We start from the raw sequence: 144,179 nt of genomic DNA, 5'->3' as shown, positions 1-144,179 counted from the left end.
GACGGACCCAAGGGCTCTGTGGTAACAGTCCTTGCCCTAAGTCAGGAAAAGATCAAGCCTAGGGAACGAGGAGGAGGTTCGTCTAGATCTGCAGATCATTTTCTCCAAAAACACAGTCTTGGTTCCTGAACATATTACTTATGGTTCACGCTCCCTTGCTCTCTCAGCCTTTGTAGATAGCGGTGCTTCAGGTAACTTTCTGGACATCGAATTTGACGGTTCCTTCAGGATTCCTTCTGTGAAAGTCAGTACTGCCATTACTGTCTGTGATTTGGATGGAGGCCCGCTACCCGGCGGGAATATGTTTCATGAAACACCCCCGCTACAGTTAACATTGGGGACCCTTCATTCAGAAACCCTGTCCTTCTACCTTATCAATTGCCCATTGGTTCCGTTAATATCGGGTCATCCCTGGCTCTATCTTCATAACCCCGTGGTTGAATGGGACATAGGGAAAATTGCTCAATGTAGTCCTTACTGCTCTCAGGTCTGCTTAACTTTATCTCTTCGGCTCCTGCAGCCCCTCTCAGAACAACTCCCTCCACCTTCCCGTGAATTCCAGGATGTATTCTGTAAAAAAATAATTCCTGTGATACATAATCTCCTCTGCCGGATTCTCTAAGGATCCCAGCATAGTCCAGGCCATTCGGGATTGGGTGCAGCCTATCAATCTGAAAGCCATTCAAAGGTTCCTGGGCTTTGTAAACTACTACTGAAGGTTAATCCGTGTTTTTTCAGATCTGGTGGTTTCCATTGTTGCCCTTATCCGAAAGGAGGCAGACCCTGGTAATTGGTCTCCAGAAGCTATTAGCTCCTTTGAAACTGACCTACCTTTTGTACTGGAAGTAGATGCCTCCGATGTAAGTGCTGGCGCTGTTCTGTCTCAAAAGAACCCTCACAATCACCGGTTGCATCCCTGTGCTTACTTCTCCCTACAAGACCTTGGATGCACTTGTCTATGGATTTTATTGTGGATCTCCCATGTTCAGCAGCGCACAATACTATTTGGGTGCTTGTACACCGATTGAACAAAATGTCCCATTTTATTCCCTTAAATAGACTTTCTAGTGCACGGAGTCTACCATCATTCTTTGTTCAGAACATATTCTGGCTTTATGGCCTTCCTTCAGATATTGTTTCTGATCGTGGCTCTCAATATGTTGCCTTATTCTGAAAGTCTTATTTTGCACTTCTTGGAACCAACATCAGCCTTTCATCAGCGCATCATCCACAATCCAATGGACAAACTGAAAGGGTTAATCAATCCCTGGAACAATTTCTACGCTTGTACACCGCTGCATCCCACAACAATTGGTCAGCTCCACTTACATGTGCAGAGTTTACATACAATAACTTGTGTCATTCTTCCACTCACATCTCTCCATTCTACTGTAATCTAGTTTTTCACCTTAGGTCCAACTCCTTGGCTTCTCTCAACCCTTTGGGTCTCCCAGGCATAGGCTCTATGGCTTCTAGTCTTAGGATCATCTGGAGAAAAGTTCAGTCTGCTTTGATGCAGGCCTTGTTTCATTCCAAATCTTTTGTGGATCAACACCGTAGAGTCTGCTCCTTAAAAGTAGATCAGAAGGTCTGGCTCTCCACTCGTAACATTAGGCTTAGACAACCCTGTAAAAAACTCGAGCCTAGGATCTTTGGACTCTTTACCATTATCAATCAAATTAACCCTGTGGCATTCAGGCTAAGCTTCCTCGTCCTCTGAAGATTCCAAACATGTTCCATTGCTCTCTTCTCAAGCCTGTTGTGAAGATACCTGGTTCCCAAATCACTTAGACACGGTATTAGAGAAAAAATAGAAGGATGATTTATTCTGCAGAACAGGATTAAATACAGCACAGCCCCCTTAACAATAGCAGGTCCAACAAGTGAGGAAATCAGTTCAAATAAATCCAGTGGGATAGGTTCCACAGCACATCTCTGGCAGAGCATCACCTCTTGGCCAAAGTCAGTCACATACCTGTCCAGCTTTCAGGGTAGCCTCTTTTATCACCTCATAATCTCACCTTGGGAACTGCCTGCCCAGGGAGTTGCAAAAGGTCTCGATTGGTGGGCTTCTCACACTATCCAGCCCCCTCCCCTACCTCCCCAGGTGTCTTTCCTCAGGTGACCCCCACTGGGTCCGGCTCCTGGCTGGCTGTAGAGCTCACTAGTGGACAATAGGGAGCAAACAGAAATAACAATGGTAGTTTAATTCACTCAACTCCTGGTGTTCCCTGTGGAGGTGGAATTCAACCCCCGAAGTACTTTTCCAAGGAGATGTTACAGTTCCATCACTGATACTTCCGGAAAACAAAATGCTAAAAACTGCAGTCCGGGTATGGATTAGATTAAGGGATTGTAACACTTGTTTCATATACCATGCCCGTTTCTGTACATTTCTCCCCCCACTTTCTAGTCCGTGTACCCAGTGGTGAGAGAGGCCGGCTGGACAGCTCCAGCGATGCGACGAGGATTGGAGTCTGTTTCCTGCTGATGGGACAGACCACGTTCCTGTGATCCTTACCTTTTTGTGAGAGATGGAAAAGTTATACAGGTGTAAGGGCCAAGCTCCATCTCAGCAACCGTCCATTGTCACCTGCGGTGCGTTGTAGCCAACTAAGGGGATTATGATCTGTGACGACTGAAAACTTGCGCCCATATAAAAACGGCTGCAACTAATATGTCCGGCTGCAACTTTTTGAGAGCCCAAACTATGGCCAGGCACTCCTTTTCAATAGTGGCGTATGCTATCTCCGATCAACAGGTTTCCGGGAGAGATAGGCCACTGGGTGTTCAAAACCATCCTCCCCTACTTGACTCAAGACAGCTCCTATTCCACAGCCCAAGGCATCTGTATGCACAATGAACCGCCATCGGAAGTCAGGGGCTGCTAATACTGGGGACCGGAACAAGATATCCTTAAGCTGGAAAAAGGTCTGCTCACAATCAGGGGTTCAGTCAATTTGTCGGGGGTACTTTTTGGTCGACAAATCAGTCAGCATCTTGGCAATGGTGCTGTGCTGGGGCACAAACTTAGATTATTATTATTATTATTATTATTATTAATTTTTATTTATAGGGCGCTACTAGGTGTCTGTAGCGCCGTACAGGGACAAACGAAATTACAATACGAGGTGAGACAGCACAGTACAGTACAGTAAACAATAAGCACAGTAACTCAGTGAGCTCAAAGCACAGCTAGGGGGGGCGGGGGAGGGGAGAGGGGAAGGTCCTCCTAAGACAGAGGAAAAGAGGGAGGGCACGGGTGACAGGGAGACCCCCAGAGGGGGGAGGAGGGAGCGAGAGGGGACAAGGGGAAGAGGGTCCTTGAGGAGGAGGGCGAGGTAGCTGGAGAGCAGAGTTAAAAGTGGTGAAGACAGGAGGAGAGAAGACTCTGCTCAAAGGAGCGTACAATCTAAGGGGTGGGTAGACAGACAGAGAGACACGGGGGAGAGAGGGAGAGGAGGAATGGAGGATAAGGGAAGGGGAAAGAGGGGAAGAGGCAGAAGAAAAGGTAGGAAGTTAAGTGGGAGACTGGAAGGCTTTAAGAAAAAGGTGGGTTTTTAATAGAGATGGGCGGGTCCGGTTCTCCGAGAACCGAACCCACCCGAACTTTGGGTATCCGAGTACCGAGCTGAGCAGCTCGGTACTCTCCCGCCAATTCCGAATCCAAATCGAGGCCGAACGTCATTGTGACGTCGTCGGATCTCGGGACTCGGTTCTCGCGATACTTCAACTTTATAAATACACGCCTCCACAGCAATCCATCGCCATTTGACAGAGGGAGAGAGCAGGGTGTAGTCATAGGCTAATTAGAGCAGGGACAGAGAAAGAATACAATATTGTTCTTGCAATTGCTCTAACCAAAATCGCTAGTGCAGAGAGGAGGATAGAGGTTTATTATTTTTTCTTCATATTTGGCACTCCCCAGCGCTTTTGGGTTGTCCCCCATAATTGTGCATTAATATTTCTGGCTGTCAAAAGTCATATCTGTCAGCAGTATCTACTCAATAAATGTTAGCACTCCTCAGTGTTTTTGGGGTGTCCTCTCTAATTGTGCATTAATATTTCTGGCTGTCAAAAGTCATATCTGTCAGCAGTATCTACTCAATAATTTTAAGCACTCCTCAGTGTTTTTGGGGTGTCCTCTCTAATTGTGCATTAATATTTCTGGCTGTCAAAAGTCATATCTGTCAGCAGTATCTACTCAATAATTTTAAGCACTCCTCAGTGTTTTTGGGGTGTCCTCTCTAATTGTGCATTAATATTTCTGGCTGTCAAAAGTCATATCTGTCAGCAGTATCTACTCAATAAATTTTAGCACTCCTCTGTGTTTTTGGGGTGTCCTCCCTAATTGTGCATTAATATTTCTGGCTGTCAAAAGTCATATCTGTCAGCAGTATCTACTCAATAATTTTAAGCACTCCTCAGTGTTTTTGGGGTGTCCTCTCTAATTGTGCATTAATATTTCTGGCTGTCAAAAGTCATATCTGTCAGCAGTATCTACTCAATAAATTTTAGCACTCCTCTGTGTTTTTGGGGTGTCCTCCCTAATTGTGCATTAATATTTCTGGCTGTCAAAAGTCATATCTGTCAGCAGTATCTACTCAATAAATGTTAGCACTCCTCAGTGTTTTTGGGGTGTCCTCTCTAATTGTGCATTAATATTTCTGGCTGTCAAAAGTCATATCTGTCAGCAGTATCTACTCAATAATTTTAAGCACTCCTCAGTGTTTTTGGGGTGTCCTCTCTAATTGTGCATTAATATTTCTGGCTGTCAAAAGTCATATCTGTCAGCAGTATCTACTCAATAATTTTAAGCACTCCTCAGTGTTTTTGGGGTGTCCTCTCTAATTGTGCATTAATATTTCTGGCTGTCAAAAGTCATATCTGTCAGCAGTATCTACTCAATAAATTTTAGCACTCCTCTGTGTTTTTGGGGTGTCCTCCCTAATTGTGCATTAATATTTCTGGCTGTCAAAAGTCATATCTGTCAGCAGTATCTACTCAATAATTTTAAGCACTCCTCAGTGTTTTTGGGGTGTCCTCTCTAATTGTGCATTAATATTTCTGGCTGTCAAAAGTCATATCTGTCAGCAGTATCTACTCAATAAATTTTAGCACTCCTCTGTGTTTTTGGGGTGTCCTCCCTAATTGTGCATTAATATTTCTGGCTGTCAAAAGTCATATCTGTCAGCAGTATCTACTCAATAAATGTTAGCACTCCTCAGTGTTTTTGGGGTGTCCTCTCTAATTGTGCATTAATATTTCTGGCTGTCAAAAGTCATATCTGTCAGCAGTATCTACTCAATAATTTTAAGCACTCCTCAGTGTTTTTGGGGTGTCCTCTCTAATTGTGCATTAATATTTCTGGCTGTCAAAAGTCATATCTGTCAGCAGTATCTACTCAATAAATTTTAGCACTCCTCTGTGTTTTTGGGGTGTCCTCCCTAATTGTGCATTAATATTTCTGGCTGTCAAAAGTCATATCTGTCAGCAGTATCTACTCAATAAATGTTAGCACTCCTCAGTGTTTTTGGGGTGTCCTCTCTAATTGTGCATTAATATTTCTGGCTGTCAAAAGTCATATCTGTCAGCAGTATCTACTCAATAATTTTAAGCACTCCTCAGTGTTTTTGGGGTGTCCTCTCTAATTGTGCATTAATATTTCTGGCTGTCAAAAGTCATATCTGTCAGCAGTATCTACTCAATAATTTTAAGCACTCCTCAGTGTTTTTGGGGTGTCCTCTCTAATTGTGCATTAATATTTCTGGCTGTCAAAAGTCATATCTGTCAGCAGTATCTACTCAATAAATTTTAGCACTCCTCTGTGTTTTTGGGGTGTCCTCCCTAATTGTGCATTAATATTTCTGGCTGTCAAAAGTCATATCTGTCAGCAGTATCTACTCAATAATTTTAAGCACTCCTCAGTGTTTTTGGGGTGTCCTCTCTAATTGTGCATTAATATTTCTGGCTGTCAAAAGTCATATCTGTCAGCAGTATCTACTCAATAAATTTTAGCACTCCTCTGTGTTTTTGGGGTGTCCTCCCTAATTGTGCATTAATATTTCTGGCTGTCAAAAGTCATATCTATCAGCAGTATCTACTCAATAAATGTTAGCACTCCTCAGTGTTTTTGGGGTGTCCTCTCTAATTGTGCATTAATATTTCTGGCTGTCAAAAGTCATATCTGTCAGCAGTATCTACTCAATAATTTTAAGCACTCCTCAGTGTTTTTGGGGTGTCCTCTCTAATTGTGCATTAATATTTCTGGCTGTCAAAAGTCATATCTGTCAGCAGTATCTACTCAATAAATTTTAGCACTCCTCTGTGTTTTTGGGGTGTCCTCCCTAATTGTGCATTAATATTTCTGGCTGTCAAAAGTCATATCTGTCAGCAGTATCTACGCAATGGATTCAAAGCAGTCCACATATGATCTAAATGAGCAACCAGGTTCTGTCACCAGTCCTGATGTTAGTGTTCCCAGTACGTCATCTGGCCAAGGCGATGTCAAACAACAGAGTGTTTTCAAATTAGTGCAAAAAACAAAAACCAAAAAAAAATTTACTGTATTGAAGCGAAAACGAAGTGTAACTGAGCAAAAGTTAAGTGACGATAAAAAAAAAATTGCAAGCATGCCATTCTACACACGCAGTGGCAAAGAGAGAATGAGGCCTTCACCTTTGGCTATTAGTGGCAGATCCCAAAAAGTTACCCAGCCTACAATTGGTGCACAACTACTGTTACGCGTCAAAGCTGAGCTGCAAGATACCAGTGAGGCATTACAGGAGAATATTTGCTCTGATTCACAAATGACAACAATCCCTGTGGAGAGTCCATCCAACAGTGGGATGTCTAATCGTGAGCATTCTGCTGATGTGTGCCTTAATAGCCCGAGTGTAGCCGGTGATACCCAAATTGAGGATGCCACTTTGGAATTAGAAGAGGATGAGGGGGAGATTTGTGTAGGCGACGAGGGCGCTAATGAGGATGTTGATGAGGATGAGGTTGTTTGTGTAAGTCCTGCACCAGTGGCAGCAGTTCTGGCACGTGACAAGAAAAAGGCCATTGTCATGCCTGGGCATAAAACAAAAAAATCCACTTCTTATGTGTGGAATTATTTCTACCCAAATCCAGACAACAATTGTATAGCCATTTGTAGTGTATGTGAAGCCACAGTCAGTCGAGGGAGGGACCTTAACCATCTTGGAACCTCGTCTATGTTACGCCATTTAACGAGAGTTCATGGCAAAGTGTTGGGAAAAGCTGAAAGTTCTTCCCAAAAGAATACAAGCACTCCCTCATCAGCTAAGACCCTCCGCTCACCGACATACCGACGGCCACAAAATACACCCACCACACCATCCTCATCAATATCCTCAGTAGCGCTCGGAGTTAGCCCGGCATCCCACTTAAGGCTGGATGACTCCGGCACTATTATTGATTCCTCTGAAGAAAGCGTTAGTCCTGCTGCTGCTGTTGCTGCTGCTGGGGGTGAATCGTCATCCCAGAGGCAGGTGAATAAAATGAGCAGTCCTACATTTCAGCAATTAACTGTGAAACAATCCTTTGCGAGGGGAAGCAAATATGACAGCAGTCACCCAGTCGCCAAGCGAATCACAGACGCCATGGCTGCAATGTTAGTGTTAGATCTGCGTCCAATCTCCACCATAAACGCAGCTGGTTTTTCACAGTTAATTGAGGTTTTGTGTCCGCGTTACAGAATTCCATCGCGACACCATTTCTCCCGTAAAGCTATTCCACAACTATACCAAAAAGTGTGTAAAAATGTAGAGATTGCGCTGAAAAATGCCATTCTGCCCACTGTTCACTTAACCACAGATATGTGGACAAGTGGAAGTGGCCAAACCAAAGACTATATGACTGTGACAGCCCACTGGGTTGGTCATTCACCTTCACCAGCAGGAACAGCAGCAGCATGTACACCACTACGTAACATTTGTCACAGGCAGGCCACTCTTTGTATCACCGGCTTCACTAACAGGCATACGGCTGACAATTTGTTACGCAAACTGAGAGATGTGATTGATGCATGGCTTATACCACTCGGACTCTCCCCAGGGTATGTCATTTCAGATAACGCCAACAATATAGTGCGAGCATTACAGCTGGGTGATTTCCAACATATTCCCTGTTTTGCTCACACCATCAACTTGGTGGTGCAGAGCTTCCTACGAAACAACCGTGAGGTGCAGGAGATGCTTTCGGTGGCCCGTAAAATTTCAGGCCATTTCAGGCATTCAGCCACAGCATGTAGGAGATTACAGCAGCTCCAAGAGCAGTTTAACTTGCCCTGCCACCAACTTAAGCAAGAGGTGGTAACTCGGTGGAATTCCACCCTGTACATGCTTCAGAGGATGGAGGAACAGCGCAAAGCCATCCAAGCATATTGCACAAGTCATGACATTGGGAAAGGAGGGGGGATGTATTTCACTCTTGCACAGTGGGGAATCCTTTCAGTGCTGTGCAAGGTGCTGAAACCATTTGAAGTTGTGACATGTGAGGTCAGTGCAGACTCTGCTAGTTTGAGCCAAGTCATTCCTTTAATTAGACTATTGGAAAAGCAGCTTGAGAAAATGAAGGAGGAGCTGAAAGCAAGCAATTCAGCAAAGTATGTTGGCCTTGTCGATCAAGTACTTAATTCGCTTCACAATGATCCTCGAGTTATTAAGATCTTGAACTCGGATCAGTACGTTTTGGCCACTGTGCTTGATCCAAGGTTTAAAACCTACATTGAGTCTTTACTTGTAAATGAGCGAGATGTGAACTTTTGCAAGGAGCTATTGCTCAGCAAGTTGGCCGCTGAACTGGGCCTCGGCTTGACGACGTGTCCTCCTTCACTTTCTCAAGCTGTTGCTCGTAAAAAATTAAATTTCCAAAAAAGAAGCAGGGAAGACACAGGGGGCAGACGAGAACAATTTAACATCTGGGCTGGTTTGAAGGATTTTTCAAAAAAAAGTGTCACTTTGCCCATAAGTCCATCCAATATGAGTATAAACATGCAAAGGATGGTGGAGGATTACTTTCAAGAGGTAGTTGATATGGAAATGTCAGACAGTCCCTTTCCTTACTGGGAAGAAAAGCAAGCTATTTGGAAACCCATGTACAAACTTGCTTTGCAATACCTAAGCTGCCCACCCTCCAGTGTGTACTCTGAACGAGTGTTCAGCACAGCAGGGAACTTAGTCAGTGATCGCCGTAGAAGGTTACTTCCCAAAAATGTGGAGAAAATGATGTTTATAAAAATGAACTACATCTTCCACGAGGAAGGCCTTCACCATCCAAGACATGCAAGCACTGACTGTTCTCTAATGGCGGATTCAAGCGGCGATGAATTGATAGTCTGTGATGATGACGATAACACTGATGAGGGTGAGGATGAAGCTGAAGATGATGCCGATAACATCTTTTTAAAACTTTCTATGTAAGTGTAGGGTGCAATCTACCCCCAAAGAGGAAAGGGACTTGTGGCATTTCCATATCACATACCATCTTGAAAGGCTGCTGTTAGGGCAATTTATCCTTAAGGGTAGGGTGTCATAGACAGAGTGACCCTAAACTGGCTTTGTCCATTTTTCATAATATTGTACAGTCTATAATGGCTGAATTTTTTAGTATTTTATACAAGTGGAGGGGGGCCTAGAGAGACAGAAACCAAACTGGCTTTCTCCATGTCAATTAATATTGTACAGTCTATAATGGCTGAATTTTTTAGTATTTTATACAAGTGGAGGGGGGCCTAGAGAGACAGAAACCAAACTGTCTTTCTCCATGTCAATTAATATTGTACAGTCTATAATGGCTGAATTTTTTAGTATTTTATACAAGTGGAGGGGGGCCTAGAGAGACAGAAACCAAACTGGCTTTCTCCATGTCAATTAATATTGTACAGTCTATAATGGCTGAATTTTTTAGTATTTTATACAAGTGGAGGGGGGCCTAGAGAGACAGAAACCAAACTGGCTTTCTCCATGTCAATTAATATTGTACAGTCTATAATGGCTGAATTTTTTAGTATTTTATACAAGTGGAGGGGGGCCTAGAGAGACAGAAACCAAACTGGCTTTCTCCATGTCAATTAATATTGTACAGTCTATAATGGCTGAATTTTTTAGTATTTTATACAAGTGGAGGGGGGCCTAGAGAGACAGAAACCAAACTGGCTTTCTCCATGTCAATTAATATTGTACAGTCTATAATGGCTGAATTTTTGGGTATTTTATACAAGTGGAGGGGGGCCTTGAGAGACAGAAACCAAACTGGCTTTCTCCATGTCAATTAATATTGTACAGTCTATAATGGCTGAATTTTTTGGTATTTTATACAAGTGGAGGGGGGCCTTGAGAGACAGAAACCAAACTGGCTTTTTCCATTTCTTTACATATTTAACTATAAGTGTAGGGTGTAATATACATTCAAAGACGATGGCTGCATTGCCAATATGCATAGATGGAGAGGAAGACAATCTGTTTTGTGTGTAGAATAGGCCTACCAACGAAGAATTAAACTGTTTTTTGGGATGATTTATTACCTCAACAATTAGATTACTTGTCTCTAAAACAGTTGGAGCACTAAATTGGGTTAATTTAGGCCCAAAAACATGGATTTTCCCAAAAAATAGCAAAACAAAACCAAACAAAACCAAAACCAAAACCAAAACACGCAATGGAGGTTTTGCAAAACCAAAACCAAAACCAAAACACGACGGTAATCCAGATCCAAAACCGAATCCAAAACCAAAACACGGGGGTCAGTGACCATCTCTAGTTTTTAAAGCCCGTTTGAAACTGGACAGATTAGGGGAAGTTCTGATGGAGGGAGGGAGCTTGTTCCAGTGGAGGGGGGCAGCGCGGGCGAAGTCTTGGATACGCGCATGGGAGGAGGTGATCAGGGGGGAAGAGAGGCGACGGTCATTGGCAGAACGGAGAGGGCGGGATGGAGCATGAATAGAGAGGAGGGTGGAAATGTAGGGTGCAGTGGCGTTGGCGAGGGCCTTGTATGTAAGAGTGAGGAGCTTGAACAGGATTCTGTAGGGGAATGGAAGCCAGTGAAGGGCTAGGTAGAGGGGGGAGACGGAAGAGGAGCGGCGAGAAAGGAAGATAAGCCTAGCGGCTGCTTTAAGCACAGATCGAAGGGGAGTGAGATGAGAGAGGGGGAGGCCAGTAAGGAGGAGGTTGCAGTAGTCCAAGCGGGAGATGATCAGAGAGTGAATAAGACATTTGGTGGCATCTTGGGAGAGGAAAGCCTGGATGCGAGCGATGTTCCACAGCTGGAAGCGGCAGGATTTAGCAAGAGAGAGGATGTGGGGGCCAAAAGAGAGAGAGGAGTCGAGGATGACACAGAGGCAGCGAAGTTGGGGGACAGGGGAGATAGAGGTGTTGTTGACAGTGAAAGAGAGGTCAGAAGGGGGCGAGGCATGAGGGGGAGGAAAGACTATGAGTTCAGTTTTGGCGAGGTTAAGTTTGAGGAATCAAGAGGACATCCAGGAGGTGATGGCAGAGAGGCAGGCGGACACCCTAGAGAGGAGGGAGGGAGAGAGATCAGGAGAGATGTTAAGTTGAGTGTCATCAGCGTAGAGGTGGTAGTTGAGGCCATAGGAGCTGATGAGTTCACCCAGGGAAGAGGTGTATAGAGAGAAGAGTAAGGGTCCCAAAATAGAGCCCTGAGGGACCCCGACTGGAAGGGTGGACGGCGGGAGAGAGACCCAGAGGCGGAGACGGAGAAGGATCGGTCAGTGAGGTAAGACGTGAACTAGGACAGGAATGGGTCGAAGAGGCCAAAGGACTGGAGGCTGTGGAGGAGGAGGGGGTGGTCAACGGTGTCGAGAGAGCGGAGGAGGAGATTTCAAGTCGGGTGGCCTCAATTTTTGAGGAGAAAAAGGAGGTGAAGTCGGAGGCAGTCAGGGAGGAGGGGGTGGGAGGAGGGGGTGGGGCCAGGAGAGTGCTGAAGGTGGCAAAGAGGCAGCGGGGGTTAGAGGATTGGGAGAAGATGAGGCACTTAAAGAAAGAATGTTTAGCGAGTGAGAGGGCAGAGCTGTAGGAAGAAAGGATGAATTTAAAGTGGAGGAAGTCAGCCAGGGAGCGGGATTTTCTCCAGTGGCGTTCAGCAGTACGGGAGCATTTTTGGAGGAAGCGGGTAAATTTGGAGTGCCAGGGTTGGGGTTTGGAGCAGCGAGGGTGGACGGAGTGTGCAGGGGCGACGGCATCCAGAGCAGAGGTGAGGGTGAGATTGTAGAGGGAGACCGCCTGGTTGGGGCAGGCCAGGGAGGAAAGGGGAGAAAGGAGGGTATCGAGAGAGGAGGACAGAGAGGCCGGGTTAAGAGCGTCGAAGTTGCGTATGGAGAGAGTAGGTTTGGGCAGGGGGAGGGGAGCAGGAGAGGAGGAGAGAGTGAAGGAGAGGCGATGGTGATCGGATAGGGGAAAGGGAGAGATGGAGAAGTCAGAGAGACTACATAGGTAGGAGAAGACAAGATCAAGGGAGTGACCAAGCAGTGGGTGGAGGAGGAGGTCCACTGGGTAAGACCAAGGGAGGAAGAATAGAACCCCGTTGTCCTAAGGAAGGCGCATACCTGTTTTTGGTTGGTGGGATGAGGTCAATTCTGGATGGCATCAATTTTTGCCGGCTCCGGTTGAATTTTTCCTCCTCCAACCCTATGACTGAGGTACAACACCTCCGCCAACCCCATCTGGCATTTGTCTGGTTTGATCGTCAACCCTGCCTGGCTAATACAGGCTAATACTTGGGCCACATGTTGCAGGTGGTTCTCCCAGGTCTCACTAAAAATAGCTATATCATCCAGGTATGCCTGGGCAAACTCTTCAAACCCTGTCAACAAACGATCTACTGTACTCTGAAAGGTGGCCGGGGCATTCTTCAGTCCTAAGGGCTGTCACACTTTACACAAGGAATATCACTGACTGGTATTAGCGCTACTAACCTGAGAGGCGCGGAGTCTAACACACCACCGGTGTTCACCAGGGACCCCCGCAAGGAGGTTTGGGCTTTGCTGCGTGCAATGTGCAGGTCGCGGTTCTCCCAGGAAGTCACCAGTGCAGCGATAAGAGGGTAGTCAGACAGGCCGAGTCGAAACCAAGGAAGTGAGGTACCACGGAGAGTAGGCAAGAGTAGTCAGGAACGGTCCAAATGTCAATACCAGTGCGGGCAGCGAAGTACAAGGGATATCCGGAAGAGAGGTCAAACAAGCCAAGGAGTCAAATACACAGGAGGTCAGGAACAGGAATATAAACTAAATGCTGGAGCTGGTAGAACCAATACTCTGGCACTAAACATGTGTCAGAGGCTGCTTTAAGTACTCTAAGGTGCCTCCTGATAGGGTTAGGGAGATTTAGGCAGTAAAGACATGCTGGCTGCAGACAGAAGAGTAGATATAGGGTTCTGCTGCTAGGCAACAGGACGAGGATTGCGGCGAGAAGGTGTCCGTCTGCGGCGCCTGCGGAGAGCGCGAAGACGGCACCTGACAGTATCCTCCCCTTCTTTCTTACGGGTGGTGCAGGAATCCCGCAGAAATCTTGCCAACAGATGTGGAGCATGAATATCCTCTTCATAGACCCAAGATCTCTCCTCTGGGCCGTAGCCCTTCCAATGGATGGGAAATTGACGTTTTCCTCTAGAGATATGAGATTCCAGAACGCGTTCTACCAGAAATTCTTCACCACGAATGGTCTTGACAGGAGGAGGTGGAGAGGATTTACTGGAAAATTCGTTGAGAATGAGTGGTTTCAGCAGAGAAATATGGAATGTATTATGAACCGAAGGGAAGCTGGTAGATGAAGTCTGTAAGGGACTGAATTAATCACAGAGGAGATGGGAAAATGCCCTATATAGCGTGGAGCCAGTTTCATAGTGGGAACCTTGAGTCTAAGGTTACGGGTAGCTAACCACACTTTATCTCCTACCCGAAGTCTTGGAAGGTTTCTTCTGTGACGATCAGAAAAGTGTTTGTACCGATTTGAAGACAGTAGTAACCTGGAACGAACTTGGGACCAGATTTGGGAGAAATTGCGGACCAAGTATTGTGCGGCAGGTACGGAGGAATCAGATAGATCGGAGAAGGTTGGGAGAATAGGATGTCTCCCGTAGATGGTAAAAAAAGGGAGAGTTACCTGTAGACTCGTGTTGGTGGTTATTATGTGTAAACTCTGCCCAAGGTAAAAGTTCACTCCAGGAAGATTGTTGGTTCGAACAGTAACACCTTAGAAATGCTTCCAGGTCTTGATTGGTCCGTTCCGTTTGCCCATTCGTTTGCGGGTGGTACCCAGAGGAGAATTTTAGACTAATACCCAGCTGTTTGCAAAAGGACCTCCAGAATCGGGAGACAAATTGGACTCCTCTATCAGAAATGATGTCCCTCGGGCAGCCATGAAGGCGGAAGATCTCTCGAATGCACAGATGGGCCAACTGGGAAACATAGGAAATTCCCTTGAGGGGAACAAAGTGGGCTAGTTTAGAAAAGCGGTCCACCACTGCCTAGATGGTGTTAAAGCCATGGCTGGCAGGAAGATCCGTAATGAAGTCCATGCTAATACTGAGCCATAGTAGATCTGGAATGGGCAGTGAGTGGAGAAGGCCAGCAGGGGATCTCCTAGACGTCTTGTGTTGGGCGCAGACAAGAAGGCCTCCTTGATTGCTAGAAATGCTCGTACAGCATCTGGGGGCCAAGACTTGGATTGGCCGCCTCTCCGAGTGAGAAGAGTAATAGGGGAAATTAACGTAGAAAACCCCTTAATGAATTGGCGATAATAATTTGTGATGCCAATAAAGCGCTGGGTAGCCTTGAGCCCAGAAGGTTGAGGCCAGTTATTATTATTATTATTATTAATTTTTATTTATATGGCGCCACTAGGTGTCTGCGGCGCCGTACAGAGACAAACGAAATAACAATACGAGGAGAGACGGCACAGAACAGTAAACAATAATCACAGTAACTCAGTGAGCTCAAGGCACAGCTAGAGGGGCGAGGGAAGGTCAGCCAACAACGGCACCAAGGAGGGAGGGCACGGATTAGAGGGAGACCCCCAGGGGAAGAGGGACCTCAAGGAGTAAGGCTAGGTAGCTGGAGAGCAGAGTACAAGTGGTGAAGACAGGAGGAGAGAAGACCCTGCTCGAAGGAGCGTACAATCTAAGGGGAGGGGAAGACTGACAGAGAGACACAGGGGAGAGAGGGAGAGAAGGAGGAACGGAGAATAAGGATAGGGGAAGGGGAATGAGGGGGAAGAGTCAAAAGAAAAGGTAGAAAGTTAAGTGGGAGACTGGAAAGCTTTAAGAAAAAGGTGGGTTTTTAAACACCGTTTGAAACTGGACAGATTAGGGGAAGTTCTGATGGAGCGGGGGAGCTGGTTCCAGTGGAGGGGGGCAGCGCAGGAGAAGTCTTGGATACGCGCGTGGGAGGAGGTGATCAGGGGGGAAGAGAGGCGACGGTCATTGGCCGATCGGAGAGGGCGGGATGGAGCATGAATAGAGAGGAGGGAGGAGATGTAGGGTGCTGTGGAGTTGGCGAGGGCCTTGTATGTAAGAGTGAGGAGCTTGAACAATATTCTGTAGGGTAAGGGGAGCCAGTGAAGGGATTGGTAGAGGGGGGAGACAGAAGAGGAGCGGCGAGAAAGGAAGATGAGCCTAGCGGCAGCGTTAAGTACAGATCGAAGGGGAGCGAGGTGAGAGTGGGGGAGGCCAGTAAGGAGGAGGTTACAGTAGTCAATGCGGGAGATGATCAGTTATGAATAGCCTCCAATTTGCTTGGATCCATCTGAAGACCGGAGCCTGATACAATGTATCCTAGGAAGGGTACTTGAGAGCAATTGAATAGACATTTCTCGAGCTTGCAGAACAGGAGATTAGCACGTAAACGGGAAAACACCTCTTTGACATGCATGAGATGAGTGGACAGGTCTTGTGAAAAGATTAGGATATCATCCAAATAAACAACCACTGATTGGTAGAGTAAATCCCTAAATATTTCGTTCACAAAGTCCTAAAAGACAGCTGGGGCATTACTGAGCCCAAACGGCATCACCAGGTATTCATAGTGACCGTCTCTGGTATTAAAAGCGGTTTTCCACTCGTCTCCTCTGCGAATTCTGATTCGGTTATAGGCTCCCCTGAGGTCCAACTTAGTAAAGATCCGTGCCCCTCGAATACGGTCAAAGAGCTCAGAGATTAAAGGAAGGGGGTAGCGATTTTTAATCGTGATGGCATTTAGTCTCCTGTAATCAATGCACGGTCTGAGAGAGCCATCCTTCTTCTTTACAAAAAAGAAGCCTGCACCTGCTGGAGAAGATGATTTCCTAATGAATCCCTTCATGAGGTTCTCAGCCACATACTCCGACATAGCCTGTGTCTCGGGCAAGGACAGTGGGTATACCCTGCCTCTAGGAATGTTCTTTCCAGGAATGAGGTCGATGGGGCAATCCCAAGGCCGATGGGGAGGAAGGATCTCGGAAGCGGTATCAGAGAACACATCAGCGAACTCAGAGTAGACTTCAGGAAGGCCCACCAAGGAAGAGGTACAGAGACAGGCCAGCTTGGGTTTAGATGGGAAAACGGATCTCAGACATCTTTTATTGTAGGATGAACTCCAGCGGATAACTTGAGCTCGCTGCCAGTCGAATTGTGGAGAATGGAGCTTCAGCCAGGGTAGACCCAAGATGATAGGGTTAATGGATTGGGGTAGCACAAGGAAACTTATAGTCTCGGAGTGAAGTGCTCCTATCTCCATCCGGAGAGGAGAAGTAGAGAGAGAGATTGAGCCATTGGAGACTCTATTTCCGTCCACCGCAGTGAGCATCAAATGTTGAGACAAGGGTATAGTATCCAGTCAGAGTTCGGTCACTAGTTTGGAAGAGATGAAGTTCCCTGCAGACCCCGAGTCCACAAAGGCCCAGGTAGTAAATGGGCCATTAGGGCAAACCAAGGTGACTGGCATAAAAAACTCCGACTCCTTCCGAAGGTAGGGAGAAAGGGAATGGGGTGCTAGGTTGACCTCCCTACTATCACCTAGGAAGTGGCGTTTCCCGGCCTCTTGGGACAAACGGAGAGAAGATGTCCTGGTTCACCGCAATACAAGCAGAGGCGGTTTTTCATACGTCTCTCACGTTCCTCTGGGGACAGACGAGAACGGCCGATCTACATAGGCTCCTCTGCAGGCGGAGTAGGAGGAATAAAGTTAGGTGCCAAACGAGGAAATGGCCGGCGAGTGCGGTCCCATTCGAGAGCTCGTTCCCTGTGGCGGATGTCCACCTTAACACACAGGGATATGAGGTCATCCAGATTGGAAGGAAGATCACGAGAAGCTAAATCATCCTTGATGCGCTCATTAAGGCCTTGCCAGAAGGTAGCGATGAGAGCTTCGTCGTTCCATCGGAGTTCGGCTGCAAGGGTCCGAAATTGTACCGCATATTGTCCTGCTGTAAGAGAGCCTTGGCATAATCCTAGGAGACCAGAGGCGACTTAAGAGATTCTTCCGGGTTCATCAAATACCTTGCGGAATCTTTCAATGAAGACCACAGAATTTTGTAGTAAGGGTTCCTCTCGTTCCCAGAGAGGGGAAGCCCAAGCCAATGCTTGCCCCGAGAGAAGTGAAATTAAATAGGCACTTTTGCTCTTTCTGACGAGAAATTCTCCGGAGCCAACTCAAATTGAATCGAACACTGGTTGAGGAAGCCACGGCATTTCAACGGATCGCCATCATATTTCTTGGGAGGAGGAAGACGGAGGCCTCTGACGGTAGTACCCCTAGCGGGGATGGTAGGATCTGATGCAGCAGAGGAAGTGGCGGCCGAGGAAGTGGTAGATGGTGATGATTGCAAGGAGTCCAGACGGGAGATGACTCCCTGAATGCATTGCAATAATTGGGCCTGGTTGGATTCTTGTCGTTCCACTCTTTGACCTAGGTGAATTAATAAGTCGAGGGCCGAAGGTTCGTCCGGTCCGCTCATGGCCAGAGTATTCTGTCACACTTTACACAAGGAATATCACTGACTTGTATTAGCGCTACTAACCTGAGAGGCGCAGAGTCTAACACACCACCGGTGTTCACCAGGGACCCCCGCAAGGAGGTTTGGGCTTTGCTGCGTGCAATGTGCAGGTCGCGGTTCTCCCAGGAAGTCACCAGTGCAGCGATAAGAGGATAGTCAGACAGGCCGAGTCGAAACCAAGGAAGTGAGGTACCACGGAGAGTAGGCAAGAGTAGTCAGGAACGGTCCAAATGTCAATACCAGTGCGGGCAGCGAAGTACAAGGGATATCCGGAAGAGAGGTCAAACAAGCCAAGGAGTCAAATACACAGGAGGTCAGGAACAGGAATATAAACTAAATGCTGGAGCTGGTAGAACCAATACTCTGGCACTAAACATGTGTCAGAGGCTGCTTTAAGTACTCTAAGGTGCCTCCTGATAGGGTTAGGGAGATTTAGGCAGTAAAGACATGCTGGCTGCAGACAGGAGAGTAGATATAGGGTTCTGCTGCTAGGCAACAGGACGAGGATTGCGGCGAGAAGGTGTCCGTCTACGGCGCCTGTGGAGAGCCCGGAGACGGCACCTGATAAGGGCATGGCAGTAAACTCAAATAGTCTAAACTGAGTGGTGAATGCAGACCACTCCTGTGCCTCCCTGATAAGGGGTATCTGCCAGTACCCCTTACTAAGGTCCAGCATGGACACATAGCGACCCGCCCCCAGCACCGCCTCCACCCATAGGTCCTTTTTGGTTGCTGCGAGAATGTCGGGTATGGGGTCAGTCTCTGGTTCGTCCATAGGTGGGCAGCAGATTGCCATGGCCCCTATTTCCCTGGTGGCGTACTCCTTTAACCTATTAATGTGATAGGTACCCACCCACTTCCTGGTTCGATCTAGCACAATAACGTAATCTACCCGGCCCTGTCTGTTCACTGCAGTATAAGGCCCTGCCCAGGTCGCCTGTAACTTGTGCTTTCTGGCAGGTACTAGCACCATCACTTTCTGTCCAACTTCTAACCCTTCCTTGAGCCCCTGGTTGTAATAATGGCACTGCCGTTCCTGCGCCCCCAAAGTATGGTCATGAGCGAGCTGCATCAACCTCTGCAGTCTATCCCTCATTTAGTACCACATATTCCAAGACTGGAACCTCAGGTTCCTGGAATGACCCTTCCCAGCTTTCCCGGACTAAGTCGAGAGGTCTCTGTACCCTTCGAGCATATAACTCAAAAGGAGAGAACCCGGTAGAATCCTGCGGCACTTCGCGGTACGCATATAATAGCTGCTGCAATGACTTCTCTCAGTCTCTCCCCTCCCCCGATATTCCCGCAGAAACTGCTTAAAGGTCCCATTAAATCTCTCACAAACACCGTTAGTCTGGGGATGGTAGGGGGTTGTGCGGAAGGGATGGACCCCACATTTGTCCCATACTGTCTGCAGCAAGTCCCCTTAAATTTGCGTCCCCTGGTCGGTGACTACTTCTTGAGGGACTCCTACATGGCTAAAGATATCCATGAGAGCCTGCGGAAACCATCTAAGGACGGGTCAGTCCGTTGGGCTTCCCTAAATGCCGTCCTATCTACCTCCCCCAGATTCATGTCAATGTCAGGTAAGACTGGTACAGCGTTACTCACCGACAGTGGTTCAGGTGTTATGACAGCTGATCCAACAGGGACTTCCGGTGCTGGTATGGGTGGGTCCTCAGGAGCTGTCTCCAAAACTTGTGCTCGACTCCGTGTGATAGCACCCACAAAGGAATTGGCCAATCCACCCCCAGATCATTCCCCAGAATAACGTGGGTAGGTAATCCATCCAAAAGTCCCACATTCACCTCCCCCAAATCCTGGCCCCAATCCAAATTAACCTTTGCCATGGGGAAAACTGTAATCTGGCCTCCCGCCATCGACATTTTGATTTTCCAGTTCTTTAGCCATCGATTAGGTGGGACTAAACTGGGCCGTATCAGAGTAATAGAAGCCCCCGAGTCCTGGAGTTCCTGCAGTTCCAGTGCCATTCACTTATAAAGACTGCAGGTGTCCCTTTATATTTGCAGGGGTAGCCTTCCCAGTTGCCGCTACCACCTCCACCTGATAGACTACTTCCTCCGCCTCTGGCGCATCAGGATCGTAGTAACCCTTCCCACCCTCAATTGATGTTCCTTGGCACACTGACACTCGGGGCACAGCTGGTCTCAATCCAGAGAATGGTTTGAGATACTGCTGCACCATGAGGTCTGGGCGCACTAGAGTGCGCAGCTAGGGTACGTGACGGCATGGGGCATGATGTAGCCGTTAGTGTATTGTGATCGGGTGGGGTCCTTCAAATAGTTGTCCATTCACCTCTGCTAGGTCCCCTCCATTGGGAACGGTTTGCCAGGAATTCAGCAGCTAATGCTGCTGCTTTCTCTGGGATAGTGGGATTTCTGTCCATCACCCACTCTCTAATTTCTGGAGCCATTTTATTCATTAGCTGCTCCAATATCAAGATGTTTTTAATGTCCGTTACAGTTGTGGCTTGCTTCCCTTATAGCCACCGATTACAGTTTCTTTGCAATAAATAAACTGCTAAATTCCGTATAAGAAGAGTCACTGCTTCTTGCCATGGCTTTGAACTTAGTGCAGTAGGATTCAGGCATGACCACATATCGAGCCAACAATACTTTCCGAATCTCCTGGTAGTCTCTTCCTTGCTCTGGGCTCAGGGCATGGTATGATTCCTGCACTCGGCCCATAAAGCTAGGCATCAAATATTTCGACCACTCTGCCACAGGTATATTATGCATTGCCATCATGGACTAAAATAACTAAAGGCGAGTGTCAATGTCCGTGGCTGATTCTACAAAGCGTGGTACATCGTGATATCCAAATCGCAGCGTCTGTCTTCCTTCCAATACTGACACTGATGTCATTGCAGGTACCACAACCGTTCTACCCAGCGCTGCTCCCAATTGTCATGAATCTGGAAACTGAAGAAGTTGATTACTGAATTTAGCGCTACTCAGCAGTGAGGTGCGGAGTCTAACGTGCCCCAGGTCTTCGCCAGGGACCCCCCGCAAGGGGGTTTGGGTTTAGCTACGGGAGACACGCAGGTCGCGGTCCTCAGAGAGAGTAATCAGTGAAGCGTAGATAGAAGAGGTTTTAGGCAATCTGTGTCAAACCACACGGGAGAATCCGTAAACGTCGTCAACAATCCGGGTCAAAAACTGGGAGCAAGATCAGCCAAAGGAGAGAGAAAGCAGGAACGATAGCCGGGTCATACACTGGAGACAATCAGAATAGGGAGAATATACTGGTAATGCTGGAGCAGGGGGACCCAATTCCCTGGCACCCGTTTGGTGCAAGAGTCAGACATATATGGGGAAGAGAGAAGCCCTAATTACCGGGCTGGTGACGTGTAACGTCACCGCCGGACCCACAGTAGCGTCCCGTTGCCAAACTGATCGGCAGAGCTGGAGAGGAAGTGTGTCTGGTTGCTCGGCAAAAAGACGCACGAGAGCCGGACACAAGCGCCCATCCCTGCGTAGGACAGACGATACAGGGACGGCGCCTGACACCAATACTGCTGCCCTCACATGTGCGGAAGCTCCTAGTCCAAGTATATCCAACCAAATCAGCAGGATATGAAGACATGAATTGGGGTGGGGAGTCATGATTTGTGTCGGCCACTTTTCAATATTCCAGTGTCTTTGTTGTGTAAAAATGTCTATGCGCCATTCTGCAATATCCCTTCTTAAAATGAAATCTCATTTTTGCACAGGTCACCAGTGGTCAGTAAGAAACGCCGCAGGCTCCGACCAACACTTCCTGTCAGCTGTTGCACACACTGCCATCTTTACTACAAATTCACGCACTTTGCTGGAAAACTAGACTCACTCAGCACAAGTCAAGAACAGATTCTTCATGCAATATAGAACAAATATTTGTATAACTTCCAGCGCTAAGTGGATCAAGAGCAGAAGGTTGTGAATGCTCAGATCAGCTTTTGATGATGTGATGTGTATTTATGATTATGTTAAGGGAAGGCGTTATATGTCTAATTATTGTATATATTGTTCCTTCTATTTTTGGTGCTTGGATTATCATAATAACGAGCACATTGGGAGTATGAATATATTAGAACTTGGAAATAACATGGCTCCCGTGGATCTAAGCTATTGCGCATGCGCAATGAAATTATACATCCAAGCCTCTCTTTGAGACTCACACCTCTGACGTGTTGAATATGGCAATCATGTGACACTTTTATCCGACCGCTGATACGCAGAATATAACGTGACCAGGAGGATTAATTTTAAAAAGAACGAACATTGCCATAAGAGGTTACCTTGGTAAAGAGTCCTTGTTTGGCCTCGAAACGCGTTGGGTAACCCATGGCAGCCTCTGTGACTACCTGGATTCATGATACATCGATAACGAGGAGAAGACTGGACCCGGGTAATCCACTTCATCTCACTGTTTATGCTTTATATCATTGTTCCATGGAACGCACATAGGAGAACTACAAGTTACTGTTTTTATCTGTTATATTTATGTCTCTATTAAATGGAATTATGCTATGAGCATTTTGTTTACATGTTTTATGCTGGAGCGCTTTCGGAGAGGAAAGATCATCTCCACCAACAGAGGTTTATATATGTGCTGAATACAAGAGTCCATTCTGTAAGCAGATCCCCCTAAGGGACCCCTTCACGTGGTTCATATTCACATCTGGTTATATGAATTTCAATACACCTGGAGAAGGGCACATCCTGTTGGAATATACTTAAAATTTAATATTGTTGGGACAATACTACTCTATGGGGCATATTCAATTGTTGGCGGAAAAGCCGAAAATCCCGCGGTCCGTGCACGATTACCATTATTGCGGTAATCGTGCGCGGAAAAACAGTTAATACGGTAATTTACGCGCTGGATTTCAGCTCGCAGCTCCCTGAGCCGCGAGCTGAAATCCAGCTACAAATTACCGTATTAACTGTAGTTGTTTTTCCGCGCCGCGGAATATGCCCCTATGTGTGTTTCTTTGTTTGTTACAGTATTCCATATGACTGTGGCACTGATGAATTCATATCTATGTTGATCCACTTAGCGCTGGAAGGTATACAAATATTTGTTCTATATTGCATGTTTATATTTGGAAGTTGGTGGCCTTTCCTGTATACTTTAGGCGGCTTTGGGAAATACATAAGCGCCCATTCCTGTTATATATTTCAAGAAGAGATTCTTCCCCACATCTTGGTAAATAGTAAGTGATCCCAGCAATTTATCTCAGAACGTGTTCTGCTTAAAAATCTGGCAAAAAAATATATATATGCCATTATTTTCACCAATTGTCCCAAATCGTGACCCTTAAAAGGGTCTAAGCAGTAATGGCCGGCGCTGCACCCAACCATGGTCGCTTGTGGGGCGGACTGGGTTTGGGCTGATTGGGGTGTGTGGCCTATACCGTCCTGATTCTAGATGTATAAACGTTGGGACGGATGCCTTATGGAAACTAGATTGCTCTTGTAGAATATTTCTTTGTTCCAAATTGATGCAACGTTATGTTACACAGAGGATGGTGCAGTTAGTAATTTACATAAAGCATTAATTGTTCTTGTGAATCGTGCAGGGGAGGAAAGGGGCAGATTTTAGGTATTTTCCAGTATTGATTCTACTTCTTTTTTTTAATAAAACTTTTTTTTATAAGTTTTACAAGGCACAATGGTGATAAACAGCAATTCAACGGGTACAAAGTTGCTAAATGATTCTTCCTTTTATGTCAGCACTTCTATATTTTTCAGCTCACGAGTCTGTGGAAAAAGGACAATTCCTGACCCAGCCAAATAGATAAAACTTTCCTGTACATTGATTAAAGAAATTGATTAAACCGTGAGCGGGAGAAACTAAGATAGATTTGAGTTTGAAGAACAATTTCTGACCACTAGTTGAGCTTCCTCTAACAATATCCAGCAGATTACAACCAGGGGAAGCATTATAGGGAAATTCAAATAGAGATTTTTTTTGGGGGGTGGGGGTTGGTGACAGTTTGGTGAAATTCACTATTACGTTCCCTAAGTCGACATGAAGCTGTTGTGAAAACAATGACCTACTTATTCTCCGACAGTTTCTTGCGGTAGGAACGACTGAAAAGAGATTTGCAAACAGTGACCCATCTCCTGCTCCTGGTGTTTAAACAAATAGACCAGTTGCAATCACTAAGTATTGCTGTGTATCTCTACATCTAGATAGTGACACTAATGCTGGTGCATATTGTATAATAGAACGAGTGGTGTTTTGCTGTATTAATCACTAGTCAGTCTGTCTACACCCTCTGAGTTAGCTCTGAAATGAATAAGGTATATTAGTAGGGATTGTCATTGAATACGTAACAAGTGACATCCTCCACACGTTCATTTCTATGTCTGCTGTGTCATCACTGGTATATGTGTGTTGTATTACTTTATTTTTACTATAATATTTGTCATTTTCCCATAGATGATTTTAAGAAAATATAAACAATTGTATTTTCACTAGAGATGCTCAGAATCGGTTCACTGAGAGCCAAACACACCCGAACTTAGCAGATCCGAGTCGTCTCGGTACTTTTGCGTGCCCTCGGAATTGAAAACGAGGCAAAGCATCATTGTTATGTCATCGGATATCGCAAGTTTTGGATTCTATAAGTACCGCCTTCCACAGCGACCCAGCGCCATTTCACAGAGGGACACAGAAGGGGTAGCACAGTTATTGGCAGTCTCTAGTGCAGTTGGGCAACGTCATAGCTAGAAAAGAAAGAGGAGGGGTAGCAGTGTTCTTCAAAGTCTCCAATGACATTCAGTAGAGCTCCATTGCTAATTGTCATTGCTGAAATAATAGGACTGGCAATATTCTTTCTTAATCTGCAGTCACGTTGTACTATGTTATGTAGTTCACACACAAATAGGAGAGCTCCATTGCTAATTGTCATTGCTGAAATAGAAATAATAGGGTTGGCAGTATTCTTCAAAATCTGCAGTCACATTTGTTGAAGTAATAATTAACGAAACTAACAGATATATACATATATATATATATATATATATATATATATATATATATATATATATATATGAATTCACATATAACACTAATATATAGAACCAATGTATTATAAAGACTTGTACTTTTAAGAAAACAAACTTTACCCTAGTTTTAGCTGAAGAAAAACAACTTATGTAATATTACTAATGAGACACAGGTTTTTAGTAATTTTCCAGTACTGCACACTTCATGAGCAAAACAGATTAGATCATGGTCATATGATTAAGCAATTATCTCCGGATATGTCCATATAAATGACCATCCAATAGAACATGTTATTTTAATGATAGAGTGCCAGCAGTGATGTAAGCTGGGAAGGTGTGTTTTAAAGTAAGGAGTTTCATATCCTATAAAAGAATAAGTTAATCAAATATAGGGTGTCAATTGGCATTTGAGACCCTGGGCGTACTGCTTCGTCCAGTATGGCTGTATCTATGTATAATACCTTTTTAATAAATTATAGAAATATTATATTTTGGAAACCTGCTCATCTCATTTATTATTTAAAGAGAGAAAATAACTTATACACATTGTACTGTGCCATAGCTCACCCAGCAATAGGAGAGGTGGCAGTGTCCCTTCTCTCAGCTAGATCTCAGCACCTGCAATCTACACTGTCATAATATTCACCCTCATCAGTATGTACCTCATCCTCACACAATACTAGTTCTTCTCCGCTGTAAGCCACCATCACAGAAGTCTGTGTACTTTGATGTAATTGCCGGTAATGGCGTTCCTCATGGAATTTGTAGTTAATTTTACGGCAAGGCTGTCACGATTTTTGGGCAATTCTTTTACACAGACCAAATGTCAAAATGTTGTGCTGACTCATCTGCATCACCACTGGGTGTCTTGGGAAAGCTAAGTTTTTTCCTAGAAGCAGTTGCCAGAGAAACTGAATGAGGAGAAGTCATCGTGTCATGTACCACTTGAGCTGTCAAGTGACCAGGAGCTTATTGCATCTCTTGAGATCTGGGTCAGTTGGAAAAAAAGATAAGACATAGCTCTTAAACCTAGGATCAAGCATAGTTGCCAAAATGTAGTGATCCGATTTCAAGATGTTGGTAACTCTTGGATCCTGGCGAAGTGAATAAAGTACTTAATCTACAAGTCCAACATAATTAGCGGAATTACTTTGTTTCATTTACTCCTTCAATTTCTCTAGCTGCTTTTCCAAAAGTCTAATTAGGGGAATCACTTGACTCAAGTGAACAGTGTCTGCACTCTCTTCACAGGTGACTATTTCGCTGGACTAAAGTACATTCCCCGTCAAATTCTATTCTTGCAGCTGCTGCATTCTCCTACATGCTGTTGCAGAATGCTGAAAATGATGGTAAATATTTCGGGACACAGACAGCATCTCCTGCATGTTACTGTCATTTTTTTAAAAGTTTTTTTACCACCAAGTTGATTGTGTGAGCAAATCAGGGAATGTGATGGAATCCCCCCCCCACCCCGCTGTAATGCTCTAACAATATTGCAGGCGTTATCAGAAATCACATATCCTCAGGAGAGTTCAAGCAGGATAAGCCATGTTGCAATGACATCCCTTAGTTTTTCAACAGGTTGTCAGCGGTATGCCTCTTGTGAAGCAGATGATACAGAGAGTAACCTGCCTCTGAAAGATCTGCCGTTTGTTAGATGCTGGTGCTGTTCCTGCTGAAGGCGATTTACCAGCCCAGTGGGCTGTCACAGTCATATAATGTTTGTATCCCAATTATTTTCTTGTCTAGTAAAATGGTGTTAAGATGGAATTTAGTAACGGGGACACAGTACCTCAAATAACTGTCTTATTTCTGCTGCATTAATAGTGGATATTGGAAGAAGTTCTAATACTAGCATAGTCGCCATGACGCCTGTGATCCGCTGTGCGACTGGGTGACAGCTGCCATACTTGCTTCCTCTTGCTAAGGATTGTTTAACAGTCAATTGTTGTAACCTACTAGTAATCTTCTTCTTGGTTTGCTTCTGGGTTGAAGATCCACCCCCAGCAACAGCAGTGGGCCTAACGCTCAAGGATTCTTCTGAGGAGTCCTGGATAGGAGAGGAGTCATCTCACATTAGAAACTTAGATGCAGGACTAACTCCGATCACTTGTGAGGACATTGATGATAAAGGTGTTGGGGGTGTAGATTGCAGGTGCTGGGATCTAGCTGAAAGAAAGGAGGTATCTGATGCTGGACTGTGTTATTTTAGCATAAGTTTCTGATTTTCCCAAGTGCTTTGCATGAACTCGCTTCAAATGGTGTAACATGGATGAGGATCCTAGGTGGTTAAGGTCCCTACATCTACTGACTGTGGCTTTACATACACTACAAATGGCTAGACAACTGTTGACAGGATTTGTGTAAAAGTAATTCCACACATAAGAGGTGGATTTTTTTGGTCTCATGTCCAGGCATGACAATGGCCTTCTTATCACTGAAAAGAACTGCTTCAACTGATGCATGACTTGCCACAGTAGAGTTCATTAACAGCACTGTTTCCTTAGGTGCCTTAAGCCCATTGTTAGCTTGTTTTGTGGGAGCCCTAACAAACCAAGCACTTCAGCCATAAAAGTGGCACTGCTTGTTGCTGGAGTGCTTGCTTTGTTAAACTGTATATGTCCTTTTCAAAATCTTATATAAAGGTGGGTCAGAGGGTCCAAGGACAATTCCATCTTGCACCACTTTTCTTTTCTGCCACTGCTGTGTGCCAATGTGTCCTAGATGTGCTAGGAACTGCCGTGTGTTTGTGTCATTGCTCTGTCGCTTACCATCCAGCCAGGTCGCTGCAGTATTTGTCCAAAAGTGGATGCAAATAATATTGTGACCTGTGAGGTGATCAAAATTGACTGCAAATGACTGGAAATTAGTGTTATTGAGGTTAATAATAATGTAGGACCAAAAAAAGAGCAAGAATATGGGATTTTAGCATATTTTTTCTAAAAAATACAGATCCAAAACCAAAACACGGGGGGGGGGGGGGTCGGTGAACATCTCTAGTTTTTACCCATGGCATCTTCATAGTGAACATCATTGTACACGATTTGTTAGACTGGGAACCGTTTGCATGTTATATTTCCACTACCAGCCTAATTTTATATAAAGTGGATAAGGGAAACCACTGTGCTCAATGGCAGCATCGGATCACAGCACTTGCACAGTGCAGGTCTCTATTCTTAGACATTCTGCAACCTAAGCTACGGTTAAACCTGACCACAACTTGGGACCGCTGATTTATGGGCGCTGAGTAGACATGCAGTTACGTAATGTAAACGCTAGAATGTGCTAAGCTTTGCTTATTAATATTTCCATTGATGCTTAGCATACTCTAGTGTTTATTACTATACACATTATAAATGGGCTCCTCCCATTACATGTTGTCAGATGCCCCTTGTCCATGCCAGCCTGAGGCACACAAAGCTTGGGCTGGTCTGGCAGATGAAGAACATTGGTAATCTGCTATGCTTCTCTCATTAGGCATCCAAATCTGCTAGCAGAGGTTATATTTTTACATTATAAATATGATGGATGAGGATACATCAGCAATAATTTTATGTGCTTCATTGACACTCGCACTAGCATTGCTTCTTTTCTTGTATAATGTACTTGTTGACACTTTTGACATTTAACCTATTAGTTCCCTGTTTGAGCAATTGTTATGCTAAATGCAGCAAGTTTTTGGAAAAATATCTTGACGAGCCACCCAATGATGCAAATGATGGTCAGTTCATGGTGGAAACGTACAGTACTTCTACCTTATTGTGATAAGCTGAAATATTGCCAGAAGATGCCTGACCAGTGGCCTGAATTATCCAAATTTGCAGCTAAAACACTTTCCTGCCTGTTCTTGTGCAGTCTGAATGTGGAATGTATCTGAATGTGGAATTGTAACTGAAAAGTGCAAAAGCCAGTTATCCCCCAAAACTATATGTAACCTGACAGCAGCACTGTGACTGTGCAGACACCTCCGGGCACTGAAGAGCTACAACTTCCATCATACTTTGGGGGAGGAGGAAGGAGCCTGAGCCAGGCTGGGTATTGAGCATACAGAGCTCAGTTATTGATGTGAGAATAGAAGATGAGCAGTGTCAGAGAGGACAGACACTGTACTGTGTAGAAGGATAAATATAGTGGTGGACAGCGCTGACTATACTGACGGGAGTATAGAAAGGACAGTGATAAGATCAGTGAGTGATACCCAATACTATATACCAAGCCCTTACTGTAATAAGAGGGCGATGGTATACATAGAAGAGGTATTAGGGATCAGTTCAGCTGACAGTAATAATAACTTAATGTTATTGGATGTGAAGTATCATTGAAGAACCTCTTATCAGCAGTACATTAAGTGAAATGCTGGATTTCAACCATAAGGCAGCAGACGAATGAACAAATAGCTATTTGTGTGAATAAAACATAGATGAAAACAAAGTGACAACACTGATTTTTCTACAATCTCATTCATATTTCCGCTGTTGTAACTCATCAAATGTCCTCTGAACGTTCTGTAACGAACTCTCCCAGACATCAGGTTGGTGACCCCAGAGTGGCTCAGTGAGAGACTCCCCCCCCCAGTGAGAGACAGAGACCTCCACCCCCCCCTCCCCCAGTGAGAGACAGAGACCTCCACCCTGCCCCCCCCCAGTGAGAGACAGAGACCTCACCCCCCTTTCATTCCTTTGCAGACCCTTCTATGGTACCTGAGTAAAATCCTCAATATCAAGAAGTTCTTTAGGTCAAAGATTATTGAAATCTCACCATGTATTGATGACAGATAAATGGTAAATAGACAGAGTTAAAATCTGCAGAGAGTATAGCACGTGACCCAGCTGTGTAATTGCTGTATGCCGGCTTCACCTGCTAAGTGATAATAAATACTAACAAAAGCTGGATGTATTTCCTGTGCATCTTACAGATCATATAGCAGCGTCACATCACAGCAAAGAGCTTTCCAAAACTTCCTTTTTAAACCAACATTTTCAGGAATCCAAAACTTATACAAAAAAAACAAAACAAATTTGTTTGGATTTTGGAGCAAGATTCCATGTGAGATTCACTGGTTGTACTGTGAATACTACATGGTTTCATGCATAAAAATGTTAAAAATAATTTACATTTATCTGGAATGTTTCAGAAATATTTAAGTGATTCTTAAGTTACAAATGTATATACAGACCTCCCTCTTACTAACATCAAACCACAGTCCAAACCTGCCATTATCGTCAGGGGCCGAGTCATTAAAGAAAGGCGAAAAAAAAAAAAAGTTTGTTTATTATTTTGCACGTAAAGAAATCACTGTCTGTTTTCCCATGCAGGACACAACTGGTAGCTTATTTGTACACTGAAATGTAAAGTTGTTCTAGGACAGAGAATTCTCAGCCCTGGAATCTACAATTCCAGAAATCACTCAGTGAAATGACAAAGAACTCGCCCGTCAAAGCTTTTCTTTTTTATCTAAAACGTAAAATTCTGTAGTGACAGAGACGAGTCCCCAATTGTAAAGCGCTACGGAATATGTTGGCGCTATATAAATAACTGATGATGATGATGATGATGATAAGTGGTGAATGCGATACATGTAAAAGGTGAATGTTTCCTTACCTTGACTGAAACAAAGATATCTAAAGCCTAAGTTCATTCAGATACATTTGTCAGCTTTTGCAATCATATATTAGGTCTGTCCTTAGCCTCCCGCAGTATGAGAACACTTATAAAGGACACAGGAGTCATTAGTACAAACCTGCTCCATGTCGTCTGCTGACAGTGTTAGAGGAAAATGCAGATTTTTTTTCTTATCCCCCAAATGATTTGCAAATGATTGTTTTTAATATACGATTACTTTTCTACAGAAAGGCAGAAGAAAATTTAAAGTGGTTTTAACCTATGTACTTGTGAGTTGGTATTTTCAGCTGACCTGTATGAACGGAGTGTGAAAAGAAAGTGCCCCCCCCCTAACTGCAATAGAACATGTTGCTTACTTTGTTGCAACAATGTTGCTGCACTCTGGAAACAATTAGGACAATTAGCCCAGAGACTGTTATTCCAAATAGGATGTAATTATAAACCACTGCACGCACTACAAGCTGCAGAGAACAACGCCGTACACTGCGCTCGCTAGTCGCCACCATTATGATCCGACGACCAATTTACCTTCTCCTCTGCGTGATCACAGACTGCATCCCCTGACACAATGAAATGTCCGCGTAACGAGATAGCTGAAATAGGAATTAAACGTTTGCTGATTGTTTTATTATCAACTGAACATAGAATTAGAGAAAACAAAAAGACATTTGTAAAAATATTTAACAGAAAAACAAATCTCCATTCAAGTTTATTTCTGTATAAATCTCGGACATGCTGGATTCTGGCACAATACTTATTTACATTCAAGTTTATAGTCTGTTATTTGCAATATTCATAACCCTATGCCAACGTCCCCACTCACACGTTGGTGATGATGTCAAGGACGTAAAATAATTATCAAAAATATATAAGATGTAAATGTCTGTACATAAACGTTTGACGGTTCCTTGTGGTGCATTCAGCATCACAGACTGTACATCTTCTATCCCGCATTACTGCGCAGAACGGTCGTGTGACTGTGACCTCTGACCCTGCTCCTGCCGTTGGCTTAGTGATAATTACCTTGTGCCGCCGATGTAATACACTGATATATAGAGATATATACACAAGTGATGTTGATAACAGAATGAACAGTTCTGATGCCATCGGTTCAGCGTTCTTTAGGAAAACTTGTGTATTATTAGAAATAATTCATAAGCGATATGGGTATTAGAAATAATGTTGGATTTCTGCGACTAAGCTCACAGTCATGTGATCTCCTTGGTGACTTCTAATACCCATATAGTTACAGTAAGTACCACATTATCACAATACGATCAGCGTGGTAAGATAATGTACTGTATGATGGCTAATGTCATAATGAACCGTACTTATAGGACCGTGAACTGTACATTTACCAACAAACTGGGATGAATCAGGAGATCCTAGAACCAGGTTACGGACATATTTTGGGACAGTCCAGAAAACTGTTCTATAGGTGCAGTAAAGTTGGTGTTGCCCACAGCAACCAACCATTGTGTTTACATTTGCGCTGCTTGGTTACTATGGGCACCAGCAGCTCCAGGTTTCTGAAGATGTTATACTGTCTATTAATTATTTATAATTAACAGTCGATACAATTGTGGGACACATACGTATTATAACCTGTTAAAACCAGGCTACATCCTCCCGTGGGTGAACCACGTATACTAGAACTGTGAACTTTGTGCCTGACGTTTTTCCACTGAGATGGACTCTACCAGTTCCAGGTCCTCACATCTAGTATTCTACGTCACTGGACATTTAGTAAGTTGTTACGTTCTACAGAGGTTTATGGACCTAAGTGAATCTCGGCCTGTAACGAGCAGCATTTAGAGCAGAATCCAGTGTGACCAGACAATGATTTGGCAATATGGTGCAACTTCCTGAGCGCTCAACGTCTCCCATCAAACCAAAAGTGATAGGAAGGAACACTCTCATGTTCCGTCTCCCCCGACCGCTGCTGTCTGACCTGTAGAGATTGTCGAGGTTGTCGAGTGCTGGTGGGATACGGATGGGGTCGCGTCGAGATCCGATTCCCGAATGAAGATGACGGCATCTCCGCTGACATTGATGAGACACTGCGCCTGAAAATGGAATATAACCCTTGCATCACTATGGGACTGACTTGCATAGAATAAATCAGATGCCACTAACGGCGCGTGGTACCAGAAGTTCATTATAAAACATCATTTAGATTGAGTCTTCTCACCTGGTTCTTATTTGGGTTTTCCATGAATACACACTGTTTCATGATGTACGAGACAACAGCATTACCTCCGAGAGCTGCTACGTGGGCTCGGACCATAGCAAAGACTTCACATATGAAGGCGTGGAGGAACCCGCTGACCCCACCTTCCTGGAGAAATATCACACTCAGGTTACAGCATCTCAGAAATTCAATGGATTCATCATTAAACAAACATCTCCGCACGGCATCTAGAGATACATTTCCCAAAGAGAAGACTATCCCGGTATCAATGGATCTGCAGCTCACCTCACGCAGGGATGTTGTTTCTCGTATAAAGAACATGTTGATAATTCCAAGGAACTTGGTTATTTTAGCTCCGGGTATGAAGGAGAGAGGTGTCATCTTAACCACAGTGACGGTTGGAGCGCCAATGATAGCACCTGGGCGGTTTCTCAAGTTTCCCTCACCCAACGGACTGGCCTTTTCCAGGGACGTGACTGTAAGAGAAGGGAAAGTGTTTGCATTGATGAACGTAAAGAGAAGATCAATGAATCAATCAATTGATCAGACAGTGTAGAAGACAGCAAGTGGTCTCATTGGCAGTTTGGGATGAGTCGGGTGACGGAGCACAGACGAGGCATTGGTGAAGCTCAGCCTTGTGATGTCAGACAGATGGAGACATAAGAAAGGTGTTTAGATAGAGGATAGTCATGCAGAGCATGCGAGCGCAGGAGTAATGATGGCGGCTTGAACAGAAGTAACATTCCTGCAAAAAGAATCATGAATGAGCTCGGCGAAATGGAAGAAAATAAAGCTGAAAAGGAAGGAGGAACATAAAGAGGACATAAAAAGCGCGCAGGAATATGGCAATAATCATGTGTTGGAAAAAGAAATCATTGAATTTGGGAGAGTGTGAAAGTTGTAACGTAGATCGTGCGGTTTCAATTCTCCAACTCCTGGGATTTACTGGCTAAACTCTGCCTATACGCTAGTTCAGGGCTGCCAAATGGTAATCAATGGGTTGTACCTGTCCTCCAGGGCTTCTTGTGGTCCCCAGAGAAATACGTGGACAGGAAACCGCTAGTTCACACTACACTGTCCGATGGACATACTCTTCTGGAAGCTGGCAGAGGGGGTGTGGTCTGGACATCATCCAGATACCTCCTTGTCCAATCAGACGCTACACTCACTACACACCTCCCAGCCAGGGCAGATTAAACCCTCTACCGACTCTCCTAGGATCGGCTCTTCCAACTCTCCAATGTGGGTCTAAGTTGGGATCCATAACGGGCGACATAACTGGGGCGAAACGCAGAGTTGGGGTATGTAATAAAACATTCCCTTATGCAGAGTAGGAAATCTGCTAAATGGAAATTAAATATTTTTGTTTACATAATTAACTCCTAAGACACAAAATGATTTCTATAATCTTCTGATTATTTCCTGAAACTTCTCTAGGTCTATCTGTGAACGTTTGAAGTAGTTACTTTATTGAAACCAACTTGTCATTTAGATGTTGGTTTCCGTTACAGCAGATGAAGAGTATCCAGTAAATTGTGCCGCTTTCTACAGCTGTCCGTCATCTACATACAATCGGTTTCACACTCTGCTCTTGTAGGTTTGATCTGAGTTTAGCCCTCCCCCCCCCATCACCACCGTGGACCAGACGTCCGCCTGGGAGAATCAGCACAATGAAGAAACACACAACCGCCTACTTGTTTTAATTGATCCGCGTCTTATGGTCTGAGCCCTCATTTTAATGTGGTCTATCCAGCTGTTGCATCTGTCTGCAAAGGAACTGTAATCAGCGCCAGTAGCTGGAGACAGACAGACAGAAAGACAGGGACAAAAAGGAAAAAAAACAAACAAAGAAAAGAGATGGATGACGTCTCTTGCCCATCACAATGTTTCCTGATGAAGCAAATTATCTGCATCTTGGAAAGAAAAGAATCAAGGATTTTGCAAAACGCGTCAGGTGGAACCACACTTACCTCGCTGGTTGGTGACGGCCGCGGGGCCCGCTCGTTCTTGGGGATCTGCATTCAGATGACATACAATACACTATACTTTCCATAACACATGTGGAAATTGTACAATTAAAGAGGATATCCACCCTAATGCCACTTTCTCAAAGAGCAACCACCTGAATTTACCGTACAACCCTTTGTAGGACTGGTGGCGATAGATTCTGCTCACTGCTGAATCCTACAGGTAGAGACTCTTACATAGGACGTTATCCAGACACACTTGGCTCATGAGATGATAAATATAGCTAACAACAATACTGTATTCGTACACGAGGAAGTTTGGAGTGTTCACGTCTGACAGGTTTGGGGAAATAATATTTACTTCCCGCTGCAGATTGAGAGATCAGATTGAACACAGAGTAATGGAGACAGCTTACATCGTCTACCAGTCTCATCTCCTGCGGCCAGAGCCGGACAGGTTACATCGTCTACCAGTCTCATCTCCTGCGGCCAGAGCCGGACAGGTTACATCGTCTACCAGTCTCATCTCCTGCGGCCAGGTTACATCGTCTACCAGTCTCATCTCCTGCCACCAGAGCCGGACAGGTTACGTCGTCTACCAGTCTCATCTCCTGCCACCAGAGCCGGACAGGTTACGTCGTCTACCAGTCTCATCTCCTGCCACCAGAGCCGGACAGGTTACATCGTCTACCAGTCTCATCTCCTGCGGCCAGAGCCGGACAGGTTACATCGTCTACCAGTCTCAGCTAATGCCACCAGAGCCGGACAGGTTACATCGTCTACCAGTCTCAGGTAATGCCACCAGAGCCGGACAGGTTACATCGTCTACCAGTCTCAGCTCCTGCCACCAGAGCCGGACAGGTTACATCGTCTACCAGTCTCAGGTAATGCCACCAGAGCCGGACAGGTTACATCGTCTACCAGTCTCAGCTCCTGCCACCAGAGCCGGACAGGTTACATCGTCTACCAGTCTCATCTCCTGCCACCAGAGCCGGACAGGTTACATCGCCTACCAGTCTCATCTCCTGCCACCAGAGCCGGATAGGTTACATCGTCTACCAGTCTCATCTCCTGCCACCAGAGCCGGACAGGTTACATCGTCTACCAGTCTCATCTCCTGCCACCAGAGCCGGACAGGTTACATCGCCTACCAGTCTCATCTCCTGCCACCAGAGCCGGACAGGTTACATCGTCTACCAGTCTCATCTCCTGCCACCAGAGCCGGACAGGTTACATCGTCTACCAGTCTCATCTCCTGCCACCAGAGCCGGACAGGTTACATCGTCTACCAGTCTCATCTCCTGCCACCAGAGCCGGACAGGTTACATCGTCTACCAGTCTCATCTCCTGCCTACAGAGCCGGACAGGTTACATCGTCTACCAGTCTCATCTCCTGCGGCCAGAGCCGGACAGGTTACATCGTCTACCAGTCTCATCTCCTGCCACCAGAGCCGGACAGGTTACATCGTCTACCAGTCTCAGCTAATGCCACCAGAGCCGGACAGGTTACATCGTCTACCAGTCTCAGGTAATGCCACCAGAGCCGGACAGGTTACATCGTCTACCAGTCTCAGCTCCTGCCACCAGAGCCGGACAGGTTACATCGTCTACCAGTCTCATCTCCTGCCACCAGAGCCGGACAGGTTACATCGCCTACCAGTCTCATCTCCTGCCACCAGAGCCGGATAGGTTACATCGTCTACCAGTCTCATCTCCTGCCACCAGAGCCGGACAGGTTACATCGTCTACCAGTCTCATCTCCTGCCACCAGAGCCGGACAGGTTACATCGCCTACCAGTCTCATCTCCTGCCACCAGAGCCGGACAGGTTACATCGTCTACCAGTCTCATCTCCTGCCACCAGAGCCGGACAGGTTACATCGTCTACCAGTCTCATCTCCTGCCACCAGAGCCGGACAGGTTACATCGTCTACCAGTCTCATCTCCTGCCACCAGAGCCGGACAGGTTACATCGTCTACCAGTCTCATCTCCTGCCTACAGAGCCGGACAGGTTACATCGTCTACCAGTCTCATCTCCTGCGGCCAGAGCCGGACAGGTTACATCGTCTACCAGTCTCATCTCCTGCGGCCAGAGCCGGACAGGTTACATCGTCTACCAGTCTCATCTCCTGCGGCCAGGTTACATCGTCTACCAGTCTCATCTCCTGCCACCAGAGCCGGACAGGTTACGTCGTCTACCAGTCTCATCTCCTGCCACCAGAGCCGGACAGGTTACGTCGTCTACCAGTCTCATCTCCTGCCACCAGAGCCGGACAGGTTACATCGTCTACCAGTCTCATCTCCTGCGGCCAGAGCCGGACAGGTTACATCGTCTACCAGTCTCAGCTAATGCCACCAGAGCCGGACAGGTTACATCGTCTACCAGTCTCAGGTAATGCCACCAGAGCCGGACAGGTTACATCGTCTACCAGTCTCAGGTAATGCCACCAGAGCCGGACAGGTTACATCGTCTACCAGTCTCAGCTCCTGCCACCAGAGCCGGACAGGTTACATCGTCTACCAGTCTCATCTCCTGCCACCAGAGCCGGACAGGTTACATCGCCTACCAGTCTCATCTCCTGCCACCAGAGCCGGACAGGTTACATCGTCTACCAGTCTCATCTCCTGCCACCAGAGCCGGACAGGTTACATCGCCTACCAGTCTCATCTCCTGCCACCAGATCCGGACAGGTTACATCGTCTACCAGTCTCATCTCCTGCCACAAGAGCCGGACAGGTTACATCGTCTACCAGTCTCATCTCCTGCCACCAGAGCCGGACAGGTTAAATCGTCTACCAGTCTCATCTCCTGCCACCAGAGCCGGACAGGTTACATCGCCTACCAGTCTCATCTCCTGCCACCAGATCCGGACAGGTTACATCGTCTACCAGTCTCATCTCCTGCCACCAGAGCCGGACAGGTTACATCGTCTACCAGTCTCATCTCCTGCCACCAGAGCCGGACAGGTTACATCGTCTACCAGTCTCATCTCCTGCCTACAGAGCCGGACAGGTTACATCGTCTACCAGTCTCATCTCCTGCCACCAGAGCCGGACAGGTTACATCGTCTACCAGTCTCATCTCCTGCCTACAGAGCCGGACAGGTTACATCGTCTACCAGTCTCAGCTCCTGCCACCAGAGCCGGACAGGTTACATCGTCTACCAGTCTCATCTCCTGCCACCAGAGCCGGACAGGTTACATCGTCTACCAGTCTCATCTCCTGCCACCAGAGCCGGACAGGTTACATCGCCTACCAGTCTCATCTCCTGCCACCAGAGCCGGACAGGTTACATCGTCTACCAGTCTCAGCTCCTGCCACCAGAGCCGGACAGGTTACATCGCCTACCAGTCTCATCTCCTGCCACCAGAGCCGGACAGGTTTCATCGTCTACCAGTCTCATCTCCTGCCTACAGAGCCGGACAGGTTACATCGTCTACCAGTCTCATCTCCTGCCACCAGAGCCGGACAGGTTACATCGTCTACCAGTCTCAGCTAATGCCACCAGAGCCGGACAGGTTACATCGTCTACCAGTCTCATCTCCTGCCACCAGAGCCAGACAGGTTACATCGTCTACTAGTCTCATCTCCTGCCACCAGAGCCGGACAGGTTACATCGTCTACCAGTCTCATCTCCTGCCACCAGAGCCGGACAGGTTACATCGTCTACCAGTCTCATCTCCTGCCACCAGAGCCGGACAGGTTAAATCATCTACCAGTCTCATCTCCTGCCACCAGAGCCGGACAGGTTACATCGTCTACCAGTCTCATCTCCTGCCACCAGAGCCGGACAGGTTACATCGCCTACCAGTCTCATCTCCTGCCACCAGAGCCGGACAGGTTACATCGTCTACCAGTCTCATCTCCTGCCACCAGAGCCGGACAGGTTACATCGTCTACCAGTCTCATCTCCTGCCACCAGAGCCGGACAGGTTACATCGTCTACCAGTCTCATCTCCTGCCACCAGAGCCGGACAGGTTACATCGTCTACCAGTCTCATCTCCTGCCACCAGAGCCGGACAGGTTACATCGTCTACCAGTCTCATCTCCTGCCACCAGAGCCGGACAGGTTACATCGTCTACCAGTCTCATCTCCTGCCACCAGAGCCGGACAGGTTACATCGTCTACCAGTCTCATCTCCTGCCACCAGAGCCGGACAGGTTACATCGTCTACCAGTCTCATCTCCTGCCACCAGAGCCGGACAGGTTACATCGTCTACCAGTCTCATCTCCTGCCACCAGAGCCGGACAGGTTACATCGCTACCAGTCTCAGCTCCTGCCACCAGAGCCGGACAGGTTACATCGCCTACCAGTCTCATCTCCTGCCACCAGAGCCGGACAGGTTACATCGTCTACCAGTCTCAGCTAATGCCACTAGAGCCGGACAGGTTACATCGTCTACCAGTCTCATCTCCTGCCACCAGAGCCGGACAGGTTACATCGTCTACCAGTCTCATCTCCTGCCACCAGAGCCGGACAGGTTACATCGTCTACCAGTCTCATCCCCTGCCACCAGAGCCGGACAGGTTACATCGTCTACCAGTCTCATCTCCTGCCACCAGGGCCGGACAGGTTACATCGTCTACCAGTCTCATCTCCTGCCACCAGAGCCGGAAAGGTTACATCGTCTACCAGTCTCATCTCCTGCCACCAGAGCTGGACAGGTTACATCGTCTACCAGTCTCATCTCCTGCCACCAGAGCCAGGCAGGTTACATCGTCTACCAGTCTCATCTCCTGCCACCAGAGCCAGGCAGGTTACATCGTCTACCAGTCTCATCTCCTGCCACCAGAGCCGGACAGGTTACATCGTCTACCAGTCTCATCTCCTGCCACCAGAGCCGGAAAGGTTACATTGCTGTGTTCTTTACATACAGAGGTATTGTAAGAGACAAAACTGTGACACATACTGAAGTATAAAGAGAAAGTATATGAACCATTATTTACCTATCCCTCCAGAGCAGGGGTGTAGCATGCCGAGCCTCCAGCCTACACTTTCTCTAATGACGGGCATATCATGCAGTCTCAGCCTAAATCTGCATTATATACTGGGGAGTGGAGGCTGCATTGCACAGAGAACCACCCCCCCTGCTGCCATTCTCCAACTTAACCATTCCCCCCAAGTAGTGCCCGGGGGGGTAAATGTATCAAGCTGAGAGTTTCTGGCAGGTTTGGAAAGTGGAGATGTTGCCTATAGCAACCAATCTGATTCTATATATAATTTTGTAGAATGTACTAAATAAATGATAATTAGAATCTGATTGGTTGCTATAGGCAACATCTACATTTTTCAAACCCGCCAGAAACTCTTAGCTTGATACATTTATCCCCTGGACCTTTACCTTACTGAGCAACATCTCTGATCATAGTATGGACTAGAACATCATACAGTGTAGAGACCACTTAGCATTGGAGAAATAAAGACAACACCCCATAACACTTCCTACTGGGCCCCACAGCTCGGGAGCGCAGACGTGACACTATGTTACTGTGAACGCTACAATTCCTTTTTGCGTCTCCTCTTCTCTAGCTGGATTAAACTGTAAATGTACCTCCAAAATGTCTGGAGCCGGGAGAGACCTCACCTTTAGCTGGGGAGAAGGGCTGCAGTCCGGGAGACTCGGAAGATAACTCCATAGGAAACTGAAGCAGCTCATCTGTGTCTGAGGAGACTTGTACAAAAGACAGGAGCGTGTCAGTCCATGATGTATACAGATTATACAGATGTGATATATACAGTGAGGGAATGAGGTTTACACACTGCTAAATATCATACATAGTAGTGTATACCCTGCTGTCTATAAATATCTATGACTGTCACTAGATAAAATGAGTTTCAACTTTGGAATTTTATACTTTGTATTATACATAGATACCTTTTACTCCACAGGTCAGTTTGATAAGAGTCTGATATCACTATTCTGTGCTGCTGGGGGATCCTGCTCCTTCCACTATATAACCCTCAGTCTGTGGCTTCCTGCTGCCTCCATTCCCCTCCTCACATCATGTCACTGCCCCTGTCACATGCAGCCCTGTCCTCACTAACACATCGCTCATCTCCTGATATACTCTGTGCTGCTGGGGACCCTGCTCCTTCCACTATATAACCCTCAGTCTGTGGCTTCCTGCTGCCTCCATTCCCCTCCTCACATCATGTCACTGCCCCTGTCACATGCAGCCCTGTCCTCACTAACACATCGCTCATCTCCTGATATACTCTGTGCTGCTGGGGACCCTGCTCCTTCCACTATATAACTCAGTCTGTGGCTTCCTGCTGCCTCCATTCCCCTCCTCACATCATGTCACTGCCCTTGTCACATGCAGCCCTGTCCTCACTAACACATCACTCATCTCCTGATATAATCTGTGCTGCTGGGGAACCCTGCTCCTTCCACTATATAACTCTCAGTCTTTGGCTTCCTGCTGCCTCCATTCCCCTCCTCACATCATGTCACTGCCCTTGTCACATGCAGCCCTGTCCTCACTAACACATCACTCATCTCCTGATATAATCTGTGCTGCTGGGGAACCCTGCTCCTTCCACTATATATCTCAGTCTGTGGCTTCCTGCTGCCTCCATTCCCCTCCTCACATCATGTCACTGCCCTTGTCACATGCAGCCCTGTCCTCACTAACACGTCACTCATCTCCGGATATACTCTGTGCTGCTGGGGAACCCTGCTCCTTCCACTATATATCTCAGTCTGTGGCTTCCTGCTGCCTCCATTCCCCTCCTCACACCATGTCACTGCCCCTGTCACATGCAGCCCTGTCCTCACTAACACATCACTCATCTCCTGATATACTCTGTGCTGCTGGGGAACCCTGCTCCTTCCACTATATAACTCTCAGTCTGTGGCTTCCTGCTGCCTCCATTCCCCTCCTCACATCATGTCACTGCCCCTGTCACATGCAGCCCTGTCCTCACTAACACATCACTCGTCTCCTGATATACTCTGTGCTGCTGGAGGACCCTGCTCCTTCCACTATATAACTCTCACTCTGTGGCTTCCTGCTGCCTCCATTCCCCTCCTCACATCATGTCACTGCCCCTGTCACATGCAGCCCTGTCCTCACTAACACATCACTCATCTCCTGATATACTCTGTGCTGCTGGGGACCCTGCTCCTTCCACTATATAACTCTCACTCTGTGGCTTCCTGCTGCCTCCATTCCCCTCCTCACATCATGTCACTGCCCCTGTCACATGCAGCCCTGTCCTCACTAACACATCACTCGTCTCCTGATATACTCTGTGCTGCTGGAGGACCCTGCTCCTTCCACTATATAACTCTCAGTCTGTGGCTTCCTGCTGCCTCCATTCCCCTCCTCACATCATGTCACTGCCCCTGTCACATGCAGCCCTGTCCTCACTAACACATCACTCGTCTCCTGATATACTCTGTGCTGCTGGAGGACCCTGCTCCTTCCACTATATAACTCTCACTCTGTGGCTTCCTGCTGCCTCCATTCCCCTCCTCACATCATGTCACTGCCCCGTCACATGCAGCCCTGTCCTCACTAATACATCACTCATCTCCTGATATACTCTGTGCTGCTGGGGACCCTGCTCCTTCCATATATAACTCTCAGTCTGTGGCTTCCTGCTGCCTCCATTCCCCTCCTCACATCATGTCACTGCCTATAGTCTCCATCCCCAAGATGTGTAGGAGATGGGGTGGTCCTGAGGCTCCCAGCTCCTTGTCCTGGGGGAGCAGATGATGTGACTAAGAGGGTGAGATTCTTTACACCCTCTTAGTCACATCATCTGCTCCCCCAGGTCAAAGGCTCTATGGGTTGGGATAATAGGACCATTCTCTTTTTGGGACAGGACCCCGTGCACCTTCTGTGGTCTTGTACTCGAGTACGATATAAATCACCTACATACAATCTACCTTAGTCTATATCAGTAGACTCCTCTCTGCCCCTTGTGCCCCCACCTGATTCCAGGACAATTTACATTAACGTATTAACGAAATGCGTGAATGTCTGCGGTAACACCATGGGGAGAAACGCGCGGTTGTTTCCATACTCACCCCGCAGCTGCGCCCATTCCATTCTGCTTTTACTGGCTTGTAGTGCGTCTTGTTTGTCAAAAGTGATTGCGACAGCGGTGACGGCGACCTGGAATAAGTAGCGTAAAACACGGAGTTTCTTATGGAGCACGGAGGCTAGTTCTTGTAGAACATACATGATCCATAAAGACATACAACACACAGACATATCAGTGTACCTGTATAGACTCATCCTCCGGCACTGCCACCGTGAAATTGACGTGACAGAGGCAGCAGGGAACCATGGAACGCAGTTTGAAGTAAAGAGACTGTAGATAACGAGAGGAACAAAGCTGTTTTATGGGTTAAAGCATTTAAAGAAGACTTTAAAGAATAAAATATCGCTATATCGACACTATTTTATTATTATTATTAATTTTTATTTATAGGGCGCCACTAGGTGTCCGTAGCGCCGCACAGGGACAAACGAAATTACAATACGAGGTGAGACAGCACAGTACAGTAAACAATAAGCACAGTAACTCAGTGAGCTCAAAGCACAGCAAGGGCGGGGGAGGGGAGAGGTGGCAGGTCTGCATACGACGGAGTCCAAGAGGGAAGGCACGGATGACAGGGAGACCCCCAAGGGGAGAGGAGGGAGCGAGAGGGGACGGGGGGAAGAGGGTCCTCAAGGAGGAGGGCTAAGTAGCTGGAGAGCAGAGTTAGAAGTGGTGAAGACAGGAGGAGAGGTTACCCTGCTCAAAGGAGCGTACAAGCTAAGGGGTGGGGTAGACATACAGAGAGACACGGGGGGGAGATGGAGGAATGGAGGATAAGGATAAGGGAAGGGGAAAGAGGGGAAGAGGCAGAAGAAAAGGTAGGAAATTAAGTGGGAGACTGGAAGGCTTTAAGAAAAAGGTGGGTTTTTAAAGCCCGTTTGAAACTGGACAGATTAGGGGAAGTTCTGATGGAGGGAGGGAGCTTGTTCCAGTGGAGGGGGGCAGCGCGGCCAAAGTCTTGGATACGCGCATGGGAGGAGGTGATCAGGGGAGAAGAGAGGCGACGGTCATTGGCTGATCGGAGAGGACGGGATGGAGCATGAATAGAGAGGAGGGTGGAGATGTAGGGTGCAGTGGAGTTGGCGAGGGCCTTGTATGTAAGAGTGAGGAGCTTGAACAGGATTCTGTAGGGGAAGGGGAGCCAGTGAAGGGCTAGGTAGAGGGGGGAGACAGAAGAGGAGCGGCGAGAAAGGAAGATGAGCCTAGCGGCTGCGTTAAGAACAGAACGAAGGGGAGCGAGATGAGAGTGGGGGAGGCCAGTAAGGAGGAGGTTGCAGTAGTCCAAGCGGGAGATGATCAGAGTGAATAAGACATTTGGTGGCATCTTGGGAGAGGAAGGGCCGGATGCGAGCGATGTTACGCAGCTGGAAGCGGCAGGATTTAGCAAGAGAGAGGATGTGGGGACCAAAGGTGAGAGAGGAGTCGAGGATGACACCGAGGCAGCGAAGTTGGGGGACAGGGGAGATAGAGGTGTTGTCGACAGTGATAGAGAAATCAGAAGGGGGCGAGGTGTGAGAGGGAGGAAAGACTATGAGTTCTGTTTTGGCGAGGTTAAGTTTAAGGAATCGAGAGGACATCCAGGAGGAGATGGCAGAGAGGCAGGCGGACACCCTAGAAAGGAGGGAGGGAGAGTGAGTCATATTGACATTAGTTAGGTCAGGTAGTCGCTATAACGTATCGTATGAATCCAGCAAGGCTATTACTGCTGGCGGAGGGGACGGACATCGCACCTTCAGGAGATTCTCACACAGATCATTGAAGTTCTTGTTGAGCGATTGATTGGTCAGATTGATACTGGAGAGTCGGATGGCTCTGACTGAGGTGAACATCTGAGGATGAGGAGACGGTAGAGTCAGTATGCGCAAGACAGCTGCGCAGTGCGGACACAACAGTATAACGTAGATACACTGTACAGGCTGCACTCACTTGTATATCCGACGTCCAGTTGTTCATCCCAGGCATAATTTCTGTGTTACAGCTGTAGAATCCTGCGGAACAAGGTCGGTACTCTCAGTAATACACAACTAACTGTACAGGAAACAGTGAGATACACGCACCCAGCACAGAGCAGTATTCACACACGTGATATAAGCAGCGATCGCCTGTATACAGACAGACAACGGAGCAATAATCACAGCCTCAAAAAATAAAACAAATAAACTGTATATATTTTATATATTTATATCTCCTGGAGTCTGGTAATTCTCATCTAAATATTACTGATTACTTAACATTTTACATTACAATTAGATACAGTGTGAGAGATAAAATAGAGAACGCTCTCTGTGTAATTGCCAGCATTATACCTGCAGGTGGCGCCACATCCGTTAGGAGGGAATGGACGTCTTCTACTGCGTCAGTATCATCAATCTGAAAGGAACAAACCGTACAGCTTCCTTACTGCTCCCATGTATTCCTGCTCACACCAATTTTTATATCAAATATTATATTAACCAATAATATGCCTGTTTATGAATGAAAGCAACGAGCGCAACATACTTACAGCGCAGGGTACGATATTATACCCATAAGCCCCAGCAAACACCCCACAGACTGCGCAGAAGAGCCTGGAAGCTCGCCGCGCAGTGTGGAGTACAGAACCAGATGTCTGCGCCCTCCTGCGGACGGAGGCACCGGGCATCTAAGAGACCCCAACAGCAGATTCACAGGGTATATCGTACACCAGTTTCTCTGTTTAAAATGGGTGGTAGTTAGGACACTAACTGTGTTAAATGTGGTTCCCATAACGCTGACTTCTGGCACCTGGGACTGTCCGGCAGTTCAGCATTTTTGGGCAGATGTATTTGTGGCACTGTACCAGTGTCCCCACCCACCCCTCTGATCTGTCTGTTTCAGGTCGCATTAGAGGATACCCTAAATAAAACATTTCACAAATATATATTTATTCTGACACTAGTATAAGTCATAATAGCCCATAATAGCCCGTACATGGCTGCTGCCGATTCCCCTGAGCTCTGGTAAATGATGTTATGGGCCATAAACGCTACGTGTACACGGTTAGAAATGACAGTGATAAGTACTATCAGATATGGTTTCGCTGGTACCACTCCAAGTATAGATACATTCTGGAGACGGGGGGTTTATGTGCCCCCTGACTGGTATATCCACAGGCTTCTCTTTCTGGGTCCCTGGTTGGCATTGTCCTGCACATCTATCTGTTTATGTGTTATCCTGAACTATGTTATTATTGCACAGAAATTGGGTTTTATACACTTTGTTAGTTTATCGGCTGACACAGCTACTTATTGTATGTGTCATATCTCTATAACTGGGACAACTGCTATTATGTCAGCCCTTTCATTAGTAGTTGTTTATATCCTATAGTTAATTATTTACCTAACTTGTTACTATACTTTTGACCTAGATAACCAATATGTCAATTCAGTGATTAGATTAGCAAATAACTGTTAGCACAAAATATGTCATATTGTTTTGTTGTTGTTTGTTTGTTATGTTTGTGTTATAAAAATCTTACAATAAAAAACACGATTGAAAAACAAAACAATAATAAACAACGGACTCCCAGCTTCTTACCTCCAGGACAAAGGCATCTTTTTTGCCATGAGACAGGTCCAGCTCCGTCACCTCGTCGGAGCTCTCCGACTGAGACCGGAGCACTCTAGTTCTCTGCCGTGGCTCCGGGATGGGGGAACCCACCATTTCCTCCAAAATTTCCTATAGTCAAATGTGAAAATTTAGAAACCTACAATTCTATACAATAATAATAATAATAATTACAAAACCCAGCATAAGCTGGATGTGGAACATGAACACAATAGAGCGCAGGCGTTATATTCTCAATACACAAATATGTATCACCCTAAGACAATATATACAGAAATATTAATGGGACCACTGCCCTTTATTGTGCTGCTAAATCCTGTATATAGAACATAATTATAATAACATAAACATAATCCTATAATAAATGTGTGGCCCTAGCTACCCAGATATTACAGAGGTGAGTGACGCCGGGGGACACAGACTGATCCCGGCCACTTACCGGAGGGTTAATCTCAAAAAGTTCCTTGTTTTTCGCAATAGTCTCGTTGATCTTCTTCTGCATGTAGGAAATATGTTGTTCGTAGGATCCGTCGTTGGGGGTCTTGCCGGCGATCTGAATGCCCCCGGGGGTGGGCAGCGCTGCCAGATACACACCTGTGGCGGACTAATAAAAGGACAGCAATTACATCACGAGCAATTACCCCCCATATCGGAGGCTCTTCACGCTGACGCTAAGCATTATGGGACAGACAATTCTCTGAACGCACATTCAGTACCATAGAGTAGAATAAAACCTATTGTAACCCTAACCCCTTATACATCAGGGGTCTGTCTAAAATAAAAGTAAATGAACACACTAAACAACCCTTCCTTTTTATAAATATATGTAATATAGGTTAAATACATGTTCATATTTTGTCTTTGAATGTCTTAATGCTGTCAGCTAAACTCTAACCACAATATAATCTTTGTCTCTATACTCTACACTCAGTAGTTTCATTGTTCCGGTTACACATAGTGTGCACTGGCTTCTGGGAAAGAGGTAACACTCCCCTTATCGCTATGATCAGCCATCTCCAGCCCTCCTGGTCAGTTTTACATTTAGCAGAGGTGGAGAGAGAGATGGGAATCGGGAAATATAATATAATAATGTCCCTGAAAAGGTTTGGACTAAATCTCCATTTCTCCAGCGGCTCCAGCAGTCAGTACAGAGGGGGGGGGGGGGGGGGGGACTGCAGCTTGTCTTCAAAAATAATGGGTGTGAAAAGAAGTTTAGGGAAACCCATTCATGCAAAACCGTATACAACCGGAAGTAATCGTTTTCACGATTACCAGAAAGCCAACAATGAGGAGGCCTACAAATAAAATCCGAATTTAGCAAAAAACCGATTGCAATATGCACAGACTTACCTGAAAGCCGACGCTGCAGATCTCCGACGGCACCAACATGCTGACAGCAACTCATTCCGAATTCACAGCTCTCCGGCACAACACTCTGACGCCATCGCAACCTGTAGCAATGTTAATTTAAAGCCCCTGCAGGTTAAGTGTTTTAAACCGACATTGCCGCTTTAAATCAACATTGCTACAGGTCGCTATGATGTCAAAGTGTTGTGCCGGAGAGATGTTAATTTGGAACGAGTTGCTGTCAGCATGATGGCGCCATCGGAGATCTGCAGCCTCGGTTTTCAGGTAAGTCTGTGTATACTGCAATCGGGTTTTTGCTAAATTCAGATTTTATTTGTAGGCCTCCTCATTGTGGGATTTGTGATCATCGTTAAAGCGTACCCAACCCGCCTCCAACGGCGAGTGAAGGATGGAATGGTGAGAAACGCGTGAACCATCTTTGTAAGGTAACAACGTGGCTTTCCAGGACCAAGGCAGAACCCTGTCGAGTCCACGTAGCAGAAACACTACCACAGTGCGCTTCCCTTTTTATCAACTAACTCACACATCTTAGGACTACCATAAGACCTTACTATAGGTACCAAACATAATAACGGAGCCCTCTTTATGTAAGCAAGATATCCTGTAAACATTGTTCCCAAGTCCAAAAGCACCTTGGAGTAATAAAAGGAGAAGTTTAAAGCTTCCATGAAGGACACCGAGACAGAAACCTCAAGGCCCTTGTGATTGAATTGGACGTCAGAGACCATTTCTGTGATCACAAGAGCTTAGAGATCAGAAACTTGTTTGGACAAGCAAATAGCTAGAAAGAGCCTTCCCTGAAACAAAGTTGGGGCAAGGTAGCAGACTGAAGTCTCAGCTAGTGGCAGACTATGGGCAAGTGGGACATAACCTTGAAAGAGCTTCAAGAGAGGGGATATTGGGGGTGAGGTCCACTGAACTGAATCAAGACAGTAAAGCCAATCTTAACAAAAGAGGCAGGTTCATACCCAGGTGTTCAGAAATATAAGTATATCAGAAAAGTAAAGTAAATGGTTCACTCATCGTAGAGGGTGATGCAATGATTGCTTCATCAAGCAACGATGAAGATGTTTAGGCTCCAGCAGGATCATCCCGACCAGCTTTAGAAAAATGGCCACTATAAGGGAAGATGTAAACCCTCGCTCTGACAAAAAGACATCTCCCAGATTATATTTATCCTGGCCAGAGTACTAGATGGAGATCGAAAGTAGAATTGGAAAGTCATCTGGCAAGTGTACGATAAAGGAGAGAGACTACCGTTCGACTATGGCTGCCAAAGATCAACTCTCAGTTGTCCATCCTAGGAATTAACATGGTTCAATGAACCCCTACAACACTAATGATGTCTTGTGTATAGCATTATGCTTAATGATTCTCTAGTCTTGTAGTTATGCTTCTTGAATGTCCTGTATTTTGCCTGTTGGTCCTCTACGCCTTTGCAATATGCTCTACTCCCCCAATGTACGGTGCGACAGATTTTTGTGGCATCATGTAACTAAACAATAATAATATTGGAACGCGAGACTCAGTCAATACAAATCATGAGCAACTTTTGACTTTGCAACCAACCCCTTTGCGTATCCTGATTTACTCAAGTAAGTCATGGTGTTACTCAAATGGTTTTTGTGGATCATTGAACCAGACAGAACTCTACACCTGTGATATGTCAAACTGCTCCTACTGTGTGTAGACGAAACACTGTGCACCAGCCAGAAGTGTGACCTGGTAACAGCGTTCTTCATTGATAAGACTTTGCCCACTTTGGGCCCGATTCACAGTTTGACTCTAGCATCAGGGAGCTGCCGAATATGGCACTGAAACCAGGCCTAATTCCAGACTCTTCTGGAGGAAAAGTATCAAACAAGAAATGTGAAATAACTCTGGAAATAAACTCTGTTCCTTGCAAAAGACCAAGGGGTAAATGTATTAACATGCGGGTTCTTCAACACCCGCGAGTTCAGCGCCTTCGGCGATTAAATTTAAAGCGGCGCTGCATTGTAAAGGGAAACTTCCCTTTACAATGCAGCACCCCTTGAAATTTAATCGCCGAAGACGCTGAACTCGCGGGTGTTGAAGAACCCGCATGTTAATACATTTACCCCCAAGTAGGATTTCCAAATCCTATGCTAGACACAGGATGAAGAGCACCTCAGCTAAATGCATCTCTGTGCAGCGCTCAGATAGGTCAGGCCAAACGAAGCGTAGAGGTTGACTGATGGAAAGATCGACTAGATCAGTACTAAGACTTTCGGGGCCTATCGGCAGCAATACACAACGTACTCACCCTTTATTGTCACAAGAGCTGAGAAGCGTCTCCCCACCTTCACCTAGACCGTGGGTATAACTGTTGCTTACAGAGTAAAGTACCAACTACCTTCATACAGTATCTGATGGTAGTATAGGGGGCTGGTGAGAAGTGGCAATCAGGACCATCATAGAGGTTGACTAGTCAGCAACAATTTGTACCTGAAACTGGAAATTAATTTTCTGAAAAACAAAGCAGATGGGAATATGAGGGTGGGCATCCCTGGTATCAAAGAACGCCAGAAATTCCCTTTTGCCTCATAGCCTGAATCACAGATCGTGGAGATTCCATCTTAAATCGCTTCTGCGGAACACTGATCTCTCGGATGATCTGGGACGGGGTACAAGACTACTGCATCTAGAGGCCCGGTAATGGTTAAGGGAAAAACGTTTCTGCTCCTGGGATCTCTGAGAATCTGATATCGGACATCCCTGGTTGATGATAGTGAGCCCCCAGGGGTCTGACACAGAGCGCAACCAGGTGTACCTGAAGAAACTAAACAACACACTTCTGGCCTTTGGTATCCCTGTATCCTAGGCCAGAAGCCAGGAGGACTTGTAGTTGTCACCACCTTTGAGGGTTTTCCTGTTTAGAAGTCCAGAATGGCTTTTCTTCTAGGCTGCACTGCTCCTGTGTACACAGATGGGACCTCGAGGAATGGTGCCATGTTTTCTGCCAGGGGAGAAAGGAACTCTTCCCATCCATAGTGTCCTTGATTGGCTTCTCCATTTGAAGCCTGAAGAAGCAGCAAACACAGGAACCTTCAGAAGTATTGTCCGCTGACCAAGATATCATCCAGAGGACTCTACACGTAAGTACAAGACTCAAGGTTTGCGCCCACAACAGGACCTCTTACATGTGTAAGAGCAGAAGGAGCAGAGATTAATGCCGGATTAGAACCCTGAATCCTCTAGAAGCAGCTGCTGCAGATGTTGGCATTTCCTGCATAGATCCAGACACCTTTAACTGTATCCTAACCTGTAACTTGAGCTAAATAAAGAATCTCTTTTTCAGGATATCTTTGCATCTCTTCTCATCATCATCTATTCATATAGCGCCACTAATTCCGCAGCGCTGTACAGAGAAATCACACACATCAGTCCCTTCCCCATTGGGGCTTACAGTCTAAATTCCCTAACACACACGCACACAGAGAGACTAAGGACAATTTAATAGCAGCCAATTTACCTACTAATATGTTTTTGGAATGTGGGAGAAAACCGGAGCACCCGGAGGAAACCCACACAAACATGGGGAGAACATACAAACTCCACACAGATAAGGCCAAGGTCGGGAATTGAACTCATGACCCCAGTGCTGTGAGGTAGAAGTAACATAGTAGCTGAGGTTGAAAAAAAAAGACACCAGTCCATCAAGTTCAACCTATTTGGATCTCCTGTGATCCCGCTCTTAATATTTGAAATTGATCCAGATGAAGCAAACACCAATCTGCTTCAATTGGGAAAAATCCCCCCAGACCCAATATTACAGTCCTATTTCTCCCTATATCCACTACTATCCTTCATTTTAATTAACAGTCGCATCCCTGTATATACACTTTTCTGCTAAAAATTTGTCTAACCCTTTCTTAAACATATCTATTGAATCTGCCATCACAACCTTCCCTGGCAATGAATTCCATATCTTGACTGCCCTTACTGTAAAGAACCCTTTCCTTTGGCGGTTGTGAAATTTCCTCTCCTCTAACCTTAGGGGTGACCGCGTGTCCTGTGTATGGTCCTTGGGGTAAAAAGTTCTCTGTAGTGACCCTTAATGTATTTGTACATAGTAATCATATCTCCCCTTAGACGCCTCTTTTCTAAAGTAAACATGCCTAAACTGGCTAACCTTTCCTCATAACTTAATGACTCCATACCCTTTATCAATTCTGTCACCCTTCTCTTTCTAGTTCCAAAATGTATTTTTTTATAGAGTGGTGCCCAGAACTGTACTGCATATTCAAGATGAGGTCTTACCAACGATTTATACAGAGGCAAAATTACACTGTCTTCCCTTGCATCTATGCCCCTTTTTATGCATGCCAATACTTTATTGCTCTTGCAGCTGCTGCTTGACATTGAGCACTATTGCTAAGTCTACTGTCTACGAGCACTCCCAAACCCTTCACCGTTATAGATTCCCCTAAATTTATAGATTGAGTTCTTGTTTTTAATACCTAAATGCATAACCTTACATGTATCTATGTTAAACTTAATCTTCCATTTGGCTGCCCAGTTTATTCAAGTCCCTCTGCTAACCACTTAGTCACCGTGCTGCCCTTCTCATTTCTTCTTTGTACATTTAATGACTGTAAAAGCTGTCACTTAAAAAGCCTCCTCTCTACATATAGGCGGTGTGTACTTTCCTCTGCCTCCAGTGGCGACACCTACTGGTGAACTCATATACTGCACTGACAGCTACAGCTGATGGGAAAAGACAATGTTTCGTCTATTTGTTTGATAGATGTGATAAACACAGAGACTTCTGTTTAGGGAACGACCAAAACTGGGAAAATGGAACCTCTCTCACGTATTCTGTACAGCCAATCAGACTGCTTATCTGCCCCTATAATTCTCTCTATCATCCTATCGCCCCCACCCTCTACATTAATGGAAATGCTTTGGAACTACGGAGATTTAAGATGTGTTTTTTGAGGCACAGAATCAGAGAGGAAGAGAAGCAACACATTAGTAAGACAATGGAGTTGCCCTGATTATTGCCTTAACCAAAAAAGGGAAATAATATAATTATATCTTAATTCTGTTACTCACACACATGAAACAGAGGATGTGACAGTTTTATTATCCCCTAGTGACCCGTTACTTACAGCCAGTCCCAACAGCATGTTTTCCCCGACTGTTATCTGTATCCTCAGGCCGAACAGAGCGTTCATCCCTTTCAGCTTCAGCTTGTTCATTAGCTGCGTGTGCAGCTCGTACTCCATGAACGGCAGCAAGTTGCTGATGGCCGTGGCGTTGGCCTCCGCCTGGGCTTTCTTCTTCAGTCGACACAACCTGATCAGGAACAGAAAATATCCTTCTCCATAAGAATGAACCAATTCCTCATGTTACTACCCCTGTCTACTGCCTCTATTGTAACCTGATCGCTGGATACAAACAATGAAACAGCGCACACCCCACTCTCCTCGCCAACAACGTCAATAACGATGATGCGCAGCAGACTCTCGCTTTACTGGAGAAGATGTTGGACTTACCACTCCTTATCTGTTCTAATCAGCGCTGTTCTGCTACGAAGGCCTTATTGTCGGAAAGCAAATTGTGTGTAACATCCGTTGTTTATAAAGAGTACGCAACTTTTGTGTATTTCCGCCCATATTCAAAAGTTTCTTAAGATGCGCTATGCTTTGAATAGGGGTGGAAATAGCTGTATAAACAGTACAAACTTCCTGTAAGCGCAGAGACACAGGCGAAAGTATAATTTTAGGAACATTTGCGCTGTGTTTACTACATGTGTGTTTACCATGAATTCACATCACTACACACATAACATATCTGTCTTTTAAATCAATGTATACAGTGTGTACAATATGCACTGAAAATAGATCTTCGATGTGTACCGTTGGGCTTACTACTGAGACACATGCGTAGAGAACAGACACAACGCCATGACGGTCATCACTATCATCCGGCGTGTACACCGGCCCTGTAGCGGGTCCAAAATATATGGCTGACAACATTTTAGCCGCACCTTACGGTACATGGCCGACATTATTCCGCCCCTTCCCTCCTCTCAAGCCATAAGGGGTCGTAAGAGCCACATTCACGCGGATACGTAATCCATGCAATGGCGTAAGTTTGGCTTCTGCGCAGTGTGAAATCACAGAATTTACGCTACGCACACCGGCATACACCGGGGCTTCAATCAGGGCCTAAGCATCCATTTTCTTATAATCTTTATCTTCATATCTATAATTTACAGTGCAAATCATTTAAAAATCATAAGTTATCCGTCTGTAACATTATAAGACAAGTACGCCAGATAAATGCCTCAATTTGCAGACAGAATGACCCGGCGTTGTGCTCTCTCTGTATTACCAGCCGAGGGGACGCAGTACAGGCGCTGTAGGGGACATACGTACCTGGCCTGTATCAGACAACCTTTCCCCACCACTGGGGCATTGCTGGGCAGATCGATGGTGGTGAAGAGGACGTCCGGAACCTTCTGCTTGCGGCAGCTGCAGCAGAACGTGAGATGAGCTGGAAACGGCATGTTCAGCTCATCGTACGGGATGTGGCAAAACGCGCAGAGCGGGGGAGGCGACTCCTCTGTCCTGTTCACAAAGAGAAAGTGTTTTAATAACAACACTAATCAATTAATGTCTAATCAACGACACATAGTAACTGTCTCAGCCGGCGAGCTTCCTGCAAGCGTCTCATTACAGATTGTCTGACCGCCGACTGCAGAGCCAGATACACAAGGAAATACAGAGACACAGACGTGTGTAATGCCTGGATGCCTATTATATAACATTAATACCACTACAGGGACCAAACTAGTACAAAACAAAGTAATAATAATTCCTGCATCATTGTCATCAACATTAAGAAATCAGGAAAACAAACGGGAAACAACAGTGAAGTAGTTTTGTGGATACAGATTATAATGAGATTTGATGCCCCAGAACGTCGTGTTATAAGCGTTTACGGTCATGATGTTACATTTAATTGTCTGCAGTATTTAAAGAGGTATGAAAACCTTATATCTTACAAACCACTGATAAAAGTCTAATTCCACTAATCATACGTGACTTTATTGTGATTTAATGAGACATTTGGCAGGTGCTGACAATCTGTGACTGGGTATTTTAGGGTATAAGACAGTGCTACAAGATGATAAAACTAATAATACATCATCGTCCTCCACCCACACCATCATTATGGGCGTAGACTGTGGATTGTGTGGCTCTATACACCCGCTTTGTATCAGAGTTGTAAAGAAACGTATGTATATAGCAGTGTGCACACTCTGTGCTGTTATCTTTACAGAGGAGACGGCTGATACATGAGGTGTGATACATGGGGTGTGATACATGGGTGTACTTAGTATTCCCCCGACCCGTCTGCACCGCTTCCAGCCGCAGGTAGGGGGCAGCATTGTATTTACAGAGGAGACGTCTGATACATGGCCGTGCTTAGTATTCCCCCAACCGTCTGCACCACTTCCAGCCACAGGTAGGGGGCAGCATTGTATTCATTATCAGACATTGATTTAGTGGGTGTAAAAGCAGAGAGAGCACCGAGGATCGCTCATGGCTGCCCCTGTGCTCCGTCTACCACAGAAATATCTTAGTTCAGAGAGAGAAATTAAATCAGACATCATCACACGCACATCCCTGACCACAACCACAGAGAGAGAGAACAAAATAATTGTGTTGCAAACATGCAAATTAAATTTCTGTTAATGTACGACAGTAAGTGGCCAATTCACTCCAGCGAGATAAACTGAACTCTTTACTACTGAGAAAATAGCGCAAGATTATTGCAACGTTTTACCAGATTCCATCGATGTGACTGCCAGATTTGCGCCTCGCAAATAAATAAATAAAAAAGTGCAGGATTTGACTAAGAGGAAGCTGGAAGCGATACTATACGTTTTGCGCACGGCATTGAGCAGCGCAGATTTTGACTAACTACTGTCCCAGCATGCACTGGTAACTGTGACACAGTGATGAGGCTATGAAAGGATTGGGGTGAGTAACTTGGTACCAGGGATGAGGGGGTCTCTATACAGGGTCCTGACATAGGTTTCAGGTAAAATATTAATCTCGTAATTCAATGGAATGGACACAATGTAACAGGTGCTGGAGCGGATGGTGACAGATATATATATATAATACTGTCCTGGGTATAATACAGGCTTCTATACTTTATACTGGAAAATATCTTTGCAGGTTTGCAAACTCCTAAATAAATGTAAAGTGTGTAATAATAGAAACAAATAAGCACAGTACTCAAATACTGGGACACAGAAAATCATACGACGTTAATGATAAACAGTAATGATATTAGTGTGCGTTTGGGCTGCCCCTGTAAGTGCCCCCCGAGGACAGGCCACAGAGTTACCTCTGGTGATGTTAGTTACAAGGTGTTCATCCAGCACTCTGCCCTATCACAGCGTCACCTACCCTAGGCGAGTATCACTATCCTTGCTTTGGAAAAAATCAAACTCTCCCTTGTCTGACCCTATAAAGAAGCCGGGGTGCGCAGACAACCTTTGTTCCAAACAGCAATCGTTGGCCGCGTCCTGCAGGAACCGGGGGTTCAGTACGGAGGCTGTACCAGAGGCAGACAGGATGCAGACTTCTTCACTGCGAGGAGAAACAACAAGACGTCAGAGAGGGGACAGACTACTGATAGAGGGAGCGGGAGAACGGTCCTCTCCCTGGGGGGGGTCACATAGTGGGAGCAGGAGAATGATCCTCTCTGGGGGGGGGGGATTCACATAGTGGGGGCAGGAGAATGATCCTCTCTGGGGGGGTCACATAGTGGGAGCAGGAGAACGATCCTCTCTGGGGGGGGGGATTCACATAGTGGGGGCAGGAGAATGATCCTCTCTGGGGGAGGGGGATTCACATAGTGGGAGCAGGAGAATGATCCTCTCTGGGGGAGGGGGATTCACATAGTGGGGGCAGGAGAATGATCCTCTCTGGGGGGGGGGGATTCACATAGTGGGGGCAGGAGAATGGTCCTCTCTGGGGGAGGGGGATTCACATAGTGGGGGCAGGAGAATGGTCCTCTCTGGGGGAGGGGGATTCACATAGTGGGAGCAGGAGAATGATCCTCTCTGGGGGAGGGGGGTTCACATAGTGGGGGCAGGAGAATGATCCTCTCTGGGGGAGGGGGATTCACATAGTGGGAGCAGGAGAATGAACCTCTCTGGGGGAGGGGGGTCACATAGTGGGAGCAGGAGAATGGTCCTCTCTGGGGGAGGGGGATTCACATAGTGGGAGCAGGAGAACGGTCCTCTCTGGGGGAGGGGGATTCACATAGTGGGGGCAGGAGAATGAACCTCTCTGGGGGAGGGGGGTTCACATAGTGGGGGCAGGAGAACGATCCTCTCTGGGGGAGGGGGATTCACATAGTGGGAGCAGGAGAATGATCCTCTCTGGGGGAGGGGGATTCACATAGTGGGGGCAGGAGAATGATCCTCTCTGGGGGGGGGGGGGATTCACATAGTGGGGGCAGGAGAATGATCCTCTCTGGGGGGGGGGGGGGGGGATTTACATAGTGGGGGCAGGAGAATGGTCCTCTCTGGGGGAGGGGGATTCACATAGTGGGAGCAGGAGAATGATCTTATCTGGGGGAGGGGGGGTTCACATAGTGGGAGCAGAAGAATGATCCTCTCTGGGGGGGGGGGGGATTCACATAGTGGGAGCAGGCGAATGATCCTCTCTGGGGGAGGGGGGTTCACATAGTGGGGGCAGGAGAACGATCCTCTCTGGGGGAGGGGGATTCACATAGTGGGGGCAGGAGAACGATCCTCTCTGGGGGAGGGGGGTTCACATAGTGGGGGCAGGAGAACGATCCTCTCTGGGGGAGGGGGATTCACATAGTGGGAGCAGGAGAATGATCCTCTCTGGGGGAGGGGGATTCACATAGTGGGGGCAGGAGAATGATCCTCTCTGGGGGGGGGGATTCACATAGTGGGGGCAGGAGAATGGTCCTCTCTGGGGGAGGGGGATTCACATAGTGGGGGCAGGAGAATGATCCTCTCTGGGGGGGGGGATTCACATAGTGGGGGCAGGAGAATGGTCCTCTCTGGGGGAGGGGGATTCACATAGTGGGGGCAGGAGAATGATCTTATCTGGGGGAGGGGGGTTCACATAGTGGGAGCAGAAGAATGATCCTCTCTGGGGGGGGGGGGGGGATTCACATAGTGGGAGCAGGCGAATGATCCTCTCTGGGGGAGGGGGTTCACATAGTGGGGGCAGGAGAACGATCCTCTCTGGGGGAGGGGGATTCACATAGTGGGAGCAGGAGAATGATCCTCTCTGGGGGAGGGGGATTCACATAGTGGGGGCAGGAGAATGATCCTCTCTGGGGGGGGGGATTCACATAGTGGGGGCAGGAGAATGGTCCTCTCTGGGGGAGGGGGATTCACATAGTGGGAGCAGGAGAATGATCTTATCTCGGGGAGGGGGATTCACATAGTGGGAGCAGGAGAATGATCCTCTCTGGGGGAGGGGGATTCACATAGTTGGGGCAGGAGAATGATCCTCTCTGGGGGGGGGGGGGGATTCACATAGTGGGAGCAGGAGAATGATCCTCTCTGGGGGAGGGGGTTCACATAGTGGGGGCAGGAGAATGATCCTCTCTGGGGGAGGGGGTTCACATAGTGGGGGCAGGAGAATGATCCTCTCTGGGGGAGGGGGATTCACATAGTGGGGGCAGGAGAATGATCCTCTCTGGGGGAGGGGGTTCACATAGTGGGGGCAGGAGAATGATCCTCTCTGGGGGAGGGGGATTCACATAGTGGGGGCAGGAGAACGATCCTCTCTGGGGGAGGGGGATTCACATAGTGGGAGCAGGAGAATGATTCTCTCTGGGGGAGGGGGATTCACATAGTGGGGGCAGGAGAATGATCCTCTCTGGGGGGGGGGGATTCACATAGTGGGGGCAGGAGAATGGTCCTCTCTGGGGGAGGGGGATTCACATAGTTGGGGCAGGAGAATGATCCTCTCTGGGGGGGGGGGGATTCACATAGTGGGAGCAGGAGAATGATCCTCTCTGGGGGAGGGGGGTTCACATAGTGGGGGCAGGAGAATGATCCTCTCTGGGGGAGGGGGATTCACATAGTGGGAGCAGGAGAATGATCCTATCTGGGGGAGGGGGGTTCACATAGTGGGGGCAGGAGAATGATCCTCTCTGGGGGAGGGGGGTTCACATAGTGGGGGCAGTAGAATGAACCTCTCTGGGGGAGGGGGGTTCACATAGTGGGAGCAGGAGAATGATCCTCTCTGGGGGAGGGGGGTTCACATAGTGGGAGCAGGAGAATGATCCTCTCTGGGGGGGTCACATAGTGGGAGCAGGAGAATGATCCTCTCTGGGGAGGGGGATTCACATAGTGGGGGCAGGAGAATGATCCTCTCTGGGGGGTTCACATAGTGGGACCAGGAGAATGATCCTCTCTGGGGAGGGGGATTCACATAGTGGGGGCAGGAGAATGAACCTCTCTGGGGGAGGGGGGTTCACATAGTGGGGGCAGGAGAACGATCCTCTCTGGGGGAGGGGGATTCACATAGTGGGAGCAGGAGAATGATCCTCTCTGGGGGAGGGGGATTCACATAGTGGGGGCAGGAGAATGATCCTCTCTGGGGGAGGGGGATTCACATAGTGGGGGCAGGAGAATGATCCTCTCTGGGGGGGGGAGGGGGATTCACATAGTGGGAGCAGGAGAATGATCCTCTCTGGGGGAGGGGGATTCACATAGTGGGGGCAGGAGAATGATCCTCTCTGGGGGGGGAGGGGGATTCACATAGTGGGAGCAGGAGAATGATCCTCTCTGGGGGAGGGGGATTCACATAGTTGGGGCAGGAGAATGATCCTCTCTGGGGGGGGGGGGGATTCACATAGTGGGAGCAGGAGAATGATCCTCTCTGGGGGAGGGGGGTCACATAGTGGGGGCAGGAGAATGATCCTCTCTGGGGGAGGGGGATTCACATAGTGGGAGCAGGAGAATGATCCTCTCTGGGGGAGGGGGGTTCACATAGTGGGAGCAGGAGAATGATCCTCTCTGGGGGAGGGGGTTCACATAGTGGGGGCAGGAGAATGATCCTCTCTGGGGGAGGGGGTTCACATAGTGGGAGCAGGAGAATGATCCTCTCTGGGGGAGGGGGTTCACATAGTGGGGGCAGGAGAATGATCCTCTCTGGGGGAGGGGGATTCACATAGTGGGAGCAGGAGAATGATCCTATCTGGGGAGGGGGATTCACATAGTGGGAGCAGGAGAATGATCCTCTCTGGGGGAGGGGGATTCACATAGTGGGGGCAGGAGAACGAACCTCTCTGGGGGAGGGGGGTTCACATAGTGGGGGCAGGAGAACGATCCTCTCTGGGGGAGGGGGATTCACATAGTGGGAGCAGGAGAATGAACCTCTCTGGGGGGGGGGGGATTCACATAGTGGGGGCAGGAGAATGAACCTCTCTGGGGGGGGGGGGGATTCACATAGTGGGGGCAGGAGAACGATCCTCTCTGGGGGAGGGGGTTCACATAGTGGGGGCAGGAGAACGATCCTCTCTGGGGGAGGGGGGTTCACATAGTGGGGGCAGGAGAATGATCCTCTCTGGGGGGGGGGGATTCACATAGTGGGAGCAGGAGAATGAACCTCTCTGGGGGAGGGGGGGTCACATAGTGGGGGCAGGAGAATGATCCTCTCTGGGGGGGGGATTCACATAGTGGGAGCAGGAGAATGAACCTCTCTGGGGGAGGGGGTTCACATAGTGGGGGCAGGAGAATGGTCCTCTCTGGGGGGGGGGTCACATAGTGGGGGCAGGAGAATGATCCTATCTGGGGGAGGGGGGTTCACATAGTGGGAGCAGGAGAATGATCCTCTCTGGGGGAGGGGGGTTCACATAGTGGGAGCAGGAGAATGATCCTCTCTGGGGGAGGGGGATTCACATAGTGGAGGCAGGAGAATGGTCCTCTCTGGGGGAGGGGGGTCACATAGTGGGGGCAGGAGAATGATCCTATCTGGGGGAGGGGGGTTCACATAGTGGGAGCAGGAGAATGGTCCTCTCTGGGGGAGGGGGGGTCACATAGTGGGGGCAGGAGAATGATCCTCTCTGGGGGAGGGGGGGGGATTCACATAGTGGGGGCAGGAGAATGATCCTCTCTGGGGGAGGGGGGTTCACATAGTGGGAGCAGGAGAATGGTCCTCTCTGGGGGAGGGGGGTTCACATAGTGGGGGCAGGAGAATGGTCCTCTCTGGGGGAGGGGGGTTCACATAGTGGGGGCAGGAAAATGATCCTCTCTGGGGGAGGGGGGTTCACATAGTGGGAGCAGGAGAATGGTCCTCTCTGGGGGAGGGGGGTTCACATAGTGGGGGCAGGAGAATGATCCTCTCTGGGGGAGGGGGGTTCACATAGTGGGAGCAGGAGAATGGTCCTCTCTGGGGGAGGGGGGTTCACATAGTGGGGGCAGGAGAATGATCCTCTCTGGGGGAGGGGGGATTCACATAGTGGGAGCAGGAGAATGGTCCTCTCTGGGGGAGGGGGGTTCACATAGTGGGGGCAGGAGAATGATCCTCTCTGGGGGAGGGGGGATTCACATAGTGGGAGCAGGAGAATGGTCCTCTCTGGGGGAGGGGGGTTCACATAGTGGGAGCAGGAGAATGGTCCTCTCTGGGGAGGGGGGTTCACATAGTGGGAGCAGGAGAATGATCCTCTCTGGGGAGGGGGGTCACATAGTGGGGGCAGGAGAATGATCCTCTCTGGGGGAGGGGGGTTCACATAGTGGGAGCAGGAGAATGGTCCTCTCTGGGGGAGGGGGGTTCACATAGTGGGGGCAGGAGAATGGTCCTCTCTGGGGGAGGGGGGTTCACATAGTGGGAGCAGGAGAATGATCCTCTCTGGGGGAGGGGGGTTCACATAGTGGGAGCAGGAGAATGGTCCTCTCTGGGGGAGGGGGGTTCACATAGTGGGGGCAGGAGAATGATCCTCTCTGGGGGAGGGGGGATTCACATAGTGGGGGCAGGAGAATGATCCTCTCTGGGGGAGGGGGATTCACATAGTGGGAGCAGGAGAATGATCCTCTCTGGGGGGGTCACATAGTGGGGACAGGAGAATGATCCTCTCTGGGGGAGGGGGATTCACATAGTGGGGGCAGGAGAATGATCCTCTCTGGGGGAGGGGGGTTCACATAGTGGGGGCAGGAGAATGATCCTCTCTGGGGGAGGGGGGATTCACATAGTGGGGGCAGGAGAATGATCCTCTCTGGGGGAGGGGGGGGATTCACATAGTGGGGGCAGGAGAATGATCCTCTCTGGGGGAGGGGGGGGATTCACATAGTGGGGGCAGGAGAATGAACCTCTCTGGGGGGGGGGGATTCACATAGTGGGGGCAGGAGGATGAACCTCTCTGGGGGAGGGGGATTCACATAGTGGGGGCAGGAGGATGAACCTCTCTGGGGGAGGGGGATTCACATAGTGGGGGCAGGAGAATGATCCTCTCTGGGGGAGGGGGGATTCACATAGTGGGGGCAGGAGAATGATCCTCTCTGGGGGAGGGGGATTCACATAGTGGGAGCAGGAGAATGATCCTCTCTGGGGGGTCACATAGTGGGGGCAGGAGAATGATCCTCTCTGGGGGAGGGGGGTTCACATAGTGGGGGCAGGAGAATGGTCCTCTCTGGGGGAGGGGGATTCACATAGTGGGGGCAGGAGAATGATCCTCTCTGGGGGAGGGGGGTTCACATAGTGGGGGCAGGAGAATGAACCTCTCTGGGGGGGGGGGGGATTCACATAGTGGGGGCAGGAGAATGAACCTCTCTGGGGGAGGGGGATTCACATAGTGGGGGCAGGAGAATGATCCTCTCTGGGGGAGGGGGGATTCACATAGTGGGGGCAGGAGAATGATCCTCTCTGGGGGAGGGGGGATTCACATAGTGGGAGCAGGAGAATGATCCTCTCTGGGGGGGTCACATAGTGGGGGCAGGAGAATGATCCTCTCTGGGGGAGGGGGGTTCACATAGTGGGGGCAGGAGAATGGTCCTCTCTGGGGGAGGGGGGATTCACATAGTGGGGGCAGGAGAATGATCCTCTCTGGGGGAGGGGGGTTCACATAGTGGGGGCAGGAGAATGAACCTCTCTGGGGGGGGGGGGGGATTCACATAGTGGGAGCAGGAGAATGAACCTCTCTGGGGGAGGGGGGTTCACATAGTGGGAGCAGGAGAATGGTCCTCTCTGGGGGAGGGGGGTCACATAGTGGGGGCAGGAGAATGGTCCTCTCTGGGGGGGGGGGGGATTCACATAGTGGGAGCAGGAGAATGATCCTATCTGGGGGGGGGGGTTCACATAGTGGGGGCAAGAGAATGAACCTCTCTGGGGGGGGGGGGGGTTCACATAGTGGGGGCAGGAGAATGGTCCTCTCTGGGGGAGGGGTGTTCACATAGTGGGGGCAAGAGAATGAACCTCTCTGGGGGGGGGGGGTTCACATAGTGGGGGCAGGAGAATGGTCCTCTCTGGGGGAGGGGACACAGATTCACAAATAAGGAATGGGTTCAAACAATGATTAGAGTTTTAGTAGTGCTACAGTATAACATGTGAGAACCAGGAGAATACTGCTTGGATTAAACTATAAAACTATAATTGGTGTAAATTCTATAAGCAGTAATCACCGAAGGAACCCTCAGAGCTGACACTCATCCATTATAAAGCACTGTGATGGAGGAAAGAATTGCATTAGAAGATACAACAAATTAGACAGTGATATACTGTAACCATCTGCGGAACCAGCCAATGAGAGAAGCCCCCCGAGACTCCAGCAATGAGACCGGTAACTGAGCGCAGCGAACACCGACTTACTCACCAAATACTGGTGGACTCACTGTAGCCTACGACGGCGTGGCAGCCCAGCGCTTTGGCGTGAGATTTAATCTCCTGACGGATCTCCGCCCACCAGGCGTCTCTAGTCTCCGGTTCATCTGGAAGGACAGAAAGGAAGAGCGGACGTATGACCAAGATGAACGATTTACACCCCTGAAAACACAGGACGCCTGAACCGCGATGTGTTATGTGTGGGGCTGCTGAATGGAAAGCCTTAGGGTGACTTATACACGATACATAAATATCCCAGAAATGAGTTATATAGTTAAGTAGCTAATAGTAATGTCTAAGACTTGTAATCAAATATGCAACGGGAACAACAAGCCCCGGTCAGACTCTTAGGTGGAATTTGTGTTGTTTTTCCAGATAGAATGATACAGCTCCCCCTGCTGGTTACATATAACTTACCAATCAAAGGGCTTAATCAGGCCGTTAATGCAATTTATTGTAATACATATCTGTCATTGAAAAATAAGATGCTTTACAAACATTATACTGCATTTTCTGCTGTCTTGTGGTAGAAAAACAATATTTAAACCAGCTGCTAACCAATGGTTAACTATTTTGCAGAATGCAGCAACACTGTTACACTTAAGTAACAAAAGTAACAGTCATCCTGCCACATTCTAGGGGAGGGAGGGGGCACATGAGAGCTCAGACTACTATCTTATCAAACTTGATACACGTCAGCTGAAATCTCTGGCTCACAAGTAAATAGGTTAGAAACAATGCTAACATATGCTTATTTTTCCCCCAGAAGGCAGCTGGAAAGTACAAATCAGCTTTTTTTTATTGTCATTTCCTTCTAATCTTTTAACATTTGATAGAAAACACAAAATATTTGGAAGTACTAAACAAAGATTAAATCCTACAAGGTTACAGCCATGAACAACTAATTCCCCAGATCAGAGGTCGCCCAATTTTCAGGTTTATCTAATTCCAATTGAAATTGAGACAAAAGTGGAACTGTGAGTTGGAGGTTACTCAGGGCAGGAAATATCCCCAGTAAAATTAATGTTCTTCCACTTTGATGTGAGCGTAGAGAAAATGAAAAGGAGAGAAATATTACAAAATAATACTGTTTGCCACAAAGCATGCACAGCAGACAGAGGATAGACAGGACCGACTATCTGTCTCCTACTAATTCCACTATCGGTGTTCAGGGCGAGGTGTGAAAGGTGAAGAACAGGTAACTTACCTGGTACGTCATACATAGAGTGTAACTTTAACCACTGCAAGGAGCGCCGTGTGGGGGGCGTGCAAGTTGTGTATGGTCACAAGCAGCTGTATGTAAGCAATCTGACACGGGCGACACAAACATCCTCGGGGGCAGCACTGTAGCATTAACACTAAGGATTTACAAATACACTAGAAGAGATTGGGGGGGGGGGGGGAGAAGCAGGGGAGCGGGATCAGCAATCTACGGAGGGAGCCCTGTCCTCTCGGGTAGCAGCGGAAGCTTTGGTGAGCTAGGGGTTCGGCAAGACAGGAGCCATAGATGGGTTGGTCGGAGCATGCTTGGATTTGGTGACGTAACATACAGAAACTATGGCAGCTCAGTGAAATGCGGACAGAAAGAAACGTTCCTCCCTACACCCCGGTCGTATATCAGCGCGCCGTGACGCCAGCGCGGCCTCACGTAAATATTCTGTGCAGGCCACACTGCGTTAGTGGAGAATTAAGAAAAAATTTTATGTTTTGAGGAAACCGTTACGATAAATAAAAGTATAAAGCAACTAATTACTGGGCTAAGTTTTAAGTACATTTTCATTTTTTCATTGTAAGTATAAATACTGCACTTAAATACATGGCAGTTTAGGGAAAAACGCTTTGCAAACATTAAAAAAAACTATTGATATTTTAATTAAAAACAGTGGAACACTTTGAACAAACAAAAAATGTAAACAAAGCGAGCGTCTCGCGAATGGTGCACAGGAATCCACAGACAAATGTTACAATTACCCCACATTTTATTAATATTATTCATAACACCCGTGTCAAACGCTGGATTGTTCAAAGCAGCACAATGTAAAAAGAAACAGTGTATCAGAAAGAAGAATGTGAATAAAAAACCAAATGGCAAAATATTTTAGTAAATGTGAGTTCTGAGGATTTGTTCTCATAATAATTATCCTTCTATGTACACTGGTTATACAGGTCCTCATCAATGATCTACAAGTCTATAACTCTGTACATAATACCTGCTCTTCTAATACCCAACAATATATGAAGTTCATCATTCTTAATATGATAAACGTTTATTAACGTTTTCCTGCATGATTATTATTTCTGTGATGTAACGTAATGTGGGCCACTTATCTGTATCACAATTAATTAGCGTTAGCCGTATATATCAGCATGTACTGTCATCATCATCATCATTTATTTATATACTGTCATATATATATATTTATATACTGTCATATATATATATATATATATATATATATATATATATATATATATACATACACATATGAATGACACACACTACCTTGTAGCATACGTTGCTTTAGACATGAAGATCAATCATTGCTGAATCTAACCAAAGCCAATGTGATCATCTCAATTAATTTATCCACATCCTCGTAATCTATAAATGTTATCAATAATACCCTCGATACCAGGATGAAAGGAAGTGGTATTATTTTCAGCAAAGTATAATTGCGATTCTCTAGATACTATTCAGCTGCTTCTATTTCAGTCTCATTAATTAAAGGGCACTAATAAGGAAGGTATAATATATCATGCATCCACATAAGTATTGGTACAAGAGAGTAAACACTTTTCTTCTGGACACAATGTATCTTTGAGAGAATCTTCAACAACACAATATAACTGTGCTTATTGTTCTAGTCTGTGAGTTCTATTATCTGCTTTCTGCTATCACACATGGCGACAACTCTATACCCCACCGCCCGGTAATGGCAGATCCTAACCGTAATCTGAAGTAGACATCCAGACATACAGCCACATAACCATCACTTCCAGGAAGGCAGAAAATAAAACAGACTGGTCACTACGCGTTTCACTCATCCTTTATACATGACTGCCCTTCTGTGGAGTTATACTGGCTCTTATTATTAACATTCATTTAAAGCGCCACCATATCTTACAGAGCTTTATAATTGGGAACAAACGCAGTAATAAAACAATACTGGGTAATACATACATAGAGAGGTACGAGGGTCCTGCTCACAAGCTTACAGTCTATAGGACAATGTTTGATACACAAGGGTAAGTGCTACATATTGTATTGGTTCAGTCAGATTGCACAGGTAACAAGTGATTTGTATAGTATATGATGAGTCACACAGCAATCTGTCAGAGGGTTGTTGTCATGTGTTAGCTGTGCAGAGGGTGGTAATAGGGTAACCTAGGGAGATTAAGAGGTTGGTTGAGGAATATTATAAGCTTGCCTAAATTGATGGGTTTTCAGAGAACACTAGGAATGTGTTTCTAATAAAGAACAAAACACAGACACTTTTTGGGCACATAATGGTTTATTCCATATATTACACATTAATGTGTGAGGACTGTACAGACCGTCCTGCAGAACACAGACTGGGTTTATTTGGTGAGGATCTCATGAGCTTTACATTTGCTTCCTGAGCCCTCTGTGCGCTGCAAGCACAGGGGGTAATAGTAGTTGTTAAAGTGGAATCTTGCAACTAAATCTTGCTTGATAAGGAACATTCAGAGCAGAACACTAGCGTGACTGTACAATGCGCTATGTCGGGTATATTTGGGTTGTTTAAATTAAGAAATGGTTAAATAAGCAATATGAGAAAAAAAGAAAGAAAATAATATCCCTGTTTATTGTTTACTAGTGGTAATAGTGGGACACAACCACTAGGGGGCAGCAAATCACCACTACTAAAGATAAATTGTGCAGTACTATTTTCATCCCATAATTCACATTCTGCACTGTAAACCACACACTGTGCTTGTTATTGGCATCAATATATACCAAGCAAGTCCTGAAACAGGTACGGCACGTTAATGATATGGTGGGAAGAGACAGAGGCGAGATTTATACCTGCTTGACGTCTCTGCACAATGTAACCTCGTGGATGATGGAACAGTAGTAGAGAGTCTGAAGAGTCTCTGTAGACTGGAGAACGCCAGTCTTTATATATATATATATATATACATATATATATTCAAATTGTTCCGCGCTGGCCAGTTAAATGGTGTGCTCTGCGGAGGGCACTCATCTGCTTGCAGCCGGCACCCTAATCAGACCACTCGGCTCCATTCCCTGTGACACCAGCTCTCTGCAATATGCCAACTCTATCAATCTCTTCAGTCCCGCTTAATAACGTCCATCCGCAGATAAAGCACCACTAACAGCGCCCAGAATCCCGCATGCTTCATTTGGGGACCGAGCGTTTAGCTTTGTGGCTCCTACTGTCTGGAACTTGCACAGTCTAAGGGTCGTCCTCTGATTAACACACAACATATCTGCATTAATACTTAACCCTTAGCTCTGCTTGTTTTATTCTGCTGATGTTATATGTGCGTCGTCCTGAGCTCAGTGTCACAGGAACACTCTCCCAGACCAGAAATAATTAAAATAATGCCCAAAGCGGGTGAAGGAAACTTTACAGCGGATTTTTCTTAATATGTGTGTACATTCCAATTAGACTATTACTCAGTATGTAACATTGACGTTAGGTTCTTTAAAATGTCATGTCATGTATACTTTAAAAACATTGCCAACCTCACTGTAAAGAGGTAGATAAAAAATTACTCATATCCACTCCGGCCTCCATAACATTATTTGTGTTATTTCTGAGATAAAATGCATTACAAGTTACCCACCGTGGGCAATACAAAGCCACATGTGTGCTGAGCAGAAACATTGAGATCTGGGGAATTTGGAGCCAAGTCAACACCTTGTTCTCTTGTCCTGTTCCTCAAACCATTCCTGAACAATGTTTGCAGTGTGGAGGGCGCATTATCCTGCTGAAAGAGGCCACTGCCATCAGGGAATACCGCTGCCATGAACAAGTGTACTTGGTCTGCAGCAATGTTTAGGCCGGTGGTACATGTCATAGTAATATCCACATGAATGCCAGGACCCAAGGTTTCCCAGCAGAACATTGCCCAGAGCATCACACTGCCTCCCCCGGCTGCCTTCTTCCCATAGTGCATCCTGGTGCCATCTCTTCACCAGGTAAATGAAGAACACGCACCCGGCCGTCCAATGATGTAAAATCAGACCAGGCCACCTTCTTCCATTGCTCCATGGTCCAGTTCTGGCGCTCTTGTGCCCATTGTAGGCACTTTCAGTGGTGGACAGGGGTCAGCATGGGCTCTCTGACCGGTCTGTGGCTGCGCAGCCCCATACCCAGCAAGCTGCGATGCTCTGTGTGGTCTGACACCTTCTATCTCAGCCAGCAGTAACTTTCTCAGCAATTTGTGCTACAGTAGCTCTTCTGTGGGATTGGACCAGACGAGCTAGCCTTAGCTCTACACGCGCATCAATGATCCTTGAGCGTCGGTTCACTGGTTGTCCTACTTGGACCACTTTAGGTAGGTACTAGCCACTGCACACTGGGAACACCCCACAAGACCTGTTGCTTTGGACATGCTCTGACCCAGTCGTCTAACCATCACAATTTGGCCCTTGTCAAAGTCACTCAGATCCTTACGTTGCCCATGTTTCCTGCTTCCAACACATCAACTTCAAGAACTGACTGGTCACTTGCTGCCTAATATATCCCCCCCCTTGTCAGGTGTCATAACCAGATAATCAGTGTTATTCCCTTCACTTGTCAGTGGGTTAATGTTGTGGCTGATCAATATATATATTATACAATGACAAATAGAGAATGAACCATGCTGGTATGATACATGCAGGACTATGTGCCCCATTCCCAGGCCTCTCTGTGACATAGATGACCCGTGACTGTGATAAACACAGAGAGCCCCAGAGATGATCTCACAGGAAACATCGACACCCGGACAATGGGCCGATGGAGCCTTCTCAAAGTCTCTTTTCAAGCTGTGGAATTTCCATGTGACCGTCAGGCAGATGTTACAGAATAGGAGGAATTAAAAGATTTGCAGCCGCTGGAGGCAGAATAACATCATTAAGCTGAGGTTTCATGCCCAGCGCTCGTCAAACCCCGGAATGTTTTTGTGACCCGCGCAGGAGGGTGTTCAACGCGAGATCCATTCCCATCACACAGCGGGGCAGCGACTGGTCCCTTTATCCACCCCGGCCAGATGGAAAAATTCTGCTACCGTGCTCGGAAAGTGAGATTTACTTCATTGTTCCGTAACGCTGGAGCCGAGAACAGCTGTAACAACACGTTTACTGGGCTTGTCAGACACATTATCTAGTGTCGGAAACATCATGTCACCCAGGCAGAATCCATTCAGACACCCTTAATGAAGGGACGAGATGCAGTAGCGCTCACTTCATAACACTGCATTTAGCTGCAAAATATGCACAACCAATCAGCAATAAGCTGTTATCTGGCTAACAATGAAAGCAAGCATATGATTGGTTGCTGTGTTTTAGTAAACACTGAAGCCAAACATGAGTCTGTAATGTAAAGAAAGGGGTAGTTCTAAGGGTGTCGAAAGTGAGATTTCGATGTGACGCTTACACTGTCACACAGTCTCCCTCCCCACAAACAGCACAGGCGACCCTGCGCCTTAATATGGGCTCAGCGGACCACCGGTGATAATCCAATGCGTTTGCAGTGCTCTTAGTATATAAGGTCCACTGTGCAAGCATCGGGCATACTTTAAAAAGAAAAGATTACATGTTAAACATATAGTATAGAACATGAAGTTACAAGAATACCAGTTGCTATTAATGTGGTCCTCTTACCCAGGTGCATTTCTAACACTACAGCCCCCTGTTGAGAAATAACAAAGTAAATAAAAGTAATAAAATGAAACGGGGTGATTGAAAGACCGCCAGTGGGAGGAGTCTGATTACTGAGTGCACAGAGACAGACTGGACGCGTCTTTGGCTTCACACACCCTCAAATGTTAGTTTCTAAAAACTCATCCGGTTAAATTGAGCAAATCACATTTTATTTCCCTCCAGTATCATTATTGTAATATGTTAAATCTCTAAAAAGATAATATGTGCACAAGACTATTTAAAATACTGCCCCGTAAGTAAAGGAGGACAAGGCTTAGAGCCGAGAAGGCAGAAGACACTTTTCACTGAGCAGCCATAATTTTTGATGCCGTAGATAAGGTTTTATGGAAGGACTAAAGTAATACCTGAATTGTAACTATTCCAGTCTAGCAGTTTGTAAGATCTGGTGTTACCCATTATCCCGACAAAGGCTGGGTTTAAAACAGCAAATGAGGTCAGTTAGAGAAGCAGAGTTGACACAATACTAGAGACTGAAAAGACAGACAGCACAGTTAATAAAAGTTTGGGATTGGGGGGTGGGTGTGAGGGGGGAGGGGGGGGTAACAGCACTGGTCATGGCTAAATGTATTATTTTGCAACACACATTACTCAGACTAAAACTCTATTGAGCGGCTCAGAACCTCGTTCCTTATGAAATTGCTCTAGAATGTAAAACATTTCTGAACAAACAACTGATGCTTTGAAGCTTAAGAAAAGCTCTTTGATTTGGAGTTAATTTTGCATGCGAGTATAATGACATAACTGTGGTGTTATACAGAGGGGGGGACTATGTACACTTTGGACTTGATAATGAACCAAATATTAAGTGAGGAATTTGGAGCTTTTCTGAAGCCACATAAACCCAGCGCAATTCTTATTTCAAGAGATAGATGATGAATTGCAGAGATTGGTAGATTTCTAATCTCTGGACATGAGACTGAACGGTAAAATCCAGGACTCAGAATTGTGTCCCTATATCTTCCAATGCTCAGAGACATATCACATCCCCAAACCTGCTTGTATTCCTGATTCCTGAGCACTAACTGTATAAATCCCCAGTACTCCCATCTCTGGAAGTACCAACATTCTAAATATGTTGTTACATTGAATTCCAGACAGAGAACTTGACACTAAAGCTCAATATAACATATATAAACATCAAGGTTCAATAGGAAGTTCCAATTCAGTCGCTAACAATTAACTTAGGCTTTCAAACACCGGTACTCTCAAAGTACCAATGTTTAGAACGACAGAATGTAAAGAAGATAATAATACATCTGAAATGTTTTTCTTTAATAAAAACAGATGAAAACCAACAAATTGGTGCAGCGAAGGCACATTGGGAGTTTAATTTTCTCTGTTATAATTTTTCTCTGTTATAATTTGAGTTAAAGGGAACATATTCAATATTATTTAGATTCTCAGAATTACTATACAGGGACACTTTAATGTAAAATACTATCTGGAAACCCATGAGCATAAATCAACGATTATCAAACCGATAAATATTCACAAGAGAAAGAAAAAAGTTTGGATGAGATTGTCAGGATATTGAAGAATCGTTGATGACTGAGGTTTGCAATTAATATCGTTTTATATTTTATCCCCTTTGCAAAACTTGCGTTTATATTTCTTTTTTTTACTGATTAATTTAAGGAACAAAGAGCACGTTAGTATTACAGGTATGATTGCCTTCTTAGGTGTAGATATATATATAGCGTCACTTCCACTAGTCCCACTAGGTGCCTACTCTTCACTCTACATCGACTGTTGTCCAAGCTCTAGAGTCTGGAGAAACGAGAGGACATCAGACTGGGGGTATTAAGATATTTAGGAGCTTATTGAGCATCCAAAAGTTTCACTGTATGAATGTCTGAGACTTCTACATCCCTGGTCGGTATAAGATCTGACAGAGAACTATATTAAGGTTCTCATGAATTAACAGACGTAACATGTTGAGAAACCCAATAGCCAACATGTAGGTTACCAAACCTTTTGTTGTTTAGTCTCTTTCAATGGGTCACTTGGGTAGAAGAGGTATCGGAGCAGTGCCCATAGACGTACCTGGATTATGAATCCGATCCAGGAGTTTCACTGAACGTGCACTGACAACACCACCAACGTGGACCAGGAAGCCCACCGGGAACGCCGTCAGAGTGAAAAATGGGAACTCCTATAAAAATATGAAAGAGATAAAACTTTATTGGTTGATAAGTTTACTATAACTGGAAGGAGCAACAAACACCTAAACTGAAAGGTTCGGATATGAATCAAGCTCCTCCCACCTAACATGGCCGCCTCAGCGCACGGTGGACATACAAAAGGAAAATGCAGGGTTTATTGTAAAAGCTGCAGTTATTTCATTTATATTATCCACTAAAATGCTTTGACATAGGGATACTTTTTGGATAAAACGTCATAATTGCTACTGTTGTAATAAATGCCTCTTCTCTCTATAGATGGTGTTGTAATATGGGTAACCAGGAGGAAAGGTAACACAGGTAACATCTACACCAGGCTTGGCCATTCTGAGGCTCAACAGATGTTATAACACTTCAAGTCCCAGAATGCATTGCAACTGGCAAAGTATGCTGGGGCTTGTAGTTTCACAACACCTGGAGATCCACAGGTTGGCCAGGCCTGATCTATACTAACATTACAGATCTGTTTTATGGGTTCCCATGTTTGGAACATGTGCAATGTATTTTATAGGGAATCGCCTCTTTTGAGGTTCCAGAACCTCTGCTTTAGATAAATCTGTGGGAGCAGCAAATGTGTCTATATTACAGACATGTGTGCAGCAGTCACACTCCATGGCATAAGTAGCTACGTAACGTCTCCACATTATCCGTTGAGACCTAGGTGTGCGCAGTTCTTGTTGGTAGTCTAAGTACAGCCTCATTACACCACAGGAATGAGCCACTGACAGGACCGCCCCTCTCTATGGACGGCACGAGGGACTCGGACACAATACACTTACCCGCTGCTCCAGTGCGGACTGTGTCTGCTGCCTGAGCAGTGTCTTAAAAGCGCCACCTTCTCTCCCTGCACTTCCGCTTCCCATTCCTAGAGGGCGCACCAGAAAGATAAAACTCAGGAACATAAAGAGGAAGCAATGGACACAACATGTGTACAGGGATGGATACCGAGCCAGGGCTGGATACTGGGACTGTACTTACAGTAATTGCATTTAATAAGTCTGCAAATGTGTAAGGAAAGTGGTTCTCCACCTCCGGAGTGTTTCCCATTAAATACAAGTGTGGACGGTGCCCAGAGGCTACAGGAACGCTAACCATTACCTTAAATAGGACAGTCCTTAAAACCAGCATCAATGTCAGCAGCTGCGTAGATGTTCAGCCTTGTACGTCGGTCCGTATCTTGCTGCTTGTCATTGGATAGCCGTGGCTCCATTCCTGTCCAATCAGCTTACTTCCGCATTACAGATACAAAACACCAGGAGGGACGGAGCACTTACCTGCTGACACTAATGGTGATTGATTTCAGGGGCTGTCCTATTTAATGGTGTGGGGGGTTGCCCAATGTAGGGACCCCTTCAAGGAACCACAAAGGTAGAGACCCCCTTTAAATGTTCCGCTGTTCCATAGGAAACATAATTATCAAACACTTTCATTACTGTTCCCAAGCCGAGTCTCTAGGGTCATGTGATACGGAGGAAAGACAAGCCCCCAGGGCGTCACCCAATGCATACAAAGGCTGCTTTACAGCACATGATAAGGAGTCAGTAAGAGTCATCATAAGGTGGGTTCTGATGTCACGTGACCACAAATGCACCTCGCTTCCGTTGAAGCGCTTTGATTTATAACCCAAGATGGCGGCAACTGTAATAGATACCGTCCTGACAGCCTCTTGTTGATTTCAGACACCAGGATAACTGCGGTTTGTACTAAACAATTACTTAAAAAAATTCAATGAATGATCCACCTGAAACCCTATCACAGTTACCATGTATCATTTACTTCTAAAATTGATAATATTCCTTAAATATGTTAATGTTGGTGGATCGATGTCTCAAGAATAGGCTTTGCTGGAGCATTGGAAATTAGCCGGGTGATGGTAACGGCCCGGCTCCTGTCTTTCCTCCGAGCTAAATAAACATTGGGGGGTAAATGTATCAAGCTGCGGGAGATGTTGCCTATAACAACCAATCAGATTCTAGCTGTCATTTTGTAGAATGTACTAAATAAATGATAGCTAGAATCTGAATGTTTTTTTCAAACCTGCCGGAAAACTCTCAGCTTGATACATTTCCCCCCGGATGTCATGTATATAAATGCACACAGTACTGGACACTGCTCTAACCTATATAACGGGAGATCTCAGGCACTAACAACACTGGCAGCTGTGATCGGATAAGGAAACACTGATGCCATCGGCACAGTGGTCAGATCGGTCTGTAGGACTATACCATGCTGGTGAGGCAGTCACAGGAAATGAATAAACCACTAATAACACAGCAGCAATATATATCATGTATCACAGACAGAGCCCCCGACAGGTACACACAGGCGTTTAGGAATGTGATGGAGAAGAACTGAGAGAGGGCGTCAGCTGAATAACGGAGCGGAGCTTCTACACTGCGGGAGCACTGCTTGTCTATATAGGCGGGATATTACCTAACCTTTATTACTGACGGGAGGGCTGTATACACAGCACCCCGGGAATATCCCCACCCACTAATTCCAAATAAGTGTTTTATCCGAGTGCAGGTTCTCAGTATGTAATACCCATAGACCCCTCTGTACAGAGCTGTACTAGTGATCTGTCGTGTAATCCTGGTGCATCGTGTCGTCACTAGAACTTATGGTCACAGTGCCTTGTGTTCAGACCTGGCGGGTTCATTCTTATTCACACCAATCAGAGAAGAAAGGACAACCTGTACGAAACGCCTTGTGTGAGTGTTTGGCGTCTGTCTAGTCCTAGAATGCGATAAACAAAACACCAGTAAAGATGCACGCGGGCTACATGCTACACGCCAACTAATTTAAGACCGCAATACCATGGTCCGGGTATGGTCATATACAGGTATATTCCGATAGAGACTCTTGGACGTAATGGTGGAAATGGCGCCAGGGTCGTGTAGGAATATTTTTGACAGTCAACGAAGATAAAACGTCAAAACCCAACAAGAGGTCATTACACACAGTGGGGGCAGACATTTTATGGGCTGGACCATTATTCATGAGCGTCCAGCCTATCAGATCACAGCAGGCAGTAACATCATTGAGGTACTGATGATGAATATTCATGAGGTGCTGGATCCCAGGGAATTTAGAGGCTGCATTCACATAATAACTGGCCGCACTTATTGAAGCTTCTGTCCCTACATTTCACAACAGGGACAATATTCCTGCAATAACACATCTGCACCACTAGGGGTTGGTGGATCAGATATTTGCTTCTATAACCCCTTACGGTCCTCGCCCCTTGTTAACCGCACTCAAATATTATTACAATCTGCCACAGGTAGCAAGTCTTTCCCAACACTTTTATATTATTACATACATACTACAATGTTTATACTGAGACCGTAAGCATGCATAAGATTTATTTAATTTACCTTAAAGAGATTTCCCCTTTTTAGGAGAGATAGTTACATAACTCCCCGTCACTCAGACTAATGTCATGGCAGTGATCCCTACCATTCAATCTGACAGTGCTGGAAATTAAAACAGTCTCCTGATTGGAGGATCCGACACTGTGCTAGACATGAAAGCTGTCTCCTGATTGGATAGCTGTGCCCCTCCCCATCTAGTTTTCTTTTCTAGAAATGCATTGGCTCATGGCGCTGCCTCCGACAGTTTCTCCAACCTCCACCTAATACTGAGCTCCCCAAAGTGAACAACTAATATCCCACCAACCTCTTGTGAAAGCCTTTGCTTCCAATATACTCAAACCATGAAAAGCCCACCACCAGGATGGATAGTCACTCGTCTAAACACCTATAAAATTATACGTCCATGGTATTACGGTCTTAAGACCCGTTCTTGTTAGTGTCTCACGTGAAACCTGGATGGAGTGTTAAGCATCGTGCAGAAATAAAACATTAGTGTGGTGATGATCGCTCTCGGGAACACAACATGCTGGTAAGAACTCGGCACACGAAGACGGCAGACGGGCGATCCTACCAGCCGACAGCAGCAGCTCGTCACTGAACGAAACAGATTTCCTCAGCAGTGGGCTGGTGTGGCGGGAGTGTGCTGGGGGGGTGCTAGAGCCCAGGAGGAGGCTACAGGACTGTCTGAGACCTGGGGACTCACACAGGACAGAGGGGGAGCTGGGGCAGACGAAGATCCGAGGCCCTTTGGGGAAGAGAGCTGCAGCAGGTGACAGACAGGAGATGGGATGTCCAGATGGTGAAGACAGAACAGAACAAATAAGGAATCAAAAGTATAAGAAAAGAAAAACAAAGTGCTAGAAAGTAATAGTAATATATGAATACAGATATATACTGCTCGCCACACACCGGAACACACAGCGACTTATGTGGCACAAGCACCAACAATACCGTGGGGGATGGAGAAGGAAGTTATCAAAATCATGACATCTAGGTAACACCTCACCTGAGCGCTGTGGAACACGGTGAGATGTTATTACACAGCTGTCATTATTAGGGTTCTCCGTTCCCACGTGACGAACGGACAGGGGGCTATAATCATTGTAACTTAAGTCAATGGGCTCACAGGGGCGACATCTTCAGGGGGTGACAATTCGGGTGTCAGCTAGATACTCAACCAGTTGCTGGAGGCCGACATTATCACAGTATAATTTAGTAGTAACAGGAGAGTTAGATACCAGGGACGTAGATCCCCGACAGCACAGAGTACACTTCTGTCCGCGACATGACGATGCTCCACGTTCTTCCCACCGCTCAGAGCCTCTGGGTGAACCAAAACCCCATCACTTCCTGTAATCACGTTACCACTGTTACATACCCTTTAAGAGATCAATCTTTGTTACATCCTCTGTGTTTACACATCATCAGGGGAATCTAAAGCCAGGGAATTATTTTATATAACTTACAGTAAATTAGTGTGATTATCAGATGCAATATATTACCCAGAATCCCTAGCTACAGTGGTATCTCTATATTACGCCTCATTTTAGGGCAATTGTCCTACAATACCTGGCTGCAGTGTTACCTCTCTACAATATATGATGATAATGCAAAACAAAAAACAAAAAACTATTATTGTCCAGAATGGAAAACCTCTCTATACAGGGTGACTACAAAGTCTAGATTATATGGCGGATGAGACACCCGCCTGCGCACAGAAGTGTACTCCTCATCGCTACAAGGGGACATTTTCTGTAAGAGCGGTTATTGGAAACATCATTTTGATAACTTGCTGAGGGGTTGTGCATGGAAAACGGACAAATCAAGTAACATAAATGAAAAAAAATCAAAACAAAGGTGGTGTATGCGTCTTACCAGTTTTAGGTGTCAAACTCAAATCTGTGTCGGAAGAGGAGGACTGACGGCTGTAAGACTTGGAAGGTGAAAAGGAATAGGTTTGGTTTTTCAGAGGGGTGGAGGGTCCTGATGAGTGAGTATTGGGGATAAGCTCTTCATTGAAGGGAGCCCTGCCAGAAGAAGGTGGAAACATTAAATAACCCCTGGTAATAAGTCCGTGCTGAGAGCAGGACCCCTCCGAGCTAGGACGGGTAGGAGTGATTGGGCTCCCCCTGGTGGGAGTGGGCGGTAACATTCCCAGCATCCCACACTGCAAACGCTGCGCCTCAGACCAGCCGTCCAACGACACAGACAAAAACCATTACCAAAATAATGAAAGAGAAGCAAAAAGAAATAAGCATAAAAGTTCCTATAAAACAAATGACAGTATCATTATAATGCTCACAGCCAAACAAAGGAAAATAACTCTCTCTGCCCGTGTATCAGAAATGTTTCCTTATCCTCCAGCGTTACTATCATGCTAAAAAGAAAGCGACTCATCATCACCGGGATCACTTACCTGCTGTCCTGTCTGCTGACAACTGAACCCTTTAGGCCCCTCCCCCCTCCGCTGACAACCGAACTATATCTGCCCTCACTAACCTTCAGCAAAACTACAGCTGGACAGGAACTTAACGATCGCTCAATAAACTCTGCAGAAAGACTATGTGTCTTGTAATGTATCAGCCTGTGGATTGAGTTTTTATCTTGCATTGAATGAGGGCAGAATTGAGTGTCAGCAGAGGAGGTTTCGGAGGCACCTGTGTACCTGCACTGTCTGCCTGCCTATCCCCCTGCTCCGGGGGTCTGAGCGGTCTCGTACCAGTGTAGATGAGAGTGGGAACAGACACAGAGAAGTTCTGAGTGAGTCGGGAGCCAGAAGCAGTGTGAATTGGGCTGTTGTGAGTCGAGCGATATCCGTGGCTCGGTGGCTGGACCAGCGGAGACCTGAGGGAGGTGGCAGCAGAGGTGGAGAGAGAGAGAGAACAGGACACACAAGTTCTAGAGGTTAACAGTTATTTAGCTGTAAGATTGGTTAGTGGGAGATCCGCGTCCTAGAAGCATGCCAGGAGAGGAGAGGTCAGAGGGGACAGAAGCCAGTACCTTCATTCACCACTAGAGAGCAGCAGCAAGATCATAGGTGATCAACATTATAGCCCAACAAGAAGGGAATATAATATATATCTTATTTATAAGTTTATTCTGTCGACAGATTTTTGGGAAAACATCCGACAATTCATTTCACTAAATATTTACATTGAATAACTAGTGGAAGCTGTCGTCTCACTTGCTGGGCCAGTATATAATGAGATGCTAGCTGCTGTCTCCAATGGAATGGCAGCCCCTAGTGTGACTATATGCTTAGGGTCACCGTATGTCCTTCATATACAGACACATAACACTGTGGGGGGTGAACAGCTCTCAGCCATGGTTTTGAATTAACAAAAGCAGCTTTAGAAAGACATAAAACAGAAAAGTGTCTTGTTACTAACGGACAAATGAACGTGGTCTGGTGGGACGAAGCAGCGAGTTAGTGACGGGATGGCGCCGGCCTAGCTGTTCTCTCAAAGCCGCGAGGGTTTCATCATGCAACTAACGTACTAAGGTGACCGCGAGAAAGTGCATTGTCTTATTGTATTTATCTCCTAACCATCTTCTAAGCGGCAGTGACAAAGGACAAACCAGAGAAATCTTTAACGTCCGAAAAACTCACATACAGAGTACAGGATGGCTGGGAACACAACTAACCTCTAAATACTGGGCAGAGTGCCCCTGAACAGCGCTGTACAGTGTATAGAGAACCTGCATGCACAGGAGGAAGGGAACCCAATACGTATACTTACTCTTTCAGCTCTTTGCACGGGGAATGACTCGCCGGGGCGAACGGGGCCACGCTGGTCAGTTTATCAATGGTACACGCGGTTCCTATGGCTCGTACAACCAAACCAGATTCACCCTCTAGATCGAAGCACTGCAGGTAGCCGACCACGGCGTTCCCGCGCATCTCCAGCACCTTCAGGCCGATCTTCCTCTGCAGCTCACCTGCAATGAGATACATATGGTATATACACCATTATACCTTTATAAAAGGACAGCGCCTACAGAGAGGCCTCTCAATGGTCCTCATACATTATAACAACTTTTTATAACCTTTAGTCAAAGGAGTGTTCCTGACTGGTTCCGGTCAAGCAACACGATATACATAGAAAGATCTAAGACACATTTCCTCCTTTTATATTACACAATCGCTATATTAAGCAGATTAGGGAAGATATATAATTCACAAAATGTGCAAAGATCGTTTAAAAACGCATTTCAAAATAGACAAATATGTAGAAAACACTATGTATATACATAACAATTGTATCCAGTGTCCTTACTGTGGATATCGGAACCCTTGTGTCACTTTCTCAATTTATATACTATGTTATAATTCTATTTATTCACTACTATCTGCAGCCTTCATTTTCTGGAGAGTGACCGATGTTGGGGAACTGCGCACGCTCCTCTCTACGTAAACAGACGGCGCGCTCCGACAGCCCTAGAAAACAGGAGGCTGAACAAACAAGTAACTAACGCCAATCACAGACAGCCCTGCGGTGGGATATCAGGGTAACACTGAACAGCATATTGTACCTTCACGGTTCAGATGTCACTTTTAGGGTTCAGTCATCCGTTATAAACAATTTTCAATGGAAAGTGAAAATGATTTTCTCTCTAGATGAAACGGCTAAAGTAGCCGACATTTCTTAGCGAGATTTTCAGGGGTGACTGAATGAACAACTAGTGAACAACACGGATAGGATACAGTACAGAATGTTTATAAATAGGATCAATGGCCACTTCACTCTCTATAACTATAGAGAAAGATAAACATGTGATGGTGTAAAGAGAGCGGTAACTAATAGTTCTCAGGGTGAATGGTTATTAAAGACCCCTCTACATAGGAGAAGCCTCAGATTTATAGTGAGAGCTCATATAATTATCATGATTTTACTGTAAGCACACAACTATGTATGTAGAATATCTCTTTTAGGATATATGTTATCTGACACATAATAGTTATATTTATTATATTATTTTACATTATTGTTTTTCTTCTTCTTTTCTGTCTTTGTAATAACTTAAACTCTGTGTTTAGAGAACATATAAAAGAGACTCCGGAGAACAGTGCCCCCAGTGGCCAATTAAAATGAAAACTGGTATAATTGTTCCTTAGCATAGCAACGAGCACTATACATAGCCTACATGGAGGTATTGCCAGAGAGTTTGTAGATGCTATATAATTAAACAAGAGCAATAAAATAAGCAAGATAAATATAGCACAGCTGAAAGTAGAATACCAGAGATTGTATATCTTCGGGATTAGTAAATAGCCGTGTTACAGGACTACTCCTAGTAGAGCTATTTGTGACATTTATATGCTGACGGGTCTATTTGTTCTCTACAAGAATTTCTAGTTTTTGCAGCATGTAAACAGAGCCAGTTGGTATCACGCAATCGTACCATAAAAACAACCTATTGTTGATGGATTCCCCCACTCAGATCATACCTGAGAGGTTGTCCATAACACAGTCTATAAATCAACATCTAATAATAATAAAATGTATCTGTAAACATTCTAGGAACCTCTCCGAACTGGAAACATTCAAAACAAAAGCTTGATCATGGAGGAGGAGGAGGCTAAAATAAACTTGCGCACTGGGGGTATCTTCACTGGATAAAAGTTTCGATTAAGGTTAAACCCTTTTTAAATTTATAAAGGTCTCATCCGGTAGTACCATCGCACAAAATGATGTATACAGGCCGGGGGTTAGCGCTACTGAGCTCAGTGACGGTGACAGAAACTGTTCTGTTCGGCTCTACGTAAATGCTGAACACTGTGTGTACAACGCTACATCACTGGGTGCTATTACACGGTCACAGGCAGATTTACCTGCGAGATTCCTTAGGAAAGATGGATATGTTATCACATGCAAGATATTACTATCCGTCCCGTGCGGACATGGATCTAATAGTAGCTGCTATTATACTTACTACTAAATCCAGTTTATATTGCATTTATTAATAAAAAAAAAAGAGGGGAGGCCTAGAGGACTCTCTGATCACTCCTATTAAAATTAAAAAAAAAAAAAAGAGAACTCTTGATTCCCAGCAATGAGGGTATTCTTGTACCAGTTATCGCTTGTTTATACTACCAGATCCATCTATGTTAAACATTAACATACTGCTGCAGTGCTCAAGGCAACAACTGCGCAACATGGCGGGGGGAGCGCGCTAGAAAGGAAACTCAGACTAAGGAGAAGAGAAGCGCAGACGTAAGGGAGCTGGAAATTTGCAATCACAGCCAATTATAATATAATACACAAATGATGTTACTATATGTATAAACACCTGTAAATCTCTGTACAAACAGTAAGTTCTGAAGAAGTCAGTTTAGTGTTCACCTAGGAATCCTTGTGTATTACAAGCGATAATGCTGTAAATTATATATTATTAATATATTAGAAGCCCTCTGTGATTTATAATATCCCTATAATTTACAGGAAGTTCTGAGTATACATAATTTACCATATACTCAGGGGAACAGAGGAGAGTGTGGATAGTTTGGGGGTCCACGATCAGGGCTGGCTAGACAGGGGTCCGAGACGGGTTACAGGTAAGTAACAATACCACAAACTAAAGTAATGTTGTGATGTTTTGATTTGTTACAGGAAACACCTTTATGATATTTTTGGTGATAATTTAGTTACACACAAAGCTATTTACCACTATACAAGAAAAAGGCACAAATGAGAGAGGACATAACAACAGCTACATATATGAATCTATAGTAAGTTGGTTGTTCTATACATTGTGAGCATAATGCAGACTCCCTTACCAGACATCAGTGAAATCAGCCTCTGTCGGGCCTCGTTAGAGGCTCTAGGAGTCCGGATTCGGTCGATCCACTGGTATTCCGGATCCTCGTTCACCACCAGCTCTTCCACAAACCCGTGGATCACTACCGCGCGATAGGACTTTGGGATAGACGTGGCTGTAACACGTGTATAAAATATTCAGACAGGGTCTCGTTACAAAGTAACTAATAAGACAGCTAATTTCTGTACACATGAAATCAAAGCACAACTTTGTATCCATCGATTTGTAGTGTTCTATAAGCTTTCAACTAAATTCTGTCTTTACTAAAAAAAAGAGTCATCCGTTCTGAAAGCCGTAATCATCATCATCGGTTAATAATACAGTCCAAAGTACCGACATAACATCGTACAGATATGACATATGAATACAATAAACATAATAACAGACATGATACAAATAAACTAATATTTACATATCAGTGAAAAATGAAAGCGCAAACAATAAAAGTGACTAAAGATTATTCCTCTCGATAACATTTCCCATGGTGTCATTAGCAATTTAAGCGCCATGACACAGGGCTGTGATCTACAAACGCTCATTCCTGGAAGACTCGTCACACGCTGAGCCAGGGGCTGACATTTTGGATTTGGGAAGGAAGTTATCTTTCATTGAGACAAAGGAGACACATATTTAACAAGGTTTTCCCCTTTTTTCACGATCAAACTAGTGGCTGGTTTCATGGTGTTGTCCATTATTAGTTCCTGCCCCTTCATTTGTTTTTCAATTCAGCAATAAGGAATCCCTCCAAAGACATCCCCCAAACTTAGTAGAAAACCTGTCCAGTCTGTCGTGTTCTGCAGATGGCACAGACTGAGGGTCCCAGGAGACGGAACTGGAGACTAAGAACTGGAAAGCAGAAGTGATTGTATCTGACATCCCATATTATCTGCGGCCATAGTCCCTACACATCACCTTCCTAGCACGGAAACGTAATCCCAGAACACTTCCTAATAGCTGTGACATTCTCTCTCCAATACATTGTGCTCAGTGTGATGGAAGACCCACAGCTACAACCAGTGTCTATCTCTAATAAACCTGCTCCGGTATCTGGGATGCTGACATGACACATTACTCACTGCAAAAAAACTTCACCCCACAGGAGGATTGTCGGAAGCGATTCAAGTCATTGAAGAGGTCGACTTTCACCACCACGCTGATCTCCCCCCGAATTCCTAGAGGAATCAAAACACCATATTGTAACGTCACACACAACACTGAGGCTAAAAACACCGCAACCTTTACAGCGCTAGGAAACTTCATCCAGATCTTCTGACTGTGTTTCGAGACCTTTATTGGTCCGACATGGACTGAAACCTTTGTGGTTCAAGGACTGGTAACTCAACGTAATTGCAGCTGTTTCATTTTATTTATATATATATATATATATATATATATATATATATATATATATATATATATAAAGAAGTTTGAGAGCTGAATAGAATAATAGAACGGATATCACTGCTTGAATATTGGTTCTGATAAACTGTTTGTACTACGCTGTGATATTATCTAATCAATTTCTGTCTAGGATCTGTTTATTATATGAGCTAATTGTACGAGTCGACAGCCATATGTCTGTCCTTATGTGAAATCGCTGAATGTATTGAAGATTACCGCAAAATAAACCGAAGATTTGCTTTTCATCCGACTCTGCGTTCTGAGATATTATTTCCTTATCAGTTTGGTGTTTCCGCCCGGTTGGACATATGATCTGGAGACCAGGATAGCGAAGGCTATCTGGAATTTCCCCTACAGAGACTGTGTGGCCACAGAGGAAAGGATTTATTACCTTTCATTTTCTTTATGGTGGAATAGTACTATAGTCATTAATGGACTCCTGTTATGGGGTAAGAGTCTGGTGACGCAAATCTAATTTTCTTCCTTCTATTTTCCTCTCTATTACTAATACAGATTGCATTATATTTTTTCCCATTACATGTCTAAAATATCATTGACTGCACTGTTTTTAATTGCATTATGAGATGCACTGATTGTATTACTTGTAGTGGTATTGATATATCTGATGCATTTGACTTTATTGTACTGAGTTACATGAATTTCTTAAGGTTACTTTAATACTGTGTTGTCTCATTCGATGGTTATTGTTACATAAGCATTATTTTAACATAAGCAATAAGCATGAGGAGCGTGTGGGATGTGAACGGAATGATCACATAAGACCTCTGTGTGTGACGGGAAAAGGTGCGTGAAAGAAGGGAGTTACGGTAAACTCCACCGTATCACACTAGGAGGGGTCTGTGTCGCTATTTCAGAGACTGATTCGGGTATAGATCTTTTCACCATCCCTTGTTGGTTTTAACAAAAGCCATAGAAAGTGTGTCTGCGGTGATAGTGTCATGAGACTTTCCAATCAGATGACATGGTTGCAGGGGTCTGGGGGTCTGCAAGATGGAATACAGTGAAATATTGACTCTGTTCTTACACTGCGAGGTGAGAACTCCACTATCTGAGGTTCCGGGTAACTGTGTGGACAGATAGTGGACGGGAGTCAGTCCCTGTTGGTATTAAGTATACCAGAAGGTGGAACCCAGAAAGACGTCACCAGCTTGGCTAAGAGAGTGCATTAATTGAATGTGCTAAATGTGTGAAATATGATTTAGTTACTGTACTACAAAGGTTTGTGCTCTACTAAAGTGCCTGGTAAAGAGTAGGAATAAGGAAATTTATTTTCAAGTATTTTTGCTGTTATTATACTGTTAATACATTGAATGTGGTATTGCTTACAACAAGTGAGTGAAATGGACCTTGCAAGATGTATGTAGGATTAAATGTGGAAGTGACCAAGGCTGAACCTCGTGCCTCACTCCGCTGACTGAGGCTCCTACAAACATTCCCTAAAGTGTGTGAGTGACCATAAGGGTCCGCCAGGCGCTATTTCAGTGCCGTGAATGTGTAAAGTAGAATACCTGCGTTCTCGCCTTCAGATTGCATCGCTGGTAGAAGTGGCCAGGTACCCATGAGCTGATCGCACGGGGTCAGACAGTCTAAACAAGTGTGAACATCTGTGTGATCACTTAGAATACTCATCAGGGTAAACACATAAGACAGTCTTACTGAGACTGGAGATAGAGACTGAGTGACTTAGAAGAAGTGTTACATTGTGAACTGTGCGCTGCAACAATTGTGTGTTTCAATACGATATAATAATGGGACACACTCAATCCCTGGTGGATATTCCCAATGGGACACCATCTAGTCTCATGTGTCACAAACATGGGTTGACTGCAGTGAAATATTTGAAGAAATGGAATGAGAAAACACACAGGACGAACGAGCTGTTCCTCTCCCAGGTAACTGCCATAAACATGTTTTGAATAAATTAAGGAATGTTTAGTATTTTGAAAAAAGGGGTTTTTAAATGTTTCATTTCAGCTTCATGTTATTTTATCGTGAGGATGGCATATTGGTAGCATTTTCATAGTATAAATGTGTTGCCTCTAACCAATTGTTTTCTTCTTTGTAAGTTGGGTTTCTAAGTGAAAAAAAGCTTACAGCAGCTGTTTAACTCAACAATGCCGACATAAACATGGAGCAGTCACATAGACAGTTCAGTTAGTGACAGTGAGAGTTTTGCAGCATCACCCACAGCCCCTCTCTGAAGAATCTGAGAGCTGGAGGGACGTGCGCAACCAATCAATGGGTCCTTGTGAGAATAATCAGATCTTTTACTGATTACACAGTGACAGTACGGATACATGTTAAAATGTAGTGTTCTCAGTATTAACTATTAGTAAAGTACTGAAAGGATAATGTTTCATTTTAAAATTTGACTTTTGATGATCCTATTTATAAACCAACTATATAATTGTAGAATGAACAACAAGGGACAGAAGGTCGGGGCAGGGGGGTGGTGTGGGTGAGGGATGATAGCATGATGTGGCCCCTTGTACCTTGTGTTGATTGTTGATATTGAGGATTGTTGATATTAATTTGTTTGTAAATGGCACAACAATACTTTGCTTGATTGACATAGGAGCCACATCATCAGTAATATCAAACGCAACATTTGATCTCATCACTCCTCACTATGTAGGAAGGAGCCTTATTTGCACCTAGCAATCTTATCATTCAACGTTGCAATATTTCACACCCTGCTATCCTATTTCCGCTGAGTGATGAGACGTTTCAGCCTCAGAGGATGGAGAGTGGCAGCGATGAGCATGACTGTCTCTATATTGTCACACAGAATTATTCACCATGCCCCGACCTGTACAAAACCCTGATTTGGTTCTGTTTGTGGATGTCAGTTGCTTGCGGCGAGAGGATGTCAGTCTTGGTTCTGCATATGCTGTATGCACACTAACTTATACCCTGGAAGCCAAGCTTCTGTCTGGTCTACACTTAGACCAGTTAGCGGAACTTGTGGCTTTTGACAAGGGCTTGTGAAATAGCACAAGGTAAAACTGCTAACATTGATACTGACACCTATAGCACACACCAAGGTTGTACAAAACCTTTTGAATGCATTACTGAAACCTAAACAGTTGGCAGTCGTTAAATGCAAGGCACATACTAGTATATGATAAAAGACATTAATGAAAAATAAATGTATTTATGTCTGCAACATGTATACCTGATGAACAAATGTTAATATCTATGCAATCAGCCTCTTGTCCACAGGAAATCTCCTCCTCAGGAAGTATGTCAACCTGATTCTGAAGGTTTGTGGTGAAACAAGGACGGTAGGCCAGTGACACCCAGAGCACTTTTATTTGCATTGGCACAAGGAGCACACGGTCTCACCCATGCCTCTAAGAGTGCTATGATTGAATTGGTTAGAGCCTACTAACCACTACCATAGCTGCTAAGTTGTGTCAAGCCTGCTTGACATGTATCCAAAATAATCCTGGAAGGTCTGTTCCTACCACACCTTCACGCCTTCCTGCTACAGAAGGACCATTTCAGGTGGTACAACTTGATTTCATTCAGCTGCCAATGGTTAGATAACTGCAGTGTGTATTGGTATGTGTAGACTTTTTAAGAAAATAGCACAGGAATCAGTGTGTAGGTATGGATTGTCTCAAATTATATGATCTCATCAAGGGACAAATTTCACAGGGATAGTGTTTTAGCAGATCAAGTGGCAAGGTTGAAAGGTATAACCAGACTATAAAAAATAAATTACAGAAGTCTATGAAGCAGATGGGCTTGCCCTGGCCCGAAGCCCTGCCTGTGGTCTTGCATTCCATACGGACTACGCCAAAAGGACCAATGCACCTCTCACCATATGAGATATTGTTTGCAAGACTACCAAATCTCATGCCGACACCTGCTCCTGACCTCAGCACAGCACAAGATATCACTGTCAAATACCTGGTCAATATGAACAGACAGATTAAACATATACATGAGGCTATAACTTTTATCCAGCCTTATAATCCGGTAGCCTACCATGAACTAATGCCTGGAGATTTTGTGATGATTAAAAACGTTTTACGTTCCAGTTCCCTGCATGATCGGTGGAAAGTACCTTATCAAATTCTACTGACAACTTTCGACAGCAGTCAAAGCAGGTGAGAAGTCTATGTGGATACACTCCTCTCATTGTAAGAAGGTACAGACCCCTGCACCGCCCCCCTTTGCCTGAGCACATTCTTCTGACACCCTCAGTTGACCTATGGCCCCATCCCTAAAAAGAGAGCCATTGACCCTTTAGCTACAGGGCTAATAACGCCCCTTTGAGCCCCCTCCTAGTCAGAAAGGAGTAGTCTCCTCAACCCGTGGAGATGAAGCTGTTGCTGCTACTTATGTTGGTCCATTCGGCTGTGTTAAGACTGCGAATCACAGACCATGGGCAGGAGACCAAGGGAAATAACTCTATTTTGACTATTCATAAGGCTATTGCTAAGACTAATAATGGGACGAATTGTTGGGTGTGCTCCCATCTACCTATGGACTGAGTCTGGTACCTCTAGTGGCCATTTATGTTTTTTGGGACGAGGCCCTCAGGTATGATTGGAGAGAATGGGTAAAGAACCTGCCTGCCCAGGTTAGCTCTGAACGGCAGGTTGACTCACCGCCCCCCCCAAAGGTAATTGTGAGTGTTGGTTCACCAGCTATTTGTGCTCAGTTTAACGACTCCAAAGCTGTCACAGAAGGAGGTAAAATACAGATAGTTATTAAGTCTAGAAGAAAACTATTGGGTGATAGAAGCTGTCCTCACGGATTGTTAACTTTAAATGTACAAGAAAGACTGTCTTCCATTCTCAGAGATCACTATGGAGACATTAATCACACAATGGTAAGGGTATTCAGAAAAATAACTGATATACACAGGTTAAACCCCTTAAGCATAAGTGGAAATAATACCCGAGCATTATTGACAACACTCCTCAGGTCTGTGGCAATTCCAGGAACTCCTTTCCCTAGGGGTTTCTATTGGTTTTACAGCTCTAGTGCATATTCATGGCTACCGGTAGGTGGGTTAGGTAATTGCATCCTAGCCAAAGTGGCCCCTATGCTAAGAATCACTAAGACCCTCCCCAGTCATCCTCGCAACATTAATGATAAACAAGTATTCTATAAGAAGAAAAGAAATATAGTGTACAAAACAGATGGGAACAGTTCATGTATTCACTCCACAAGTAGGAGCAGGTATTTTATCAGAAAGGTTAGAGGAATACACTCAGTACATGGATAAAAGAGTTAATGAAACTAATGATGCACTAAAATAAATAAATAAAGAAATGGCTCAGATACGTAAGGTAACCTTGCAGAATGACCTGCCTTAGACCAGGCGCTAGCCTCAGAAGGAGGGACATATGCATTGATAGGGCAAGAGTGCTGCACCTTTATTTCTGACCATGAGGACACAAAAATGCAATAGAAGAATTGCAGGACCCCAGCGCTGTGAGGCAGAAGTGCTAACCACTTAGCCACTGTGCTGCCCGTGGGTCCCAATATGTTGCAAGGCAAAAATGTGTAAGAAAAAAATTGGGGGTCACGGTAGGTCCATCTACAATCTCCTATCGTGCACCTGTTTATGTCCCTATGCCTAGAATAATGTCCCCACCTAACGACAATTCAACAACGAAGCAGATTCCTATACAAATGGAAGGACCCTATTCAAACTTTGTCGAAAACATCAGATTTGCTCTTCATCTGAATCTGCGTTCCGAGATATTATTTCCTTATCAATATATTAGAGATGTTCACTGACCCCCGTGTTTTGGTTTTGGATCTGGATTAACTTCGTGTTTTGGTTTTGGCAAAACCGCCCTGGCGGGTTTTGGTTTTGGATCTCTATTTTTGTTTCTAAAATGCCTTTTTTTTTTTCTAGAATCACTTAATTTGGTTCAATTTTTGTTCCTACATTATTATTAACCTCAATAACATTCATTTCCAGTCAATTTTTGTCAAGTGACAATAAAACACTACTACCCCTCCTGTTTCCGTATGAGCAATTGCACTAAACAATGTTACTGGAGACTGAAGAGTGACAAGAACACTGCTGCTTTGTGAGCAATGTCACTGGAGACTGGAGAGTGACAAGAACACTGCTGCTTTGTGAGCAATGACACTGTATCTCCTGGGGAGGGAGGTACTTATGGAATCCAAAGCCTGCGAGATCCGACAACGCAACAATGATGTTTTCCCTCGATTCAGATCCGAGGACACGCAAGAGTACAGAGCCGGCTCGCGAGCCCACTCGGATCCCCTATTCGGGTGGGATATATATATATATATATATATATATATATATATATATATACACACACAGCAGTGATTGGAAGGAACTAACATATTTCTAGCAATTTATAACATAATATGTCAGAGCTGTGCGAGTCTCTATCATGTTTATAATATAATAGAACATGTCTTACCGTGTATGGTGTCGTAGATAGGAAACCATCCGGATATCACCGTGGCCGCCTCCGTGTACAGCAATGGGTCAATATCTATGTACACTTTCCCGATGGCGTCATTGGCGCTGTAGGTGTCATGGTCCAGCACAGTGATCTGTAGCGGCTCATCCTGCAAGTCCTCGTCATCCACCTGCACACAGACCAGGATGCGTGGGGTTAATTCCCTCATTGTTTACAGGACAGAGGTTGTAGTTCTAAAATCCCAACATTACCTCAAACTTAAACCATTCCGAATTCCACTGTGGATTCAAAGACTTCGGATACACGTCTGTCTTAAATGTGGTGTTTGCAAACTTAACCTGGAAATAAAGAGGGAGAACAAAGTGATAAATTACATTTAAAAGAAATCCCACCATAAAAACATTGTAGACTTTGTAGGTGTCTCCATGCTGAGTAAAATATATGTATGTGTGTGTGTGTGTGTTGCAATGTACAGGACAAGGCTGGGTAAATATACAGGATTTGGTACAGGACAAGGACAGGTACAACAGGATTTGGTACAGGACAAGGCCGGGTACAATGGTACAGGATTTGGTACAGGACAAGGCGGGTACAATGTACAGAATTTGGTACAGGACAAGGACAGGAACAACAGGATTTGGTACAGGACAAGGCCGGGTACAATGTACAGGATTTGGTACAGGACAAGACAGGGTACAATGTATAGGATTTGGCACAGGACAAGGCCGGGTACAATGTATAGGATTTGGTACAGGACAAGACAGGGTACAATGTATAGGATTTGGCACAGGACCAGGCCAGGTACAATGTACAGGATTTGGTACAGGACAAGGCCGGGTACAATGTAGAGGATTTGGTACAGGACAAGGCCGGGTACAATGCACAGGATTTGGTACAGGACAAGGCCAGGTACAATGTAGAGGATTTGGTACAGGACAAGGCCGGGTACAATGTACAGGATTTGGTACAGGACCAGGCCAGGTACAATGTACAGGATTTGGTACAGGACAAGGCTGGGTAAATATACAGGATTTGGTACAGGACAAGGACAGGAACAACAGGATTTGGTACAGGACAAGGCCGGGTACAATGTAGAGGATTTGGTACAGGACAAGGCCGGGTACAATGTAGAGGATTTGGTACAGGACAAGGCCGGGTACAATGTACAGGATTTGGTACAGGACCAGGCCAGGTCGAATGTACAGGATTTGGTACAGGACAAGGCTGGGTAAATATACAGGATTTGGTACAGGACCAGGCCAGGTACAATGTACAGGATTTGGTACAGGACCAGGCCAGGTACAATGTACAGGATTTGGTACAGGACAAGGACAGGAACAACAGGATTTGGTACAGGACAAGGCCGGGTACAATGCACAGGATTTGGTACAGGACAAGGCTGGGTAAATATACAGGATTTGGTACAGGACAAGGACAGGTACAACAGGATTTGGTACAGGACCAGGCCAGGTACAATGTACAGAATTTGGTACAGGACAAGGACAGGAACAACAGGATTTGGTACAGGACAAGGCCGGGTACAATGTACAGGATTTGGTACAGGACAAGACAGGGTACAATGTATAGGATTTGGCACAGGACAAGGCCGGGTACAATGTATAGGATTTGGTACAGGACAAGACAGGGTACAATGTATAGGATTTGGCACAGGACCAGGCCAGGTACAATGTACAGGATTTGGTACAGGACAAGGCCGGGTACAATGTAGAGGATTTGGTACAGGACAAGGCCGGGTACAATGCACAGGATTTGGTACAGGACAAGGCCAGGTACAATGTAGAGGATTTGGTACAGGACAAGGCCGGGTACAATGTACAGGATTTGGTACAGGACCAGGCCAGGTACAATGTACAGGATTTGGTACAGGACAAGGCTGGGTAAATATACAGGATTTGGTACAGGACAAGGACAGGAACAACAGGATTTGGTACAGGACAAGGCCGGGTACAATGTAGAGGATTTGGTACAGGACAAGGCCGGGTACAATGTAGAGGATTTGGTACAGGACAAGGCCGGGTACAATGTACAGGATTTGGTACAGGACCAGGCCAGGTCGAATGTACAGGATTTGGTACAGGACAAGGCTGGGTAAATATACAGGATTTGGTACAGGACCAGGCCAGGTACAATGTACAGGATTTGGTACAGGACCAGGCCAGGTACAATGTACAGGATTTGGTACAGGACAAGGACAGGAACAACAGGATTTGGTACAGGACAAGGCCGGGTACAATGCACAGGATTTGGTACAGGACAAGGCTGGGTAAATATACAGGATTTGGTACAGGACAAGGACAGGTACAACAGGATTTGGTACAGGACCAGGCCAGGTACAATGTACAGAATTTGGTACAGGACAAGGACAGGAACAACAGGATTTGGTACAGGACAAGGCCGGGTACAATGTACAGGATTTGGTACAGGACAAGACAGGGTACAATGTATAGGATTTGGCACAGGACAAGGCCGGGTACAATGTATAGGATTTGGTACAGGACAAGACAGGGTACAATGTATAGGATTTGGCACAGGACCAGGCCAGGTACAATGTACAGGATTTGGTACAGGACAAGGCCGGGTACAATGTAGAGGATTTGGTACAGGACAAGGCCGGGTACAATGCACAGGATTTGGTACAGGACAAGGCCAGGTACAATGTAGAGGATTTGGTACAGGACAAGGCCGGGTACAATGTACAGGATTTGGTACAGGACCAGGCCAGGTACAATGTACAGGATTTGGTACAGGACAAGGCTGGGTAAATATACAGGATTTGGTACAGGACAAGGACAGGAACAACAGGATTTGGTACAGGACAAGGCCGGGTACAATGTAGAGGATTTGGTACAGGACAAGGCCGGGTACAATGTAGAGGATTTGGTACAGGACAAGGCCGGGTACAATGTACAGGATTTGGTACAGGACCAGGCCAGGTCGAATGTACAGGATTTGGTACAGGACAAGGCTGGGTAAATATACAGGATTTGGTACAGGACCAGGCCAGGTACAATGTACAGGATTTGGTACAGGACCAGGCCAGGTACAATGTACAGGATTTGGTACAGGACAAGGACAGGAACAACAGGATTTGGTACAGGACAAGGCCGGGTACAATGCACAGGATTTGGTACAGGACAAGGCTGGGTAAATATACAGGATTTGGTACAGGACAAGGACAGGTACAACAGGATTTGGTACAGGACCAGGCCAGGTACAATGTACAGAATTTGGTACAGGACAAGGACAGGAACAACAGGATTTGGTACAGGACAAGGCCGGGTACAATGTACAGGATTTGGTACAGGACAAGGACAGGAACAACAGGATTTGGTACAGGACAAGGCCGGGTACAATGTACAGGATTTGGTACAGGACAAGGCTGGGTAAATATACAGGATTTGGTACAGGACAAGGACAGGTACAACAGGATTTGGTACAGGACAAGGCCGGGTACAATGTACAGGATTTGGTACAGGACCAGGCCAGGTACAATGTACAGAATTTGGTACAGGACAAGGACAGGAACAACAGGATTTGGTACAGGACAAGGCCGGGTACAATGTACAGGATTTGGTACAGGACAAGACAGGGTACAATGTATAGGATTTGGCACAGGACAAGGCCGGGTACAATGTACAGGATTTGGTACAGGACCAGGCCAGGTACAATGTACAGGATTTGGTACAGGACAAGGCTGGGTAAATATACAGGATTTGGTACAGGACAAGGACAGGAACAACAGGATTTGGTACAGGACAAGGCCGGGTACAATGTACAGGATTTGGTACAGGACAAGACAGGGTACAATGTATAGGATTTGGCACAGGACAAGACCGGGTACAATGTATAGGATTTGGTACAGGACAAGACAGGGTACAATGTATAGGATTTGGCACAGGACAAGACCGGGTACAATGTATAGGATTTGGTACAGGACAAGGCCGGGTACAATGTATAGGATTTGTTACAGGACAAGGCCGGGTACAATGTACAGGATTTGGCACAGGACAAGGCCGGGTACAATCAGGATTTGATTGAACGGGACGAGTAAATCAGATCTGCTGCTTGTTGCCATATCAGCATATATGTGCAGACACTGCAAACCAGATTGCAGGAGGCACCCGCCATCCGCTCATTAGACCTAGACCGTTAACCATCAAACCTATCGTAACTGATCATTTGTAATCGGGTCAAATGAACAGATTGCCATGTATACAGTGAGTGTTATTAAAATACTTTAGACACTGTCAACAAGAGTTTCCTTATACCTAATATAACAGGGTAATGAACAAAATATTCACAAAGGAAGCACAGTTCAGTTTTGGTTCCAGAAGAGCTTACAATCTATCACTATACAATGCATTAGAAGAAAGCTCTGACCTCCACGAAGGCATCTGTCAGGTCACTTGCTCGATCCATCACCGGCAAGTGGCGTCCGGCCACAATCTTAACCTTCAACTTTCCAGGCATGGCTTACTGGTTCACGATCATCTATAGAAGAGAGGATACAATGTGTCCCACAAGGCAGCATAGAGTGATTAGGATGTCACACGTAACCTTGCTGTATACAACATCTCTGACCTATACCTGATACACTAATGGCAGCACACTTACTGTAAAAGTTCTATGAAGAACTGGAATATGGAGCACAAGACCTGGGTAATGTGTGATCTTTGTACAGCTGATTCTTTAGGGTCAGAAATAGATTTCTAATATATATATATATATATATATATATACACATCACTTGTAAATGCAAATAATGTTGCATTATAATCAGGCTGATTATTTACATGCTGTTAGTGGGTGCAGTGTACAACGTTTAGTCATAGGGGTACTGAGCAGGCGGTAAAGACAAACGTCATCCCAGAAACTAAGGAGAAGAGTTTAACCTACATCCTTCACAGACATCTGAGCTGTTACATTGCATATTTCACCGACTTTCATTAACAGAAGCCTAGGACATTGATAGGGAGACGCATTGACATACTCGGGTCTGTGAACGTTAAGCGTCATTTAAGCGGATATGCCATTTTCTAATATCACGTGCCGATTTTATCTTGAATTCACACATTTCTATATGGATCCAGTGAGCGGAAAGGAACCATACAATATGAATTCAGTCTCAGAGCTCAATTCCAGTGCAGTGTTCAAAATGCAGACGTAGGTGAGCAGTGCGATATTGCCACCACCTAGGAACTAACCCAGCTTAGTGATTATTAAAGATAATATAACACTATTAGAAAACAAATCATTTAACGAGTGGCAACTACATGCAATGGGTAACAAGCATTACACAGGGGCTAATTTAGAGTTAGGAGAGCAAAATGCTGGGTGCAAAATTTGCAACTTCAAAAAAACATTTTTTGCTGCAGGAAGAAAGTGTAAAATAAACAACAGATTTAGCGTCATAAGGGTGCGACGCAGTCAGTGTTCAGCATTCCCAGCGTGCAGGAACCCACTGGGCCTTTGTACCCATTACAGTGGAATGTGATTTACTATAACTCAGTCACATTGTGGTTTATTCCCCTACACTTTATCCATATCCGCTTTACAGATACTTGGTAATAATGATTCAGGAATATAATATCCTAATGTGTATTCTCCTCCACTGACTGACACTTTTATGCTTCAGAGAAATTAATAAATTGGTTGTATGAAATGTTTAAGAGATCATATGAGTCATTTTATATCAATTATATCTATTGGTTCATTTAATCAATAATTGGTTCACGCACAAAATATTGCAGTTTAAAATAGTTATTGATTTATATGAATTGTATAATGTTATTCTAGCTGTGTGAATCTTTTTTTGCATTGTGTAGCGGAGTTACAGACCTGATCATCACAGTTGTTTATTCTAATGTTTAGCTGTTTAATGCCATTTGGTGTTAAGAAGCTTTTCCCTATATAATGCCCATGAAAGAAAATGTGGTCTTGAATAAAACTGTATAAAATTGCTGTATGTGGACTAACAACAGGGAGATCAGCAAACTGTGGGAACTGATCAGGGGATTGAGGGGGGAACCATCCAGTTATGAGGTAGATAAATAGGATGGAAGGGGTGGAAAAGATGCATTATGGGTGGCGTTTTTTTTGTTTAAAGGGACCTCATGGTATTTTTCTCCCTTTAAAACAACTTGTTTTATTTTTTTACCACGGCCTCAGAAATGGTGTAGACTGGGCACCAGCCTATACTTTCCGTTAGTCCATACTGGCATACTTGCCCTGCGGGAGATGCCAGGAGGTGGCGTGATCGTAGCTCTACCAGGTTGGGACACATTTGTGCAGCCATTTGTCTTGGCTCTATGGTAAGTCTGTGTGACTGTGTAGAAGTGGGAGGAAGTGGGGAGACAGGGCCAATAAGTAACTGCAATCTCTGTCATGTCACTGAGATTGTGGCTTTGGCTTCTGATTGGTCCTCCTGCAGCGATAACTCCCATGCCTATCTGACAAGAGGTTGGTGTGACTGGAGACTTTGGGGGGTATTCAATTGTTAGCGTTAACGGGAAAAAACGAGCGCTCAAAAAATATTACCGTTTATACGGTAATATTTCGTGCGAAAAGCGTTAATATGGTAGTTTACTCGCGGAATTTCTGAGCGGCGAGCTGAAATTCCGCGAGTAATTACCGTATTAATGCTAAGATTTTTTTGAGCGCTCGTTTTTTTTCGTTAACGCTAACAATTGAATACCCCCCTATTTGTCTTATGAAGTCAGAGGGGCAAGGCTATGATGGCACTAAACCCTGGCCACTCAGCGTGCAGGCGCTAAACGCTGTCCGCTCAGTGGGTAGGCGCTAAACCATGCCCACTAAGAGGGTAGGCGCTAAACCATGCCCACTAAGAGGGTAGGCGCTAAACAATGCCCACTCAGTGGGTAGGCGCTAAACAATGCCCACTCAGTGGGTAGGCGCCAAACAATGCCCACTCAGTGGGTAGGTGCCAAACCCTGCCCACTCAGTGGGTAGGCGCCCCTGCCAGAGAACTGTCTTCTCTCCTGGCAGTCCAGGAGTTCTCACCCAAATTCAAATGACTCCAGGACATTCGGAGAGTGGGTAACTATGAATTAAATGCCTTTAGCACAGCCAGGGCGCACTATATATGGGCAAGCGAATTTCTACCAATGTAATACAAATATTCACATGTACAACAGAGACACGACAAGGGAACCTGATCAGTGTTTTGGAAGAAACATGATAAATGGATAGTAAATGCCCTTTACTACATTTAGTGACGCTTGTCAGACTAAAACTAAATGAAAAATCCCTCCTCCATAAATAGCAGCACATACTCCCACCACATTTGTTACCACCCATAAAGTTAGAAAAGAACTGGGGTTCCACCCGCACTGGTTAATTTTTACCTGTGGTCATCCAAGTTAAATGGTATTTACATCCATATTAACCTTTGTTTTTGGAATGTATCCAATTTCCACCCAGTTTAAATGTATGTACAGGACGTGCAGCCGTATACACTTAAACATATACACTCAAAAAGAGAAAAACTTGCCTCATTAAAGCCTCAGCGAAACGCGCGTCAGCCCTTTGCGGATGTGTGTTGTCTTTGTCCCCCTTTCTAATAATTGGAATCTATATTTAAATGGATTTTCTATTACTTTCATAACCACTGTACATAGGGTTTAGAATCTGTCATTACAGACCGGAGCGCTAGAATATTATCTATATAACGGATTTCACTATTGAATAGTAAGGTGGCTGTTAATAAAACCGGTTACCAGACTGATTGAAGCATTCATCCCTACACAAACAGACATATAATAGTCAGCTTAATTATTGACCTAAGTGGGAATGCACCAAGTTAGACATCTATACGTAAATAGAATTTGGATTAATTACAAATGATGTGATTCTATGAATAAGAGCTCTCCATGCCCTAAGAAAGAATAGGCCCTAGATAATATTTCAATGAATGTTGGAAGTGGTGAGAATACCAACATCCGTTTATATACTTACATGTATATAGTTACATTCCAGAAGGAGTGTAATAAATTAGAATCATTATCAAATTTAAGATTTAGAGAAGTAAAGAAAGGCAACGACCAGCATTCCCAAGAATACTGCAATATTATCTCACATCCTCCACAATTTGTCACCATATCACATACATTTGTTTGTTTGTTTTTAATATTGTGCCACCTACAAATCAGGAGTTTCTCAATAAAATTAGTTTTAATGGATAAATAATTAAGATTACTATTTTTTAATATATGATTATATATCCTTGGAGTGCTTCAATCACATACACTTCTTCTTCGCTTTTCTTTTTAAGTGCATCTAACACCCCTTCACCACAATATCTGACACCCCCCATTTCTAATACCCCCTCCCCTCAATGTCTGACACCCCCCATATCTTACACCCCCTCCCCTCAAAATCTAACACCCCCCATACCTATCACCCCCTCCCCTCAATGTCTGACACCCCCCCACATCTAACACCCCCTCCCCTCAATGTCTAACACCCCCCATACCTATCCCCCCCTCCCCTCAATATCTGACCCCCCCAATCTAACATCCCCTCCCCTCAATGTCTGACACCCCCCACATCTAACACCCCCCAATGTCTGACACCCCCCCCACATCTAACACCCCCTCCCTTCAATGTCTGACCCCCCCACATCTAACACCCCCTCCCCTCAATGTCTGACACCCCCCCACATCTAACACCCCCTCCCGTCAATGTCTGACACCCCCCCCACATCTAACACCCCCTCCCTTCAATGTCTGACACCCCCCCCCCACATCTAACACCCCCTCCCTTCAATGTCTGACCCCCCCACATCTAACACCCCCTCCCGTCAATGTCTGACATCCCCCCCCACATCTAACACCCCCTCCCTTCAATGTCTGACCCCCCCACATCTAACACCCCCTCCCTTCAATGTCTGACACCCCCCCACATCTAACACCCCCTCCCCTCAATGTCTAACACCCCCTCCCCTCAATGTCTGACACCCCCTCCCCTCAATGTCTGACACCCCCTCCCCTCAATGTCTGACACCCCCCACATCTAACACCCCCTCCCCTCAATATCTGACACCCCTCACATCTAACACCCCCTCCCCTCAATGTCTGACACCCCGCCCATATCTAACACCCCCTCCCCTCAATATCTGACACCCCCACATCTAAAACCCTCTCCCCTCAATATCTGACACCCCCCACATCTAACACCCTCTCCCCTCAATATCTGACACCCCCACATCTAAAACCCTCTCCCCTCAATATCTGACACCCCCCCACATGTAACACCCCTCCCCTCAATATCTAACACCCCCTCCCCTCAATGTCTGACACCCCCACATCTAAAACGCTCTCCCCTCAATATCTGACACCCCCCACATCTAACACCCTCTCCCCTCAATATCTGACACCCCCCACATCTAACACCCCCTCCCCTCAATATCTGACACCCCCCACATCTAACACCCTCTCCCATCAATATCTGACACCCCCACATCTAACACCCTCTCCCCTCAATATCTGACACCCCCCACATCTAACACCCTCTCCCCTCAATATCTGACACCCCCACATCTAAAACCCTCTCCCCTCAATATCTGACACCCCCCACATCTAACACCCCCTCCCCTCAATATCTGACACCTCCACATCTAAAACGCTCTCCCCTCAATATCTGACACCCCCCACATCTAACACCCTCTCCCCTCAATATCTGACACCCCCCACATCTAACACCCCCTCCCCTCAATATCTGACACCCCCCACATCTAACACCCTCTCCCCTCAATATCTGACACCCCCACATCTAACACCCTCTCCCCTCAATATCTGACACCCCCACATCTAAAACCCTCTCCCCTCAATATCTGACACCCCCCACATCTAACACCCCCTCCCCTCAATATCTGACACCCCCACATCTAACACCCTCTCCCCTCAATATCTGACACCCCCACATCTAAAACCCTCTCCCCTCAATATCTGACACCCCCCACATCTAACACCCCCTCCCCTCAATATCTGACACCCCCCACATCTAACACCCTCTCCCCTCAATATCTGACACCCCCAACATCTAACACCCCCTCCCCTCAATATCTGACACCCCCCACATCTAACACCCCCTCCCCTCAATATCTGACACCCCCCACATCTAACACCCCCTCCCCTCAATATCTGACACCCCCCACATCTAACACCCCTCCCCTCAATATCTGACACCCCCCACATCTAACACCCCCTCCCCTCAATATCTGACACCCCCCACATCTAACACCCCCTCCCCTCAATATCTGACACCCCCCCATACCTAACACCCTCTCCCCTCAATATCTGACACCCCCCACATCTAACACCCCCTCCCCTCAATATCTGACACCCCCCATACCTATCACCCCCTCCCCCCAGGACAGGACAGCGCCCCCTCGCGGGCCCGGCTGTGGTATGATCAGTATGATTACACGGGGGGCAGCGCTCGGTATCGGGGTCTCTGTCACTCACACACTCCGAGAACTGGGATCGGGGCCACTCGCCCCCCAACATGTCTCCATCACCCCGATCTCACTGTCCTACGGCTGCTTCCGCTTCCGGGCCGGTCACTGACGAGTACGGAGCGCGATACAGACCAAGAGCCAGAGAGAGGCGAAGCCCTGACCCCAAATACCTGTATATTGTATTATACTTTATTACTAACACTTATCTATAGATACCTGTCTATTATACCTTATATTACTAACACTTATCTACAGATACCTGTCTATTATACCTTATATTACTAATACTTATCTATATTATATTGACATGACTGTATATTATACCTTATATTACTAACACTTATCTATACATACCTGTATATTATATTGACATGACTGTATATTATAGTTATATTATAGTGTCACACTGACATTACTCTGTACCATATATTAGCACTGTATTACTAATACATCTCTATACCATAATCATATATCACTCCAATGTCACGTGGGGAACACGCTCATCTCCTTCAGCACTTGCATGTGGCTGTATTATCTCATACTGTCTCCTGACTGGAGGGAGTATCACAGGACTCTGTAGTATATAGCTCATATATACTGTACAAGGCCCTATGTAAAATATCCTTTATCTACAACTTATTTTTTTTTAATTATTATTTTTACACCATATGGGAACATTATGCAGATTTTTCATGCCGGGAGCTGATTTTTAAAGGACAATGCAGAATTCTTTGCGGTTCTTCTTTTTTGATTTTAAATCCCATTGAAGTCTATATAAATAGAGATGTAGAGGTGTATAAGGCCACAGTAACACAATACAGGATACATGTAGTGGAGACGCTCAGCGGCGTTATCACAAGACTCCAGGTTCGCACCTCCGTCAGTATCCAGAACTTCAATACTAAGTATATTCCAGGAATCACTACACAGTTATTTGTAGCTTCTAACACATTACATTATATATGTAACAAGACCCTCTTCTCTCTGCGTTACATGTTTGTCCATGTTAGGTAAACCCCATGACAGGCCTAGGTCTATGTGACGTACCCACAGCCCATTATATGAGAGAAGGAAGGACTGGTCTCTGAGGATCATCCTGGTCAGTGGCTGCAAGTGTGAGATGATTCTAGGTTATTACACCCAACGGCAGGTGTTACACTATGTAATAATACAACAATAAATGTCCTCAGCCAACCAGCAGTCAGGAAAACCACTCCAATAATAGTGCACACAGAAGACTCACACCGGTGGTTGTAGTGTTGTGAATTACATATCTACAATCCTTAATATTCATTTTATTGTAGATGCTGCTTCAACTCTCAGTTCTGGGTATGTTTAAAAATAAATAAATATATATATCTATCATCATCATCATCATCATTTATATAGCGCCAGCAAATTCCGTAATGCTTTACAATTCTATCTATCTATCTATCTATAACACTACCCTCGTTTCTGTCCCCCAAGTCCGATGCCTTGGGGGTCATCCTTGATTCCTCCCTTTCATTTACGCCTCACATTCTGTCCCTCTCTAAATCCTGTTACTTCCACCTTCGGAATATTTATAAGATACATCCCTTTCTCACCACGGAAGCCACAAAAACCCTTGTTCACTCGCTTATTATCTCTTGCCTTGACTACTGTAACCTTCTTCTCTCTGGCCTACCCGATTCTCGCCTTGATCCTCTTAAGTCTATCCTCAATGCTGCTGCCCTCCTCATTTTTCTCTCCCGCCGATCTATCTCTGCGGTCTCCCTCCAACAGTCACTACATTGGCTCCCCATACCCTACAGAATTAAATTTAAACTCCTCACCCTCACCTTTAAAGCTCTTAGTCAATCTTCCCCTCCCTACATCTCCAATCTCATCTCTACCTACACTCGTAGCCGCCCCCTCCGCTCTGCCTGTGACCACTGCCTCACTACTTCACTGATCACCTCCTCTCACTCTCGTCTTCAGGACTTTGCCCGGGCTGCTCCCCAGCTGTGGAACGATCTTCCACGTTCCATCAGGTTAGCATCTACTCTCAAAGGCTTCAAGCGTGCCCTTAAGACTCATTTCTTTATTCAAGTCTATCAGTCCTCCTAACTCTCTTGTCCTGGCTCTCTCCCCTAGTTAGTACCACCCTATTTGTGTCTCCCCCTTCCCTTTAGGTTGTTAGCTCTCATGAGCAGGGTCCTCTTTCCTTGTGTGCTCCTCCTACTGTTCCTTCACCCTCTGTACCTCTTGGCTGCTTCTCTAGCCCTGTTTTCTTAAGCTTTGGTCTTCTTCTCGCTGATTTCTACCATCCCTTTCACTATCTGTCAGATATAATCTGATTTGCTTTACCCGGTCACCTGTGTTTGTATATATTTGTGTATCATGTTGTGTCTTGGGTCTGTTTTCTGTATATGTAATGTACGGCGCTGCGGACCCTTTGTGGCGCCTTATAAGTCAAAGATAATAATATATCATCTATCTGTCTATATAATATCTATCTATCATCCAGTTTTTAGCAACCTTTGTGAATTGATTTACCGCCTGTGAATCATCATCATCATCATTTATATAACGCCAGCAAATTCCGTAATGCTTTACAATTCTATCTATCTATCTATCTATCTATCTATCTATCTATCTATCTATCTATCTATCTATCTATCTATCTATCCCATCTCATATCTATCTATCCCATCTCATATCTATATATCATCTATATATCTATCTATCTATCTATCTCAGGGGCGCACGCAGGATTGTCAGGGGGGGAAGTTGCAATACAGCACCGCCGCGGTTGCTTCTTTGACAGCGCCGCGGCTGCTGTATAGGACAGTGCCACTATGGTGGGCACTTAGTTAGCGGAGGGGGGGATTCTGTAGACCCCTGCGTGCGCCACTGTATCTATCAATCTATCCCATCTCATATCTATATATCATCTATCTATCTATCTATCTATCTATCTATCTATCTATCTATCTATCTATCATCCAGTTTTTAGCAACCTTTGTGAATTGATTTACCGCCTGTGAATCGCTGATATTCTGAGAAACTGGATATTTATTGCATGCTGCGATCTTGTTGAGATAAACGCTTTGGATATAATTTGCTCATTCAAAATTCTAAATATAACACAACACAAACCATCTATACCGGCGGTTCCCAAACTGTGCGCCGCGGCTCCCAGGGGTGCCGCGGCGCTGTGTCAGGGGTGCCGCGGGCCAGCCATAAAAAAAATAAACAGAAACACTTACCAATCTGCGCGGCGCCGGGACCCAGCATTCTTCTCTCTCACGCAGCTGTCATATCAGTGACAGCTGCTGCGTGAAAGAGGAGGATGCTGAGTCCCGGCGCCGCGCAGATTGGTAAGTGTTTCTGTTTATTTTTTTTATGGCTGGCGTGCGGCAGAGGGGGCATAGTGAGAGAGGGACAGAGGAGAGTGACAGGAGAGGGCCAGAGGAGAGTGACAGCGTGACAGGAGAGGGACAGAGGAGAGTGACAGCGTGACAGGAGAGGGACAGAGGAGAGTGACAGGAGAGGGACAGAGGGCAGAGGAGCTGGGACAGCGTGACAGAGGGCAGAGGAGGGGAACAGAGGGCAGAGGAGCTGGGACAGCCTGACAGAGGGCAGAGGAGGGGGACAGCGTGGCAGAGGAGCTGGGACAGCGTGACAGAGGGCAGAAGAGCTGGGACAGCGTGGCAGAGGAGGGGGACAGCGTGACAGATGAGCTGGGACAGCGTGACAGAGGGCAGAGGAAGGGGACAGTGGGCAGAGGAGGAGGACAGCGTGACAGGAGGGGGACAGAGGAGAGTGACAGCGTGACAGGAGGGGGACAGAGGAGAGTGACAGCGTGACAGGAGAGGGACAGAGGAGAGTTGCAGGAGAGGGACAGAGGAGAGTGACAGCGTGACAGGAGAGGGACAGAGGAGAGTGACAGCGTGACAGGAGAGGGACAGAGGAGAGTGACAGCATGACAGGAGAGGGACAGACGAGAATGACAGCGTGACAGGAGAGGGACAGAGGAGAGTGACAGCGTGACAGGAGGGGGACAGAGGAGAGTGACAGGAGAGGGACAGAGGAGAGTGACAGGAGGGGGACAGAGGAGAGTGACAGAGTGACAGGAGAGGGACAGAGGAGAGTGACAGGAGAGGGACAGGAGGGGAACAGAGGGCAGAGGAGCTGGGACAGCCTGACAGAGGGCAGAGGAGGGGGACAGCGTGGCAGAGGAGCTGGGACAGCGTGACAGAGGGCAGAAGAGCTGGGACAGCGTGGCAGAGAAGGGGGACAGCGTGACAGATGAGCTGGGACAGCGTGACAGAGGGCAGAGGAAGGGGACAGTGGGCAGAGGAGGAGGACAGCGTGAGAGGGGCAGTGGAGGGGGACAGCGTGAGAGAGGGCAGAGTGTCTGGATGCAGAGGGGGCATTTTTGCATACAACTAAATAAGCATTTCTGTCCTGACCTAAATACTTATTACAATTTTTTTGACCCAACTACTTCTAAAACAGGACTGCTCAGTAATTATTTTGGAGGGGTGCCTTAAAAAAATTATGGAGACTCTAAGGGTGCCGCGAACTGCAAAAGTTTGGGAACCACTGATCTATACTGAACATAGTACAGACATGGAGATGATTGATTCCTGTGCCTGGAACCTTCTGCTGTTCACACAGAGACAGCAGCCTAATCCCCAATCTATGCATCCATCCCCAGCGTTCTCGACCCATGGTCTATAGTGCCAGCTCTGTAAATATCAGGTGCAGACACTGGGATCAGTTATCCCAAAGCTGCAATATATTCATAGAACTTTTCTCGCATCTAGTTCCATACAGAACAAGGGGTGAGAAAATTCTATCAATGCGCTCATCTGAATGAGCCCGAAATATAAATCAGACCCTCCATGACACACGAGGCATTTATCACAGCATCATCATCATCATCACCATTTACTTATATAGCGCCACTAATTCTACAGCGCTGTACAGAGAACTCACTCACATCAGTCTCTGTCCATGGGAGCTTACAGTCTAAATTCCCTAACACACACACACAGACTAGGGTCAATTTGATAGCAGCCAATTAACCTGCCAGCATTTTTTTTTTTGTGTGGGAGGAAACCGGAGCACCCGGAGGAAACCCACGCAAACACGGGGAGAACATACAAACTCCTTACAGATAAGGCCATGGTCAGTAATTGAACTCATGACCCCAGTGCTGTAAGGCAGAAGTGCTAACCACTGAGCCACTGTGCCGCCGGCCAGCAGTACTGCAGTTTTCCGTATATCCACGGAACGAGGTCTCTTACCCATGTAAACTTATGAACCCCTTGCATAGCAGGGAGGTCCAGTGGGTAAATGATCATGACAAGCTGGTAGAACAGGTCTGTAATGAGTATTACACAGATTAATGGCTGAATAGAGTAGACAAACCTGTTATATTATTATTTTTCATGTCTCTGTTACTATGCAGTAAATGTTTTACTGTTACCATCATGTGTTCTAGTAATATCGTTTTGATGTTAATGCCTCCAGGTGATATACTACATAACTAATCCACAGTATATCTGCTATATTTATCTTGCAACTGACATTTTACCGTCAACTCCCTACCCTGAAGAGCTGACATTCTCATCGTCTCCGCCCTGCAGATGACATGCTGTCAATTTGACTAATCTCCTCTTTGAACTCATTGTTATTGGTATTGCTAGGTGACAAGTATATATGTTCCTTCTAGGAAAATGACTGGTCAATGTCAACAAATCAAAGGTGTTGAGCAGATGGGATCGAGGATATTGTACGAGGAATGTGCGATCCCTCCTCCGCACCCGTCTCAGTGTTATAATATTTCGGGCGCGCTTTCTATGAACCCAGCATGGATTATCTTTGCCTCGGTGAAAACAATCTGAGAATAAAACATTTTTTTTTCCCATCAGGGTTACCAGATCGGCCATTTAAGTCCGGACACTTCAACTGACTCCGCATGTGGAGTAATGGTAGTGAAACCACAAGACGTGTGTATTTCATATGTGTCCGGACTTACATGGCTGAGCTGTTAATCTGTTTTAAGGTCAACCATATTATTTACTACCCTGCAGAGTTAAAGGGACACTGTCTTCGGTATTGAGCATAATATTTTTGGTCCTTGTATTTTGTAATTGTGCACAGAAGGGTGAAGTGTAAAGCTTTATCCATGCAGATGCTTTTTTGGGGTTTGCAGGATGCTCTGGATATTCACCTCACTCCCTGAACCCCCGAAATAAGTGTCTATGTGGAGATAGTCCCACAGCTGTAGTGTTGTCATTGCATCTTTCTCCATCAGCCTAAGTGAGCTTTCACATTATCACTAATTAGCTAATAGTGATGCCTGTACTCTGAGCCTGGTGTAATATACTCTCACTAATTATTATACTCTTCCTGGACAGTCTGTTTAATTACCTGAACCCTCCTCACACTTTGCTTGTGCTATATTCACCAATGCACAATCCAGATGTTATTAATATACAACTCTTGCAGTCAACATCACTCTAAAGTCTTTATATCAATACTATAAACAATGTTTGCACATGTTTTATTGTTAAACTGTATATTCTATGTTTAAATAACAAAGTAACGTAAGTATACGTCACCAAGCAAATAAACCAGTCTGCAAAGTGTTGTAACTTCTTGGTTGTTTTGGTGTTATCCGAACTCCTGCTCAGCTGAGGCCACAAGAGAAAGTGTGTAGAAGAGAGTATATAGAGTGTGTCTCAGTGGGGGAGAGTGTGCAGAGTGTATTTCTGTGGCAGAGAGTATGTAGAGTGTATTTCTGTGGGAGAGAGTGTGTAGAGTGTATTTCTGTGGGAGAGAGTGTGTAGAGTGTATTTCTGTGGCAGAGAGTATCTAGAGTGTATTTCTGTGGGAATAAGTGTGCAGAGCATGTATTTCTGTGGGAAAGAGTATGTAGAGTGTATTTCCCTGGGAGAGAGTATGTGGAGTGTATTTCCCTGGGAGAGAGTGTGTAGAGTGTATTTCCCTGGGAGAGAGTATGCAGAGTGTATTTCTGTGGAAATAAGTGTGCAGAGCATGTATTTCTGTGGGAGAGAGTATGTAGAGTGTATTTCCCTGGGAGAGAGTGTGTAGAGTGTATTTCTGTAGGAGAAAGTATGTAGAGTGTATTTCTGTGGGAGAGAGTATGTAGAGTGTATTTCTGTGGGAGAGAGAGTATATAGAGTGTATTTCTGTGGGAGAGCGTGTATAGAATGTATTTCTGTAGGAGAGAGTATGTAGAATGTATTTATGTGGTAGAGAGTATGTAGAGTGTATTTCTGTGGGAGAGAGTATGTAGAGTGTATTTCTGTGGGAGAGAGTGTGTAGAGTGTATTTCTGTTGGAGAGAGTATCTAGAGTGTATTTCTGTGGGAATAAGTGTGCAGAGCATGTATTTCTGTGGGAAAGAGTATGTAGAGTGTATTTCCCTGGGAGAGAGTATGTGGAGTGTATTTCCCTGGGAGAGAGTGTGTAGAGTGTATTTCCCTGGGAGAGAGTATGCAGAGTGTATTTCCCTGGGAGAGAGTGTGTAGAGTGTATTTCTGTGGAAGAGAGTGTGTAGAGTGCATTTCTGTGGGAGAGAGTGTGTAGAGTGTATTTCTGTGGCAGAGTGTGTTTAGAGTGTATTTCTGTGGGAGAGAGTGTGTAGAGTGTATTTCTGTTGGAGAGAGTGTGTAGAGTGTATTTCTGTGGGAGACAGTGTGTAGAGTGTATTTCTGTGGGAGAGAGTATCTAGAGTGTATTTCTGTGGGAGAGAGTATGTGGAGTGTATTTCCCTGGGAGAGAGTGTGTAGAGTGTATTTCCCTGGGAGAGAGTATGTAGAGTGTATTTCTGTGGGAATAAGTGTGCAGAGCATGTATTTCTGTGGGAGAGAGTGTGTAGAGTGTATTTCCCTGGGAGAGAGTGTGTAGAGTGTATTTTCCTGGGAGAGAGTATGCAGAGTGTATTTCCCTGGGATAGAGTGTGTAGAATATATTTCTGTGAGAGAGAGTGTACAGAATGTATCTCTGTAGGAGGGCATGTGTAGAGTGTGTCTGTGTGAAAGAGTGTATCTCTGTAGGACAGACTGTGTAGAATGTGTCTTGTGGGAGAGACTGTACAGTGTGTTTCTGGGGAAAAGTGTGTAGAGTGTCTCTTTGGCCTCTGGGTCAATTGCTAGGGGTGTATCTGTGGTGCTAGTGAGAAAGCGTGTGTCCACGTGAACACTAAGCTCAGGCTTTTAAAGCGTTCCCAGCATGCAGTCATGTGTGTGGGATGATGTCCTTAGACACAAGAAGCCGCACTGCACACATTGACACATGCACAATGGCGTTATTGAGCAGTCGGTGACTATGATATCCATGATGATATGTGCGAGGTGTTTATGAGTGGGGTGAAGGGAGCGATTTACAATCCCCCTGTTGTCATAAACCCTAAACTACAAGGTGAAAAAAGGGTGCAGTTTACTGTAGCAATTTTCAAGTTTGAAAATGTACCAGGCTGATTCTGTCCTAGCTGCCCATGAGAAGGTCAAAAAACCTTTCAGATTGTAGCATATGATTAGTAACAAAAATAAACAGATCAACACTTGAGATATTTCACCCTATGACATTCTTCTGTCCATCAAGTGCACAAGGAAGCTTGTCCTTGCAACAACCTAAAAATTAAAAAAAAGTCAAAAATGTGAAATTGTCCACTAGAATGTCCTTGCTTTTAGGCAGCAGTCGGATAGGATCTCCCACCAAGAATCTCTGACATCTTCCTTCATTATTCTGGTGTCTTTGTATCCTTCTTTTCTTCAGGATGTCCTCTTCCTCTCAGAACCTCAGGTTCAGAGTTATCTGCAAAACCAGACGAGGATATTCTGATGTCTCACCAGAGTGTCTGGACTTATAGCTAGTCACCAGTCTGGCGTGATGTGCGTTCATCTCTTTACTTCTCAAATATCTGTACCTGGGAAGGGTAGGGGCAGGGGCAACATGTCCTAAGTTTAGTTAGTGGCTACTCTTTCCTACCGTTCATCAAGTAAGCAGATTTTTTCAATTGGTTTGGGGAGACATTTAAATTCTCAAGGTCCCATGTGGACCCAGATCACTTTTTTTTAAAAGCTACGATGAAAAAAAGATTGCATTGTGTTATCCATCATTTCCAGGACCGGTCGGGTCTATTGCAGCTTGCATCCCATGAAACTGTCTTTCTAAAGGTCATTACCATGTCACCTAAGAGTCTAAGATCCTTCATTTGTGTACACAGTGGATCAAATACAATGATCACAGAATTTAGCTTTACCTTTTAATAAACTACATAATTATGGTGTATCACACGGATACTGGTTTAAAAACTTCTGTTTTATTTACCTAGTTTACAGCTATTTCCCTACTGACCAGATTATATAAAGAACGTACAAACAGCCAAAAATACATAAATTAAAGTCATCTTCGCTTACGCCCCTATAAATGCTCTTTTAGTCCCACAGAAAAGATCAGCACGGTGGCAAAGTGGTTAGCACTTCTGCCTCACAGCTCTAGGGTCATGAGTTCAATTCCCGACCATGGCCTTGTCTGTGTGGAGTTTGTATGTTCTCACCGTGTTTGCGTGGGTTTCCTCCGGGTGACCCTAGTCTCTGTGTGTGTGTGTGTTAGGGAATTTAGACTGTAAGCTCCAATGGGGCAGGGACTGATCTGAATGAGTTCTCTGTACAGCGCTGCGGAATCAGTGGCGCTATATAAATAGATGATGATGATGATGAAGAATGAAATGTTTCAGCTGAATTATGAACAAGGTGTAATTGTAGTTAATCCATTTTATTGCGCTAATTGTGCTGTATATATATTTTAGAATCATTCAGACACTGCACCTCATGGATACAATGTGTGACTGGTGAGCATTATGTGGAGAAAGGAGAAACTTCGCCACAACAACCTTCCAGAGATCTTGAAATGTAGACGACATTCGGCACCATGATGGCGCCAGAGCTCACACTCCGCTCCTCTCCAGAGGAAACCAACAAATGCAAAGATTCCTAAATGTGAAACCAGCACTTCTCTCTTGGGTTTCACTTCCCTATGTAACAGAGGATGGCAGCTGATGGCTCCCCGAGCAGGACAGCATGCTGGGACCTGTAGTTTCACATCTGCTTGTGAGCCTCGAGGTGTCCAGGATTGTTGTATAACAAGGAGAATGATTCACAAAGTAATAATGTATCTGGGATGATGGAAAGAAACCACTAATCGTAAATCAATAGCAGCCAATAATCACAATCAGATGTATCAGCAGTCGACATTCACACAATACGATCAGAAAAGGATCCACGGTTATCCCAAATGGAGGTATTCTAACCCTACTTTTTCCCTTTGTATTAGTGCAATGTTTATATTACAGAATGAATATATACAATATTCTTGTTATAGGCCTTTACCCAGTGTCTATGATGGTGACAGTAAGTCTGCTTGCAGAGCTCACAATTAAGTACAGTACCATTGTTTGCTCTCTGTCCACAGAACCCCTTTCTCTCCTCCCAGAACTCTCCCGCCAGTCTAATTCAGATGTGATAATCCTACAGTACAATAGCGTGGGAGCGCAGCCGGACTTCAAGGAAATGTGACATCATTGGGGGCGGGGTATGGTGTCACTGGGGGCGTGGCCAGGAGGAGAGACGCGATAATATGACAGAGAGCAGGCAACAAGGTGCAGACATAATCCCTGCTGTCTCCATTCCCCTCTACTAGGTGCAGCTAAGCACACACATATATTTTCAGGTTTGTCTCCCTTCAAAAATAAAATTGATGCTCAAGTGATGTCACTGATCCCAAGCCAATAAAACGGGCTGTATTCGCATTTGATCCAGCCCTCAAAATGGCGGCTTTCAGGGTGTATATGGCGGACCCTGTAATGAGGTTGCCCACCTTCGTACGACTTTGATTTATTGGCTTTTACAGGCATTCCTGCAACATCTTAGTACATGCATTATATTCTGGCCACCGTATGTGCTCCTCAGCCTTTATTATTATTATTATTATTATTATCACCATTTATTTATATAGAGCCACTATTTCCGCATCGCTGTACAGAGAACTCACTCACATCAGTTCCTGCCCCATTGGAGCTTACAATCTAAATTCCTTAACACACACACAGACAGACACAGACTAGGGTCAATTTGTTAGCAGCCAATTAACCTACTAGTATGTTTCAGCCTTGTAGTTACACAATCAGTTGCTGCTGGATTTCTATTGTTCTACTGTACTCTCTGCATTGGATACAAATTGTTGTCCCAGAGAGCAGCGATGTCACAGCTATGGGCAACAAACATAACTTCCTGATGATATAAAACATGCAGAAAAGCACAGAATAGACCCACAGTCCCTAGCCCCATACACATGACAACAAAAAGAAGCACAAGGAATTTAAATTAAGGTCATCTGATGGTGCAAAACCTTTTTAATGTAGCTTTAGTGGACAACATTGGAGATATATAGAACTGATAACACACATATAATACACTACCACACATTTCACACCCTATCGCCTCCTGTACGATGCAGCAAGGATCTGCGGAATACAATGTACAGTTATCTCAAATATCTGCAACATAATCCAAGGGAACAATTGCTGCTGTTATATGTATCTTCTTACAGCCTTGGTTCCCCCCTCTCACAGGACAGGACAGCGGTACAAGGACAGCGGCTGCATCGCGTCGTGTCTCAGGCCTGCAGAGCGGGCAGACGACGCTCTCAGATTATAACGCTTTGTTATTCTTGGCTCCGGTTCCTCCAGACTCAGGGTCAGCGTCTGCAGCTGAAGTGATTCTGTGTTCTCTAAAACCGGCTGACGGTCAGGAAACATTCATCACTTCGATTGTAAGCTCTTTGGCACACAGGCTCCGGAGTAATATATATAGTTACCTTTGCATTCTAGCTGGACCAATGTGCAATATGATGTAACACTTGTGTATCAAACCATTGTCCCTTAGATTGAAAAGTGGCAACCAGTCAGATTCTAGATATCTTTTTGTAGACTGTACTAAATAAATGATAACTAGAATCTGATTGGTTGCTATAGGTAACATCTCCACTTTTTAAACCCACCAGAAACTCTCAGCTTGATACAGTTACCCCTATGTCACGTATTGAGTGTTTTAGGTGACCCTTAAACCCTGGAGCCCTAGACAACTGCCTACATTGGCATTGTATCAAGCTACAGGAAACTCTGGACCCTGAATTACCAGTTCTCTCACGTTCTGTCTGGTGTGTCCTGACTGGCACCTTCCCTCTGACCGTGGTACAGAATGGTCAGATCCGTGTATGAAGCTACAAGGAGCTGTTCACACCACGAGCGCCCTGACTTGTAGTGTTTACAGTGACATTTATATCACAGCAGCTGCTTTTCCCAGGAGGAGCCCAGAACGTTCGGTGCAGGTGCTTAAATGGCACTTGGGAACCAGGGTCCTCCAGACAGGTGACACTATCAGCTCACAAACATCAGATTAAGAAGATTAATTAAGAGCTATCCTGAGGCACGCAGTCCTCTCGGGTAGCAATTGGATATTTGGGAATATTAAACATGAAGGTTCTGCATGATAGTTGTGTTGTAACCGACATTTCATTATCTATTCTCTCTCCCATATAAAATAGAATTACACTTTATGTAGGAAAGACACTTTGTATTCTTTGCTACTTAACGATATTCAGTGTGAGACTCCACAACTGACAGAATGCTGATGTCTGCAGATCCGGAATAGGGGAAGTGGGAAGGATTAGCAGAATAAAGTGTTCAACTCTGGAGAAAGGAAACAGTATTGTGCAATTTGGGACTGATTTAGTGGTTGTTTCATTTTGCGCCCTGAAAATGCACGTAAAAAATGATATCATCATCATTCATCATCATCCATCATCATCATCATCATCATCATCATTTATTTATATATCCCCAACATATTCCTATCTGCCTAGGACCCCCTTTTATGCATTCTTATCCCCCCTGTGCCTCTGGTCCTCACTGTCGTTGCTTTAAGCCTTTTCACACAACACTTTCCTTCCACATATAATGCATTATTATTTGCTTTCAGGTACAGTCTACCTGTCCTCACAGAAGGTCTTCAATACACGATTTTCCAGAATTTCTACATTTCTTTTTGTTCTATATAAACACAGTTTCCTTTTACTTCTCTCTTTTAATAACCTTTGAGGAATGTTTGTCTTCTACATTCGATATATAACAATTTTAGTATTTAAAATATGTGTACGTAGCTGGTCCGCCGGAGGCAGCTTTATGCGATAGTGGGATATCCGGTACCTATGTAAGTTTGGAATCACTTAGTCAAACAACTATAAAGATATATATGTACCTGATAGATATTTATATTTACAGATCACACAGGAATTTGGGATACCATTAATAACAGCCAGGGGTTTCACTACACGGACAGCCTGATGTCCAGACGGATGATGAAAGAAGGTAATACTTCAGAAAATGGTCATATAATATCCAGATTGCCGGAGTTTATCCACGTACTGATCAGAACATCGTGTGACATACTCGTAACTCTATGGTTTACTTTAGAGAGGTTGAAAGTTTTGAATGAGTAGAGACCTTCTTGTTGAACATGAAAAATCGGATTTTTTATACATCGCAGACTACCGATTGACAAGATTAAGGTCCCATATTATTGATGTTATTATTTTTAGAATATTATATGACCATTTTCTGAATTATTACCTTCTTTCATCATCATTTTTATTTGATCTTATGGGGATGTTATGTCAAAATATACATATGGATCATTGTATCTATTTACGTATCTATTTACGTATCTATTTGTGTGTGTGTGTATATATATATATATATATATATATATATATATATATACATGTTGCTATAGTGATTGAGTATAAGTGATCATGTGACTCAAGCTATGCAAACAGGAAGTCCACAAATGGGATCATAAATATTATTTCACGTTATATTAACATTGAATTGCATTTATATAGATTATATTAAGGGATGTTTAAGTTTGTATGTATTATGTTCTCATACATTGAGTGTGTTTAATTGATGGAGAGCATGTGACTCAGATTACAGTCACATGACAGAGATTCAGACTATAAATAGTTGTTTTATTAGTATGATCATATATGCCTCGATAAAGACCTGTGGAAGGTCGAAATGCGTCGGCTACTCTATTCCTCCAGCCTGGGACTGACCGCCTTGTGTCCAGACGCTCGTTACATATCCAGTGGATTTCCTGGAAAAGATCTCTGTTACATCCATTACCATCGGCCCTATCTGGTAGGCGGCCATTACCTGGAATATTTTGAAGAGATATATAATTATATTTAAAAATATAGGGCAGCACGGTGGCTTAGTGGTTAGCACTTCTGCCTCACATCACTGTGGTCATGAGTTCAATTCCCGACCATGGACTTATCTGTGTGGAGTTTGTATGTTCTCCCCGTATTTGCGTGGGATTCCTCCGGGTGCTCTGGTTTCCTCCCACAATCCAAAAACATACTAATAGATTAATTGGCTGCTATCAAAATTGACCCTAGTCTGTGTGTGTGTGTAGATTAGGGAATTTAGACTGTAAACTCCAGTGGGGGCAGGGACTGATGTGAGTGAGTTCTCTGTAAAACGCTGTGGAATTAGTGGCGCTATATAAATAGCTGATGATGATGATTATATGAATATATGCTTTGACACATATGCTGTATGTTTTTATTTTATATTTTACTTTAATAAAATAAATACATTCAGTATTGAAGGTAATACACTATTGCACTATCCTTCTCTCTTTTTTATATATACCATTCCATGAATGCGAGTAATTGCTGGATAATTTCGGCACTACAAAAGAAGTTTTATCATCACCTCTGTGGATTGGACAAGGAATGACTTCATCATTACATTGGACTTGTATATAATTTACTGTGACATGATAATCCTATGTACTTTGTTTACACATTGTCTATAAGGTGTATGAAGGTAGCGCCTAGAGATGTTTATCTATCCTTTTTATTTTGGTCAAAGGACAAACACTTGTCAGGTCATAAAGGATAATTCACTTAAGGTCCCATCCCTAAAGTAACCCATGAATGTCTTCCGGGCAAAAGTGATTCTCCGGCAGATCGGCGCTTCCGACTCAACATGTCTTGTGGAAAAAAGTCCCGCAAAGTCTTTAGCCAGTGGTGGGTGCCCTAATAAACCCAGGTGAAAGTAGGAGACAGGCTAAAGAATCTAGAGAGTACCCACCTGGCGACGTTTAAGAATTTACAAACATCACTCTTTATTATATACACAAATGTATGTATTCAATGCCATATAATATTGGGCAAGAGGGATGGGGGGTGGGGGGGCTTAACCTTTACGTTCAATATGCCCCGCACCCTGCCCCCACCACAACATATCAGAGCGGTGACTTTGAATACAGACTTCATCAAGTGGACAAACCATCATCATTTATTTATATAGCGCCACTGATTCCGCAGCGCTGTACAGAGAACTCACTCACATCAGTCCCTGCCCCATTGGAGCTTACAGTCTAAATTCCCTAATATACACACACACAGAGAGAGACTGGGGTCAATTTTTGATAGCAGCCAATTAACCTACTGGTATGTGTTTTGGAGTGTGGAAGGAAACCGGAGCACCCGGAGGAAACCCACGCAAACACGGGGAGAACATACAAGCTCCACACAGATAAGGCCATGGTCGGGAATTGAACTCATGACCCCAGCGCTGTGAGGCAGAAGTGCTAACCACTGAGCCACCGTGCTGCCCTGTAAGCTTCACACGTGTTGATGGCCGTGGGATGTACTTCCAAATCATGGCACTGTAGCAGCAACCACAAAACATTTGGCAACTAAGATCGTATTCTGTCAATAAAATATATTTGCTGCCAGGCAGGACGCTACGTTACTGCATCCAGTGCCTGAGCCGAGCGCTCTGTGGAACTGCCCCAGATACACCCAAGATTCACCTTGTTGTTTGTGTTGGTTTGTTTGTTTTTTAATCTATTCACATTGGTTCAGAGGTTTTTGCTTTATTGCAATATTTTTTATATGGGAGGGGCCTGAACAAATTCAGGACGAGAACCGTTTGTGTCCAGGAAATTGTTTCATGATAATTGTTACTTTTGAAATCCTCTTTTTACAGATCACAATTATCATTTCCTGGTGGATCCGTGATGTTGTTTCTTCTCTCTGTTTCTGGACGTTCCCCAGTGAATTCTGCCCTTGTTTGTACTTAGGAGATACAAATATAACAGATAATGTTCTCTCTGGAGCCAACGATTTCTGGGAAATAGAAGTTTCTCTCTCAGTTTTATCTCTTTAGCTCTCGTCCACCTGGTCAGATAAACAAAGTGATCAGCAGCCGGCTGACAGGTTGCACACGTGGAGCTGCCTTCGTCACATGGACCAGATAATAACACGTATTTATTTCCTGGCTGCTTCCTCTGTAGGCGACATAGGAGAGAGCTTCTAGAACTGGCCGGGGGCAATGTCCTGCGACTGGAGAGAGAGTCTGCGGACAACAAATCAATGTTAGCCCCCCCCAACAAAACACACAAATACAAAACCACTGTCTTCCCCACATTGCAATTGTTGAGAAAAATGAACGTACTCAGGATAACTTGTAAAACGTCTCACCTGCTGCAGTGATTGACAAGTCTGGTCCTAAGAGGTTCTGCAGCAGGTGAACCTGTCCTGGGTTAGACAGGAGTGAACATATTGACCGTTAAAGTCAAAATTCTCTTTTTTTTTTTTTTTTTAAATAAATCAGTTTTATTATTATTTAGTGACAATTAGTTTATTTATTAGTTTGTTAATCTCTCTACAGATATACAGAACATTGCATTCTTTTAACGTCCTGCTGGCAGCTTCAAATTCATATATTCTGCAGAACGTTTCATACTCATTGAGCCCTGTTATTTCCTAGGGGATTAATATAATTAACTTATGATCGCTGATGCTGATTTAAGTGGAAAACTTTACAAAAACCACCCATCCCGGTTTAACAATTAGGGTTACCTGACGCAGGAGCGGATGACATGTAGCTCATAATCTGTAACAAAAAAATACTCTTAAACAGCGATACCATCCAGACAAGACAATGGGGTACATTCATTAAAGTAAAGGTTTGAAAAAGTGGAGATGTTGCCTATAGCAACCAATCAGATTCTAGCTGTCATTTTGTAGAATGTACTAAATAAATGATAACTAGAATCTGATTGGTTGCTATAGGCAACATCTCCACTTTTTCAAAACCACAGTTTAGTAAATACACCCCTATGCCTTGTTCTTAAACAGATGAGCCTGCTGCCTTTTGTATATAGGAGAGCTTTTCCAAATACAGTCCTCTGTGAGCCCTAACAGTCCATGTTTTCCAGATCTCCAGGCAGACTGTCCTTATATAAACCCATTATTGTGTGAGCCTAGGGGTCTCTCATCCCCTTCAGTCTGGTTTTAAACGTTATGTTTATAATCAGAGTTTTCAACAGAAGACTAGTCTCATTCTTTTTGGATAACAAACGCTCCTTGGTTATTTTTTGCTTGACAAGTCCGCTGCGCAAGACATTCGCTGTTTCAATACTGACGCTATTCCTCTTCTAGGCGGAACGCGTCTGGTCCGCACAGTATCTCTTGTATGCATTTCAACTACAGATCCTCCAAAGCATCACAGTTCAAGTCCAATGCATTACGTCAAACTTCTATGAAACGCGTTGGTTGAACTGTGACGCCTGGGGGTACATATATTAAGGAGCGTTTTTTGCAAACTGCCAATAGTCGGCGACTTTGACAACTAAGTTTAAAATGACAATGTGTTTAAAGACAAGATTTGGCCTTAAACACTTTACTGTCTTAAATGTAACTGTCAAAGTCGCCGAATATCGTTGATTTGCAAAAAAACACTCCTTAATATATGTAACCCTGGACTATGGAGTAATGGCAGAATCAGAACAGCATAGGTGTTTTCGATTGGTGTTCCCATGTGTGTGTATATGGATTTATTTTTTAGGACTTATTTTTAGGACTGTGAATTGTTTTTATAAGTTAATTTTAACATGCTCCCGGGAAGGGGCCCCGCACTGTAGGGGCCCCTGGACACTGTGAGGTTGCGGACTTTATGGGCAGACATGAGGAATTGGGATAGGTGTTATGTATCTGTGTGTGTTTGGGGCACACATTGTGCCTGTGATAGGTCCTATTAGAGTTCTGGGTGTGCTGGCACTTGTGGTTCCTCTGGTGTTTTGTCCCCGCCCGACTACTGATGAGAAGTTGACCTTTCCCTCTGTTTCTCAGAGCCTGTTTTATCCCTGTTGATTCCTAGGTCTGGTATGTTTTAGCCATTGTCAATAAATACCTCTGACTACAATGAAAATGTATCCTCTAATTACCAGATTAATCAGCTACTAGGGGCACAGGGACTGCGTATAGAATTACGTTACATTGTTTCAGTTCGTTGGGGGGGGGGGGGGTTGGTTGTGACAGATCAGATCTTGCTGGGTGTCAACAACTTAGTGTCTCAAAAGAACTGAAGATTGGGGGCCCTTTATGTTTTCGGCTGTGGGGCCCCTGTCGTACATTCTGATAGAGATGTAACATTAGTGGGATGTGTGGTTTTCTTTAAATCCTGTTTTCATGTAACTAGATTACTAGATAATTTACAACATTTCATTCCTTGCTAGTCATTCTCTTTTATTTTATAGCCAGCGATGAGATTGGAAGATAGGGATTTTTCAACATCTTGATAACTGTTTCCAAAACAGAAATGTGTTTTTAGTGATTCATTCTGATTATTTACATTGTGATGTTACAATGTTTGTGTTGCTGTTTTGATTTTTACTGCTCAGACACCTACATCGCAGGTTAAACATTACACATTCTGTACAGTAGCTGACAATATTTTTAATTTTATCTCCAGACACAGATTGCTGGTGGGCAGATGTCTCAAAGTGCCTCACACGTAGCACTACAATCATAATATATTATATAAATAGTAATATGATGCTTCTTTATGTTAAATTCTCATAATATTTTCTTACAGAGAATAAGAAGAGATCATGCAAATAGCATTGTATAAACAAAATATGTCAGTATTTCATGTATGGTGCAAATAGATGTTTTACTCTGTGTCAAAGAAGCGGATCATTCTAACTTTTATTTCTTATACTGAATTAAGCTGTAATTGAGTAAACCCAGGTTAAAACATTGGGACAAATAGGTTAAGCTGGGTACACACTATAGAAAATTACTCTAAGGTTAGAGTAGAGGAAGTTTCACAACCAGCAAAGGAAGGGGTTCTTTACAGTAAGAGCAGTCAAGATATGGAATTCATTGCCAGGGAAGGTTGTGATGGCAGATTCAATAGATATGTTTAAGAAAGGGTTAGACAAATGTTGTGCAGAAAAGTGTATCCAGGGATACGAGCGTTAATTAAAATGAATTATAGTAGTGGATATAGGGTAAAAATAGGACTGCAATATTGGGTCTAGGGGGATTTTCACAATTGAAACAGATTGGCAGTTGCTTAATCTGGATCAATTTCAAATATAAGTGCAGGATCGCAGGAGATCCAAAATAGGTTAAACTTGATTAACTGGTGTCTTTTTTCAACATCAGCTACTATGTTACTATGTGATTTTTGTAACGATTTTACCAGTGACTGAAAGTCCGGATGAGCAGACGATCCATATGTACACACCTACACAACTTACCTACAGCCCTGTGATCGTCTTCTCTCATAACCATCTGCTGAAATGATCGATACTCTGTACACACTACAGATATCTGCCTACACAGCTGGTTGTGAGTGTGTACACACTGCCACATGTACCCGACATTGTTTCATCGTTGATTGTGACTTTTGGGAAGTTTATAGAACCAAATCAACAGATGTCATGTGGTTTGGTACGATAAACCGTGATCGTGGGTGTTGATATCTTAATGCCACATAAAATGCTGTGCAGTATTATAGAAAACACTTCTGAGCCTAAGTCATAAACAATGAGTAACTTTGCACCTGGGCAGAACCATGTTACATTGGAGGGGGAGGTAAATGTGAAATGTAGGTACAGATTTATAGTTGAGGTAGGACATGTCCTAGATCAACTTTAAATTTCAATGTAAAACTAAAGTATCTGTGTGCTACACGAAAAAACAGCCAGTATGTAACTTATGTGCAAAATAATAAACTAATTTGCACCCCTTGCAGTGTAACATGGTTTGTTCTGAAGAACATGTACTCCTTTTGTTTTTTTGTCTTAATGGCCCTGTATGTTATAGCCAAATATTTTGACATTAATGAGCTAATTTATTAAAGGTTGAAGAACCGTATTGCCAACGGAAATGGGTGTGATAACTCTGTTATGCCCATCCGCATTAATGTTCAACCACTTTTGATTTCTCACGTATTGTAGTAGAAGCTATATAACAAGTATTATGGCGGTTTATCTGTTCTGCACAATATTTTCTGAATATTTTTAAACTGACCCAGCGAAGAGAGAAGTTATCTTAACAACTCTGGGTCAATTTCATTGGGGGGTATGATTATCTATCAGCTACCGTGGCAATATTGTTTTGGATAAGTGATTTGTTTTTAATCGCTACGATCAGCATCAATAAATAATCAGACTTCTCGCAGCACACAGCATATTGATAAATAGGACCCTAAATCTGCTGTTTGCCACGCCACAATATTGGGATCACTTGTTGTATTCACTGTAAAATCTAAATGATACATCCATAAGGTTCTGGGGTCCGAACTTTTGACTGTTATGGGGCACAATTTGTTGGACAATGATCGGATCTATGATTATCCCACGTCTACGTCATCCCACTAGAAATCTGAAAGGTTCCAATAAGATTGATTAGGATCTCTGAGTATTTGAGCCCATACAATTGGGTCTAAACCCACCTAATTGTTTGGTAGATCCACAGCATGAATGGACACTTTGAAACGCTGCTCCTGATTTACTAAGCACGCAAAACGAACGCATTGTGCGTTTCTTTAAATAACGCATGTACTTCTGGCATAGACACGTCTCTTATTGGTTAGAGGTGTACGTACGCTCAGCCTATACGGCATTTGCTGCATTCAGACAGACACAATACATTGCAGAATATGTCCAATATGTGTTATATAAAGTCGTAGCAGAAGGCGCAGAAAAAAAAAAAAATTATTGTCATCTGTTAATAATATAATCTTTAATGAAAAACACAAAAAAGTTTGTTTTATTATATTTGTTAGGATGTTATTAATGTCTACTGTACATAAAATACATTGTTACAGCTGCTGCTGATTGTAGACACATGTTCTAGCTGTATACACAGCCGTCATCATCATCACCATTTATTTATATAGCGCCACTGATTCCGCAGCGATGTACAGAGAACTCACTCACATCAATCCCTGCCCCATAGGAGCTTACAGTCTAAATTCCCTAATACACACACAGACTAGGGTCAATTTGTTAACAGCCAATTAACTTACCAGTATGTTTTTGGAGTGTGGGAGGAAACCGGAGCACCCGGAGGAAACCCACGCAAACACGGGGAGAACATACAAACTCCACACAGATAAGGCCATGGTCGGGAATTGAACTCATGACCCCAGTGCTGTGAGGCAGAAGTGTTAACCACTGAGCCACCTGTGCTGCCCCTGCCCTGCGCTGCCATCACTAGTAATCAGCACTTACACCTGACCTGTTGCTGGTACAAGTGATACGACTGAAAATCACGTACCTGAGAGATGTCCAAAGCTTGAATCGGACGCTGCTCCGTGCGCTCGAGCTTGGCACGCCCTTACTGTACACTGACTACGTGCATACACCCAGTTCCCTTCCCGTCCTGTTCCACCCATGAAATCGTAGCTTGTAGTAAGGGTCCTTTGCACTCAGAGATGAATTGGACGTTTTTCTGCGCTCTATGACGTATAGTCCGGTTCTGGCCATGCGCAGAGTAATTGTGCGCAAAATACCTAACGTATCTCCAATTACGTTCCCTTATGAATCAGACCTTCTGTAATTACAGAATGAACCTATAAGAAATATACTGAGACAGTGATAAGAGGGAAGACAAGGGATAAGCGATGACCTCGCCTGTACCTTGCACACCGTCCCGCCACCACAGAAGCTCCATGTGGAACAATACAACGGCCGACCATGTTGGATGGTATCTGAGTGACAGGACTCATGTATGACCGGTTATCTCACTGGTGACGTCAGCTCTACAAGTCACACACAAGCCGCCGAGTATCAGCTCCGAAAATAAACCTCTCCTATTAAATATTAAAGATTTCACCAGGTTACGTAAGAGACGAGGGAGTAAAGTTCACACCACGTCACAAACAGAGAACAACAGGACGGGCGATTGCTGAACGTGTCATCTGGGGCCAGGTCAATAATAGTTCTAGTCAATGAGATCCCTGTATCATCCAGTGTAAATATGATTATCAGAGTTTACAGCTCAGGATGTGCAGCTGCTCTGTAATCGGATGCATCTCCTCTGTGGCAGAGTTACACTTACTGGTGAAGGAAAGTTATCCTGGAGAGAGACTGCATCATAGACCAGAGACCTTCCAGAGACGACCTTCCCCCCCCTGCTAATTGCCCACAGATATACCGGCCCTGTTTCTAGCTGCTACTAGAGCCATGCACATGGTGTAACCCCCCTCTCCGTTATTAGGACTTTCATTATGTAGTTATGCCCCCGACATACAGAAAATGTTCTTCTAAAATATGACACAGGTCCTCTGCTTAAGAGTCCGGGTCGGTGCCTAGCAGTGCCCCCTTTAGATGTGATATAGGGCCTGAGTCATTAAGGAAAGTAAGGGGGAAAAAAGGGACTCTGGGACAAACCATGTTGCAATGCAAGGGGTGTAAATTAGTTTATTATTTTGCCCTTAAGTTAAATACTGCCTGTTTTTTTTTCATGTAGCACAGAAAATGCTTCATAGCTTTATTTTTACAATGGAATTTAAAGTTAATTTATCCACACATTTTAAATTTACCTCCCCCTCCAGTGTTTTCCCCTCTAACATGGTTTTGCCCAGGAGCAAAGTTATTCCTTTTTATGCTTTTGTTATGAGCGCCTAGTTGCTATCCAAAAACGATTGTCCACTTCCAGTGATGTGGTTCCAAAGCACAATGTGATTTATTAGCCAAAAGTAGCAGAATAACAAGTCAGAATAAAATAAGTACAGCTGTTACTTATAGCAGGCACTCTGGATCCAGTGTACAGTCATTCAGGCTGTGGTCAAGTAGACTGAACACTGGTCCCAGAGCCCCTACTTATATACAGTCAGTGATACAGTGAAAACAATACAGAGGATGTGGCTTGCTTCCATAGGTTCAGGCTTCAGGAAGGTCCAGTGCAATGCAGGTCATTGGCCAGTTCAAACGTCGCCATCCAGGGGTGGGTTTGGCTCTTCAGAAGATGCATACTAATCTTCCTGCCAAGAACTGGTTTAAACTGGTCTATTAGCATTACACAGACAATACCATTTCAATAATGTATTCCCTATCATCCATAACTAGCATACGCAAGGTGCGATCCCTTCGGCGAATGAACCGGACCTCTGCGGATAAGTAGGGGATTAGAATGATACCAGACATGATATGTTTCCTGTGACCTGAACCTTAGATCTCACTAACGTGTATATAACATTATACTATTTCCCCATAAACTCTGCCACATTTCATTACAAATAACTATGTGTTGCAACTAATTTTAATATGAGCTAATTACAAGTGTATGTGTCCATGTAAATGCATGTATAAGTGTCTGCCACGTGTTGCGGCTGATTATGCTCCTCCACGCCGTAGCGTGCTATTCGCATAAAGTCAGACAAAGACAATCAAGTTGTTAGATCTTAATTGAAATGACCACATCCAATTATGTGACTTTGACACTTTGCTCTCCTTAATGACTCAGGCTCGTATTGTCCAAATCTGAAAGCATACTTTAGAAACCCCACTTCTCTTTTAAAAGGGTCCTCCCCAATCAGTGATAGGGTGGGTGCGGGAAGTGGGTGTGAATGCTGGAACGGATACAATTGGCCACAGCCTCACCCAATTAGGTGCAGCATTCACTTCACCGCCTCCAGTGTGACCAGATTTGACTTAAAAGCTTCCTACTTGGTGACGCAACTAAGAGGAAGGCGCAGGTAGCCGGGTGATCGCTGAGCCCGCCATATCTGCAGATATTAACACCCTGAGCCACATACAGAGGGCGAACAAACATAGGGGTCAGAATTAGGAGTGAGCGAGACACCCTGGTTTGGTTTTGCTTGCAAAACAATTTTTGTGTTTTCATGTTGGTTTTGAATTTCACTCAAATATGTACACTTGATGAAAAATGGTATAAAGCCCATAATATCATGTCATTTTCAGCTGTTTTCTGTTCCCACATTAGTTTTTATATAATTTACAAGTTATTAAGGTCACTTTAAAATTAACATTATGAGCTGAAGCGAACTGGCTGAAAATGTTACCTATACCCAATATTAGATGGATCTGTATAACATACATGGTATGTTTCTTCTCTTGCCTATAGAACAAATCTCCAGCCTCAAGACAGCGTTGCGTCTTTCTAGGAGCTGGGATTGGATGCAGATGAAACAGACACAGATAGGATGGCAGATTAACAAGAGATACTCCTAGTACAAGGCAGTGGTATTAGACACAAGTGAAACAGAGTGGTACAGCAGCAGGATGGCAGTTTAATAAATGATACTAATGGGCAAAGTAGAGCATTTCTTCCTGGCACAAGAAATGACATTCTCTCCACCTACACTTGTGGGTTAAGCAGGACACGTGTATACATCAGAGACATGGGATGTCACTTTTGTGTCTGAAGTGCTTGATTTGTTTGGGCGTCTTCCTCAATTTGTTCATCATTCTCCTCCACACTTCAGTCAGGCCATCTGCCCGTGTGACAGTATCTGTCACTCAGACGTACAACTCGTGGACACACCTGTACATTCTTTTCAAGATCCAGGTGGTTATTCTGCAGCCTCTGTGTCTCTTTGATGAGCCCTTTTGTGGGGAAACAGAGCTATACTTAGAGGTAGATGACGCATGAGACGTTACAGAAGATGAATGACATGTATGCTGGCTTCCCCTAGGGCCATGTCAGCACCTAAAGCCTCCTCAATGTCACATTAGACGTTGAGCAGCCGGTGTCTGCGCCGTGTGACCTCCTCTGCACACGGGTGTCTGTGCCGTGTGACCTCCTCTGCACACCGGTGTCTGCGCCGTGTGACCTCCTCTGCACACCGGTGTCTGCGCCGTGTGACCTCCTCTTCACACCGGTGTCTGCACCGTGTGACCTCCTCTGCACACCGGTGTCTGCGCCGTGTGACCTCCTCTGCACACCGGTGTCTGCGCCGTGTGACCTCCTCTGCACACCGGTGTCTGCGCCGTATGACCTCCTCTGCACACCGATGTCTGCGCCGTGTGACCTCCTCTTCACACCGGTGTCTGCACCGTGTACCTCCTCTGCACACTGGTGTCTGCGCCGTGTGACCTCCTCTGCACACCGGTGTCTGCGCCGTGTGACCTCCTCTGCACACTGGTGTCTGCACCGTGTGACCTCCTCTGCACACCGGTGTCTGCGCCGTGTGACCTCCTCTGCACACTGGTGTCTGCGCCGTGTGACCTCCTCTGCACACCGGTGTCTGCGCCGTATGACCTCCTCTGCACACCGGTGTCTGCGCCGTGTGACCTCCTCTGCACACCGGTGTCTGCCCCTTGTGACCTTCTCTGCACAGCGCAGTACAACCAGTCAGAGGAGAGCGTGTAGCTTATTCTGCCCCACATGCGCTCCCTCCTCCATCATCGTATATTTTTAAAGTGCCGCAGATTCCGTAGCGCTGGACAATCATCTTACAGCCAAACATGATTACAATAAGTATAATGACAGATACATATAGTAACAGTGACATGAATGCAATTAAGAATAATAACGCCTCTATGCATGGATATGAACTAGCAATAATAGCTGGAGGTAGCGGAGGATTCTGCTGAAGACATGACAACAAGGTCGTACGAGGGAGACAGACGTATAAGTAAGGAGGAGAGGACCGTGCCAGTGAGCTTACATTCTAGAGGGAGGGGGCAATATGATACACTAGGTGCACCTGGGGAATGTGGTGGAAGGACGAGGGAAGTGAATGTGAGGGTTTAGGGGGTAAGGTAGGCAAGTATGAAGAAGGTAGTTTTGAGAGAACGTTTTAAGGTTGGGGAGTGACTGGTAGGATGAGGCAAAGAGTTCCATAGATGTAGCGCACAATGGAGATGGGAGTGGAAGGAGGCAGGGCAGAATGGACACCCTGGGGTGTATATCGTGACACAACACCTGAATCATTAAAGGCACCTTCCTTCTGTAATATCGCTTGTCCAATGTGCACAGCTGATTGCTCAATCCCCCGCCGGCAGCCTGGACCCCCAGCACCCTCCTCCTACACCCCAGCAAGGACACCGCCATAGTGCAAGAATGTGAGTTATACATTTCAGATAGATTCTGACTATCTTTAAGACATGGCTTTTAGGTGGCGTATCTCTGTGCGTCCCACAGGCCTAGTGTAAGTTTCAGAGTTTTTTTTACGTCCGACACATTCCTACACTGGATTTAAATTTCTTAAGATACAAGCAACGCAAAATACATTTTTGCAAGTACGGAAAAGTCCAGATACTACATTTTAGCTGTAAATCAGACCTGATTTTCTCTGCCCCTGCACAGCCCCTCTCAGACAGAACACGCACGCTCTCACTGCGCGACTCTCATCCAGGACCGCGTTACTCTCATCCAGGACCGCGTTACGGTCTTCTGCCCTGACGATGATCTCAAACTCTCTGCTGCGACTCCTTCTCGTAACACAGACACAGTCGAATACTTAGCAGCGTACGCTCAATAATCTGATAGTTATCTCAGCAGCCGAATTTACTCAGCTTCACTGGAACGGGTTCTAGTCCAAGGGAATGAGTGTCCAACAAGTATGCAATGAGGCTCCAACGTAGCGCTACAAATGTAACCATGAAACTAAGCCTAACACAGGCCCACGAGTCACATGGTTTCCGGGAACCCTCACAACACGCCCACAGAGGCGCTCTGCCACACGCCATTTTCTCCAGCTTGTGCTCAGCGGCCGTTACATAAAGATGTTTAGAAAGCTGGGAAACGTTTCAATGTTCTGCGGTCATAAAGATTACTGAACCTGGCACAATGGAGAGTTCAGTGACTGATAAGGGGATTGAGCAATCTTCAGTAAACTCATTTGTATAAGATTATTTAGGTACATATTTACCTGGGAAAGGATCACACCACCATGGAACTATAGGGTCAACATCTTACTATAGGTTCCAAGAATACTTAGCTGCAGGGTTTGGAAAAGTGGAGATGTTGCCTGTAGCAACCAATCAGATTCTAGTTATCATTTATTTAGTGCACTCTACAAAATGACAGCTAGAATCTGATTGGTTGCTATAGGCAACATCTCCACTTTTTCAAACCCGCAGTCGTTTATCGCGTGATTGGCCCAATATTCGGCTGAAAACACTGTAGTGTGTACCCAGCCTAAGTATGATCCAAGTATTATACTGTCTCAACCAAGCACTACAATACCCATCATGTCTTGTATAGTGAATATGATTATAATAATATATATTTATTGTGCAGCCCCTGCTCCGCACACCCCTGCACAGAAATGCCCTGAAAAATGCACCTTCTCCACCTTATTATCTTACTGCAATAATCTTGTTTTGCAGAAAAAAAATCTTATTTTTGCACTGCTCCAATGCACATATTCTGCTCTTTGCAGAGATCACCCTCATTCCTTCCAACTCCCTCCTACGGGTAATGCGTACTTCTAGTCCGGCATAAATGCCGCCATCTTATTCCATAAACCTGCGCGCTTTGGCAGGAACTCTAGACAATAAGGTACCTCCAAAAAAAGTGTTCTGCGCCTCAGAAATGCTTAATAGATGAGGACCTATGGCTCCGATTTTTACTATAATCGCTTGTTCTTGCTTCCCTGGGACTCCTTCCAAACAGGGTGACCCTGTCGCATCGGGCATTTCTCTGACTTAATTGGTTAACATGCCGTAGGCACAAATGAAGAAGAAACTGACATTTAGGATAGGAGGCTCGGATTTCACATTTGGGATATGTTACATAGCTACCTAGACTGTACCATGAAAACTCAAGTGGAACTTTGCGAAATCTGCGCAGGGCTCAGCTGACCGGTCCTAGGTAACAATATCCTACTCTGGAATTGGGCAGTTTCCCAGAGTTGGCTAATAAGTCTGTTGTAATCATACAGTCACCATGGAAACGTCACTTACTGCAGCCGAAAATAGCTCAGAAATCAAAGTGAACGCAAACGAAAACCCACGGAACGGAGGGAGAAGAGAGCGCTGCCCTGTCTACACGTTATGATGAGACATCACAGTCACTCTCAGGGGTCACTCTCAGAGTCATTAGGGAAAGTAAAGCAAAAAAAATGAGTAACTTTGCACCTTAGCAAAACCCTGTTGCATTGGAGGGGGAGGTAAATTTAAAATGTGGGAAAGATTTATAATTGGGGTAGGACATGTCCTAGATCAACTTTAAAAATAAATCTATCAAGTATTTGTGTGCTACATGAAATAACAGCCAGTATTTATCTTATGTGCAAAATAATAAACTAATTTGCACCCCTTGCCTACTCAGTTTTTCGCTTTACTTTCCTTAATGAATGATGTCCTACATGTGGGTTTGGACTGAACACTTTCTATTATTTATTTATTAGTTGATAAGTAGAATTTTTTTTATTGTTGCTTAATGCAACAATAAAATAAATCACTTTTTGCTGTAATTTCACACAAAGAAAAGCTGAGCGATACTTATCTGTCATGGTGTTACCTGTCTGGGGCCGTAAGAATTAGCGTACTGCATTGCTGAACCACTCTTTGTAGATGTGCGCAAATTTAGGCTTTCCATTCCACTAATGTGGAAAAAAAAATTAGAAAAAGTGTAAAAAAAATAAAAAAAATATTTATAAACCTTCAGTCATTTAAGTTTTTTTAAATTATTTTCATCTCATACCTCCCAACATGCGAGTACCCGGCGGCAGGACAGGGGGAGTGGCCATGACACCATGGAGGTGTGGTTACAGTTCATGATGGGGCGTGGCCATGCTGTACAGCGCTAGGCTGTCCATTTACTAATAGTGATTACAGAGAGACTGAAAGCTAAACTCTGGCTTCCGCTTGTATCATGTACTCTAGGCCCCGCGTATGGTCAGAGCGTTAAGAAACGGTTATCGATTTGGATGGCTTTCACCTACGCCGCAGAGTATCGCTTAGCTGCCTCGGCAATAAAATATGGATAAATTACAGCGGAAAGATTGCATTTAATTGCTGAGATAAGCAGAGGTGAAAGATTAAATTCATCACCATAATAATTGTATGCAACCCCTGGAACCTGCATGCTGTGAGGTTTCACCTCGTTCCCTAAAGCAGGGGAAGAACCCAGGAATTGTATCAAACAAATAGTTCACAAACACGTAAGTACGTTTAGTTTTAGCTGAATCATTTGACCAGCTACAGGGCAGGTGTAAGTGCTGACTGATCGTGATGACTGAGACGTCAGTCTTTATATAAAAAACAATACACATATGTGTATCACTAGTTAGCACAGAACATGTGTACACAAGGAAGATGGACAATATAAACACATTTTGTGTACAGTACCCATTAAAAACATTTTTATTTAATGCAAAAAAATTTTTTTTTAAATCCATGTTGTTGTTAATGATGTACTGCTTAGAGTTGTCCATTTATTTTACAATATATATTTTTTTAATGTGTTCTGATCCGCTTGCTGCCAATACTGCAGTGTGATCTGTGTGTCTGCATACAGCAGCTAAGGTTTAGGCAGAGGGCACTTACGCCCAGATTCAAATGGAAACGTGTCCTGGGATACGTTTGGATTTCAATACAGTGGGAACGACGCTCAAGTTCTGTGCTCTTGTGTCCGAACATGGATCAGGCTCAATGTAGCAGCGACATAATTACAGAGTTGCCGGCTCTCCTGGAAGAACAGGCGTCTCCCGCGTCTTGGTGGAGGCGGGGCTTAATGAGGCGTCAGTAAGCAAAGATTAGCGATGAGAGTGCACTGCCCCTGGGGTGTCTGTGACCCCTATCCCCGGTGGACAGACATTAATAACCGCTCAGTATGCTGTAGAATGAGAGGCTTCCAGAGTTACTCCCACAGTCCCGGGGGGCATACACTGAACGCTGGCGGATTCCTTGGACCTCCGAGACTGGAATTAACGATTGTTGAAACTCTAAACAAGGCCAATTGTTCTACAGTGTAGTGCACAGAGACAGCGGGCACCCATTGCTGCTTGGACTCTTCCGGACACAGGAACAGGACACCCTCTGGATACCGTGACACCGCATTGGGGCACTATGTTAATAAATAAGCCCCATGGTGCCCTTGTATTTGCCACATAATGTATAAGAAGTGGGATTTATTTGTTCTTATTATCTCCTGCCTGGAGTACTGCAACCTCCTCTTGTCTGACCTCCCTCTCACTTGTCTCTCCCCACTTCTATCCATTCGCAATGCTGCGGAAAGACTGATGTTCCTACCCCTCTGCTCTACCTCCCAGCTCTGCTAATCCGTACACTGGCTTCCCATTCCCTATAGAGTCCAATTTCAACTTCCCACCCTCGCCAACAAAGTCCTCAGCTTCCCCGCCCCCTACACCTTGGACCTCATCTCACTCCACACTCCCTCCCACCCCCTCCACTCAGCCAACGAGCGGTGCATGGACTACCCACTGATAACCACATCCTGCTACTGCCACCAAGACTCTTCCCGTGTGCACCACACTCCCGCGTCCAATCCGACTTTCCACCAGCCTCCAATGCTTTAAGTGAACCTTAAAATGTAAGGATCACCCCTCTCCATTAGATTGTAAGCTCTCATGAGCGAGGCGCTCTTATCTGCTCCCATCCTGTCCACCTGTACGTGTGCCTCCAGCAGACACCTATTATATCCCCCACCTATTATTATTGGTCGTCAGCATATTGTTTTATGCTCTAATTCCCCAATGTATAAATCAATGATGATAATAATAATAATGCAGAATTTTCAGACATTTCACCAATTTGTGATCTCTTTTATATTCAGGTTTACAGGACAATAAAGTCAGAGTGTTACACCTGTGATGGGACAGTCTGAGGCTGATATTAACTGCTAGTGCGCACGTCTCAGCCTCTGTAACAGGAGCTATCACTACTTCCATCATTAGCCTGAGGCAGAATGTAGTCATTTACTGCTCAGTGAAAGGAAATGTATTGTGATTTATCACGAGTACCTGAGGTGGTGCATTATAAACACACTTCTAACCACAGAGTCAAGAGAGTGTCTGGGGGGTTCAAACCCGGACACAGCCGTTGTGAGCACAGGTTTACTAGACCACTGAGCCCATTTACACTAGTTGCATATATACATATTTTCTTAATATCATTAAGTCCATCTTGTGCAACATCAAAGATAGTAACAGGAAGCACCTCCACCATCAAGGCCAGTAAAGCACTTTGTTACTAGTTTAATCTGTAAACATTCCCTTCCTAGTGAGAGCAGCCTGTTCTCAGTATCAGGAATCAGCCTGGACGTCCGAATGGAGATTTACAACTACTAAGAAAAAAAGTGACGGGGGAAAGAACCTCCGCACAGATCATCTTCTAATATTGTAAGAGTCACATAACATAATGAATTGTCTGCTCAAAATGAGTTATCAAATGGTATTATATTGCCCGCTCTATTCTCTTTATCGGGACTGCCAGTAGAGCCCTTGTCCAGGAGACCACTGAGGCGGCACCAGGATGTGGAGACAGAGGCTTCTCAATCTCAGGAACAGCTTTAATCAGCCTGGTGCAAAAGGTACTACAGCTGAAGTATGGGTGGGGGTTCAAATCAGGGACTCCACCACCACCCCTGGGAGAGAACCTGGGTGTTATGAACCCCACAATCAGCGACTGATAACCCCTGTACAGAACCTATGGCACGGGATGTTTTCCACCATTAGCGGCTGCATATCCCGGTAACACACTGCTCACTGGTACTCGGACGCCCCCTGGACTGGATCCCAGCAGTGAGTAGTTGTCAACAGCCGCGAGTGCGGTAGAGTCTGGGAGACTCACATGGAGCAACACGTGGACAAAACAGGACACAAAAGAGGACAGTCAATTGGCTGGGTCAGAGGGCAGGAGAGGTACACAAGGTCAATAAACAGGTGGACAGTTAAAGGGCAGGTAGAGATCCAACATCAAGGTCCCGTAAACAAAGCCAAGGTCTAACACACTGAATCCAGCAGCAAAAGAAATACCAACCTAAACGGATAAAGATTCAGGAACTAGCATGAGCGTATTTATGTAGGTCCTGGCCAATCAGCTGCTGGGTAGAAGTCATGTGAGCAGAGAGTGACTGATCAGCTGCTAGGTAGTGAGCAGCGATGAGCCTGCAAGAGCTGATATATAAGCTGCAATGTGGAATCCCATTAGCAGCTCAAAGAAGTAGGGTGAGTATAGCTGCTTAGCAACGGACGTGGCCTGACTGTCTATAATACAGAGTAAACCTAGAAGTCTGTAATAGAGAGTACAGTGTGAAAAAGACATAACAGTAATGATAATCTGTGAATACAGAGGAGCTAACTTTAGCACCATTGAGTTATTACCCACAGAATAAGTGGGACAATCAGTGAGCATTATACTGTACTGTAATAAGCAGTCAGATGACAGGTCAGGGGGTTACATACATTATATACGGTACGGCCGCCGTATTACAGCATATACGGTACATCCAGTGACAGCGCTTCCGCGGCTGCTGGGTGACAGATCACGTGTCAGAGCTCCTTCCTCTCTGCCGCAGTGTAAGGTTAGAGGCCCCGCCCCCGGTGGTGACGTAGGGGATCAGGCGACAGTTGAGTGTCAGGCGGGGAGGGGGCGTGTCCGTCGGCGAGGGGGCGTGTCCGGCCGGATGGTGGAATTTTCCATCTGAGAGTGAGATCTATTTAGACGCCGGGAGAGCGAGAGAGTACCGGAGACCTCCAGTCTACCTGACCCCCCGCAGCCGTACACCGTACCCGTCACCTCATACACCGAGCCCGGCTGAGACCCTATATATACCGAGCCCGATCCTCCGCAGCCGTCACCGCACCCCCCGGCTGTCTGCGGGAGAGTACCGGAGACCCCCCGCACCGGTCACCCCCCCCCGGCTCTCCGCGGGAGGACGGGCTGTGTCTCCAGTACGTCCGGCCGGGCGCTGCTGTCTCTGCTCCGCGGGTGTCTGAGCCCCAGGTCCGCTCTGCCCGTTATGGCCAATTACATCCACGTCCCGCCCGGATCCCCCGAGGTGCCCCGGGTGGAGATCACCGTGCTGGAGACCGGCTACCGGGAAGGGGCCATGAGGCTGCTGCGGGAGCTGCGGCCGGACTGGAAGATGGAGGAGGTCACCACCCAGGTACGGGGGAGATGTGGGGGTGCTGGGGGGTGACAAGGAGAAGGGTGTGATGTGGGGGTGCTGGGGTCAGGGGGCTCGGGTTATATGGAGGTGGATGGGTGCTAGGGGGAAGAGGGGGTGATTATGTGTGTGGGGGGCATAGTGGGGTGTGTGGTCAGTAATAGGGGGCTCTGGGGTTATACGGGGGTGTTGGAGGTGTGTGGTCAGTAATAGGGGGGGCACAGGGGTTATATGGGGGTGCTGGAGGTGTGTGGTCAGTAATAGGGGGCTCAGGGGTTATATGGGGGTGTTGGAGGTGTGTGGTCAGTAATAGGGGGCTCTGGGGTTATATGGGGGTGCTGGAGGTGTGTGGGGGGTAATAGGGGGCTCTGGGGTTATATGGGGGTGCTGGAGGTGTGTGGGGGGTAATAGGGGGCTCTGGGGTTATATGGGGGTGCTGGAGGTGTGTGGGGGGTAATAGGGGGCTCTGGGGTTATATGGGGGTGCATGTTTAGGGTAATTAGGGATGGGGTTATTGGAGTTTCTCCCCTTACCACCTCCCAGTTTGGGTAGAATTTGTACTTTGTGTTGACGGTCACCTCTGACATGTTTTGCTCTATGACCCAATGTTTGGGCACAGGAACCAGTCAGTCACTGACTCTTATTGGTATAGTGAAAGTAAAGGTGCCATTGTTTGCTTGGGTTACTGCAAATATAGTACTACATGTAGTGTATAATATATATATATATATATATATATATATATATATATATATATATATATATATATATATTTCCGCTTGTCTTATACAGAGTATAAAGTGGATGAGGTTTAGGTAACTAGAATAAAATGTTGCTTTTATGTATTTTTGTGACTTATTCGGTTCTCCATATGAACATGGGGGATGTTCCTGTCTGCAGTGAATAGATGATAACTGACAGTCTACTTCATAACGGGGGATAAAAGGGACGTTTTTACGTTGGAACAAAGCCTTTACCACATAATCTATTGTTAGTCCCATAAAACCTTATTTGTTTTCCTCTCCTGTCCGTCTAGAATAGTGATGGAAATATAAAGTTACACAGATTTTCTGTACAAACTAAGAGAACATCGCGCTGTGGAATTGTCACTCTCTGTAATCTCCTTTTTGTGGCAATTGCTTCAGTTGAGGAAGTAGCTCAGCGAATGGAAACTGTAAATATGGATCTTCCAATCTCTGCTAATGTTATAAACCTTTATAATATCATAATGAACTCTGTGGTTAAAGGAAACCGATCTAATCCTGCTGAGTTCTGGGACAATGATCACACGAAAACTTTACCATAAACTTTATTGCATAATGGCAGAAACCATTGGATTTGTATCCAGAGCATCTTGTAGAACTCCCATATGGAAGTTGTCTGTTAGACCTGCACCTCGTCTTCAAAGGGGTAACACTTTTGCCTTGGTCTTCTTACTACAGATTGCAGTATTGCTGGGATTGGTCAGACAAGATGCCGGCTTGGGGTATTGCCGCACTGTGCTGGGTTAGAGGAGACGCCAGGTTGGGGTATTGTGTGTGTTGGTGGCCATATAATGTGGGATATTTCTGAGACCTAATAAGAGGAGACCTTGGAACCCTTTTATCTTATCTGGTACTTGGATAGAAGTAAAAGTTCCTGGTGGTAGTTACACTAACACAACACTTATCGGGTGCAGATTATACCGGACGGTGTAAGTGTATTACCATAGTATAAACAGCATTTACCCTCCAGTATCTGGGTTGAGCAGGGTTTGCATCCATTGAACAGATGCTGCTGATTCTGTGTCCCCCGTATATAGGGACAGGTGTTGGCTCACAGATTACGCTGCTGGGTGAAGGCTCTGTGCTCCTGATGGAGTATTCTGTGTGAATGGGGTGTGTCTGGCCTAATGCTTCTCTCCATTCATTTCCTCTCTCTCTCACTCTCCCTCTCTCCCAGGACTGACTCATCACTCTGCAAATATAAACTTGTAGCGTGACGTTCAGTCTTCTCCCCACTAGCAGCAGAGCTGCTTCGTCTCTGTCCTGTCTGGTATATTCCATTGTTGTCTGTTCTTCTGCAACCCCCAAATACTAATTCATGAAATTCAACGTTTGAGTGCAATAACTGCCCATAATGCAGATATCCTGTCATGCGTGCCCGGTCTATCAGTTTTCTCCTGCTGATCTGTAAGATCCTTTTATGTGAAGCCTTATTCTCTGGGACTTATGTTGTGCACATAGTCTGTGTCGCTGTACAATGTGCAGGAATACAAGATTAATGCAATGAAGAGACCACAGCGAACTTGGTGATACAATGTTACAGATGGTAACTCCGATAAGCTAGTCTATATTTTAGCTCTCTCCATGGAACCTGACCGTTGCGTAGACTAATCTGCAGCAGATGTAACCTGTCCTAGGGATTCGGTCTGTCGGGGTGTGGGTGACCTGTGCAAACAGGTGTTAGAAGCGGGGAAGTCTGGGTCTTATAGTGGGGTGAGGGGTGGTCCAAACATAACTGGACCCACCGCTGTGTTGCTGTAATTTATTTATGAACATTAATAATTTTATATAAAGGAGTTCTCCATCCCAGATGATTGATCCCATCCCCATATGTAAGTAATGTTAATTATACAGCACTATTTGTCCATTACAGGGGTCAGGGGAGCTGGTGGATGCACTAGTCTGTAAACCCGCCCAATAGTTCTTATGTAACTGACAAGGGACCTCTGCAATGTCTGCAGGTCGCTCCATCAATGTTGGAATTAAATGAATTGCCACGACAAAGTGGTTGGAGGGTGCGTGGGATATAAGCAGATGAGCGTCTCGGACAGTTATCTTGTCCTGTGTTAGAAGTGTGGTCTGTAATAATTAGTAACTCTGCACATCAGCCCCCCCCCTCCTCATCAGCTCCGTCTTGTTGGTCCTGCAGAAGCGTCGTCTCTCTGCAGAGCAGTTCCTGCATGTAGTCTTCCTGTTAGACGCACAAAGGTTTTGTTACAATACGTCATCATCGTTTATTTGTGATATGTTCATCCGTTTACTCAGAAGTGTTTGGATTCTGTATGCAGAATAATAATTTAATGTTTGCAGCAACAAAGCTCTGACACCATTAACCATGTCTTACTGTTATGACTGGTAACAGGAAATGTTACCAATATTATCTGCTTTACAATTAAGTGACCTAAAAATACTCCCTGTTTATCTGACAATGTGTCTCGAATATAATCTGTATTTGGTTCTTTCCTCATTTGTTCCTCTACAAGATTTGTTTTTCTTGCTCCTCATTTTGTGGGCCTGTCACCCAAATACATTAATCTCTCTTCTGCTTTTCATGAAGTGGACACAAACCTGTATATTGTGCGTCACTGCGTTGTAACCGTGCTAGTGTTTCCAGTTGTGTGATGAGATACAACATGGATCGGTATAAATGCACAATACTTACCCCAAACCCCGGTGTTCCTTTATTCCTAATATATAACGTCCGTTCCAGGTATGTGCAAACCTGGCTGTAGTAGTGTATTCTGGACTCTGGAATGTTTGCTGTGTACATTTTTGCAGTATTAGATAAAATCTGCCATACTTACAATATTTGTTTACAGTGTGAGGGAAAGGACGGTATCTGCAAATCTCCAGTTGTTGGGTGTTAGTTATTTACCTTAATGAGTGTATGACCTACCAAGTAGCATCTTCCCATTAACTCTCTGCTCTTCGTATATGTTATGGTGACAAACGTGTCACTGACTACCTCTACTACTAAATACCGCTCAAACTCCTGAAAACTGCATTACAAATATGGTTGTTTCATATGGGCAGGTTCCCACAGCAAGCGTTGCTTTTCATTCCCCCAGTGCTGTGTGAACGAGCCCAGATGGTTAGAGAAGTTGTGTGAGCGAGACTGACGCGTTTCTCTCTGTGAAAAAATGTAGTGTGGATTAATGTATGGTCGCCTACGAACACTAGAATTAGTGCAAGATTTGCTCTTAACAACACTTAACCAGTCACTTGCTCTCATTGTCTAAGCAATCTGCTTATATCTAGTGTTAATGTAGTTCAGAACGCGTTTTGCACCTAAATGTACTGAAATTGGGTGAAATGCATCTTATAGATGTGTTGTGTTTAAAGCGGCGATGGCTTGAAAAGGTCAACTCGCCTTTACAAGCCGTCGCCACTTTATATTTCCCCTGCAAAGTCACTGATTTCCGGCGACTTTGCAGAAATCGGAACTTAATACATTTACTTGCTGGAGTTATTATATTACTTGTGGAAACCATTCATCTCTGCACCTGTCTCTGTCGTGTTATTTCAGAGCTGTCATTCTCTACAGCCTATTTCTGTGATGTTCAGCCGATAACTGCGCTGAAATACTTAAAATATTAAAGGCAAATTCCGAGGTTCTGAACCTGTTCTGCAATCTAGTGAACGCTGCATGCCAGGATTTCAGGCTGTTCCTGCTGTAGACACGGCCTTGTCACCACATGAACACGCAGTGCATGCAAATCTCACAGCCGCTCATTTTTCAGCTGGCCACTTGTGTTGTGTAAAACAGCCCCCGCTATCAATGCAAAACAATTTTGTGACACACCAATGATTTGCTTCAAATGCCCTTAAAATACAAAATCTATTGTCCAGGTGACGTGTATTACCCTGGAGAAGGGGGCTGTGGCGGGTCCTAGTACTCTAAGTGCGACGTCGCAGACCACAATAATGGGAATGGTGGCTCTTATTTGTCAGAGTATATTTTATATATTATATATTGCACTTTTCATGTGTTGTACGACCATGAGAGTTGTCAGCAATGAACGAGTGTTGTAGAAAAATTGGGGATTGTTCCTCCTTATACATTTCTCCAGAGTTTCTTTAACCTCAGCACTAAGTAAAACTGTCCGTCTTGGCCAGTGATTCTGAAATGCGGCCACAACATATAGCGACCAGCGCTGGGCACCTTGAAGTGGCTCTCGCTGGAGACTGGTCAGTGGTGGCAGGGACACGGGTACCTTGGCCGTAGATACTGTACAGGACCCCGTTACTATATATTGGGGGACAAAAGTGTAAACTGAGCTATGGGTTCATACTGGAGCTCAGGGATATCTCCCATCTTGTGTAATGTTCCAAAATCAGCATTTTCTGGTGCTCCTGTTATTCTTCAGTTACCTAATGGTCCCGTTTCCCAGCTGGTTTCTAACCCAGAAGTTGCCGGTTCCCTGAGTCCATGGTGAGGCCGGGCATTGTCGTTATGCTGTACTTCTATAGTGCCCACATGCCTGGCCGTGCTTCACACGGGATTGTTCAGCCACATTCTTGCATTATTCCACTTATAAGCTGTGGTTTGGCTGGTCTTTGTTTCATAGATTTCCTTCTGAATTGGAGAATTCTTGTGTTGGTTTACGGAGGCAGCGGCAGAGGAATGTGAGCTGGGGATTTAGAATGAGCCTCGCACATTCCTGGGCGGTCTCGGGGGGGGGGGGGGGGGTTATTCCTTCTAAACATTCTGTTTTACATACAGTGGCTGCAGTTTGTGACCTTGTTTATAACATTCACTGACACTTTTATATCGTTTCTCACATTGGGTACTTTCCTTATTATAATATCTTGTAGCATAACCCTGAGAGTCTTTCCCAAAAAAACAAATCTGCTGGTACTCCCAAGTAACGTGGTACCTCCTGCATTGTTGGGTCACTTGTCATAGTGATCTGCCGGCAGTATCCCCTTTGTTGTCAGCGATAGGTTGTAACGCCAGTAAATGTTCTGTATTAACCTAAGCGTGTTCCCGCCGCGGCGTTTAAAGTTTTAGACGGTTTCATGTTCTCCCGTGTACAACAGTTTTTGTTAAACACATCACTAAAGTGTGTAATAGCTTTGGTGTGGTACCCATTCCCTCAGCTCAGGTGTGTATAATGTACGGCTTATTATTCACACCGGTTATTGTTCCGCCTCTACTGGACAGTGAGAGAAGCCGTAACGCGCACCGGTGTTTCTACGTACACCGGGGTGGGTTTTGTGTTTTATGATGGGCGCTGTTTTCGGAGTATTTTCCTGGCTTACCCCGATTTAACCACTGTACTTTCTCTGAGTTTGTCCCACACATTCAGGCTGTATAATCTGTATTTTGGCCTTTAGACTGGTACATACCCCAGCCCCACTGCCCCAGTCTCTGTGTAAGGTTTCCTTGAGGCTCGGGAAGTGTCTGCATTGTGCGTTGGGCCACTGAGTGACCTCATCCAGGTTTGTAGACTGAACACAAGGACACTGTCCCTCTGCTATTACCTGGTTGTTTGTGGGAACCATGGCCACGAGGAATGAGCGAGGTCGCGCTCACTGCAAGAGGTCACATATACCATCTTATGGTAGCTTTGTTCTGAGATCAGTATGCAGAGTGGATATTGATGGCTCCCTGTGCACATACATCAAACATTAACTACCCTGCGCTACTCAAACACTTTACACTTTAGATTGTTACTTTACTTTCAAGGATCCCACAGTGAAGAATGTTACGTGGGGATAAGAAAGGAATTCCTTACTCTGCCCATTGTTTCTGTGCTTCCTACACATCCTGCAGCCTTTCTCATGTTACAAAGGTTTAGAGACGGGAGTAACAATACTGATACTCTGAATGTTGTGTCACAGAGGTGGCCGTAGTAATTCTGATACTGTATGTTGTGGTAGTGACGCAAGTAATAATTCTGGTACTCTGTGTGTGCTGTGTTGTGTAATGATTCGTTGTCCCTCTGTATTTCAGCTCTTTACAGACGGTATAACCAATAAGCTGATTGGCTGCTATGTCGGGGACACAATGGATGACGTGGTGCTGGTCAGAATCTACGGCAATAAGACCGAGCTCCTTGTTGATCGGGATGAAGAGTTGAAGAGTTTCCGGGTTCTTCAGGCTCACGGCTGCGCCCCCAAACTCTACTGTACCTTTAACAATGGCCTGTGCTATGAGTTCATGCAGGGAGCAGCCCTGGATCCCGAGCACGTCTGTAACCCCACCATATTCAGGTACATGAGACGGGCTGACTTGTCTATAAATATGTTCCGTGTCACACCTAGCATGCTCTGTATACGACCACGTAACATGCATGTACTCTTCACCATGCTTGTAAGTGTCCCGTTACTGGCGCTATATAAATAGTTGATATAGATGTGTATAGCTCGTTCATGTAACACTTTGTGTCGGTTTCCTCCTGTGTTCAACTTCCTCCTGAAGGTGACAGTGTTAAATCCTCCATGTAATTCAGCCAGTGCTTACGCAGGGAAATTAGCTGCTAAGAAGATTGTGATGACTTGTTGCACGTTGCTTTAGGGTGTTGACGTTGACTGCACAGCGCAGGTATTATAACACAGGGGTAGATTGACCACAGTGTATCAGATTATCTGCGGAGTTATTTGCTGCAGGGCGCCCAGCTCTGTAATATTGAACTGTTAGTTTAGGAATAATACTGCCGCTTGGGAATGTATATTCTTTTAAATTTAAAGAAGCTGTATGTTCAAAAATGAAATTGATAGCGAGTCGCTTTCTCCCTGTGTCCTAGGCCCCAAAAATAGATTGTAAGCTCAGGTGGGCTGGGAAACTGTAGCCTGTGGCTCTATAACAGTTGTGGGGACTTCTACAGTAAAAAAATTCTGTTATATATCGACCAAACATAAGGAAACGCCCTCAAGATAAAGTCCCCTAAAAAGACTGGATGGAGCTGTTACTCTGTTTCTATAACCAAATAACAGAGCTGTTACATGTCTTTGATCCCCCCCAGACTTATAGCGAGACAACTTGCCAAGATCCACGCAATCCACGCTCACAACGGCTGGATCCCCAAATCCAACCTGTGGTATAAGATGAAGAAGTATTTCGCCCTCATTCCCAGAGAGTTCCCGGACCAGCCAACCCACGACAGGTAACGTTTACCCCCCTCCTCATACCCTGTGTGATGTACGTAAGAGGAAGCTCCTATCTTATACGGCTGTGGTCGGCTTGTGGATTTCTACGGCAGGTTTATCCGTGAAGTTCCGAGTCCGCAGGTTCTGGAGCAGGAGATGGCCTGGATGAAGAATGTGCTGTCCAGCATGGGCTCTCCGGTGGTTCTGTGTCACAATGACCTGTTGTGTAAGAATATCATCTATAATGAAAACAAAGGTAGGTATGCCGAGGCAGTAAGTACACTCTCCTTCACTCCTGCTCTCGTAATGTCTACTATAAATGTATTTACTGTGCTGCTCATTACTGTTGATTTCCTTTGGTAAGTAGGGAAACTCTCATACTGGGAAGTGTTATGTGGTTGTCATCTGACACACCAGATGTTTGTTATAAACTGTATCCTGTCCCTGCTTCTGTAATCTAACCGTCCACTTCCAACCTCTCACTAACCCTCCCCATCAAGGGCTCGTTCACACCCACGCTGGGAAAACGCATGAAAGGCGCGTTATTGGGGGTGTCATTTTAATGCATCTTCCATGCGCTCTGTCTTGTTACGCTTTTACCAATATAAAGTATTCTATGCGTTGGGACACGAGATATTGGTTGTGCAACGTTATAAGCTTTTAGAACACAGTAGTGGGAACGCCATCATTGATTTATGCGCCTTTCCTGCCTTTTTAACGTACAAAAAAAGCAGGTTGTGAACGAGTCCTTTAAATGGACCCGACCCCTACACAGAGCGGGGCGGCTGTTCTGTGGGCTGAAGACAGATTCTCCAATCACCAGGATCATCACTGAGGGCGTGAGGTGCCTGGTGAACTGATTGGCTGCTCACTCATGAATACTCATCCCACAATATGGCTGGCTCCGTTGTGTAGGGCAGGGCTACCCTATAATACGTGTTCTTGTGACCAGCAGTGAAGGAGTTAGTTCATGAGGGTTGCTGTATAAACCAGCCAGGTTCTGTCTGATTACCGCGGTGTTCCCTGGTGAGCGCTCTGCGTGGGCGCACGTTACTAACCAATAAAACGTATTAAGAATGTAATCTGTCAGAGCCTTGCTGGTTGGATCATGCAGCTTGTATGTAATGTGTAATCTCTCTCCTGTACACTCGTTGCGGCTTGTTTTTCCTACTTCTTAATGCTTGCATCTAGAGGAGCCGCATCTATGTACAGGAGAGAGACCTGGGGTAATGATGTTATATGAGCGGATGAATCTCCACATGTCTGTAAATCGGATCATTCTTGCAGTGTTGTTCTTATATCATATATTCGGCCACTTTTCTGGGTCAGGGTCGTAATTCTCCTCAGTTTTAAAGTGGAATCTTTCTACCTTTCATGCACAAAAACCGCGCAACCCACATGGAAATCTACAGCAGAGATGGATCTTGTGCAGCCATTGTGTCATCGTTCAAACAAAAACTATTTACACAGCAACTATTGCGGAATGTGACTATTGACACTTTACATGCTACAATAGCGGCAACACCCCAAACAT

The 144,179-nt window shown here is 45.2% G+C and overlaps 2 protein-coding genes across 14 annotated transcripts in view; one reads left to right on the top strand and one right to left on the bottom strand.

Annotated features, from left to right (window-relative positions):
• Positions 1–31,251: 31,251 nt before the first annotated feature.
• On the bottom strand, positions 31,252–101,432 carry C2CD5 (C2 calcium dependent domain containing 5). Of its 13 annotated transcripts, XM_075210786.1 has the most exons (28): positions 101,315–101,432; positions 95,211–95,321; positions 91,061–91,147; positions 90,807–90,978; positions 84,036–84,131; positions 82,919–83,074; positions 79,881–80,079; positions 78,016–78,167; positions 76,712–76,900; positions 73,546–73,631; positions 72,630–72,738; positions 63,663–63,777; positions 56,351–56,446; positions 54,218–54,409; positions 52,946–53,132; positions 46,885–47,049; positions 46,416–46,556; positions 45,167–45,230; positions 44,787–44,848; positions 44,591–44,689; positions 43,041–43,130; positions 42,844–42,931; positions 40,393–40,479; positions 34,808–34,852; positions 34,532–34,633; positions 33,123–33,313; positions 32,838–32,984; positions 31,252–32,712 (listed from the first exon to the last, which is right to left on the bottom strand). In XM_075210786.1, exons 2-28 carry the CDS (start codon positions 95,298–95,300, stop codon positions 32,563–32,565), a joined length of 3,357 nt encoding a protein of 1,118 aa, XP_075066887.1. In that variant the 5' UTR covers positions 95,301–95,321; positions 101,315–101,432; the 3' UTR covers positions 31,252–32,562. The 13 variants fall into 13 exon arrangements, with proteins under 13 accessions (XP_075066887.1, XP_075066874.1, XP_075066881.1 ...); XM_075210773.1 differs by lacking the exons at positions 76,712–76,900; positions 78,016–78,167 and adding an exon at positions 78,860–78,984 and having other exon boundaries at positions 56,264–56,446; XM_075210780.1 differs by lacking the exons at positions 76,712–76,900; positions 78,016–78,167 and adding an exon at positions 78,860–78,984.
• Positions 101,433–134,259: 32,827 nt separating this feature from the next.
• ETNK1 (ethanolamine kinase 1) overlaps positions 134,260–144,179 on the top strand; it is a 15,442-nt gene continuing 5,522 nt past the window's right edge. The window contains exons 1-4 of the mRNA XM_075210771.1: positions 134,260–134,789; positions 141,510–141,769; positions 142,522–142,662; positions 142,759–142,901. Of these exons, the coding sequence (XP_075066872.1) occupies positions 134,643–134,789; positions 141,510–141,769; positions 142,522–142,662; positions 142,759–142,901 (691 nt within the window). The 5' untranslated portion in view covers positions 134,260–134,642. The remainder of the gene's footprint in view (positions 134,790–141,509; positions 141,770–142,521; positions 142,663–142,758; positions 142,902–144,179) is intronic.

The sequence above is a fragment of the Mixophyes fleayi genome, chromosome 4, assembly GCF_038048845.1.
Source record: "Mixophyes fleayi isolate aMixFle1 chromosome 4, aMixFle1.hap1, whole genome shotgun sequence".
NCBI classification, from domain to species: domain Eukaryota; kingdom Metazoa; phylum Chordata; class Amphibia; order Anura; family Limnodynastidae; genus Mixophyes; species Mixophyes fleayi.
Note: the sequence above shows the minus strand (reverse complement) of the source record. Positions and strands in the feature narration are given on the sequence as shown.

Bases quoted from the DNA above. Each gene is read 5' to 3' on its own strand.
- C2CD5 (XM_075210786.1), bottom strand. From the start codon at position 95,300: ATGCCTGGAAAGTTGAAGGTTAAGATTGTGGCCGGACGCCACTTGCCG. The intron at 84,132-90,806 runs GTAAGACATGTT...TGATTCCTCTAG, and splicing joins TATCTACGACACCATACACG to GAATTCGGGGGGAGATCAGC. The intron at 42,932-43,040 runs GTACACTGATAT...TACTTATTCCAG, and splicing joins CGGAGGATGAGTCTATACAG to GTCGCCGTCACCGCTGTCGC.